This window comes from Schistosoma haematobium, chromosome 1, assembly GCF_000699445.3.
Source record: "Schistosoma haematobium chromosome 1, whole genome shotgun sequence".
In the NCBI taxonomy this organism is placed as follows: domain Eukaryota; kingdom Metazoa; phylum Platyhelminthes; class Trematoda; order Strigeidida; family Schistosomatidae; genus Schistosoma; species Schistosoma haematobium.
The window spans coordinates 56035874-56149248 of record NC_067196.1 but is presented as its reverse complement, the minus strand read 5'-3'; the positions used below and the strand labels follow the sequence as shown (position 1 = coordinate 56149248).

The window sequence follows — 113375 nt, the reverse complement described above, 5'->3', positions numbered from 1 at the left end:
CTCTTTTTACAGACATGAAACTTTTATTGATAACATCATTGTAGGCGGAGATCTAAAGCAACTGGACTTGGCATCTTCACTGAATGATTCTAACAGTCATATAAATTCTCTATTTGCAACTTCGAGTAATTCACTTCATATTCAAAAGTGACTGTATTTGTCCAGTGGTGCTTTTTACGATTTTATTTTGGACACGGGCAGTATCATGTCCATCATTTTTGTTGCAAAACTAAAGTCATTAGATTGTAGTGACTCACGTTTATCATGAGAACACGACTGGTTTAATAAAAACAATTATTATTATAACCAACTGTACCAGTGTTTGCTTTAATATGCTTTTGTTTAACTGTGCTAATTATAGCCATTTTGTGCTTCCATTACCTTCCATCATTGTTCCGCTGTTTTTGGTACTGTTCGTACGTACTCCTGTCTTCTGCTTCCACTTGTACCATTCCTTGGCACGATCTCGGTATTCGTTCAATACCACGAGATCGCCAACGAAATAAATCTGGTTACGTTCAACCTCCGCCTTCTGATCTATTTGGCACGTGTTTCTTGGTAGCGGTGTTCATAGTTAACCTCAACTCGACACCACGCTACAATTGGTGATCCCAAAGTTTGGAACACGCCTCAACCTCGGGTTAAATCTTCCAAAGAAGCCAATTCGGTGAGTCTATTATTTATCTATCCACGTCTGTCGTATATTTTCATATTAATTTTTAATATATAATATACACGGCATGACGGATAGCGACAAGAATACTATTAATGTTATAGACTCAGACGTACAGGCCATTCACTTTCGACCTGTATCATTCGTCCCCCACGACCCAGAGGTCTGGTTTGCTGCACTAGAGTCTCAGTTCGAGACTCATCGCATCACGAGCCAAAGGCAAAGATACGCCTACGCTCTCGAATCATTACCCGGGGACCATTTAGTAGCTGTTCGTGAGGTTGTCCTCAATTCTAACGTGCCTAATGTTTATGACCGCCTCAAAGAGGCAATTCTCCGACATTTCCTCCCATCGAGGGAGGAACGATTGAGGACATTGTTAGCACGTCACCCCCTGGGTGATGCTAAACCAAGCCATCACCTCACGCGCCTGCAATCTCTTGCAGGACCAACAGCATCTGACTCGGAGATAGTTAAGGAATTATGGCTCGAGTCACTACCAGCCCATATCCAACCTACTGTGACGGCACTGCTCGAGGACTCACCGCTTAACCAGGTAGCTTTCATAGCAGACAAAATTTTGGCGAGGACTAGTAATAGAGACACCTATGTAGTTGCTTCGACGGCACGTCCTAAAGTAGATATGGACGCCGGTCATTCCACAGCTCATGGTGACAGGGCCGGGTGTATTCACACAGGTCTTAGTTTTCGAGACCGTTGTAAGGTACCCCAACCCTACGTCCCTCGAGCTCGCTCAAGTTCTCGCAAACCCGTCACCACTCGCTTAAAAAGGGCATCTTCCAAGCCACGCCGAAAGGCGGCTACGGAAGCGAGTGACAGTTGGTGCTGGTTCCATAGGTCCTTCTTGTCTGGCGCCCGCCGTTGTCGAGCACCATGCTCATACAAGGCGGGAAACGCCAGCGCCGGCGAGTAAAAGCGGCCGTACTCGCCGGCCCTTCTCCCCAGGTTGGTCGCCTATTCTATGTGCACGATTATCGCACAAACGCTAGGTTCCTAGTAGACACTGGGGCCCAAGTTTCTGTCGTACCACGAGGTAGCAGCAAGTCACAAGCCACAGTGCTTCGACTACGCGCTGCGAATGGCTCAGTCATTCCTACCTACGGTACACGGCAACTCGCGGTCAACTTGGGCAACCGACGACGGTATCTGTGGACGTTCATCATTGCTGATGTTCCCACAGCCATACTAGGTATCGATTTTCTACAGCACTATGAATTGCTTGTCGATTCACGTAGGCTGCAGCTAATCGATACTTCGTCGAACAGCAAATTCATGGGCTGTAAAGCCCACATGAACGCGTACCGAATCCTCGGCACTTTTTACTCGCGTGACGATAAATTCCACGCTTTATTCGAGAGATTCCCCGTACTCACTAAACCACTCGAGGAGCTTCCATCGGTGACTAATCGTGTGGTACACCACATAGTCACCCGCGGACCGCCAGTCACGGCACGACCTCGCCGACTGGCACCGGACAAATTAGCTTTTGCTAAGCGTGAGTTTGACAATTTACTAGCTACTGGTATTATTCGTCCTTCTCACAGTCCATGGGCCTCTCCTCTTCACATGGTGCGCAAAAAAGATGGGGTTAGTTGGAGACCATGCGGCAACTACCGAGCTCTAAACGTAGTTACGCGCTTTGATAGCTACCCCATCCCCCACATACACGACATCACGGCGTCGCTCAAGGGCACGACTATCTTTTCTAAGATCGATCTGGTACGGGCATATCATCAGATCCCCGTCACTCTTGAAGATATCGAAAAAACTGCTATCACGACTCCTTTCGGTTTGTTTGAGTTCCTACGAATGCCATTTGGGTTACGGAATGCTGCTCAAACTTTTCAAAGGTTTATCGATAGCATTGTACGAGACCTCGATTTTGTTCACGTCTATATTGATGACCTGCTAATCGCATCACCAAACGTAGATGAACAGTATCAACATCTTACGCTATTATTCCAACGCCTTTCGGATAATGGAATAGTAGTTAACCCAGACAAATGCGAGTTAGGTAAACGAGAAATAATATTTCTGGGCCATGTTATCAAGCAAGAGGGTATTCTACCTTGTGAGGACAAAGTGCAAGCAATAAAGGAGTACAACGTGCCGTCCTCACTCAAGGAACTGAAGGCTTTTCTCGGTTTGGTTAACTTCTGCCGTCGTTTCATCCCACACGCGGCAGAACGGTTACGACCACTAACCGACTTACTACGCGGCAACCCACGCAGATTAGAAATGAACGATTCTGCACGTACTGCATTCTCTGAAATCAAAACGGCTCTTGCGCAAGCCACTCTTCTCGCCCATCCCGATCCATCAGCCACGCTTAGTATAGCGGTTGATGCATCCGATGTTGCTATAGGAGCAGTCATGCAACAAAACATCTCCGGTAGTTGGCAACCTCTCGAGTTTTTCTCACGACGCCTTACTACCACGGAGACGAGATATAGAGCTTTTGGTCGCGAGCTGCTAGCAGCCTACTGCGCCATCAAACATTTTCGGCGCGCAGTAGAAGGACGTCGATTCATCTTATTCACCGACCATAAGCCCTTAACGCATGCTTTGCATACCAAGTCTGACCGCTACTCACCACGAGAGTGCAGACATTTGGACTGTATCTCCTAGTTCACGACAGACCTTCGTCACATCCAAGGCAAGTCGAACTGTGTTGCCGATGCTCTATCACGAATCCAAATGAATGCAGTTACCCTGCCGGTGCTCGATCTTCCTGCTATGGCCGCTGCCCAAGCAAACGATCCCAGCTGTACAAAAGCACCACACTCTACGTCCCTTCAGCATCAGGAAGTACCTCTAGCCACGACTTCTGGCACCATTCTGTGATACTTCTACCGGTCTTCCTCGACCCATCGTACCCTCTGCTTATCGCCGTCTCGTATTCGATGCCCTGCATGGATTATCTCACCCAGGTATCGCAGCTACATTACGTCTCATCGCTGCACGATATGTCTGGCCGTCCATGAATAAAGATGTTCGTATGTGGGCTAAGCAATGCTTACAATGTCAACGATCAAAAGTGCACAGGCACGTAGCCGCCCCCCTCGGCAAATTCGCTACGCCTGATGCTCGTTTCTATCACGTTCACTTAGACATTGTAGGACCACTGCCACCATCGCACGGGTATGATCACATACTCACGTGCATCGACCGCTTCACCAGATGGCCCGAAGCTATACCCATCACGTCTATCACGGCGGAGACAGTTGCTCACCGCTTCGTAGAACGATGGATAGCTCTATACGGTTGTCCCTCGACTGTCACGACTGACCGAGGACAACAATTTGAGTCCTCACTATTCTCCTCACTTACTCGGCTGCTTGGTACGGAACGCATACGCACTACCGCCTACCATCCAGCTTCAAACGGTTTAGTGGAAAGGTTTCACCGTCAACTTAAAAGTGCTCTTCGAGCGCACGAAAACGACGACTGGTACGAAACCTTACCGCTCGTTCTTTTAGGTATCAGAACGAGTTTAAAGGCAGATATCCAATGTTCCGCCGCTGAACTTGTATACGGCACGACATTGCGTCTGCCCGGGGAATTCTTCACACCACGGAGCAGACATGATTTCGCTAAATCAGACTACGTCCAACGACTGTCTGCATTTATGCGAACGCTGTCTCCGGTGTCAACTCGAATACAACATCGACAGGTCGCTCTCTCTCGAGAGTTATCTACCTGTTCACATGTTTTTGTACGAGTAGATTCGGTACGCAAACCTTGGCAACAACCTTACGAAGGCCCTTTTCACGTGATCGCTCGTCACGAAAAGACCTTCAAGGTTGATCGATATGGACGCGTCGAGATCGTCAGCGTTGATCGTCTCAAACCAGCACACGTCGATGACAGTGCCCTATCTGATAACCTGAGATTCAATGCTAGACCTAGCAAACCTACTAGCGGGATCCTCAAACCATCTTCAGGTCCCACGCTAGATACTTCTGAGACCTCATTCTCGCGTCCCGGTCAACAGCACGCGTCATCTGCACCGTCTACGGACGAGACGAGTCTCACGTCCAGATCAGCAGACCACGCCGCCCTTGACCTCGGATGAGATTGCAGGCTCACGAGATATGAACGACACTGCCGTCTCACGTTCCGGTCGCCGAGTACGGTTGCCCGTACGCTTCCGCGACTAGCCGCACAGTTAACAACCGATACGGTGTAGGACTATTCCTATGCTACATGCATGCTACACTCTTCTTTTTTTGAGTTTCTTTTTGTTTCCTGAGCCCACGCCTTCGACCATCTCCGTTTGGTTCCGTCGACTTCAGTCAACTTTGGCGAAAGCTGGATTGGCCACCCACGCTCTTGTCAACGTACTCAGTCGATATATTAGTTTCGAATGCTTGGCATACGCTTGGTCTCGAACTTGGTCGTTACGGTCGCTTCTGGTCTTTTGGCTCAACGTGGTTTCGTCCTACGTCTGCAGCGTTTTTGGTCCGCTTTCCCTACGAACGCAATCTTCAGATTCTGGATACAAACCATTCTGGTGTAGCATGCCAACTCAAGCAATAAATACAACACATCGCTCCTGGTACTGTTCTCCGAAAACGACCTTCGTTGGCAACTCGACGATCAACGATCGCTTTCCTGTTCGCCAATTTCTCCGTCCTACAATCGCTCGTCAGCCGATCAGTCCCACGATTCAAACCGCTATTTATCGAAAGTGTAAACCCTTTCTAGCGGGGGGCTCCTGTAGTGACTCACGTTTATCATGAGAACACCACTGGTTTAATAAAAACAATTATTATTATAACCAACTGTACCAGTGTTTGCTTTAATGTGCTTTTGTTTAACTGTGCTAATTATAGCCATTTTGTGCTTCCATTACCTTCCATCATTGTTCCGCTGTTTTTGGTACTGTTCGTACGTACTCCTGTCTTCTGCTTCCACTTGTACCATTCCTTGGCACGATCTCGGTATTCGTTCAATACCACGAGATCGCCAACGAAATAAATCTGGTTACGTTCAACCTCCGCCTTCTGATCTATTTGGCACGTGTTTCTTGGTAGCGGTGTTCATAGTTAACCTCAACTCGACACCACGCTACAAGATCCCCATGTAATACTTAAGCCTACTGAAATTCCTATTTCGAGTACTACAGTTCACAGAATTTCCTTTCTTGGGTTTTGGAATTTTCTGATTGAAGACGACAAACATTCACACCTAAGCTACCAGTTCCTTGTCACTGGTTGTGCTCATCTGGTTCGTACTGACTCAAATTGCTTTTTTTTTCAGGAATACTTATTTAGCACATTAATTCCAATATTTCTCATTATCATAGTTTCAACCGTAGAGTTCAGACTATTGGGTGGTATTCTGGAGTTTATATATACTACTAAACTGGTAGGCTTATTATAGTGTGGTTGACTGACCATTTCATGACTTACCAGAACATTTGATCTTATGTACATGTTACGTGACTTTCCGAGTTGATTTGGCCTACTTTGATAATCGGGGTATACAGTTTTACACTAATTTTCTAGCAGAGATGAAAGATATTCTCAGAGATACCAGTCTTAGATGATCGAGTTACAGCTTAGTAAACTTTTGTCGGCCTTTACTGACCCTTTCAAATTTCATCCACTGTGCGGCATTCAAAGATAGAACTTCATATATCACATATTATGATCAATGTAGCACGTAGGTAAAGCTTAGTGTTGTTTCTTGGATTTTACAGTCTTATTCTGTAGTAATGAAATAGTACTACGTCAGTCCGGTGATTTTCATCCTCCTCTATTTTTACTTTGTTTCCCAGCACAAAAAGTACAAAAGTATTACAAATTAAATTAAAGGATTGGCTACACATAAACGAAATACGTTGATAGATAGATTCACTCAATGAAAACGTGAAATGTACGATCTTTCAAATCCTAACGTTGACGTAATGATACAGCCAATTAGCAAACAGTGATTTATCGACCGGTCTAATGACACATAAAACCCGTACGAGCAGTCTAGAGTCTTTATTGGTCCTGCTTCCTGCCTAGCGTTGCCTGTTAATTTCAGAACACCAATCTCAGCCTCTGCAACATGAATCATGTATTTCAAACATACTGGGTATATTTACATGCCAAACAGACCACATCACTCGATAAAATAGAAAATAACATTTTTACAAGATCTAGTCAAAGGTGGCTGTGAATGTGGAAGACTGTAATTAATAGACTGAGCGTAACTCAAGAACGGTAAATCGTATAATAATAGTCTATGGTCCAAAATAAAGCTTTTAATAAGAGGAACATGAATATGTATAGTTTAGCTAATTAATAATTATGCAATAAAAATATATGTATCGTATACGTCCAAAAATAGTTCTCAACAGTTATGATGCATATTCCTATCAGGATGTAACCTTTTATAACAGTATATAAAAATAGGAGAACATCATGGTCACAACTGGATTTATTGTACGTAGACCAGCTGCGATATTGTATGCAGGACAAATCAACTGGTGCAACCATTACAAATTAGTTCATTATCGTGCTACAAGTCATCTACAAACTTTTATGATACAACATTACACTTAGGGACCGAAAAGATGTTTTGTCAGAAAGATAAGCATTTGGAACAAAAAGAATAATAGAACTGTATCTCAGAAAAGTGGTAACTAATGCATAGCATCAGTCACTTTTTTGATGTGGATTAAAAACTCCTTTTTAGTGCTGAAGTAAATCAATGATTCGACTAGTTTTGGTGAATCGACTAGTTTAGGTGAATCGACATCTCGTGCATTATAGTGACTTTAATGTAGGGCAAGCATTCAAAATATTGTTGTGGAATCAAAGAGCATTAAATTAGAAATTTGTTTCTCTAGTACTACCCTATACGGCGTTATTGTATGCAATGTCTTTCCAAGGAAAAGCGCTTCATACAATGTGCGACCTTGGGACCACTCGGCATATGTAGGTTCTACCTCATGCTTACTTTTCATCCAAGTATGTTAGTACGAGGTTTAACTGTTGTTAGCACTCCGAAAACTGCATCGAAAAGTAATGATTGTCTAATGGGATTTATTTCGATGATTGGATAAATATTATTGAATTCATCGTTGAGACTATAATTTGAACCATTTTGGACGAGGCAACTAGATATAAGATAACAGGAATACTTTGGATTTTAATGGCTTAACTTAAAAGCCATCCTATGAAATACTAGTTGCTAACTAACTGCCGTAAGGGTAGCCTGTGTCACTGCAAGGTAACTCGTACTCGTACTTGAGATCTCAGCCTTTTCCAATAATAGTTCCTCATCTTCACATGCTGCGCAGAGCTACTTCCAAAATGTCAGTAGGAAAATTTTAGAATAATGAAGAAATTCGAAAGCCGCCTAACCCACTTGCTGAAATGAAACAATAGAGTAGTAATTCTGTTAGGGAAAGCTCACGCTAGCTTTTCTTTGTTGATAAATGTAAATTTCTTTCCTGTAACGATGGCTGAGAATAACGTTCTCTCTGACGTATGTTTTTGCACGACATACCGTTTTCTGCTTGGCTGTTACCAATTCTAGTTTAAGGTTATTCTGTTCTCACGTCGTGTCTTGTTGCTCTACACAGTTTCAACTTAGGAACACTGAAACAGCTAGCTTTTTCTTCACTTCTGTCCTATTCCTGAATTTCTTTGCATTAGGCATAAGTGTTTCGTATCAGTACTCGTACTATCGAGTTGGCATTAGTTCCTATTCGTATTAGGAAACGTTCTGTCATTCGTTATTAGTAAATTACTGTAAACCCAAACAAAGCAAATCCTAGATACGACAGTAGATATACCTCGCTTTTGCTTGAGGTTCAGTACGTTAGTAAACTTCTCAACTATAAACCTCACCAAGTGTCAAAGTACATTCATGTCTAACAGGTCAGTCTCTCTGGTATCAAGAAATGCACTGACTATTGGCTCTGTTTAAGTATTTGATGTGGGACGACGACTTGATCATTCAAAAACCACCGTATTATTATCTACTAGACACACAGTGTTGTGAGTCTTTGGAACTATTGGATTAGTAACTCACAAAACTTATTTTTCTCGTAGATATAAAACGTAACTTGTCTGCGCTAATGCTTAACGTAGCCGTAGAGCTAATGTAGTCGATCGTATTAAACACTGGTTACGTTGATCACAAAATCTCATTGACTAATATAGTTGAAACAGCTAGTCAGTCGCAACGTAGAACCTGCTACGTATGTGCATCGTCTCAAGTTGTTATATCCCTTTTGCACATAGCGATAGGATTGTCAGGTCAAATCTCAGACTAGAAAGCTATTAGCAATATCAATGGTAATAGAAAAAATTAGTCATCGAGGATATGATTCAATAAACCATAAATTAGTAAAGTAAAAAATATTACGAGGAATTCAGTAGCTTAGAATTTAGGGGAAGACAAAGAGTAAATCTATCTGCACTATTGTGAACTATTTTGAAACAAATCTCTAACCACTGGTTACGATAGTTGAAATATGTATTACGCATACCTAGCTGTCGCTTACTGTAAAGTTCAGTGGTGTGTGGTGTAGTAGGTAGGTTGATAATACTCTGGGAGCTACAAAAGTAAGACATCAGTTCACGAAATCATTCATTTTGATAGTTGTGTACTTCATAACCTACAATTAAAGATCGTATTCACTTTTCATCATCTAAATTCTAGATTTTATATCATCCCACACTTCTCATTCATTGATCTCATTTATTCTTCCTGAATCATACTTTTTTGTTTTCCTACCTCATTTCATGCTATCAACTCTTCACTTCCCATCTTAATTTCATCTCTCAATATGCTGATACGAGGTGTAGCAACTTAGACTTTCACACCAAGCCCGTGGACTGTGTGTAATAATCCTGGGGATGCTAAGTCCCTAAATACTACACTCAGAAAGCGATATGTTCTAGAATTCACAAGGTGATTTGGATTTCAGTTTCGTTGTATCGATTTATTCACCACCAATTTATTATATGTTCAAGCGATGATTTTTCGTTCTGATAAATTTTGTAATTGATAACCATTAAATAATCAACGTATGATTAGATTAACCTGAATGTTAGTTCTTCTGGGGTCTTCACCGAAATTCCCACTATTTCGTTGAAGCGTCGTGTGTTAGTTGTCCGGTCCGTCGATTTTACATAGATTAGTTCCGTTTAAGACGAATCTCAATTGTTTGTTCAGAAATGCTAAACCCCATCTCAATTTACAACGGATATAAATAATGTGTAATGGTTGGCTTAATCATTATAGATACAGTTGGTTTTCTGAATAAGCCTCATAAGACAAAATACACGGATACCCAAATCGATGTAAGTGACCGAGGTGCATTCATTTTCTATTTTGTTTTCACTCATGAATATCCAACGTTTTTTTTTTAAAAAAGTTTTCTCTTCGTTGCTGTTTCTAACATGTTCCCATGCTTTTACTGTCAATATCTTCGTGAACGTTATGCGGTCACTCAAACCGCAACACTAACACCCTCATTCTGAGCCACAAACATTCTCCATCATCTCAGTTTGAAATATCTTTCTTCTGTTCCGCTCTAAACTTTGAATCCACTCATCTGTATATTTTTTAATCTGTTTTCAGTAGTAGGTTCTTAATAAGACAGTCTCCTTGAAAGTACTCATATAAAGTTTGTCAGATTTGTATGTCATGTCATCATGCATCGAAATGGGAATGAATTGCTTATAAACTTCAAGTTATTACTAATTGGAGATAGTGGAGTTGGGAAATCAAGGTTAGTACCAATATCATACGACTTTTTCGATTTTTATAGCTTGTTAATGCGTTATACTAATGATTGTTTTGAAAGTCAGCTATCTGCAACTATCGGTAAGTTTATGTAAAAGTAATTTGTATGTATTTATCATTTTAGGCGTTGATTTCAAAGTCAAACTTGTTACGGTCCCTGATGGAACAAAGATTAAGCTCTCTATATGGGTGAGTGATCTGACTTTCCTATCCCAGACTTTTACTTATATAAAGACTCGTAATCAATTTTAAACCTGTGTTAACAAGTGAACTTTTTTCACATAACCGCATACTCTCCAAATCGTCAGTCACCTTTGTATGAAGCAAATCCTGTATCTGTGAACTAGTGACTCTTCATCAAGCATCAATGAATTCATGGCTCACATGCCCTGGTACGGCCGAAAGTGGGGAGAGTCCGCTCTCCCTCTCGAAATACTCTCACACGGCCACGCGTATACAGCCTCTGCTAGGGAAGTCCTACTCATTGCCTTCTCGTGGCGGTTTTGTTTGCGAAAATGAGAGGACGAAAAGCGAATGTTCGGCGCGTTAACCGGATCCCAAACCAATGGTGCACATGGGCTCTAGTACCCTGAGGGAACAAATGGCGTATGAATCAATCGTTGGTCACTGGCTACCATGGGACTGCATTTCCTTACGATGCTCCACTGCCTTGTGGGTTAGACCTTAGGTCAAAGGCTCGGGGTGTGGCCCCCTAAGATAACCACCTGCTTTGGTCTGGGCACCCGGGCAGTATCACCGCCCACACGCAAATGATGAACTCTCTATATCTATGGAAACTACTTTTCTCGCTTCGATAAACAATCAAATGGTTCAAATTATCATTACTATTATTGTCATTATTATCACTATTATTATTATTACTATTATTATTATTATTATTATTATTATTATTATTATTATTTACCACATTATTCACCCTCTTTTATACTTATACAGTGGCTCGTCTTTGGTGGAAATTCGAATGTATCTAGACGTTCTCGAGTCACTGTCCAGTTGAAAGTTGTATGTTACCACTGAATATGAGTACTGAAGCAGTTTTTCTGAAACCACGTGCACCATTCAAACTGGCTGCCTTCAACGTTCGCACACTTATGCAGGTTGGACAACAGATAGGGCTGGCTATGTCTTTGGAAAGTCTTAATATCGATGTCTGCTGTCTATCCGAGACCCGTATTCAAGACTCTAGTGAAGTACTACAAATTTGCTCTCCATCTGTCGCTTCGAAAAGCTTGTTTTACGTACGCTTATCCGGGGACCCTGTGGCATCTTCGTCTGGTCTTGCTGGCGTTGGTGTCGCACTAAGCGCTAGAGCTGAGGCAGCACTAGTCGATTGGATCCCTATTAACAGTCGGTTATGTGCTGTTAGATTAGAAAGTTCCATCAAAGTGAGAAGAAATCGGCGTGGGAAACGATGTCTTCTCGTCATCTCCGCCTATGCCCCGACAGATTGCAGCCCGGATGCAATCAAGGATGAGTTTTACCACCAGTTATCAGTTCTTCTCCAGAAAGTGCGTTCGACAGATATTGTAGTACTAGCCGGAGAATTGAATGCTCAGGTCGGGCGTCTAGGCACAGAAGAGAATCGTTTGGGTGGCCGATGGGAACTTGTTGGTCGCAGAACAGATAACGGGGACCGTCTACTGCAACTGTGCACGGACTACAACCTGTTTCTGGCTAGCACTAACTTCCGGCACAGTCATCGTCGATGTGCCACCTGGCGTCCTCCCTCTGCATCTCAAGCCTGGACTCAGATTGATCATATCGCGATCAGCTACCGCTGGCGTGGTTGTGTACAAGACTGCCGCTCCTTTTGGAGTACCTATCTGGACTCGGACCATGCTTTGGTCTGCGCCAATCTTACCTTACTTTTCAGTGGCCAACGAAGTGACCGCCACCAACGGATTGATGTTAGCAAGCTGGTTGCAACTTCTGTTGCAAGTAAGTATTGAACCGAGCTGGTTTCTAGGCTAGCTACCATTGGCTGCAATTACGTGGCGCTATGAAAATGGCGGGTACAGTCAGTTGTGGGTTCGCGAAACGTCCCGCTTATAAGCACTGGGTTTTTTCAGGCTCCTTACAACTCATTGAAGCTCGTCGGTCTACTCCGGGTGACCGTGAGTTTGACCATAAACGAAGGATGTTACGTAATGAAATTGGGCAAAGCTTGTGTAAGGACCGAGAAGCCTGGTGGTCGGAGCGTGCTAATGAGTTGGAAGCAGCAGCTGCATCTGGTAATTACCGGAAGCTCTTCCAACTCATCCGAGCCACTGGCAGCAAGAAGTTTGGTGTGAGCGAAACAATCTGCGAGGATGATGGGATGCCAATCACTAACATCCATCGACGTCTTGGACGATGGGCAGAATTCTTCGAAGGGCAGTTCAACTGGCCTGCTGCTCCGGCAACATCGACCGAACTGTCCTGCCCTCCATGGCCGGTGACGACTGATCCACCAAATGAGGCGGAAGTCCGCAAGGAACTCCAACTCTTGAAGCGATACAAATCACCTTGTCCAGACGACTTACCTCCGGCTCTTCTTGAAGATGGTGGTGACTTTCTGACTAAGGAACTGATGACGTTGTTTACAAAGGTTTGGGAACTAGAGAGTGTACCAACGTCATGGAATGAGTCGATAGTTGTCCCTATCTTTAAAAAGGGTTCACGTCGTTCCTGTAACAACTATTGGGGGATGAGTCTACTTCCGACTGCGTCCAAGCTATTGGCTTCCGTCATACTTCGTAGGTTGTTCAAAACTCGAGAAACTTTCTACTCAAGAGGAGCAGGCTGGTTTTTGTTCTGGTCGAGGATGTATTGATCATAGCTTCAGCCTCCACCAAATACTAGAACACCGTCATATTTATCAAAGGCCAACAATCGTAGTATTTCTTGACATCAGGGCTGCCTTCGATTCGTTGGATAGGACTGTTCTCTGGGATTGTCTATTGAGGAAGGGTGTGCCTGAGAAGTTTATTAGCATCCTAAAAGCCCTATATACAAACACCTCAGGCAGAATGAGGGCATACAACCACCTCTTTCCATTGTTCCATTCGAGCAGCGAGGTTAGACAGGATTGTCCAATCTCACCATTCCTCTTCAACTTTGCCATCGATGATATTCTGGAGACAGCCTTGATGGATGTAAGTAATGGCGGTGTGGATCTGTTGCCTGGAGAAAGACTTCTCGACCTTGAGTATGCGGATGATATTGTCTTACTATACGATAATGACCAAGCCATGCAATCCGCACTTAACCAGTTGGCAATCAATGTCCGTAGGTACGGTATGTACTCTGCACCTTCGAAGTGCAAAGTACTTGTACAAGACTGGCAGGATTCTAATCCTGTACTCACCCTGGATGGTGAGCAGATAGAAGTAGTCGAGAAGTTCGTGTATCTGGGTAGCTGCATAAATACTGGTGGGAGTGTGAGTGATGAGATCAATGCACGTATAGTGAAAACCAGAGCGGCTTATGCCAATCTGGGCCATCTTTGGCGCCTTCGTGATGTCAGTCTGGCTGTAAAAGGTCGGTTCTACAACGCGTCGGTGAGAGCAGTTTTGCTCTATGCTTGTGAAACCTGGCCTCTCCGAGTTGGGGATGTTGGACGACTCTCTGTTTGATCATCGTTGTCTCCTAAGGATTGCTGACATCCAGTGGCAACACCATGTTAGTAATGCAGAGGTTCGGCATCGTGTGTTCGGGTGCAGAGATGATAATCCAATTGGTGTCACCTTCTTGAAACGCCAACTTCGGTGGCTTGGACATGTTCTACGAATGTCGTCCCAGAGAATTCCACGTCGTGCATTATTTGTTGACTCTGAGACTGGTTGGATAAAGCGGAGAGGTGGTCAGTGTATGATATGGTGTCAGATATGGCTCAGAATAGAAGCCAGTGGCAATCCTGCTGTAACCTTCTCTTACTTTCTTCATAAAAAGTGGTTGTATCTTCCTTAACTGAAAGATTTCTTCTGGTTGTACCTTTCGGTCTCCCCCATTATTAATATTATTACATTACCTTACACTAATCCGGTCGTTATTTTTCTTTTACGCTCCTCACCTTCGTTTTTCTCTCTTCTCATTCCAATTGTTTTGTGTGGCGCATATATATTTGGTGCCCTCTTGTACCAATATTTATGTGTTCCAATAAATAAATAAATTTCAATGGTTAAGATCATGAGTCAGTTGAAGCTAGACCACCATGGAAAACCTGGAAGCACTGGACGGCCGTCTCGTCCTATTGTGGAACTCTTCAGCAGTGCGCATCCACGACCTCGCCCCTCTGCGAGATTAGGACCCAGAACCTACTGGTTACGCGCGAGCGCTTAACAACTGAGCCGGCATCCAACGGTGTTAATGTCTAACTTCAACTAAATAAATAAATAAATAAACTTGGGCTAAAGTATATCTATCCCCAGCTCTATTTCGATTTTGACTGACTGAATAGATGTAATATTTAATGTTAATTACAACGAGAATAAACTAGAATATCTGTCTAAATGTTAAAGTTTCATTTCATGTTCCAAACAATCACATTCAACTTGAAACAACTATGTTACGTACAAATCATGAAAATAAACAAATAGATATAATTCCTGAATATTTACTATTTATGGAGTAGTTATGAATAATTGACTATCAAATGTCCCATAATAAACGAATGTCAGCGGCCCTTTCTTTCTTAAGACTGTTAAAATACTTAAAAGATGTTATATATGAAACTTCACTTAATCATCTACAATTAGTTGTTCATATCCTTGCTAAGTATAATCTTTTTAAGGAAAAAAGAAACAACAATAACTTTAGACCTAAATATGAAACAGAAATCGTGAACAATTTTTTATCTAAGTAATTGATATACATAAATATTGATGGGATGTTTAGTAAACTCAATAGTTTAATTTCATGATATATAACTTTAGCAAGTTAAATAATGAGATCACCCGAACAGTTGTAACACATTTATGTTGATTGATGCGATAAAAAACATTCATAATCACTGGATAGAATGATTTAGTAATGAACATATGAGACACTGTTAGCTAACTTATTTTAAAAAAAATTAGATGTACACTTAATTCAACCATGGTTTTCTTTGCAAATAGTTTAAAAAATAGTGTAAATAAAATAGTGTAAAAATATACAACGGGTAGGAGAAATGTATATTTATTGAGAGAAGTTACAAAGTATTTACAAACTATATATACATAGCCTTCAATCGTCCATTAGCATCTTACTGTGTGTTCTGCTATCTGAACTGTCTTCTCGTGTTGTCCCCATGTGTTATGTCAACGCCGTGCTTTCGATGCACTGGTACTCTTCATTCTGTCTGACAGTTGTTGCAACTTCGACTCCGCGTTCCGCTACACTCTACTTACAAACAATCTTATGAGTAGCGTCCGCTACAATAGCATGGTTGAATAGAGTTCATTACTGAAACGCATAAACATTAAATATGTGGTTTATGGTTGACATACTGAACATTGATCCAGAAAGTCATGGGTTTAAAGCTTAGGAAACCTACAGAGGTTAAGATAGCACTCATATAATAAACGTAGCTCATAGCGAATATACCAACAACATACTTTTAACGGAAAAATCCACTAGAAATGTATATATTTCATTCATGTTATGGGTTAGAAAGTGAAGTGCTGAGTAGCTACTTTGAAATCGTTGCCACGTTTTTTCAGTCAACTTTTAATCCTGCAGCTTTTCTAATCTTAGAAACTGGTAGATTAAAAAGATGACTTCATGGTTCATATCTATAGGAATCGCTCAAAATGTTAAGTGGGGTTTTCCGACTAACAGCATTTCTGTAGTAACCACTCAGTTGAAAAAATTGTGTCAGATACCCCAGTTGGGTTAAAATCTCTGCACAAGACAACAAGATCCACTGTGATTCCTATCATGCGTTTTAAGCAGAATAGAGTAATTTTCAGTTTAATCCTAATTAGAGTCAGGATATCAGTCCTTATCGATCCCTATCAGTCTCAATAATCTACTTGGCCAGTGTTGTAGTCAGATTTGTTAAGACCCTATTAATATTACTCTGAATTACTAAATTATTTAAATACTATAATTTATGATACCCTTGTTTTTCGACAGTTGCATGTATGGGGAAGTCAGAAAAGCCTCAGTTCAAAGAGATTGTTATGTCCGAACGAAGAATAAGTGAAAGATAACTTCTACGAGTTATTTAAGTTACTGTATATACAATATTCCATTTATCATAAGCTTTTATTTGACCTATTGGCTACCGTTATACGACTTACGATTCTTTACTTATTCCCAATTTATCAGCTACAGTATCTCATACAGCCACTTTTGGCTTGATATTGTTTCATTATTATTTTGCATTTTACAGTGTGATTCGGTCTGGTCTGTTTGTATATAAACTACTTATGTTTGAAATATACGATTCATACAGTGGAAGATGAGATTGTGTTCTGGACTGAACTGTCTGGGCTAGGTGAGAAGTTACTATACAGAGCAATAATAATGACTCAGTTGACTGCTGCTGATCGTGCTGGGTAACGAATCACCGGTTTGACATAAACATATCATATAAATCGGTGTTTTGATTGGCGGTTTCATCACGTTATGTTAAACGGCTTATAGGACGTAACAGAGATAATAAATATACTGAATCATCATTATGAATAATTTATTGTGATTATTTTATTTATTTATTTCAACACATAGATAATGGTACAAAGAGGCACCAAATACATATGCGCCACACAAATCTCATTCGATATGTGTGAGGGCTGTGATACTGCCCGGATGCCCCATTACATCTGAGTAAAACTGTAACCCTAGTCCTTGCATTCGCATTTAGTTCGTTCAATTGATTAACGTCGCTTTTGAATGTCTTTTCGTTTCATTGCTATTGAAGCTTCTGTGCAAGATTGCTACTTCTCAATTACCTTTCTGAAGGTATGACTAGAATCCTTGGTTTTGTCTTCAAATCCAAGAATGCCTTTTGTAGTAAAACATTAACATCTGTCAACTTTTTTATTCAATTGTTAGTCATACTCATCAAATCTAACTGTATTGTTTCTTTCTATGTTTGTAGACAAATGTATGAAATATATGTTTGCCAGTTATTAAGAATTGGTTATTTGTACATTGGTTACGTGACATACTTTCTGTTGTCTTATCGTGTACCAAGGAATTTCTGTACTGTCAATACATAATTATATAGAAGACATTTCTCTGTTGATTTTGAGGTTTTGACTTGGTTTATCCTTAACAAGGGTGTTCAACTGAAGGCCTATTATGGGCTGATTAAGTACTAACATACGATCTGAATGTATAGACATTTTGGTTTTTTCTTTTTTAATAGCAAGGCTGGCTAATTAGTTCCGATTGTTTGTATATAAGTAAACATTGAATTACGCCGTTACTGCATGAATTTTTTCCGACACGATAGATTGCATTTAAGATGTAATGATTTGTTTTTACAGTATCTTTTTCAAAATTTTGTAGGATACTGCTGGTCAGGAGCGGTTTCGTACTTTGACACCCAACGTGTATCGTGGTTCACACGCTGCTGTTTTTGGTGAGTTGTGTTTTAAAAACTTGTTACGGATTATATTATGTGGTTTCACGGGTATTTATTAACTTTGATACTCATAAATGAACATCTTTTGAATCGAGCTTGACGTAGAAAAGCCAATACAAGTAAAATTATCATTTTTTTCTTATAACAAAGCTAAAATATCATCCGAACAGGCTACTTCTCATACACTTGTAAAACATATATTTCGAATATATGGCCTATAATTTCCAGGTAATTGAATATGGGATCATCTTGCTCAATCTAAAAACCCATTATGTTGCTAAATATATGTCGATACATAAAATTCAATCACAAGCGTCTCATTGACTGAAGATATGTGTCAAGAAGAGTAAAAGTTAACCAGATTTCTACTCCTGAACCACTTTATTCTAACTGTAGATCACTAATAGACAAAATGAACTTTATTTTCTATTAAGCGTAAATATGTGTCGTAATTGTGGCGCAGTCTCAGTTCAAGAATCTTGATTAAATGACTTCCATGACGATAGTTTGATGTCACTACATAATTTCGGGGTTCATCATCAAGATTGTTCAATCAACGAGAAAAAGTGAGGTGCTGGTGTAAATGTTTTGTTATTGTAGACTGGTGTTAATCTAACTATGCACATTTTAAGTTTCCCAACAATTTTATAGACCGTTAGCATTTCTAGATGATAATTCTGCATTTGTTTCTGTTTCATGACCAGTATTATTGGGCAAGTTTATTGGCGTTAATTCTGAGAGCTGGATAACTAACTGGGCTTGTTCTTATTTCTTTGAAACAACAGTATACTGTGTATAAAAGAAAGCTTTTCACATATTTGTAAATCAAAGTTGGTTTACCACAAGCTTTTGTCTCCCCTTCCCTTTTATTTTTCTTACATCTGCCGTCCACATAAAGCACCTTTTTATGATATGGAGGATGATATCTCGACTATTGAAGTTGTGCATTGTAGGTCTAGAGATGGTTGCAAAGAACACCATAGTTGAATTAAGTGTACATCTAATTTTTTTTAAAATAAGTTAGCTAACAGTGTCTCATATGTTCATTACTAAATCATTCTATCCAGTGATTATGAATGTTTTTTATCGCATCAATCAACATAAATGTGTTACAACTGTTCGGGTGATCTCATTATTTAACTTGCTAAAGTTATATATCATGAAATTAAACTATTGAGTTTACTAAACATCCCATCAATATTTATGTATATCAATTACTTAGATAAAAAATTGTTCACGATTTCTGTTTCATATTTAGGTCTAAAGTTATTGTTGTTTCTTTTTTTCCTTAAAAAAGATTATACTTAGCAAGGATATGAACAACTAATTGTAGATGATTAAGTGAAGTTTCATATATAACATCTTTTAAGTATTTTAACAGTCTTAAGAAAGAAAGGGCCGCTGACATTCGTTTATTATGGGACATTTGATAGTCAATTATTCATAACTACTCCATAAATAGTAAATATTCAGGAATTATATCTATTTGTTTATTTTCATGATTTGTACGTAACATAGTTGTTTCAAGTTGAATGTGATTGTTTGGAACATGAAATGAAACTTTAACATTTAGACAGATATTCTAGTTTATTCTCGTTGTAATTAACATTAAATATTACATCTATTCAGTCAGTCAAAATCGAAATAGAGCTGGGGATAGATATACTTTAGCCCAAGTTTATTTATTTATTTATTTAGTTGAAGTTAGACATTAACACCGTTGGATGCCGGCTCAGTTGTTAAGCGCTCGCGCGCGTAACCAGTAGGTTCTGGGTCCTAATCTCGCAGAGGGGCGAGGTCGTGGATGCGCACTGCTGAAGAGTTCCACAATAGGACGAGACGGCCGTCCAGTGCTTCCAGGTTTTCCATGGTGGTCTAGCTTCAACTGACTCATGATCTTAACCATTGAAATTTATTTATTTATTGGAACACATAAATATTGGTACAAGAGGGCACCAAATATATATGCGCCACACAAAACAATTGGAATGAGAAGAGAGAAAAACGAAGGTGAGGAGCGTAAAAGAAAAATAACGACCGGATTAGTGTAAGGTAATGTAATAATATTAATAATGGGGAGACCGAAAGGTACAACCAGAAGAAATCTTTCAGTTAAGGAAGATACAACCACTTTTTATGAAGAAAGTAAGAGAAGGTTACAGCAGGATTGCCACTGGCTTCTATTCTGAGCCATATCTGACACCATATCATACACTGACCACCTCTCCGCTTTATCCAACCAGTCTCAGAGTCAACAAATAATGCACGACGTGGAATTCTCTGGGACGACATTCGTAGAACATGTCCAAGCCACCGAAGTTGGCGTTTCAAGAAGGTGACACCAATTGGATTATCATCTCTGCACCCGAACACACGATGCCGAACCTCTGCATTACTAACATGGTGTTGCCACTGGATGTCAGCAATCCTTAGGAGACAACGATGATCAAACAGAGAGTCGTCCAACATCCCCAACTCGGAGAGGCCAGGTTTCACAAGCATAGAGCAAAACTGCTCTCACCGACGCGTTGTAGAACCGACCTTTTACAGCCAGACTGACATCACGAAGGCGCCAAAGATGGCCCAGATTGGCATAAGCCGCTCTGGTTTTCACTATACGTGCATTGATCTCATCACTCACACTCCCACCAGTATTTATGCAGCTACCCAGATACACGAACTTCTCGACTACTTCTATCTGCTCACCATCCAGGGTGAGTACAGGATTAGAATCCTGCCAGTCTTGTACAAGTACTTTGCACTTCGAAGGTGCAGAGTACATACCGTACCTACGGACATTGATTGCCAACTGGTTAAGTGCGGATTGCATGGCTTGGTCATTATCGTATAGTAAGACAATATCATCCGCATACTCAAGGTCGAGAAGTCTTTCTCCAGGCAACAGATCCACACCGCCATTACTTACATCCATCAAGGCTGTTTCCAGAATATCATCGATGGCAAAGTTGAAGAGGAATGGTGAGATTGGACAATCCTGTCTAACCTCGCTGCTCGAATGGAACAATGGAAAGAGGTGGTTGTATGCCCTCATTCTGCCTGAGGTGTTTGTATATAGGGCTTTTAGGATGCTAATAAACTTCTCAGGCACACCCTTCCTCAATAGACAATCCCAGAGAACAGTCCTATCCAACGAATCGAAGGCAGCCCTGATGTCAAGAAACACTACGATTGTTGGCCTTTGATAAATATGACGGTGTTCTAGTATTTGGCGGAGGCTGAAGCTATGATCAATACATCCTCGACCAGAACAAAAACCAGCCTGCTCCTCTTGAGTAGAAAGTTTCTCGAGTTTTGAACAACCTACGAAGTATGACGGAAGCCAATAGCTTGGACGCAGTCGGAAGTAGACTCATCCCCCGATAGTTGTTACAGGAACGACGTGAACCCTTTTAAAGATAGGGACAACTATCGACTCATTCCATGACGTTGGTACACTCTCTAGTTCCCAAACCTTTGTAAACAACGTCATCAGTTCCTTAGTCAGAAAGTCACCACCATCTTCAAGAAGAGCCGGAGGTAAGTCGTCTGGACAAGGTGATTTGTATCGCTTCAAGAGTTGGAGTTCCTTGCGGACTTCCGCCTCATTTGGTGGATCAGTCGTCACCGGCCATGGAGGGCAGGACAGTTCGGTCGATGTTGCCGGAGCAGCAGGCCAGTTGAACTGCCCTTCGAAGAATTCTGCCCATCGTCCAAGACGTCGATGGATGTTAGTGATTGGCATCCCATCATCCTCGCAGATTGTTTCGCTCACACCAGACTTCTTGCTGCCAGTGGCTCGGATGAGTTGGAAGAGCTTCCGGTAATTACCAGATGCAGCTGCTGCTTCCAACTCATTAGCACGCTCCGACCACCAGGCTTCTCGGTCCTTACACAAGCTTTGCCCAATTTCATTACGTAACATCCTTCGTTTATGGTCAAACTCACGGTCACCCGGAGTAGACCGACGGGCTTCAATGAGTTGTAAGGATCATCTGACATCAGGAGGACGAATTTTATTGAAGCAGATGAAATGCTTAGGAGTTGAGTTCATGTACCGATGCTATATCTTGTTTTGGCTGCCCCTCATTTTATTTCAAATTACTTCTTCGCCAGCCGACATTAAACAAACTTAATATATCCCAGGCACCTCAGGTGATGAAGTTTCACAGTATTGTCAACAGATTTTTTTATCTTGGGCATTTTAGGCCAAACCACAACAGTGCTCACGACATCTATGCAGTGTTCCACAGACACAGTCAGGATCTTTTAACCTCCAAAAATGATGGCTTGTTGTTCGACTTCATTTCCATTGTGAATTTTATGTCCTTGAAAATGTTGATCAGACTGTAGGTGTTTTCCAGCCCGTCTTCAGTGATGAAAAATCTGTCATCCACATAACGAATCCACATTTTTGACTTGGTCACTGGTGTAATCGAGGCTTCCTGTCTCTGCATCACTTCTTCTGCATTAAGTCCTGATATTCGAGATCCCACTGGTGTTCCTTTCGTTTGTTCGTAGGTTTTTTTGTTGAATTAAAACTACGTCGTTAACGGTAAATCAATGAGTTCTAGTAGACCTTGACTTTGAAACTTCGTGTGCTTTGGGAGATTTGTGTCGTTGGTGAGAAACAGGGATAGTTTCCTTTACTAAGCTTGGTTCTATTGAAGTGAATGAAACTTACATTGAAGGATATCATCAGTTCATCGTTGTTGATTTGAATCTGCTTAAGCTTTCTTAAGAATTGTATTGGATATTTGGAATAATGAAACGAATCCTTTAAATGTTTCAATATTATTGAAATTTCGATAAATTGTATATTAAGGTTCCGGGGAGTGATCAGATTTGACGTAGTGGGATGTTTGGTTTGTGTAGTTTCGGCCTATTGTAGAATCACCAAAGTGTAAACTTACAGCTTACACATGTTTTCTACCTCGACAGACATTGATTAATGTAAAGTGGATCGCTGCGTATTGATTAAGTTGTTTTTATATATTTAAGCCTGTTACGCCTCTCGAAGTATAGGCTGCCGACCAGTGGTCTCCAAGAAACTCTATCCGGGAATATTCTTTCCAGTCTTGATTTCTGACTTCAGTTACCGAGATTATGTGTTCTTTGGTCTGCATTTTTTCCCTTTTGCCCCTAGCTTGGGCTTATCTTGTGAGATACAGTCTAATGGTTTTCACAAAGTGTGTCCTATCCACCTCCAGCGTCTTTTCCTGATTTCCTCCACCTCTGGTTGCTGACTTATTCTCTTTCAGAGTAGATTATTGCTGATGGTCTCTAGTCAATACATTTGGGGTCACTTGCATAGACAGCTCTCTATGAATACTTGTACTTTTTGGTGATTTTGGTAGCAACTCTCCAGGTTTTAGCTCCGTACAATAGCACTGTCTTACAGTCAGTGTTGGAAATTGTGACTTTGGTTTTGTCTGACAGTTGTTGTGAGTTACGGAAATTCTCTGATTGTAGGGATGTTGCCCTTCATTCTCTAACTCGTTCCTTGATATATGCGTCAGATCCTCCTTGATTGTTATTGGTAGTGCCTAAATGTGTAAAGTTTTCCATCTCTTCAAGAACGTCACGACCAAGTGTGGTTTTGTTGGGTCTCTGTGTGCTGTATTTTAGGATCTTGGTTTATCCATTTCGGAATTTGGCGCTTCACTGGTTTTCTTCGTCTGCATTTGTTTCTGTGCGTGGAATAGAAAGGTTAAGCCACCTAGAAATCCAAATAACGCGGCTGTCTATAATATTCACTGTATCATGTGTTTTTCCCAAGCTGTGGACCCACTTAGTAACTAAAGGAAAAAAATCTGAAGTAATCAGTCTTCACTTGGAATACATTTGTGAGCTGTCCGCCATTAGTGACTTTATAATTCAGTCCGTCGTAGGAGTTTTGTATGGTGGTGGCTATCTTTCCACGCGCTCCATGTTGTTAAAATAGGTTTCATTAGGTTCTCCTGTCCACACTATTAAATGCTTTCTCATAGTCACACGATTTCGTCGGGAAAATTGCAACCGACCTCAGTTCTACTGTGAGTAGGCGTACATAGATAGATGAAAATGTCTGTTCATAGATGTAACTTTTTACAGTTACTGAGGTAAGCTGCATATAAATTCACTTATACTTTACTCATCTTTGGATCAAATAGTATAAACATGTATATATTTTTCTATCTCCATTTCCATTTCCCTGTTATGATTTTTGTTTAACATACCATACCTTCTATTCAGTGTTTGATGTGTCGAATCGTGAGAGCTTTGATCATCTGAACAGTTGGATGGAAGAGTTAAAAACTTATTCAGACAATCCAAACATGATTAAACTTCTTGTTGGAAATAAAATTGATAATGTAAGTTTTTATAAAATAATCAAATATCTACAAACATGTACTTTTAATTAGACAGTTTTTATCATTATTTAACATTTTCTAGTTGTCCATTAGTAACCTAGTAAACTAAAGTATTAAGCTTGATAATAATATATATTGTTAAATTATACAGTTAATAAAAGGAAAAAGTGAGAAAGAATATTCTACTTTCCTACTGGCTTTAATTTTAGATAATTAAAATTCCAATAGTTGAGATTATGAGTCAATTGAAGCTAGACCACCATGGAAAACCTGGAAGCACTAGACGGTCGTTTCGTCCTATTGTGGGACTCTTCGGCAGTGCGCATCCACGACCCCACCTATCCGCCGACTACGTCGACACATAGTAATGGCTGGTGTAGAAGTATGTTGGAGGTAAGCTATGAGCGGCCAAACCAACACATGGCATATGTCCGTGAAAATACAGAGTATTGGACTGAGCCATTTAGGTAAATGCGGACTACCTGGTTGTGGTCCGCATGATTATTGTAACCAGTGGTTATGACTTTGGTTGACATCAATTCACTTTTTGTATTCCCTTGTATTCTAAGTTCCCTACAAATTTTATTCATTTCATTAATTTATGTTTTGTCTCATCGCATCTTGGATGCCTGGTCTTTCCTATTATCATTACTACCTGTATTACTGTGGGATTTGCCGTTGTGTTTATGGGTTGTAGAAACATGAACCGATGTACGCTTGTCAGGTTTCACATCACGTATAATTGACTGGCCGATACTTAAAACACTTATTGCCTAGGTATTGTATGAATTGTGATTTTACGGTTCCATCATGTTACATCTGGCATATCTACAATTATTGATATGACCGCTGCTCTTGTGCTACTATAAAGTAATCCCGGGGCGTTTAAATAAAATATTGTTTTATGTAGAATTATAAGTTTTAACACCACTTATATATCTCAGTTGTAAACACTAGAATGCTAGATTCCTTTGTCCAGCTAACTTTGGATATCGAAGCGCTAGTTTTCAATCCCGACTTCTAGCCACATTTCATTGATATCACTTGACTTTTCGCCTTAATTTCTCCGAACCTCCTGAATACAACTATTTTCATGATTATGGAATGCTTCAGTATTAAAGAGTTATCATTGGTATTATTTTTGTTTTTACTCTAGATTTCCCGAGAGATTTCTCGTGAAGAGGGTCTTCGTTTTGCCCGTTTATACAGTATGCCGTACGCTGAAACAAGTGCGAAAACCAGTGAAGGTGTTAATCAGCTATTTTCTGATGTTGTTACTAGAATTTATAATCATTCTGAATTGTGGAATCAAGGAAAAAAGCGTGCAATTAATAATTCTTCAAGTCGTGCTCACTTAACTGAACTTGAAGATAAACAGACCCGTAGTGGCTGTTGTTCATAATATTCGTAGATGCTTTGGTATACATTCCTTACAATTTGCGAATTCATGACTTCACTTCATTATTGAAATCTCTTATTTTATCCAACTAAATACTATGTATGGTATACTATAACGGTTTACTGTTATTTTTTAATGTTTTCTGATAACAGTTTATTACAGACTCTTTCTTTAAGTTTATAGTGTCATTCAGTGTAAGGCTGTGATGTTATTTGTTAGCCAAAATTTTATGATGCTTTCATAGTTTTGCGCTGCTTTCCTTCATCTATTTTGACTAGATAAATATCTAAAAAATAGGTTGTTTTATGTCCTTTTTTCGTTGGCTGTTTCATTGTTTCTTTTTCAAAAAAAAGATCAAAACAACTGAGACTATTTTCTTTATCCATTTAGACAGTTAGTTATTTTCTTTTCAAGATTTTTCTTGTTTATTTTATTGTACCTTTAAAAAATTTCAATATTTCCGTAACTTGCTTTGAAATTGATCACACTGTTTTATAGAATTTTTTCGTCAAAGCTAGTATTATTTCAGGTGATTTTCATATGGTTAATACTAAATCAAAAGCGGATTCGAACAATCCCACTGTTTAGTATATTCATTATTATGGAGTCAGTATTGATAAATCCGAAACCATTTGAAGTTCTTACATAACGACTATACCTAACTGTAGTTTATGGAAATAAAACTGTCAAAGATTGTGCTAGTAAAAGAACTTGATTTTTGGAAAGGCTAAATCAGTAGTAATCCCCTTTGGCTACTTGTCCAATACTCTGACAGTTGTAGCTGGGACTGCTCAACATGATTCATGTAGATCATTAATCTTTGTTTCCTGGTGTTAGGCCAATGTGAAATACGGATTTGCATTATATGAAACTCGTTAGGGATTAAAGAGAAAAATCATTTGACGTATATGCATGGTTGTTCCCAGAAATCTAATTTTCTTGCTGTGAATCATTGTAGTGATACTTTTTAAGTTTAGTATAGACCCTAATGTGTATAAACGTTTTAGAACCAGTAAGGATGCCTCGAACAGTCGTCTGTGAATGAAATTAAATTCCGTACTTTTCTTAACATCTGGAGTTCAATGTGTACTATTTGTATTTCCTGGTAATACGAGTACTTTTGGGGTTGGATAATTCACATTTCAAAGATGTTCATTTATCATTGTAACGTTCACGAAACTCTAGATACCATGATTTGATTATCGGCCCTGCGATTCAGGAGCCCTTCGAAAGAGTTTTAGGATTCTTTGATTATTAATCAAGCAGTGAACCATACTCTCTATACGTAAATATTTTCCTTAGATATTACAACGAAAATAATTCTCGGTGATTATATGGGGAAAACTGAAATTTTGTATAAATGTAAAATTATGTTAATAACAATTCTTGTTTTTTTTGCCCTAGTTGTGCAAATAAGAATGTTTAGAATTGACTTATTCTCTTTTTCTTATAAAAAATTAAGCATCGCTCGCTAGTCTTATTTTCGAATGTCGCAATACGATTTTACCAAACTGACCTGCTGGATATCATATGTTTTCACCCCTTAATAATGATGTTTTAGAAATAACTTGGGTTAAGAGAAGTTATTGTTGGAGAGGTTCGACAGAAGACAACCATTCTTTTTGGAGCAAATAGACTCCAACTGTCCTGTAGCGAGAACATTAGTTTTATTGGACGCGGAGAAGTCTCAACAAATTGACTCTTTGGGATTCAGCTCGAAGATGTAAAGTTAATGAATGTATTTAAGAAAGAATTAGGTAGAGAACTATTGGAAAACAGTTCATCTCAAAGAAGATTTGTGTGATATCAAAACGCCTGGAAATACAACAGAGGTGTTCGTTAAGTACCTAAAAAATACTGTTAAGAAATATCGGGGGAACTCCCACTGAAATGATAGCTGCCCGGAAGCTCAACACATGCTCAGAGGTCGAGGTATGGTAAAGTTAACTTAAGCAGAATGAAAAAATTCACAGGATGATTGTGACCATTATTGGGCGAGGAAATCTTAGGAGGAAGAAAGAGCAACTGAGATATCTAACCAGACAAGTGTTTGGAATGATCAAATATCACCTTTTAGCGAACTTATCCTTGTAAAAGATAAGGGTAGTGGGAGTTTGAAAATTAGACCTAATCTTGTCTGACTGGGCTCGACTGCTGACCGTCCCAATATGTAAGAAACGACAAAAATTCTCTTATGATAACCACTGAAGTATTGCTCTTGCTAGTATAATATTTAAAATGCTTCAGTAATCCGAAGTTGTCCATAGGTTTTATGACAGAAACCAATGCTTTATTCTGATCGGTTTTCTCATTCGAGAGCGATATTCAACTCCGTCGGCTTAGAGGTTTAGTGACAGTTTTTGTCACTGGAGGAGGGACTAGAAAAGTATCCAGACCTGAAAGCTCCTCAATAAGAACTTCGCTGTCGAGTTAGAACTTACAGAGAACTGTAATCGAAAACACTGAATTGCATTCGTCAGCGTTGCCTAATTTCTTCGCCCCTATTTAGCTCCATTGTCATTCTTTTTGAGATGCTCATCATCCAGCTTATCAGGGATTGATTTCCTACCTGAAAACCTTCGTCTTCTCATCGTATCGTCGAGATATTACATTAAAGTATGCAGATGACAGAGTTCTATTTAGTGAAGACGCTGACAAAATGCAGGGTGTTCTGATTTCTTTGAACAACAATACGAACATATTCGGGGTGCGTATCTTTGTTCTTAAATGTATAATGTTGCTTGAGGACTGCTCTGCATAACAACTAAACTAATTATAGGGAGTGAATTAGTTGAGTGTACCGACCACTTCAATTATCTTAGTTTTAATAAACCTGCTGAGTTGGTGGCTGACGAAATCTAGGCACGGTGCTAGGAGACTCGATTAGCTTTCGCCAGCCTACGTTATTTGTGGTGCACGTGGAATGTATGTCTGTCAATGATGTGACGAGCACACTGTGCATTAGTTCATTCTATCTATCTTTTTCTATGGACATGATAATTGGCTAATGAAGGTAAAAGACGTCAATAGTCTCCAAATAAGTATATGATTATATGTATTTCCGAAGCATTGTTCATGTATAGTAATATAACCAAGTGAACAGTTACGAGGATAGACATAGGATACTTGATAAAAATACGCGAATCCATTGATCAATTACGAACCTTTATTGAATGAGGTGGTTAGAAAATATGTTATAAGTCCCTAAGAACCTCCTACTTCGACCCGTAATGCTGATTGGGATTAGCATAGATAAGAAGGAAGCTAAGAGTGTTCAAACCAAATTAAATAGTCTATTTCGTTGGACTGTGGTCGTGTGGCACGGCAGAATTTTTGTATCTGGCTGCACAGACTGATATAAACATAACAAGTGTGTAAATATCGTGCTGTATGCATGATTAGATGGCCTTGAATTCGGGCCTGTACGGTGTTATGAAAGTCAGTTGTCGCGGACCCTAAAGTAGGGTTCAAGCAACCCTTCACTCTCTGATTTTCAATCGTCTCACAGATAACGTCATTTTGCAACAAAAATAATCTTTAAATTGTTCCGTTCTCAGTAAATAATATATGGGTCTATTATACAAGTTGCAACCTCTCACAATATTCTCACTGTGTGCTAAAAATTAGCGAAAAACACTACTCTAATTCTCTTTCAACTAATATTATTAAAAATCTGAAAAATAATCACGGTAGGATGCAAATGATCAATGTATGAAAATTAGCATTTTAAGAAAGCATGACAGGAATTCAAGTTCAATCTAAGCATACACACAAAGTACTGAAAAGTGAAAATGTTACATAATAAACTATTTTTTTTAACAGTTTGTTATGATGAGTTCACCTGTAGACAGTCTTTTACACTTAATGTCATATTTTACATAAACACTTAACATAAACAAAATGTTTGTCATAGCAAAAAATTAGAATTATAAACATAATCAAATAAAGTAGGATGATAATGATGGTGATGTAAAACGATTTTTAAAAAATTTAAGTTACAGTATCATAACAACACAAAATCCGGAATTAAAGATTCATGAATTAATTATACTTTCTTTTATCGTACAATAACTATATACAATGATTTCATTTTAAAGCAATACATAATCAGCATTACTATGTCGTTGTTGTTCACCTGAAGTTAATGGGTTTTTTGCAGTTACAATAATTGAAGAGGTTTTATGTTTAGGCTTTTGAGATGATAATGATAATCCATATGTTTGTAGATCATTAAACACTTTCTTTTTTATTGTATTGTATCCTAGTTGTCAATGTTGTATTGTTTTGTGAAAAGAAGAATAAGTATCAGTGATTAGCTTGCATTTATAGTGCGATTAGTTAAACATAATTAATATCTCATCCATGTCAGCAGACAACAATTCTTGCAGATATTCAAAAACCCTTCTATTCCTTTATAGGTATACCTTGTTAAACATCGGGGAATCTCTGTAAATTATTGATCCCAGGTAGTGACTTTCCATTTTAATTAGTGTTTTGGCTAATTAAATATTTTTGCTTTGACCAAATTATTTGAATAGTACAGGCTACTAAGCTAACGTGATTAAGGAAGAAGTCTACGGAGATTGTCTAACTTGAAGTTAGTTTATCTGACAAAATAACACCTATTGTTAGGAGTTGTAAAGACTGTTGAACTTTATTGAAATCATGAACAGATTCAAGTTAGACCACCATTGGAAACATGGAATTATTTGATGAACGTCTCGTCATACTATGGGACTCTTCATCAGGGAGAATTCACAAGCCCACAGGATTTCAATGGTGGTCGAACTTAGGTGGGTTCACGATTTCAATAGAATCGATATGTATTAAAAAACCATAGGGCATTGTAAAGTTATTCCTCCTGAGAAGTTCGGAATCACCATTAAACACCTATTTATTGTTATGCGGATTTCCCTTATTCTCCTCTAATGTTAGTCTGTAATGCTATTGAATATACAGCTTTAACTCATATGAAGCAAGTGAATAAATTTTTATATTTGAGTGCAGTAATACGACATATTAGAATTGGAAAATAAAGTATTCTTATCAAAGAATAACACAAATAATTAGTCCAAGAAAATTATAAGTAATTTACCGGACTCGAACTTTAACTAAATCATCGAAGTTTTCTCATTTAGGCTAATCATCCAAACACCACTGTCGCTATCTCGTAAAAATAAAGTCAGTTTATAACTGTGATCAGTCTGTTGCAAGAACTTGTGATATACATATGATACAGATCCTTCATGTAATGCCTTATTACAAAATGAACATCAGCTCAGCCCAAAATTGATAAGATTGGAAATATTTAAACTTAATATAGTTAATAAAGGGATCTTCTACAGACTTTAATGTGAAACATCATTAATACTAAATTTCTCTAAGGTAACTTTTTCTATCACAATATACACCATTTCAAGAAATAATATATAATAAGGAGCACTAAACATTTATTTCATTCTATATTTAGGAAGAAGTTTTCAATATTATACTTCTATAGGAAGTCTGATCCAAAATGTTCAGACCTATAGTCCTTGACATTGTCAGAAGTCATTATAGTTCACTTTCGTGGAATTCCAGTCTAGGGAAAAACAGTTGTCTAGTGTCACCTGGTTTTCTGTAGGTAATATGTATTCATAGAAGATATTTCCACATCTAACAGGATTTACAAGGATCTATTCCCAATTTTTTAAAGCTGTTTGATTAGTATGAAGACTACTATGAACTGATCTAAGAAATGTTTAATTTTCAATATGTGTCATTTAGTTTCGTACCTTACCGTAGTCACTCATTTTTATCGGCAGTCATCCGATAACCAACCATATGTCTGAAATTAAACAATCGATTAAAATAGTCTTAACAAATTATACAGTATGATTAATCAATCTAATCTCAACTATCATTCTTAGACTTAAATTAACTGATACATTTTGATATAAATATACTGCTACTTGTCATCTGACAATTGCAAATTTTTGATTTTATTTAACTTATGAAAATCAGTACCTAATTAGAGGCTTACAAAATCAACATTGAGTCATAATTTTAATAATGTTAACTAGCAGTCCCCATATCTATCTATTTAAATTAATGAATTGTTATTCAAACCTGTCATTACAACAAATGATTCACTATATCCAAGTATTCTTTTAATAAATCGATAAAGTGAGAATTAAAAAAAATAGGTGAAACCTTCAGATTATATCTACTTGATACTACTTATCTTTTTGATTAACTGATTGCTTAATTGTGTTAATAGTGCAATACATTTTAATTTCAACTTAAAAAATATATGTTGAACATAAAATGTACCTATTTATCTTTGTGAAAGGACTATAACGTAGAGCGATGTTAAAATACAGAAAAATACGAGAGGAGACATACTCAGTAAAACTTTTGTAACTCATTCACTGTTTTTTCTGATTGCTATTAATACCATCTATATTGTTTATTAAATAGAGTTACGTGAATGTTTTTTATTATCATGATAAAGATAGTATTAATTTATCAATCTTTTGTGGAACATAAACTTGGAATCTTGAAGGGAAACAGAAAAGAGGAAGGCCAAAAAACACATTACGTTGGGAAATAGAAGCAGATATGAAAAGGATGAATGACAACTGGAAAGATCTGGAAAGGATTGCCCAGGATAGGGTTGGATGGCGAGTGCTGGTGGGCGGCCTATGCTCCTCTACGAGGAGTAACAGGCGTAAGTAAGTAAGTAGTGAAACATAAACAATATTTGAAAAAGAATGAATAAATAAATATAGTACAAATCTATCCTGATTGAAAATAATCTCTAAAAATGAATATTTATTATAATAGAGAAAATTGTAATGACTGTAATGCATTGTAATAGACAAGTATTAGATAACAAGATAAATATATGTTTAATCTATATTATCCATACTCACAATACTTAACTGATATGAGAATTAAAGATGAAAAGTTGGGATTGCATGCAGTTTAACATTGCTTTTGTTATATAACAATGAATAAATTTATCATTTTCATTAGTTCATTCTCTTCAGTAACTTATAATAATATTCACGATGTAAATAGAAAGGATGTTTTTATAAAAAAAATCATTAAGACCACATTCTTGAGTTAAACAACTTACTTTCTCATAGATAAAATGAAAATTTTATCGTATATGAAATAAATAGCTGGAAAAATGATGACTTAATACTAACGTACAAACCCGTTCACTTCTAAAACGAACATACAGAATGTGTCTTACTGTTATGTCAATATCTCAAATAGTATTTAGTTTGTATTTTTAATTTTATGGGTGAAAAGATTCATACTATGAACTAACAGAACAAGTAACTTTGGTTATTTTTGTTATTTCAAATAACTGCGTGTAAAATCAATACAAATAGGTGAGTGATGAAGAAAATCAGCAATGTGTCATAAAGCCCTGACTGATTATTATTTCATATTTCCATATAGTCATTATCATAATATATCCGACACCCAAAGCTTATACTTTTTACTGCTACTGCACTAGACGGCTGTTTCATCCCGGTATGAGGTCTCTCAGTGATGCGGTCCATGACTTTATTAGAGATCGCACACAAGACCTTGAAGCCTCATGGTGACCTATTAACCTTCAGACCACTGATATGGCATGTGATGGTATTGCGTGATCATTTTCCATTACCTTCGGTGGATAGATGCCTCATAACTGACATGGTCAAACTTGAATAATGCTTCTCCTCAAAATCAAAATTACGTTAATCACCACTAAAGTTACAGTCATTAATAACAAGGTGTCCGGTCAATGATTTTATTTGTATAGAATTGAATAGTTCCAGTAGTCTTACCTTTTGTTAATCAGTATTGACTGACCAATCGATAATTCAATGGACTTTAATCGACACACTCAGAAACTTCAACATGAGAAGCATTCACAATTCATTTCACAACTAAAACATTAATAAAAAGTCTATCAACTATGCCAAAATGTATTGACATCTTAGTTTTACCTTCCACCAGTGTCTATTTTTAAAGTGACTCAAACTAAAGTAAAAACATATTTTCAGTGTTTCTAGATAACCAGTAGTTTTCTAGTTCCTGCTACATCATCTAACGAACACTAGCTTCAAAATAAACAATTTTTACAAACCCTCTAATAAATTAAAAAGATTATTAATTTGGATATAGAATTGTAGAGCCTGAAGATAATTTAATGAAAAGAATGTTCTTCGTTCATAAATCTGTGTTTAGTAAAAAATTATGGACAAAAGCAAAATAAAATAGCATGTTGATTGAAGCAGTATTGAATTCAAATAAAGTGAATCAAAACCTACCTTCATTCTCATTTTGAATCTGTACACCATTTAATTTTGGATTATTATTTTTATCCCAATGATTAGTTAGAATAAAATTATCTGTTCGTCTGAAAGGTGTAACATCTTCTCGATCACTTTCAGATGAACTTGACTGAGATTGATCTGTTAAACAATGAAGAACAATTATTCGATAATAATAAAATCAAACTATCTATTCTGAATTAAAGGTCAATTTTCAGATTGCAGTTAAGATATTCATTCTTCTGATGCTCTGGGTAAAAACAATAACTGTGTCACATTTATATTTTATAAAAATGACATATGATTATATAAGCATTAAACATGCAGTAATTGGTATAAATATCATTTCGGTAACATGTACTTTAGCTATGAGACACGTTTTCTGTTTGAGAATTAATGACACAAACGGAATGTTAAATGAGAACTGAGTAGTGCATGATTTGAATCTAGCAACGCATTTGTTTTATCAGCTTCCTGTGGTGAAACAGTTTTGAAATATACAACTACACATTAAGACTTAAGAAGAATGCTCAATACTCTTTTGTACAGCTGAATAATACAAACTTGTCATTCTATTCATGTTAGCCTAAAGAAATCGTCAATCGATTTTTCCATCTTAATCTTTCACCTTGATTTGATTCAGTAATTTAGATTACAGACCTATTAAAAGGGTTATTGTTAGTGAAAATGATTACTTCACATAAAGATTGATTAAAGAAACAATTAAGTGATTGAAAAAATTCTTTTACCACAGAATTTAACTGAAATAAATAAACAAAGTGTCTTTCTTTAATTTCAACTTCACTTAAACATGTTACGATTTTAAGATCAACTAGAATTCTTTTTACGAAGAAGCATATAACATTATAGAAAAGATAAATTGACGACCGATTCATCTTTCCTTACAAAAGATAACTTTACTTTATAATACAGGATTATTTCGATTTTAATTTAACGCCTACATATGGTTGATAAAAAGACAATACTATAAAAGCATTGGGAAAAATATTTGCTTGTCGTTCTTGAGAATATTTTAACTAACAACAGTGAATCTGTCTATTCAGCATCCTTTCTTACAGTAAATCAACCTGTAGGCATAAAACTGATGCTTAACGTCGAAAATTCCGCCATTCTTCAATGTTGATCTGTCTAAAGATATTACCAATCAATTCAAAAGTTCATTTTTTTTGGGGTATTCTATGTTTCTTATCAAACAACTGATATATACCAGGTGATTAACAATTAGACAATAATCAGTATAGAGTTGTGGAGGTTGTTGAGCTTTTGATTAAGATACTGAATCGATCAATATTAGACCACTAATGAAAACCCAGAAGCACTGAACAGCCGTTTCGTCCTAGTATGGGACTCAGCAGCGCACATCCACGATCTCGCACGCCAATGCTTAACCTCTAGACCACTGGGCTGGCATCCAACGGTGTTAATGTCTAACTTTAACCAATCCATGATATTGCGCGACCGCCGAGGAGTCCTACCCTATAACGAAACGGCAGTCCAGTGCTTCCAGATTTTCAATGGTGGTCTAACATTGATCCATTCATTATTTCAATCGGAACTAAACAATCGTATAATTTTCTTTTTTTATTAAAATAACACATAGAAAAATGTTTAACATGAAATTCGTGCACAGATACTGAATAGACGCAAGGACATTACTCACTGAAATCGTTGTTGTTTGTATTTTTTACAATATTTTTCGAATTATCGGTTTGTGATTGAGAGTTTGAGTGTGAATGATGGTTTTTGTATGGCTGTTTAAGTGTAAAAGCATTTGAGTTCCTAGGAGAGAAATGAGAACAAGAGATAATAAGTAAACACGCTGAATTATTGTGACCATTATTCAAAGATACTATCATGTTTTGACCATTGTAGCAAAACCATAGCCTGTAAATTACATATCGATTACTAAGAGAGTAAAGTAGGAAAAAGTATTTTGCGCATATTTTACAAATGTACTTCATTTATGTGATGCTGATACTTCGTAATTACTTACTCCTGTTACCCCTAGTGTACTATAGGCTACCAACCAAGAAGAATTCCATGGAAGGCAAATATGAGTCTAAATTAGGTACTGTCTTTGGTAGAAATAAGTCTAAGAATTATAAATTTTATCGAATTTACAAAAGAAGGAGGAAAATAAGTAATTTTGAGTTTAATAATGACAACTAACTTCATAAGTCACCACTAAACAATCAGAAAAAAAAGCAAACTGGATTTTCATACTTAACTCTGTTTACCTTACCAACTGGATGGATGATAGATTTTTACAATTCGAGACATTATATATCTGATAAAAGTTTGATATCTATTTAAATAGCTTTAGAATAAGTGTATACAACTAAAATCATATTAAATTTTTATATTTAGCTACAATTTATTGATGTTTTGAGAGAAACTAAGGAGTTCTCACCGGTTTTAGCATTGATTTATTTAAGTTGATTTAAACTAAAGAAAAAAAATTAACAAATCAAGTTGATTTTAACCTCAGTTAATAAAATTAATCGATTATGTACGTGTAAGACATACCATAAAGAGAAAATTATTTTAGAATATAAGATTTCCCCTGTTACGTTTAAGAAGTCACTGTTATAATTTCTCATTTGTGCCAAAAATTATATCTGGTCAACCGGTGATAACACATAGATTATTTCATCGCAAAGCCATGAAACAATTCAGTTCACCAAGATGGAGAACGGTATGATATGTTAATGTATCCTAAGATGACCTGATTCCAACTGATTAAGATTTGCTAATAACATACATTTATGTAATCATCACACTTCATTTACAGTTTCTTTCTATGATACATAAACTGAAAGTATAATAATAATAATAATAATAATAATAATAATAATAATAATAATAATAATAATAATATTCTAAAACAATGAATAAATGGGTCGTTTTCCATAGTCAGTAGAAATCTTGTGTAAAATTAATACGTGGAACAACTAACGTTTCTGAATTTATTACTCTGTATTCTCTTAATCAAAGTGACAGACACATATGAATACAATGGTAACATGATCTCAATGTATGAAGTTATTTTATAGTTAGTTATAATTTTAACTCCATAGATAAATAATCGCTATGTGTGATTTTAGAAATTGTAATTGCCTTATATGTATTGTGTTTTTAAAACTTATAATTGGTAATTATTAAAAAAACGTAAATGTGATTCATTTTTTTTAAATTAAAGAATTCACATACCAAATTTCTTGATCAACAAAATCAGGATTAACATTGTGATTAGTGACATTTCCTGTAGATGATTTAATCCAGAAGAAAAAATCCAATCGCATTCAGTAAAAATAGCATAGTTGAAGTTAAAAACAAACAAATAGACAAAATAATGTATTAGTTAAATCATTGGACGAAATAGGAAGTAAATAGATTCCTATTCTATTTATAAGAGTAAGAAGAAAATTGGTTACAATATGAAAAATGAAAATCAGAGCAGTCAATAATTTTTAACTACTTGCTTAGATTAAAATAGAAGGGAATAAACAAAAACTGCCATAACAATCAAACAAGGAAGTGAATCGACTATAATCTTGAAAAAACTGTAACTAGAGCAAAATGTCATTCGAACAATTGTAAATTATGTTAAAGAAATCATAAAACAAGTATAATTACTTTGGAAGAATGTGAAATACATGATCCCATTCCTCGTTAATGGAAATTTACTTACTTACGTCTGTTACCACTCGTGAAGGAGCATAGGCCGCTCAACAGCATTTTCCATACAAATATGTCCCGGGTAATCATTACCAGTTATTTCCGGTGGTTATTCATCTTCTCGATGTCCACATCCAATTCTCGACGTACTGTATTCTTTTGTCTTCCCCTTTTCCGTTTCCCTTCAGAATTCCAAGTTAAGGCTTGCATCGTGACGCAGTTTCATGATTCTCGCAATGTATGTCTTATCCACTTCTAACGTTTTTTCCTAATTTCCTCTTCAGACAAAGCTGGTTTGTTCTCTCCCACAGTAGGTTCTTGCTGATGGTATCCAGCCAACTGACATTCAGTACCTTGTGTACACGATTGTTTATAAATACTCCTACTGTGGTGTGTGCTACTTATATTGATATAAATATTGTATGTCGCGAGTTAAAACGTAATATCTGGCAGCAGAAGATGAGAGGAAGATCAAGAAAAGAAGAGCGAGAACACAATGTAATTTGTTAGAAAACGCATGAGCAATGGAATGGGAGACAATGGATTGATATTTGCAACAGAAACAGTCCAGTTTGATATGATGCATTAATGTTTTGCAAATTGACGATGTACTATATGGTATTCAGGTTTTATTGAGATAGTCTGTAATTTTCGTGCTAAATACATTCGATTGTCCCCACCCGTATTCTTGTTCACTACACGACCTTCTTAGTGGTGGTCGTGGTAGTTCTCCAAGTTTCAGACCCATACTGTAGAACTGTCTTGATGTTCGTAATGAAGATTCTGACTTTGTTGTGGGTTGGCAGTTGTTTTCAGTTCCATATGTTCATCAACTGTAGTAATGCTGTCTTTGCTTTGCCAATACTTGCCTCCACATCTGCACTATATTCTCCTTGTTCATCAATGATGCTGACCAGGTACGCAAACGTTTCCACATCTTCCAGAGTTTCTCCATTAACTGTGATTGGTCTGGTTGGTGTTCTCTGTGTTGTATTTGAGGATGTTTCTTTTTCCCTTGTGTATGTTGGGACCCACTAACTCAAAGTTTGCTGTTACACTGTTTGTCTTGACCTGCATTTGTTGGTGTGTGAGTGTGTGTGAGAGAGATAGAAGAGCCAGGTCATCTGCAAAGTTCTAATCATTTAGCTGCATTTAAACTGTCCATTGTATTCCATGTTTCCGCTCAGACGTGGAGGTCTTCATGATCTAGTCAACGACCAGAAGGAAGAGAAAGAGTGCAAGTAGTCAGCCTTGTCTGACATCAATTTTTATTTAAAATGGGTATGTTAGCTGTCCTGCATGCACAACTTTGCACTCAAGTCCGTAGTATGAATTTCGGATGATGCTGATGATCTACTCAGGTACGCCATAGTGTCGAAGATGTTTCCATAATGTTCTCCTATGCACACTGTCAAACAGTTTTTCACAATGAACAGTGAATAAAGTTTAATTATAAATACATCAGTTGTAAACAATTACACTTTGGCACACCGTACTACAAAAATGGATGCTTTTATCATCACAGATCAAATGACTAAATAACATGTTGTAAATTGTAGATAAATCAATAGATGTGGAGTTCCATAGTCAGATTAAAAATTAAAATAATTCTGTCACTCTAAAGTACATTTTTTATGAACACCCAGATGAAAGATAAAACATAAATTATACCTCATCATAAATAAAATACTTTCGAAATATATTTAAGGACTCCAGAACAGAAAACCTAAAAAAGATTGATTTATTTGCTGCGTAACAATATTAATATATGTTTATGTCTTCTGGTTGATTGGAGGTACGCTTATCAATAAAAATAACATTCACCAGAACAAAATTTATTTGAGATAGCTAAAATTGATCAGATAGTAGCCTTAGATCTACAATTCAATCTAGCTGTTACTCATAAATAAAGTTTATCTCTAATGCATAGAAGGTAGCTGCTTGTATACAGATTTGAATCACTTTATATTTTGTGGAATATTTAAACTCACATAAATATAATGTTTGCTGGGGTGTTGTGATAAAAGATAATGTATTTGAAGCTTATTACCTAGGTTGAAATACATATAAACATAATACAGAGGATGTTAAACTATCCAAGGAACTGGTCACTGATTACCTTGTTATTTTTATTTCTGAAATTTATATTTGTTTTTCGCCCCAAAACATCCTATGAGAGCTATCTTTTCGTTTCACGACATTTAAAGACACTATTTTGTTTATTAATCCGTGACTTTCAGTATAATTGAATTCTCCTGTTTTCAGGGCCACTATATTTGTATTTATATACTTATTACTCACCCAAATTATATTTTTTCAGTCTCTCCTAATAAATCCTTCTTGTAAGATATGAACTTTTGGAGTAGCCTGAGCTGCAAGAAAAGAGGGAGTAGTAGTATCCAGTTATCAAGGCGAAATTAAGATTTATTCCAATTAATTCAAGATTCAGCATCTAATCACATCTAAATTAGTCAGATAATGATAAATTGTATTGATATTCATTTTTAGTGCACGAATATGATGGTGCCAATGGTATATTGAGCATAACAAGTAACTTGTTAAATAACATTCATTTACCACAGAAACTATATTCAAACAACAATCTATTTTCTTAATAGATGTAGATTACATTTACTACAATTGAGCGATTATATGTTTAACAGTTTACAATAAAAATTAAGGCTAGATAATTTCATTACTTACCAAATTCATTGCGTGACACTCTAACTTTTAAAGCAGCCATTTCAAAGCATGCTGGAATGGCTCGATTATCAGGTTCAACGAATTTTGATTGACGTGAAATATTACCGGAATTTCGTTGTGCTTCTCGCTGATTCATTGATTCTTCATGACTTTTATTTGTTTGTATTTTTGAATCTGGATCAATGTTGTCATGGTCTGAATCTATAGATAATAGATTTTTAAAAGGGAATATAAGTAAACATTTTAAAAAAACGATGTTTGCGAAGATTGAAATTCGCAAAACAGATAGCGAAATTTGTTACTTTCAAAAGTTATACATAATAAAGTCGATCTTATTTCAGCATGATATAAACGAGTTATTTTTTGACTGAATAATCAAGTCATCTATTATTTCATCTCCCGAGCACTGTTTAATAAAGACTGAAGGTCGATTCAAGGTGGCTACCATTATTAATGTTTTACAGCACTTCCATTTCCTTTTTTGATTTAATTGCTTGTGTCAAGCGTAGTATATTCTGTGGATCAAACATGTTGATGCTCAGAAAACTACCATTTCATAATTTATTTCTCGGCGTTAGCTTAGTTCATTCGTCACCTTTTAAAATAAATCTTGCAAATAGCACTTTACTGAAACATATAGAATTGGTATGAGCTATGTAACCAATGGTTAGCTTGGAGTGTGTGCTACTTATAATAACATAAGTAGTATATGATGTTAGTCGTGAACAGATGGTCTGGAAGCAGAGAGACAAGAGGATCGAACAGTAAAGAATGGAAACAGGATGCAATGTGTATGAAAATGCAAGAACAATGACGTCTGAGTCATTTTGAGACAACCGATAGACATTTTGCAAATTAAGCCTTTACTTTATGATTGTTAGATTTTATTAACAAGTCCTGTAATTTTGTGTTAAATATATTCAATTGTCCCCACCATGGTTCTTTTCACTACAAGCTTACTCATTAATACCAAAAACAGGGAAAATATATATTAATGCCTTGATTTAACATTTGAAGTACCAATAATAAGCCAAAAATCAAAGAAACATTAGTAAATTTCTATAATATGTAACTAACTGGTCAATTTAACTAGTACATAACTATTATAAAACCTTTGAATGAGAAATTCACCCATAAACTATAATAGTGAATAAAATTTAGTACACACTTGTAGTGAACAAAGACGCTACACCACACACTAACTTTGAAATGAATATTGACGAACAATATATATATATATATATATATATATATAAAGGTTGATGGACTTATGAATTATATTTCCTAAAGAAGTATAGAGAATAAAGAGATCAACTTTTGGATAATTACTTACTATTACAACCTAATAAAAATTACAACGTATAGTTATATTAAGAATTCTCTTCTAAAAAAACAATTTAATATTATTGCCAGTTTCTTCAAACATTGATTCTGTGATGAATTTATTGTTTAATAAGATGTTACATCGAATGTTTTAATTTTCGAGTATATTTATTACTTACTCTTTACTCAATGCTCAATTTATTTGAAACTATCAAGTACAACCTTAAGATTGACAACTATATTATTTATATTACCATTATTAGTATAAATATTTTTTATTAAAAGTTAATATTTTTGATCGGTTAAAAAATAGTAGTATCAAATTTCGAAATCAGCTGAAGCGATTTTGAATGACATAGTGGTTGCACATAGTTATGTTATTTTATCAAGGAATAATGATTGACTCGACAGATTCATTGTTGTCAGTATGAATGTTGCTCAACTAAACAGTTGTATAGATCAGTAAACTTGAGTTCTTTACAGCCAATTGTTTTTGGTGATTGCAAAAGTTATAGGACTTAAACAATAATAGCTTGTCAAAAAGTCCACTAAATCAGTAGAAGTCCCATCATTCACTGAAATTATTAGTCAAAAATAAAGTTAATTTTCGATTATATTAAAGTTTCAACAGCCGACCCTCAGTTAAATGTCTAATTATTAAAATAAATTTGAACTAATGAAAATTTTTAACATGATACTAGGCTTTTACAATTTATAAAAAATAGTAGATCTATGTGCTATGTCAATTCTAACAAAGTGGTAGGAAAATTAACATCAAACTTGTAGTTACTTAAAGAATCCTTTTCTTATACACCTCAGTGATGCTTCATGATGCACACTGCTTGTCCTTGATATAGCAAAAACACCAAATTCCTGTATAAATTTAAAAGCTGGAATGTTTCATTACACTAGTTTAAGCCATGAACCATAAAATGTGTACATATGCAAACTTCCTAAGTTTAAGGTTTATTAAACGATCAACTGTTCCTTTATTCCAGATTCCATTCAGTGAATAGGACTTGATCATAAAATAATTTGGTATACTATTGTTCGTCGTACAGTAAGGACAGCGAAACAGTAATGGCTGAAGTATATGATCTAGCTTTAATTAACTGATAATAAGAAGAGTTTAATCGTGAAATAAAAGCGAACAATGTTTTTTCATTAATGAAGTTTTATTACTCATTAGTAGCGTAAATGTAAACACAATAGTCTTCAAATCGATGTATGTTGACCGTTACGTGTATTCTATCCAAAAATTTGTTCATTTAGCGTGAAAAGAAAATGCTGCATATTAAAACTTTTAATATGAGATATCATCCAGTTTCCTTTTCTTTTCAACCTAATCTCTTACCTAAGACATACATATGTATTAACTTTCTTATTTCATCGATAGTTACAATGAGAAACTGCACTATATAAAATATTTTCAAGTATTTAAAAAAGAAAACCTTAAAAATCACTTAAATGAATTTTCATTTCGATTTATTACAAAATAAAACATAAATTTTTTAACAGAATGAAATTCAATTGATAAATTTCTGATAATAACTGCAGTTTTTCAGTTGAAAAAATGTTGTGATTATTATTAACTTGGAATCAAACGGTTGAATGTTTGTCTAACTTTCATACTATAATTTCTTGTTCTAACTAGTAATGAATATACACTCTTGGTATTTATTTTAGCCCTGTCGGAATGACAGTTTGGTTTAGTAACTAAAAAAGGTATATATATTTGAATTTCTAGTAAATACATAACAAAATGTAAATATGTCAAGTCAATTTATTGAATATTCATAACATCAATGAGATGGTACAATTTATTTTGTAAAGTATATTTTTCAGTTTATACAATTAGTAAAGAAAACGTAATAAAATACTAGTGACATAACATAAATAACACAAGCAAATTATATTTGATAAGTAGTCATAGCATAATGTAAAAAATCATTTTCAGAAATAATATCAAAGTAAATAAAGAAATGAAAGTTAATTACCCATAATTAATTTTTCTTCAAATGCTCCAGGTAGTTGAAAAGTAACAGCTCTAGATTTAGTTGGTTTGAGAACCTCATTGAAAAATTTGGAACTTGAACCATCTTCCATAAAATTTCGTTTATCATGATTAATAATACTATTATGATTGTTTAAAAGAAGTTCACAACTTTCGGGATAATATTTTTTACTTTTTTGTTGAAGACAAAAAGAATCAGGATCTTGTTTCGTATTATTGTTTGAGCTAAGAAGACAAGATTTTTGCTTGTTAGTTTCGTTAGTAACAAATGTTGTGCGTACCATATCAGACAGACTTGGATGAGATAATGACCGGGTTAATTCTGACGCACAAACAATAACTTTATCTCCAGTAGAACAAGCAGCAATAGATTGAATAGATCTAGGTGAACTTGATTCAGATAAAGTAGGTGAAGCTGCTGATGAAGAAGTCATTGGTGAGAAAATAGTTTTTAAACATTCATTTTCTTGACTAAGATCATCATCTTCAAGTTCATCTAGAGATTTTCGAGGTGCACAGATAAGTCCCAAAGCAAATACTAATATTAAAGGGATTAATCCTAATGCTGATAAAAACAAAATTTGAGAAAATTACTTACAAAATTATAAGTAGATTATTGTCTGGTTTAATAAGATAAATTGTTAATGATTGAAAATTATTTAGAAAAAAATAAAATATTATGATGAAATTGTCATCATTACTAAACTATGTATATTCATTTCAACATATTGTCTTTTTTCCAGATGTTTCACCGTATAAAGATGAAATAAAACTACTGATTGAAATTTATGCAAGAAATGCTAATTTATTTTCTGATATACCATTTCATGATATATATACATAAATTACCATGATAGAATAAGTTAATACATAAGAAAGTAAATCAGTCTATAATCAACATAATCAGCATATATTTTCCTTATTCATCATCATGATGAATATTCAAGCCTTTAACAACAAAACTATTATTAACTTCCCTGATAAAAAGATAATGTTTTTTATGCCTTTGTTCGATCTACCTCACTATTATCATGTTTAATAGAATCTTATTATCACTATTATTGTAATTATTAGCATCCTGAAAAATAAGTATATATATGTATGAGATTGTACAGCTTTGAAAATGAATTCGCGGAAAAGAGATCCCTTCGCTGAATCAATTTTTCTTATTTTATGTCTCAGTGGGTATATTCCGTTTACTTTTTACTGGCCATCAAACTTTATTTTAAATTTATTTAAATATTACAAAATCATTATCCGTCTCAACATGTTTCTAAGTGTAAACATTTTGGAACAATCCAAGACAGTAAAAATGATGAGGAGTACACAAATTTATTTATTTCTAATTACAGGGAAAAACAGATAGTTTTAACTAAGAAAAAAGCTAGTTGGAAAATATAATAAACCAGAGCAAACAACCAAGAACGAAGAGGGCAAACCAATCACTGAAAGTTGCCAATAGTGGAACAGAGGGGTACAGCACCTATAAATATCTGCATTAATGCTCCCCGTTCTCTAAAGATTCAGGAGGAAGGACAAGTACCGAGAAATTGGAAAGAAGGACACTTCATCAAGTTACAAAAGTAAAGAGATCTCAGCAAGTAATAAATCTACAGATGCATCAGACTACTGTCAATATAATAAAAAGTTTTCAACGGTATTCTTGGGTTGAAATAAAAGTTCAGTATACTCTCAACTTCGACATCAACAAACCGGCTTTGGTAATGATAGATTATGTACCGAAAAAATGCCACACTACAGATCCTTGTTGAACAGTCAATCGAAGAGAACTCATCACCGTATATCAGGTACCTTGAATATAAGAAAGCATTTGAAAGAGCGTTTAGGATATGGTGACCTTATGGTTCATTCCTTGACAATATACAGTACTTGGAAAGATAGCCACCAACATACGAAACTCCTACGACGGACTGAATTAAAAAGTCGCTAATGGAGGACAGCTAACATACCCATTTTAAATAAAGATCGATGTCAGACAAGGCTGACTACTTGCACTCTTTCTCTTCCTTCTGGTCGTTGACTAGATCATGAAGACCTCCACGTCTGAGCGGAAACATGGAATACAATGGACAGTTTAAATGCAGCTAAATGATTAGAACTTTGCAGATGACCTGGCTCTTCTATCTCTCTCACACACACTCACACACCAACAAATGCAGGTCAAGACAAACAGTGTAACAGCAAACTTTGAGTTAGTGGGTCCCAACATACACAAGGGAAAAAGAAACATCCTCAAATACAACACAGAGAACACCAACCAGACCAATCACAGTTAATGGAGAAACTCTGGAAGATGTGGAAACGTTTGCGTACCTGGTCAGCATCATTGATGAACAAGGAGAATATAGTGCAGATGTGGAGGCAAGTATTGGCAAAGCAAAGACAGCATTACTACAGTTGATGAACATATGGAACTGAAAACAACTGCCAACCCACAACAAAGTCAGAATCTTCATTACGAACATCAAGACAGTTCTACAGTATGGGTCTGAAACTTGGAGAACTACCACAACCACCATTAAGAAGGTAGGAGTATTTCTAAACAATTTTGTACACAAGGTACTGAATGTCGGTTGGCTGGATACCATCAGCAAGAACCTACTGTGGGAGAGAACAAACCAGCTTCGTCCGTAAAGCAAATCAAGAAAAATACACTGAAGGTCAATGGTACAGACATAGTGAAAATCATCGAACTTCATCACTAATCCAGCCCCGATTCGGAATTCTGAAAGGAAAAGGAAAAGAGGAACACGCAACAACATGTTGCACCAGGAACTGGAAACAGATAGGTGAAGAATTATTAGAAACTGGCAACAACTGGATAGAAGTGACTAGGACAGAGTAGGTTGAATAATCCTGGTCGGCAGCCTGTGCTCCACGAGGAGTAACAACCCTAGGTATGTGAAGAAATTCTTAAAATAATCTTTGTCAAAATGGAAAGAAATTAGAATCAACATCATTTTAAATTCCATGGTTTTACTTTTGATTCCCCATCATTGCATTTATTATTAAATATAGTATTAAATGGATCGATTAGCACGGAATAACATTAGGTACATTTGTTCAAAATTTTTCATCTTTCCAGATATTCTGGTCATCTGTATTTTTAAACTAAATACTGAGATGAACTGGTAAGCTAATCATATCACAAATTTAATTTGAAATGAATTGGACTATCCAACTGTTATTTTTGACTGGAATTTAATCAATCTTGGTTGGCATTTGCGCAATCTGTGATGATTGCCTCAATATAGCCATTATGACACAAGTTGTTATAAAATAGAAGAAATGTGGTTAGCAGTGGATTCCAGGACGCCCGTCTTATCTCGCTTGGGACTTATCAGCTGGATGTCCCTACATCTCAGACAAAATGAAAATAGGATGAAACACATATCCTCTATTCTACTGTTAGTTACATCCCATCTATTCTAAAAATATTACAAACTGCTTTGTGAAATATATGCATCGTCGCAACTAGTAATATTAGGAAAAAAGAGAATTGAATTGTGTACTACAGATAATATTATTTTGCGTATAACGGTGTGCCCTTTCATGTTTATGGGGATGTAAAAGATAATTAGGTGGTGTTCACTTTCACTAGATTTTGGTACATTGCATTTCATGAATTTCCTTTATTTTAAAAAAATACAGTGGACCACACAAAAAAGAACTCAGTCTATACAATATATTAGTGAAACACAATAGTTTTAGTAATGAATAGAAATCATCGACAGAGAAAGTGTAAAACAGGTTAATTTCACTATTTTCTTGAGATTGCTAACAAATAAATATTTCAATAGTTGAAATTATGAGTCGATTGAAGCTAGACAATCTTGAAAAACCTGAAAGCACTGGACGGCCGTTTCGTCCTAGTATGGGGTTCCTCAGCAGTGGAGTTCAACCAGGTCTGTTGTGAGATATCAACTCACTGAAGACAATGGTGTACGGTGGCGCAACTTCGTGGATTGGTTGAAGTTAGACATTAACACCGTTGGGTGCCGGCCGGCTCAGTGGTCTAATGGTTAAGCGCTCGGTCGCGAGACTGATAGGCCCTGGGTTCGAACCTCGCAGGGAGCGGGATCGTGGATGCGCACTGCTGAGGAGTCCCATACTAGGACAAAACGGCCGTCCAGTGCTTCCAGGTTTTCCATGGCGGTCTGGCTTCCATTGACTCATGATTCCAACTATCGAAATTTCTAAAGAAAATTTGCACAAAACCTTTTCTAAAAATAAATATTTTCTTATTTCTATAGTAATAGAAATACTTCATAATTGAATAATAAAAGAAGAAACAAACAATAATAATGAAGAATTTTGGTATAGGTCTACGAGAAAAGGTCAAATGAATAGATGAAGGTTAATGTTATGCTGTTGTATTATGATAAAACTCAATATATTATATTTATATTATAAAAAAATAAAGCATTAAAAAGAGGAAACAATAGTATTTCCTTTGCATTGATTTTAGCATAAATTAAATGAAGAGAAATAAACGGACGTATATAAATGCCTTTAATAAAAAAAGTAACACTGCAAGCATCTTATTTATCTTAGAAATATAAGAAAATTCAATAAAGTTACTAATTCACTGTTGTATGAGGCCAAATAGATGGATTCGAATAGAATCTTCTTAAATACAGGAGACAAAATTTTAATTAAGTTTAAGTGAAGATAGTTTAGAAGTCTTCAATATTTTTAGGAATTAGTTCAGAATAAAGAAAAAGTTTGAATTTATTATTTACAAAGTAGGTTGATCTAAAGATAAATTTTAAGAAAAACTAACAAATTAGTGTAATAGTTAATAGCTGTTGGTTTCAATATAGAACTATTTATTTGTTTTTACCTAATAAGATAAAGTTGAGTGTCATGACTAGTATGATAATATATAACCACCCAAACGGTATCCAATTGTTACAGTTTCGATAGATGCAAAATACAAAATTAACATCAAAGTTCTTTTTCAGTGAAGTCAGACTCAGTTGGAAAAAAAACGACATGAATGTGATAGATCATCTTCGTTGGTATATTGGAGCACTGTCTTTTAGTAAAACTTCATAAAACAAATACATTTTAAGCTTTTCCTCTCTACAATAGTCGAAAGATAATTAATTTTTGCCCTAACGTTATTACTTATTATTTGTCCCAACAGTTATTTGTATATCAACAGTTTTCTGATTTAAAACTAAATAACTACAGGTTGTCTTATATTTATAGACTGTGAAGTGAGTATATTAACTATGCTTAAAAACAATAAAGTATATCACCAAGAATATTGTTAAAATCTGAAAGAATCGCATATTTCTGTTATAATAAAAACATCATCATATCACCAAATTTGTTTTTTCAAGCAACCTCATCTTACTCTTCAGAAAATCATTTGTTTAGATTTAGTTAAAAATGGTCATTATGATATATAATTTATTGAAATTTCAAAAATATCTCTTTGTTAACCTTCTAGGTAAAAATAAGAAAATTGCAGAGAAATGAACGTATTTTTCAAAAACTGTTACTTTAAAAAAGTCGTATAGACTATTAATATCAAACTAGTAAGTGAAGTAAAACAAATGATAATTAAATCCCTGTTAGTTTTCTTATTTTCTATTTCTCGTTATGGTTATGTTTAAGTGTTTTGTTTCTCTAATTTTCATCATTTTACTTTCATTATTATAAGTTATGTTCTTTAAAGGGTTGTTCATTTACAACAATATGCTCAGAATAAATCCTATTTATTATACACATTTGTTAATGGTCTTAACTTATTGTGTTCTACTTTTTTATTTAAATTTTATTGATTTTACACTTGTGAAAATGTTTCTCCTTTAATTACTTTTCATAATCCGCATGATTTTATTTATAGTTTCTTATATTAATCCCTCTAATGCCTTTGATTATTGTCACAAGAAAAATATTTTGCCTTACTCTCTTCACCCTGTTTTTTTGTTATTTGTACACAGCATATAACAGTTACATGACCTTTTATTATTATTTATATTATATAACCTACTATAGAAATCTTTACACTGCATCGTCATATGTAATCATTTGTCCATATTTCTTTATTGAATTCATCCTTAAAATGATAGATATTCGGCTGTACAGCTTGATCATGAATTAGTTGGAAAAAGATCGCTTCTCTGAATTTCGGTTTTTAATATTTAAAAGAAGAATTATAGATCGATAGGTTATTTTATAATAAGATTTTCGTATATTGTTCAATTGCCATTTTAAGTATTTAACAGATAATTTCTTCATTGTTATAACTTGTGGCCCTGTGATCCTATTATTATATAACGTGATGATACAGCCAATTAGAGAACAGTGATTATCGACCGGACCAATAACGTTTAAAACCCGTACGAGCAGTCTAGAGTCTTTATTGGTCCTGCTTCCTGCCTAGCGCTGCCTGTTAAGTCCAGAACACCAATCTCAGCCTCTGCGATATGAATAATTTATTTCAAACATACTGAGTATATTTACATACCAAACATACCACATCACTCAATAAAGTAGAAAATAACATTTTTACAAGATCTAGCCAAAGGTGGCTGTGAATGTGGAAGACTGTAATTAATAGACTGAGCGTAATCACAATTGATTGATCACTGGGTGGTGATCAATCTCATGCTTGTCTAGTCCCTATTAGTGCAGATCGAATGCTATCGATCATGTTGCAATGTGGCCACCAGTCTAGGTGACTCGACACTGCGGGCACTATGTATTGAGATTAGATGGTGGTTGGAGGTAGTCAACAGGAAACCCTGGACCCGGGTTTCGTGCTACTTGGCACTCGTCAGCAAGGTGTACCTGTAATCTTGAGGGAACTGGTGCTCCCTGGCGGATTCGATCTCGTGTCACCCAGCTTCACAGTCAGAGACGTTACCACTGAGCTATCCGAGCACCATCTAATCTCAATACATAGTGCCCGCAGTGTCGAGTCACCTAGACTGGTGGCCACATTGCAACATGATCGATAGCATTCGATCTGCACTAATAGGGACTAGACAAGCATGAGATTGATCACCACCCAGTGATCAATCAATTGTGATTACATCTCAGTCCTACAGGAGGTTAGTCACGGCTCGGATAGCTCAGTGGTAACGTCTCTGACTGTGAAGCTGGGTGACACGAGATCGAACCCGCCAGGGAGCACCAGTTCCCTCAAGATTACAGGTACACCTTGCTGACGAGTGCCAAGTAGCACGAAACCCGGGTCCAGGGTTTCCTGTTGACTACCTCCAACCACCATCTAATCTCAGACTGAGCGTAACTCAAGAACGGTAAATCGTATAATAATAGTCTATGGTCCAAAATAAAGCTTCTAATAAGAGGAACATGAATATGCATAGTTTGGTTACATAACGATTATATAATAAAAATATATGTATCGTATCGGTCCAGAAATAGTTCTCAAGAGTTACTATTCATAATTCTCGTCGGATATAACAATCATACAACCTTGTTTCAGTGATTAGAATTCAACTATTACATTTGTCATCTAAGGTACTAATAGGGTTCACTTTAAGTGTAACTGTGGCTCATCTCGAATTCTTACGTATATCTTAATAATGAATACTCGTAAATATGAAATCAAGATCTGGGAATTTGTATGATGACTACTAAGAAGCACTTTACATGAATCTAATTATATTCCCATCTTGTTTTTACTTAATAACCAAACTATATCCTTAAAGTTAGATTATCGTTAAAGATGTTTGTTTTTGTTAAATATAATTACCTATTTGTTTTAAGGACACTCAAAGAAGGGTAAATGTTGAAATTTCATTCCGCTTTTTTAAAACTACATTATAGTATTCTCATTATCAAAAACATTTACTTACCCGTCCACGGTAAGTATACTGACCAACTGTTCAAAGGACGTCTCGGTTGAACTGAAAAATAAACAAATAAATTCTATTATAAATAGAATTTTAAAAAATTGAAATTAATTTGCGCAAATATTAAACATACGGAACAATTTAGGCAACATGATCAGTTACTTCTATTAACACGTTCCAATAGGTATTAGAATGCGATAGTAATAAGGTAAACTGATATTTTTGGTTTGTTTAATTTTATGAACCATGATTTATTCAAAGTTTTGATACTAGGATATTTTCAAAGTTTTGAATAAAGTGAAAAGAACATGATTTGAACAATCACATGATTCATTATATTTTGAGGCTTCACACTAGCCCCCAACGGTCTAAAGTTATGATTAGTTATACTGTTATGTATAAATTTTAAAGTACCCTATCAATGTAGATAAGCTTGAAATAATTTCACAGCTTGTTATAAATACAAAAAGGCTTGGTTTAGTAATAAGAATATCTCAAATTATGGTCGATAGATGTTTTTTCATATATCAATTTATAATCTTTGCACTAAAACATTTGAATGGTTATGTATTAGAGAACAGAAACATGTGATTGACAGTCAAGAGGATTTATGCAAAATTTCATGTAGGTTTGATGATAGTTTTTCACAATGGAATATGATGAAAAACTCTTTGTCGGTACTAAAGATAATAGTTATTATAACAAAAAGTACTATTTATTTTATGTTAAGAAGCTTATCTCCTACATTTCATAACTTAGAAGTCAAAAACTGTTCTAAGATTATCGTTTAGATTATTTAGAATAGATGAATTGTGGCTAGCAACAGTGTTCAGGATCCGCGTTTCCTTCAATTTGGTGCATGTTAGTTGAATTTTTACATGTTTTTCAGTGTTGATGTTCAGCCTGGCACTTGATTGGATTATTTTGATGCTTGGACAGCGGATATCATGAGTGGTTGGTTTTTAGTATTTATTTAAAGTATACAGGTTATAATGAATGCAGTAGGTAATCTTCAATTTCCCAAAGGATCCTACTAAAAGAAGTATCCCTCAAAGTTAATACTTCATGGGGAGTTAAAATTATTTAATTATGTATCATTCTAAAAATATTATCTTACCTACTTCTGAGTCACTTTTATTGCATATCAAATAATTTATAGCGTGTTAAAGGTCACACAGTCAAACGCATTCTTCTACAGTTTAACACTTGGTCAAAAATAAAACATGAGTGGTTACCTGGACTCTATTTCGATATACATGTGGATAATTATAATCACGCATCAAAAAATGTTTTTTACTCAGTTATTAAAATTAAAAACAAATCCACTTTAAATCTATATAGAAATTATATATTTATAATTTATATACAAGTAAACCTTGAACATTGTATAAAAAAAAGAAAAACCTCTGGGATTTATTTCTCTATAATAACAACTGCTATCTGATTGTTTATACAAATTTTTAAGTTGTATAGCATATTATTCACTTTTTATTTTTTATTATCATATCATAATGAATTAGTAGTCCCTGTAATCTTTAGTTACATACTTGATTTATTTTTACATCGAATGTTTAAAATTTCAGTGTTATTGTATGATTGTCTATAGTCTTTTTTATCTCAGTGTTTACACTATATTCTGAATAGCATTCCATTTATAGAGACAACTCATTATTATTTCGTTGTTAATTTTCTTTACATTTTCATTTGTGCTTAAATAATCGTTCGTTGCGCAGTAATTAGTAAACTATTTAATCACTATACTCATTATTATGATTAAAAGATAAAGTCAAACAATAACCATTATTACGAGTAGTTTCTTTATTGAATAGCCTTTCGTTACAAATCGATGCTAATATTTCCAGTATATTTCTGACAAAAATTATGTTGTATTGAATTTGGCTTAAACCTTATCATTTTTTAGAATCAATCTTTAACAGAAATTATGAAAAAGGTTGTTTCAGTCAGAATACAGAATCGTTTCACATGCTGACCGATATATATATATATATATATAACTGCTCACGTTTATTGTTAAAAAAACATTTTATTTGTTTTCCACGATAAATATGACGCGTCAAACTTCTTTACCAATCATTCCATATACAATTTGAATTTAGGAACCCTATATAACTATTCATTCATCGGTACTTGAGTTTTTTATGAAGATAGAATGACTGACATGAGACGCGATTTCAGTAAGCATAAACATTAGCAAGTACCATGTACACCGAATCACAATAAATTTAATAGGAATTAGACAACAGTTCCTTAAAGAAAGGAAATTACATCATCCATGCACGCTATATTAATTGAGGTTTCATAATAAACAGATTTACAGTAATATGTATTAAAATGACTGTTTAAACTGGTTTACGTATTGTCTAATATATTTAACCAAATTAAAACTTAGAAAACATTTATTTGGCAGTAAAAACCTAATTGTTTCTAATTTCAATAACCGTTCAATAGAAAAAGTAATATTGAATAAAGCCATTAATAATAATAATAAAAATAATTGTTCTCCAGTTTACATTAATATACTAATATAAAAAAGAAATTTTCGTAAATTACAGAGACAAGAACGTACCATATGTATAATTACGAACAGGTGGACAACCAATTTCATCAGTTCCCCCATCAAAGCAATCATCTGCTTGATCACAGCGCATTTGACCGTAAACACAAACAGCAGTTTGATTTCCACACCAAAATCCAGAGCCTACTTCACATCGACGCATTTCTAAGAATATAATATTACGGAAGCGGGAAGTTAATTGTTCGGAAAAAAAACAAAACAAAGAATTTATTTTAATTACATCGCTTTTTTCTTGCACATGTGTGAGCAACGCTAATCAACTAGGTCCAAAAAATCAAAGCTAATTTTTGAACAACATGGAAGGAAGGAAATGATACTTTTCAGTTTTCTCTCGTAATTATCAAAAGCTTATTATTTAATTCAGTTAGTAGTTAACTATAATAAACGATGGTCAGTTAATTTAGAATTGAAATTGTTTCCTTGCAGAAACGAAGGACATTTTTCACGTTTTCTATGCATTTAGAAAATTAGAAGTCTGTCAGTTGGCAATTAAAACCACAAGGGATTTGAATAAGATGTGAAAATAAAACTTGATATGTGCATCATGAGTCATATCAGTACGCTCTAATAGTGTATCATGAGTACAGGAAGGCAAAAGACAAAGGAATTTGGTTTGCTGTGCTCGGGAGAAAGCCTGCCTTCCTAAGACTTAGCTTCAAGGGTGATGAAGTACCTGGAAAAATGAAATTCAGATTAGAAGCCATAATAAAAAGAACTTATCCAGCTACCTAGCTGATCCCCTGCATCAAATGAATTGCTCATTAAGACAGTCAGGTGCGGACAAACTTCCACCTTATGTTACCTCCAATCGTATCTACCATTTACTTGTACGTGCCAAAGCACGTACATCGGAAAAAGAGGAAGAAGGGTTGGTGTCCGAGTCACCGAGCACATTCCATAATAGCTTAGACTGAGAAGATAATATGTCTTCAGCAGTGCGATCACTCGCCATCTGCTTGATGGTCATGGTGTTGATGTTCCAAAGTAGTTGAAGACAATTAATAGACAATGAACATCGAATTTACCACAGTTTACCGAAGCGATTATCATCGAAAGACTTAAATCAAATTAATATATCCAGAAAGATACAGTTATCAACATTGTCATGCCGTAGTGAACTCATTTGCAAATGTTTGTTACGCAATTCCTCTTTTCATGACATTAATGATTAATTCTCGCTCTTTATCTGGTTTGTACTTAGTTTTGTTTTGAGAGTTACATTAATAAATTATTTCTGAATAATTGTGTTTCCATGTTCTTAGTTGTTTATTCTATGATCCTCTTATCTTTAACCCATAAATACTAACATTAATTAACGTATGAAAACTTCTTATCGTTCTTTCGTACTTGTTGCTCTTTTCATTAGACTTCATTGATGAGAATACTATCGATGTTATGATATAATGTATACTGACTTTTAAAGATTAATACTATTACGTTTAGGTTGTAAGCAGATGATGGGAAACCGCGAAATATAGTGAATTCATAATATTCTGCTACATTAACTATTCTTCCTTTAATCAAATTGATAAATGGAAAAAATCGTATGAAACTTTTAAATTACGATTAATGCTCAAACAACGGCAAACAGTTTTCATCTTCATCCCAAGCTACAAATCATCATTACCACAATATTAGTACATATCATTTCATGACATAAAACGTTATGAAATATCAATTGTTGCTACTTAAAAAAGCACTTTCCAAAGCGTTAAATATAGCAGTACGTATACTGAACAAGTGTAGAAAAGAAAAGCATGTTTCAAAAAAACATTTCATAAGACTCAAACAATGCAGCTAAATTTCGGCCAAGATTTAGTGTTTAGTAATTCTAATTTAACTTGATAGTAATTAATGCAGTCCTGTAATCAGTTAAATATATTTATGAAGTGCAACTTATATGAGTAATATTTTTTCAGAATTTAAATGTAGTTGTCATGATTTTACGCAGTTGCAAATAGTAGGAAAGATACTGCGGATTCATATTTCATGCTTGTTGGCACTCGTCATCAAGACACCTAGAATCTTGAGGGAACCGATGCTCCTTGCGGGATTTGAACCTAAATCACACAGATTCACAGTTCGAGACGTTACCAATGAACGATTCAGATTGCAAATGGTCTCCTTTAGGACTAATGTATTAAGAGTGATATATCACTGTATAGTGTCGATTCTCTCAAAATTGCATGTACGCCGTTCTGATGAGTTTTAATTAGCAGGAAACATAGGGCTAAGTTTTCCTGTCAACCACTTCACATCACCAGGTATCAAAACATAATGCGCGCGACGCCAATCTTACTCATTTGAATTTGACCAGTACCAAGAACTAAACAAACATAACATTGGTTACTACTCAGTTAATAATTAATGTATATAGTCGACATGTATAAGTGAAATTCTCAGTAATTTGCAACGAAATCAGAAAATTAGAGAAGACAATAAGAAACTTGCTTCTTTGTCTATTTTTGGAAAATCCTGAGATCTGACTACGACAGTGGACAAATAAAAACGAGGATTTTATAATACATTTGTTTCGAAATCAGCAAGCCAATTCATTTCATAAATTTTTCTTTTCTCCTACGTTTATACAGAGAACTTTGAAGAATGCTTGATTCGGAAGTTTATATGTTTAGAACGTTAAATGTCTAAGACATTCATGTATTCATAAGTAATATGATTGTAGTTCTTTAAAAGTGTAAGTTGACAGGGCCACTAAATAATCATTTCAAAAATATGCTTCGTACAAGAATGAATTTGATGCTTTGGAATTTTTCACATCAATTAACAGACAGTTGAGAAAAGCAAAAACTTTCTGTCCAGTCTACAAACCTTAAATTTCAAAGTATCAATAACAATCTATTTTTTCATAAATACTAATCCCGAATCATTAGAAATTTAGATATTTTACTATTTCACAAAATTTATTTTGCTGATAAGTTTAGCTTCCTTCCGCCATCATTCAAAAATTACCACACTTATTCAGTCTAGCTAATTTGATAAATACTGTTATATTTCTTCAGAAGCATCAGGAGGGTACTGGAAGTATGAGTTCAGTTATTTTACAACGAAGCCACAAAAGAACACTTAGCTTCAACAGTTGTTTCCTGCAAGTAAATGTTCCTTGACACCACGTTCTATAAAAATACCAAGTTAACGTGTTAGGGTAGCAATATAAATAAGAAGGCAAAGACTTGAAGCTTTCTACTGTGAAATAATATGATTAAATTAAAGTACTGCGCCTAACAAAAACCGCCAAAGTATACAGTTTTTTATTCTATGATTTCAATCTTTAGTTACATTATGAAACATTTTTGATTTGTGCTTCTGAATCAATTCGTTATTATTAAGACCGGTTCGGAATTATGTTTAAGTAAATGGGAATGTATAATGACACTATAAAAACATTCTCATCAAGATAATCATCAGACAGTTCTGACCTTGGTCTCTCTCTTTTTTACAACGGTCATATTATTGACGGTTTAGATAGACTGAAATAAGTTTCATAAACATCTATACCACCACCTCTTGTCTATCTACCAGTGGGTTTTTACATGAATGACATCGTCATCACAAAAATTCAAGAAAATAAGTCAGGAGTAAAGGTAATAACCACCATTAGAAGTCCCATACAGATTAGATTTATTACTTACTATCAGTAAGACTGAAAGTTCCTTCGAATCGCATATATGCTGACATTTGAACATCTAGTTTAGATTTTACATCCTCAATTGAACCGGACTCTGTATGCCAAACCAATGACACAATACGATGCTTTGAATCGATGATTTGCGGAAATGTAAATGTACAGGTTAAATTTAACTCCTTTAATAAAACAATGGTTGAAAAAAAAAGAATGTGTCCAGTTCATCAAGTCATTTGAAACTAAAGGTTTAATTTATGTAAGTGAATAAGTGCATAAAACAGTCCGTAAAACTAGTTAAAAAGAAAGAAAAGAACCACTTTAAATCTACTGATAATTAGTCAGTGTTTAATACTTTTGGGACGTCCGCGCATACCAAATTAAAATTGATCACTTTAACAAATTCGGTTATCTTGGAAAGATTATTAAGAACCTGCTACTTACTTTGTCCAACCTCAATCAAACCTACCAGTTAAATGTGAAAACTTCCTTAATGACTATGATCATAATTAACTGTTTCTAGGTTTTTCGTGACTAATTTTATATTTTTATTGCCCACTGTCAATGGATTTGAATTAGAGTTGGATTGTTTTTCGCGTGATCAGAAAAAATATTAGATATCCACATTTTAGTTATAAATCTTCATTTGACCTAAATACTAAGACTATATAAATTCTATAAGTTACTGAAAACTACCTAATCCAAAATCTTAAAAGCCTTTGCGATTGAAACCATTTCAACAGCAACGATGGTGGCTGGTAGTGGAATCCAGGACGTGCATTTCGTTCTATTTGGGACTCGTCAGCTGGGCGTCCCTGCGTCCCAGGGTTACTTTTCACTCCAGGACTTGAACTCAGTATTATCCTCTTTAAAGGCTATCGCGTTATCCACTTAGCTACTGAATCCAGACGGCTAATAGCTTTTGGCCTATTGAACACATGGTTTCCACTGCTAGCCACCATCATTGCTGCTTATAATGCTAGACTTATGACTATAACGAGGCAATTGGTACAGGATGCACACATGCCAATAAGAGACTGATCAATTGAAGGATTCAAACAACACTATGATTAAAATGTTAACTTTTAAAACAAACATCTGCCTGAATTACAAATGTTTTCCGTCAATTTGTTAGTCATAATATCTTTCGATTCCACTACAAACAGGTTTGTGGAATTATTTTATTATCCTTGTCGATTATCTCTGTTCAAAAGGTCAGTAAATTACAGTTTTATATTTTTGTGAGTACAAAATAAAAAACTAGTAATCCAGTGTGTTAAAAATACTATAAAAAGGCACATTTTTAATAGTTCACTGAATATTATATACTTATTTCCGTTTGGTCACTCATTATACTTTGATACAACAAAATGGAAAATCCAAAACGTAAATGTCAGGAAGTAATGAAATTGGAACAAATATTTCAACAGACATACGCTATTTATAGTAGGGACAAAAATCATTTTCTTCTTAAGAATTGAAATGTTGAACGTAATTGAATCACTAATTCGTTTGAAAAATGATGAAAACCTTACAAAATGCTAAGATTTATAGAAATTAATTTGTGAGAAAAGTGTAAATTTCTTTAAAATTTACTGTATTTCGTCTAGTAATAATCATAAAAGTGAGTAATCCTATAACTCATTACTTTTCACCGTTTATTTACTAAGTATAGATATTCATATATTCCGGAGATTTGTTTCTAATGATCATATCATTGATAATAAGTCCATGATATATAGCACTCGATAAGTTGTACACGGTTAGTTGACTGTAGTCAAAGAAAAAACATGATACCTTGTCAAATGAAGTACAATGTTTTTATGAAGACGAAAGTGGATAGAGATGAAATACTTTGGTTGGGTAGATGGAAACCTTGTATTAACAGCAGAATCCATACTTTAGTACAAGAAAAGTAAGCTAATGATTTAACATTTACTTTCAGTTAGTTTGGATTATCGGAAATAGTGAAGTTTAAACCAGGCACTGGATATCTACTGAAACAGTAATTTTGCATAACTCTTTATACCTAAATATAAATACTTATCCCTGTTAGTCAGTTATCCATTTAAAACAATCTAAAACATGAAACTGTACTAGGCCATCGAATCACATTTTCGCAGCAAGATAAACTTAAAAAGATCGACATTAAACCGCTTCAGAAATTTTGTCGACTACTCAATGAAAATAAAGTTAAACTTAAAAATAATACATAAGCATTTTATAAAACGATCATCAAACAAACATTCAACAAAACATCCACTGAACAAATGTAAGTGGAAGTTCTTAATAGAAACAGAATCAAAGGCGTTCGTTGCTGGAAGCAAAATAAAACCAGTATTAAATAATTATTTTCATAAGTCTAAATAATTCATGAAAAGAATGCTTCGAAAATTGTCACTTGAATGAATATTTAGTTAATTACAGCCGAATAAAAGCGTCCATAGAAAACGACCAAGGAGTATATTTTAGAAATTACTGTTACTAAATATCACTAGTAATTTATATTATAGTTATTTTTCTGTACATTTCAGGGTACACTGCAGTAAATTATAAAGAAATTTACCCACAATAATGATTGTATGGAGATTTAAAAATGTACCGAGCATTTCCACTTAACATTGTTTTGTTTAGTTCGACAAAACTCTCTATAGATTGAATGTTCTTCGTTAAGTCTGAAACAATTTTCCCGTCTGTTTGCTGAATACAATCCACAAATTAGGCTCCATTTTTGTCAATACGACTTGAATTGCTTTTTAATCGATTTGTCTCCATTGGACAGCATTGCCGGATTTCATCAAGTTATCAATGGACATTTCATAAATGAAGATTTATAAATTTTAGTGTCGAATGTTTCTTCTGCGTTTTATTCTTTATGGTATATTAAAAATGATACTAGGTTAAAAATATCCGGTTGTATAGATTATACCCGCATTCAACCAGTCATACCTTTTAAAGGTTGTTCATATACTGATCGTTTAAAGCTTATCCATTATTATCAGCTTCACTCTCACCTGTTATTTCATGTTTAAGCTTAGATATATAAAACGATTCATTATATGTCGTTGGAAGTTTCCTAATTGATGGTTAAAATAACAAACTCACTGTGGTCTATTATAAAACATTTCTTACTGTTATCAAGCCATGTCACACTCACCCTGGTATTTATTATCAAAGTGCAAACTATTGGACGTTTTATTCTCCGGTTATAGTTCATTATAACACAGAACTGGCCTAAGACATCAGCAGTAAAACTTTATTCTGAGTAAAAAGCAAATTAGTATAGAGTTTTGTAGTTATAACTAACTCGTATTTCATTTTGATACACAAACATCTAGTATGGTTGTATTATATAGATGACGGTTTGCTCAATACTCTACACTACTTTCTTTAAACGTTTATTTGAAATTTAAATTGTTGAAATATAATTTCACCATTGACTTAATCCTTGTCGTTTCAGACAGTATTAAGATCACGGCAGCCGTAAAGCGAATTTTGTATGTATACCTAGTGAAGACAAAACTATTTCATTTAGATGAAATACTTTTAAGTTTTAAATTTTAAGTGCAGTAATAGAATTTGACTAGTATTCAGCAAGTCGATAGACAAGTGTTTTATCTCTGTAGATTTCCGTTTGACTAACTTTAAAATATGGTTTAAAAATGTTTTGTAAACTCAATTGCTGTCATTTACATACATTTGCACCTTAAGGTTCGATGTTAAGTTGGATTAATAAGATCCAGAAAAGTGTACTTTTTAATCTTCTAATAATTATTTCATCCAACGACGGAAGAAATCAGAATGGCCATCAGACAAATCAAGAGCGGGAAAGCAGCAGGACCCGACAATGTGCCAGCTGAAGTACTGAAGCTAGACATCGAAGTAACTACAAACATGCTTCACCTTCTATTCAAAAAGATTTGGGAGGAGGAACAAGTGTCGATGGACTGGAAAGAATGACACCTCATCAAGATTCTAAAGAAAGGAGACCTGAGCAAATATGAAAACTACAGAGGAATCACACTACTGTCAATACCAGGGAAAGTCCTTAACAGAGTGTTGCTGAACCGGATGAAAGACGCAGTAGACTTTCAACTCCGAGATCAACAAGCTGGATTCCGTAAGGATCGGTCGTGCACAGACCAAATTGCAACACTACGGATCATCGTCGAACAATCAGTTGAGTGGATCTCGTCACTGTACATCAACTTCATCGATTATGAAAAGGCATTTGACAGTGTAGACAGGAGGACGTTATGGAAACTTCTTCGATACTATGGAGTTCCTGAGAAGATTGTCAATATTATCCGGAACTCATATGATGGACCACAGTGCAAGGTCGTGCATGGAGGACAGCTGACAGATGCATTCGAAGTAAGGACCGGAGTCAGACAAGACTGTCTACTCTCTCCCTTCCTTTTTCTTTTGATGGTCGACTGGATTATAAAGACCGCGATATCTGAGGGAAAACACGAAATACAATGGACAGCTCAGAATCAATTAGACGATTTGGACTTCACAGATGACCTAGCCCTCCTATCGCATACACACGAACAAATGCAGATAAAGACAGCCAGTGTAGCAGCAGTCTCTGCATCAGTAGGCCTCAACATACCCAAGGGGAAAACCGAGGTCCTCAAATTCGAAACGGAGAACAGCAATCCAATCACACTTGATGGCGAAACTCTGGAAGATGTAGAATCCTTCACACACCTGGCAAGCATCGTCGATGAACAAGGAGGTTCAGATGCAGACGTAAAGGCGAGGATTGGCAAAGTAAGGGCCACATTCCTACAATTGAAGAACATATGGAACTCAAAACAACTTTCAACCAATATCAAAGTGAGGATCTTCAATACCAACGTCAAAGCAATTCTACTGTACGGAGCTGAAACTTGGAGAACTACAACAACCACTATCAAGAAGGTACAAGTATTTACAAATGGTTGTCCACGCAAGATACTCAACATCCATTGGGCAGATACCATCAGCAACAACCTTTTGTGGGAGAGAACAAACCAGCTTCCAGCTGAAGAAATTAGGAAAAGACGATGGAAATGGATAGGACATACATTACGCAAATCATCAAACTGCATCACGAGGCAAGCCCTGGCTTGGAATCCTGAAGGGAAGCGGAAAAGAGGAAGTCCAAAGAACATATTGCGTCGGGAAATAAAAGCAGATCTGGAAAGGATGAATAACAACTGGAAGGAGCTGGAAAGGATTGCCCAGGACAGGGTTGGATGGCGAATGCTGGTGAGTGGCCTATGCTCCTTCACGAGGAGTAACAGGCGTAAGTAAGTAAGTAATTAAGTTCATTATTTCATACCTGTCGGTTTGTGATAATTCGAATTTTTAAATCAGATAGGAACGATATTTATGGCTGAATAATATGGGTTCATTTATTTTGAGGACTATTTTTAACTCCTTACGACTTATTGACAATATTAATAATTCATTGATAATATTAATAATTCATTGATAATGGTTTATATACTTTCTATTGTATCAATAAAGATTACTGAAAGCCTAAGGAATATTGACAAACTCTTGAAAATTTTCTAACGATCGGATGTTTATATGTTGAGTAATGTAAAGAATCTGGAGAAAAAAAGATTTAAAACACGCAAAGACAAGTTTCTAAAAAATGAGATAGACTGTAATCATGGTATATTAACATTCTGAAAATTAAATTATATAAAAGAGGTAGAAATTATAAATATCATTGATAAAGCACAAGTACTTATGAGCTAATATAAGTTATGTGTATACATTGTTCACCAAAGATATAGGAAACAAAGTCGAATATATGTTGAATATATAATATACCAGGTGAATTCCATACAATTTTCCACAACCAGCAGACAACCAAACGCACAAATAAAGCTTGGTCTGTGATCAATGTTAACGGAAGGTTTTTATCACATACGACCCAAGTCTGTGGACAAAAGTACTTTTCACAATTCACAACTCTTAATAAATTAATAAAAGTTGATCGATAACGTCTAGAAGTTATAACTGCACCCTAAATTCTGACATTTCGTCTAAATCTTTTTCAAATATACGGATGTCTAATTCTGAGTAAACCTGGATAGTCATAAAACTAGAATGAAAGGTTAAAAAACGTGGACTAGTTTCTCAAGAAAAACCCATTACCCTAAAGATGGAAATCCTTTCTTAAAACAGTATATTATTCATTTTATTTGATCAATACCACATATCACTATTAGATGAATTTAAAGCGTACTCAGTCAATTGCATTCAGACCCAAAAACATGCTACAAGAAGAAATATAGGGAAAAATTCCATTCAAATACTTACATATGGAAGTAAAGTAGGTTGAGTGATTTCTTCGGGTATAAACCCAATAGTCAAAAAATCATTGCAAGAGGTAAAATTAATAGAAACCCGTAGTCTGTGGAACCAGTATGATGTATGTCCTTCAGGATAAGAATAATGTAGAAGTCTTCCATTTGGATACACTTTTATCTAGTTTTGTAAGTGAAAAATAAATTGCAAATTAAACATAAAGGTAGCAAGCACAATCTACATTATGAACAAAATGTGGTAGATAAAACATCCACAAATAGGATCTTAATGTTACTTGTATATGTAAGAAAAATGGTTTCTGACAAGCAATCATTACACCTTGACTACTAAATTTTCAAGGGTAAAAAACGAGGTCAAACCAAAAACTCTACCAAACCAACCTCAGCAAACCTAAGAACATAGATTTTTTAGTATGGTTCAATAGGGTAAGTTGTATCCAGTGTTGAAATAACCAAAACTTAGAAGGAAAAATTCGAGGTGATCATTCGTCTTGAGAGAGCTATCAAAGTATATCTAGCAAAGAGTGACTGAGATAGTAACAGTATTAGCAGTAAACATCAAATATATGATCCAAGAATATATCTAAAGAAGATTAAAATGAGGAGAACCAAAATAGCTAACAACGTATCATCAATAACTGCAAAGAACATTAACATAAAAGACAAACTTTGAAAATAAGGAGTAAAATAGTGAGATACAAAAGCCGTAATGAATTTGAGATTTAGGATTTGAAGGAAGTATAACGAATTCTACTGTTTTACTAATACTCAAATTTGGACCTTGGGATATCAGGCCTTTAAACACTAGATGCGGTCATTATGCTGATCCCAGGTACATGTTTACAATTGAGAACAGCTTTCAGGCCAACAGTTGATAACTGCAGTGGCTGATGAGATGTCCTACTTTGTCCAGCCTAGGACTTCTTACAACATGATTTCCGGTTAATCACCACTGCAAATATTGGAAGATTGTAGCTGAAAGTATATTTTGAATAGTTAAACAAATACTAGCCCTGAATTAAAATTATTTGGCCGCTTTCACTGTTATAAAAGCCCTATAAAATTTTATAAAATCCTGAGAAGTCTGAAATACCTTGAAGAGGGGTGCCATTCCCATTTATACAAAGAGTATAAGAATATATTGTTAAACCTCTCCATCAATTGGCATGGATAGTGCATGTTTATCCATTTTAAAAGCAAAATTTTACTACTATCTTCATCTGCTCAACTATTCAATCAGCTTATAAGCTGATTAATGAAAATATACTAATGGTCTCAATAGTGGGTTGCTCCTGTACATACAGAGAGAATTATTGTGTGAACAAGAAGCTCCTTTGATTCCATCTGTTTAAGGTGCTTAAATTCTCTAAATTTTCTAATTTAGTAATACATTAACTCAGTATATACTTAATTTAACACTAGTTCGAATAGTCCAATAATATATATAATTAAAACCGCCAGTCTAAAAAAATGAGTGTTGATATTGGGCGATTTTACATCTCACCCAATTCTTTACTGTTAGAAAGTTAATTGAAAAATATATAGTAGAGCTAAATAATAAAGTTATGCTCACCAACCTTACAAGCATATAACAGATTGTTCCATGACGAATTATATAATCCGGTGACAAAACTCATCTGCCTAGAAAGCGAAAATCTTCTAAAGCCAGAGTGACTCCGACAGTAATCTGAATTGTCTGGCAATATTACATCTACAGTACCGTTTAAGTTAGTGAATGTACATACATTCCTCGTAGCTTCCGAATACCACAGAGTAAACCTGTAGACTTGTTAAAGCCAGTGGCAATAAACGCATGTCAGAAATCTCATGAAGGCAGACGATAACATAAAATGAACCTGTGTTTTCATGAGGCTTGAAATACCGCTGAAAGTAAATGTATGAACTTTATATGTGTTTGACCCGAAAAACAAACCCCAGACTATATCATTTCTTCAGTCCGTAACATGTAATTTACATAACTTTACGTCGGAAAACTTTTATCTTTCATGTAATTCGCTATTCACGGTATCGACAGAACGTTCATTTCAAACCATAATCAACAGTAACCAAGGAGGATGAACTGGCTCATGGTCACCTGATCACCACGATAGGAATAACCAAGTTAGGTACCAACCTCCAGTTGTGACAAGGATGTGGTCTGGGTAGATAATTCATTCCTGTCCAGTTTGGATAAATTTGACTATCCACATAATTGATTTACAAGCCTTTAATAACTTTTAGTTCTATCCATCCGACACTCTCACCGTAATTTAGGCAAGTACCAGTACCGTTTGTTCATTCGCCTTAGGTTAGATTATAGGTGAAACAAGTTTTGTATTTAATCGACGAAACGTAATCGTATTTAACGCATTCGAAAAGATACAGGCGGAAATTACGGAAACGTGGCTCTAAATAAGATGAAGTGTTATGCATCTTTAGTTATCATGAACTGAAACGCTGGCCTGAGCCAGAATACATGGTTACGTTATAAATTTGGAGCTGAAATGGAGAGAAACGCTTTTTTCTTGAGTCCTGGAAATGTTTGATCCTACAGGCACACATCTTTCTATGTGATGACTTCAATGCTATATAATGGAATGCCATTTTCCTTGCTAAACTGAGTTTCAAAGATCAGATAAATAATCTGTTGACTGCGTCCGTGGGCGAATATTTTCTGACATGTAAATGTCAAGCAAATGTAAATTTAATGATGGATTATAGTAGATCGTTTTCGAACACTGAGGAAGTTTTGTCTGAGGAATAACTGCTTGTCAATATTTCTTGAGCACAAAACTCTGTGTTATTAATTGATGAGGTTCGACTAAACTACGTGATGCGACATTTCCAAAGTGAGCCAAACACATGAAGAAGGCTTCGAAAATACACGAGAGAGCTGTATGCTGTCAGAACACCAATAGACAGAGTATTTGGATGTTCAAGGCACAAACTCAACACAACGTCACTTGTTGCGATAATACCTACCCAAACAGCGAAAAGTCTTACCGATAACATTCATGCCAAAAGCCTAATTTGCCGATCAAGTATAGTTTTCACTTTTTTTTCGCTGATGATTTAGCAATTAAAGAGGTAGTGGAACCATAGGTAGAAGTGGCTATGAATTTATTTTCTTATATTTCCAAGATAACTGATAGGACTCAATCGATTAACTGTAAAAATTCAAGATATATTTGGTTAGCTTATTCACAGTGAAACAACGAACTTGAATTTAGTCTAACGAAACTAATTAAGCAAAGTCAAAGTTCATTCAAGTGTGTCTTCTCAGAGTCAGTAATAATATTTTTGGAATTCTGTAATCCATCATCATTCGTTAATAAAACTACATCAGTGTTTAAGATCAAGTTAATTTCATCATCTTTTGAGGTGAAATTAAAATTATCCCGCAAATGTATTAATACTACATCCAAATCAGACTACTTGTTATTGTAAGCACAACTTGGACGTTCAACGGTTGATGACAAACTATCCAGGAGATTTAAATAATCTAATCTACGGAGTTTACACTTTTGTTGGTCAGCCATCTTTTTTATTTACCTCAGTAATAATAATAATTTATTCACAAATAACAGTTTGTTACATGAGGCATGCCAGTTTACAGGCAAGATCAAATTGATACAAATGATACAATATCCACTGTAGTAAATTACACAGCTGGGTTGATAATTTATAAGATATGAATGTAGATGGTTTTAATCAGTATCACAATTGGCGCGCTTCACGAATGTTGCGTTGCGAATGTGCAACTGATGGTCAAGGATAGGTCCATTGAAGGTGGGAGCTTCTAAAAGTCACAACCTTATGTCCCTTTGGAATGTCTAAGGCTTTGAGGATGGTGCAGGATAAAATCTTTCGTTCCATATCACAAGGGGGCTGAAAGAGGGAGCAAGTAAAAGAAAACACGAGGGGCAGAGTAGCCAATATTCATGAAGGAATGCTTAAGGTATGATTACTCATTCTAATTTTCTTTTATTAAGGTATTTGTTAAGAAAGAGCATTTAATAGGTTAAAGAAAATAAGTGTTAACAAGGTGTGAGTGGACATACAACTGACAAATGGAGGCAATTCGGAAAGGAGCTGAGAGTATGGGATTATGTGTGGTTATAAAGTAAAATATGGTGCTAGAAACACTAATGTGATATACAATTGGCTATCTTTTTTATCGAAGCAATTGGAGCCCTTTTCATTTTTTTGTATTATTACTTTTTTCAAGTATCATAGGGTCTTGAGTAGGCTTCGTATATTAGCGAATTGTCTAGTTTGCTTGTAATAGGATTACTGGGTAGGAAGTGAAACCAATTCAACGTTCGTAACACGGTTTGAAGAGGTATTTTGCGTGATAAATCAGCTTCAATACCATAAGTTCGTGACATCCCACTAAACCATAAGGAGCCGTAATTAAACAAAATGTTCTGCCCTACAGACATGGGTGGATTGAATTTATCTCCCCACCATCATGTTTGCTGGTCAGTAACGCCACCCTCCCTCCTTTTGTGATGTTAGGCTCTCTTACGTTTATGGTAAGTATGAATACTGCTTTAATCAAAGCCCATAGTTGGAATACACTGTCTCTACTAGGTCCATGTTACAAGCAAATCAGATAGTTGGAAAGTCTTTTTTGGGTTAGATGTCCATATAGTATATCACACTGCTATGAAAATAACTAATGGTTTAAAGAAGTAAGGACTAATAGCAAATCAAAAGATATGAGAGGGTATAAAACTGTAGAAAGAAAAGGAAAAGATTTCAGGGTAAGACAAATAAAACATTGAGAAACTCACAAGACTTTGTGGCCAAATTTTGAGCTTTGTATGATCGGCCTTAGTAGATCAGCATCCATAAGATTGAGCTATCTGTCTAATTTAACCTGTAGAGATTTGGGAACTGAAAGCTAGGGTTAGGAACATAAGGTTATGATCAATAAACAATGAATAATAGGAAAGGATAAGCCATATATTCTGTGGTTTGGTTATATTCGTATTAGTAACAGTCGAACTTGTTATAATCTTGTTCTTTCTAGATACTGGGCGGTCCGTAATAAAGTGCCTCATTGGTGGGCGGGAGTTCAAGGAAATGTTGAAGCTCTTTGGAGTCTAGAAATAGGGTTATTAGCTTTTTGAATCTGGTAAACGTATCACAGTTGCGGATAGGCATTGGCAGCCTGTTCCACAATAAGCTATACCGTACTGTAAAAAAACTTACAACGCATTTGTTTTTGGTGTTTTACGGTAAGTAGTGTATATGCGTTGTTTCTAAGTCTATAGGCTGGGTCGTGGGTGATAGTCGGGCAGGAGGTTAGAAAGGAGAGCCCATATATCGCGTTGTAGAGAAATATTAAATTGTTTTTTAGCCTACGGTGCCATAAAGGTTCTAAAGATAGATGCTTACATCTGTCTGTGTAATCGAGATTCGAGTTACATCCTAGTAGTTGACGTGTGAAACGTCTTTAAACATCTTCCACTCTTATCTTGTCTGCGATATTCATATTAGAGAAGACAAAAGAGCAGTATTCAAGGGAGGGTCGTACACATATTTTGTAGAGAGTAAGTTTACCCTCTGTTGTGAAAAAGTTTTTCATTATAAAACCAATTAGCCGTCTAGATTTAGAAATAATAGAGGAGGCATGTTCTTCAAAGTTCAGGCTTCCTGTGTAATTAATTCCTAAATCGTGTACTGATTCGAGTGTTTGGACTCTACATTCATTTAAGTGAAGTCGCGGTTTATAGGGATGCTTTCCAAAGTGCATGATCCCGCACTTGTTGAGGTTAAATGGTAATTGCCATTTTTCACTCCATATAGTTAAGTTATTGAGGTCCTTTTGGATCTGGGATATACTTTCGCTTAGTGTCTCAGGTTTATAGCTGTATACTATTTTGAGATCATCAGCATATGGTTGTTTATTCCGGAGGACTTTTGTGTGGGACCTTATCAAAGGCTTTCTTAAAGTCTAGGAATAGGACTGATACAAGGAGTCCGCTGTCTCGTTTCAGAGTTATATCATTCAGGTAGTCTACTAGGCATGTATCGCATGATCTGGACCTAAGAAATCCATGCTGGGAGGTCGAGATGAGATTATTAGTTAGTAGACGTTGGACTACAGCCGCCTTAACTACTTTTTCCATCACTCTGGATACCACTGAAGTTATGTTTATAGGCCGGTAATTTTCAACGTTTGCTTCAGGTCCTGTTTTAATTTTGGGAATGATATGTGTAGTTTTCCAGGCAGTAGGGTAACACGCTGAAGAGAGTGATATCGCGAATAGTTTGAGAAGCAAAACACACATATCATCACCTCCACGTTTTAGCATGCAAGATGGAATACCATCTGGTCCATCAGTGTAGGAGTGTTTCAATGTACTGATTGCTTTGGAGATATTTTGTACACTGAATTCTACATTAGTAATTTCACAGGGAGTTACTGGGATTGGTTCTGAATCATTAAATGGTTTTTCGTTAGTTAGTGAGAAACAAAAATGTTCACTAAATAATTCCGTGATAAGTTTGGGATCTTCGTATACTTGTTTGCCTTTAATGAATATACTCCCTCTCGATTTTGAGCGTTTAAGTTTATTTTGGAGTAGTATGGTGAGTGCAGAGGAGTTATTATTAAGTTCGACTGCACGTTTTTCCTGTGCTACTGCTTTTTGTTTAGTTATTGCCTCTGTTCGGACAAGTATTTCTGTCATCGTTACTAAAGAGGAAAAGTCATTTAAGTTGTGGAATCGAGTACAATGTCTTTGAAGACGTCTTCTTGCACTGACCGGTATATAGAGATCTTTGGAGAACGTAGGTTTACAGTATTCTAAAGGTGCGATGTTGTTGATGATACTTTTGATGTTGTGATAAAATATATTGGTTAATGTGTCGGTATTGTTTGAGGTAAAGAAAGTTCTCCAATCAGTGCTTCTTAGGTAATTGTGGAAGTTATTCCAATCAACCTTGCGATAGTTTCTACGAAGTGTTACGGTTTTACTTCTATCGGTTGTGGTTTTTACATTAAGGCTGCATATGACAATGTTATGATCACTACCTGGGAACTTTTTTCCAATATACAAAGTATTGGGGATGAGGCCACTGGTAAAGACTAAGTCTAAGATGTTTTGGTGTCTGGTAGGGCTATCGACATACTGAGTCCATTGTCCAAGCTCTAGACATTCAATAAATGATTCATAACGTCTCGGCGCTTTGACTGGCAGCCAAAAAATTTCGGGCATATTGAAGTCACCACAAATGAGCTTGCCTGTGAATGAGAGGGATGATGCTAGTGTGAATACCTCCGATAATACTGCTATTTCATCTATTGATGCGTTAGGTTGACGATAAACACGGCCGAGCAGTAAGGTAACGGAATTCGACGGCTTTAATACAATCCACACCGAATCCTTCAGTTTGTTTAGTTCAGGCATATCACATAGTAGTGAGTTTAGGCTAGAGTGAGCGTAAATAAGGCATCCTCCGCCTCGTCCATTCAATCTGTCGCTTCTATATAGAAAATAGTTATCAAGAGATATGCTTTGGTCGGAAATATTACTGTTAGTCCATGCTTCAGATATCATAATAAGTGATGGTTGATATATGGATACAAACAGGGCTAAATCCGTCTTTTTGTTGCAGATCGATCGAGCGTTGATAAGACATATATTAAGCAAGTGGCCTACTAAGTTAAAATGGGTGAGGGTATCTCGGATAAAATCGTCATAACCCTCGCAGGTGTGAGATGAGTTTGATGTGTGGGATTGGATGTTCTTCATTAGCTCGGTATTTTGATAGCTAGACTTAGTGGGAGATGTATCAAATGAGCTAGTGAAGTTGATTGGGGAGTATACCACAATTAGATATCGTGTCGACCCCGTACCCCAAAATCCGGAGCACGGTTTATGGTCATCGCTCTGGCATAACACCAGACCTAATGGGCCTAGCCGAACACATGGTCCAGTCCAGACACCAAAAGGAATACGTAAGCTTGCCCAGCCACGTGTCGGATACAGAATGTACCGTTGCAAATTCGGACGGGATTCAAACTTAGAGGCGTTCAGTCTTAATCCCTCAGATGGTAGCTTCGCACCATTGGCCTTTCGACCAGGCACATATACCAATTATCTGAACCTACGGTTCCTCTCGTACTAAACAGGATTACCATAGCAACGGCCAGATTGTACTTCACTGATGTACTCATTAGTAGGGTAAAATTAACCTGTCTCACGACGGTCTAAACCCAGCTCACGTTCCCTATTAGTGGGTGAACAATCCAACGCTTGGTGAATTCTGCTTCACAATGATAGGAAGAGCCGACATCGAAGGATCAAAAAGCGACGTCGCTATGAACGCTTGGCCGCCACAAGCCAGTTATCCCTGTGGTGCCCCTTCCAGCCAAACTAGTTGGTGAAGCCTAGTAGGCCCTTCTGGAGAAGAGGCTACATCGAAGCACGGCACAACTACCGGGGCGCAATAGCTGTTTTTGCATTATTTTTTGTCTTTGGTTTTACTTCCTGTCCGGTGATTGCTGACCACCTATGTACTACATAGCAGTGATTTATTATACCTTTTTAGTTGGTAAAGTTTTGTTGCAGCCTGGGTATGTGCATTTATTTTGTTCGTTTTTGGAGTTTATTTTATTAACTTTAGTTTTGGGTTCAGCTTTAGTTAGATTATATTGTGGGTGGCATGACTGCATGTGTCTATTTAACCAACCCAACGTCTTATACGTTTTATTACAGTCAGTTAAGGGACAGCTATATTGGGACTCACTATTAGTTTTATTTTGGTGATCATTTCTAATGTGTTTGTTCATTTCTTTAATTGTAGCAAACTTTCTGTTACAGTTTGCATTTTGGCATACATGGTTCAGCTGACGTTTCCCTATTATTTTTGGAAAGTGCTCTTGATATGCGTTTATTTTAACCTTGTTGGGTTGGTTTATCCAGTTATTAGGAAGGCGCTCACCCATTTTTTAATGTCTTGAAATAGTTGTCTTAGCCAGTTTTTAGTATGGGCCTTCCTATTGTTGCACTGATTTTCAAAGTTACTATATAAAGACCTCACCATTAGGTTATTTGGTCTTTTATGCGCTACATACCACAAGTTTAGTCTGTTTTGCATGATTTTACTGGCTAAGTTTGGTAAGTTTAAGTTGCTCAACAGTATATTGTTTTCTATCATTTATATTTAGAATTATCCGTCTTACTGTATTTAGCACCGCTTCTAGTCTAGACCAATCTTGCTTTCTTAGTACTATTGATTCTAGACCATATGTGAGAATGGGGATTATTGAGGAATTCACCATCTTGGCTTTGGTATCAAGGTTGAGTTCTTTAGATTTAAGTATTGGTTTAATTTTAATTATTGCATTTTTGCTTTTTCTATATTATAGGTGATAGCACTATCCGGAGTACCTTTGTTATTTATGGTAGATCCAAGATAGTGGAAGGATTCTACTTCTTCGGTATCCTTGTTGTTTATTTTGACATTTGATGTGATAGCTTTTTTATTTATTATCATATATTTAGTCTTGGGGATTGATATCTCCATACCAATATTGGTTAAGTATTGTTGTAGGTGGTTTAAGGCTTTGGTAGCCTCCTCCGTTGTGTTAGTGATTAAACATAAATCGTCTGCATATTCTAAATGTTTAATTGTCCAAATCTTGTTATATTGGTCTTTAAGAGTCACTCCTTTTAGGGTTTTGTCTATCGTTTGTTCTAATATTTTTGAAAGACTAAGTTAAAGATAGCCGGACCTTCTTAACTACCCTGTCTCACTCCCCTTTTCATTGTGAAGTTTAGTTCTGAATTTTTAGATAACCCTTGGGGTCATCTAATAGTTTGGTTAAACAGGAGTTTATATTTTTTGAGGGGCATAGTTTATTTAGAGTATTTAGGATTATTTGTTTGGGTATCGTATCAAACGCTTTAGTTAAGTCCACAAAGGTGAGGACTATAGTACTATTTGTATCTATAGAGGATTGAATTATATGTCTTAAGGTCGTTATTGCTTGGACTGTGGACAGATTTTTTCTAAAACCAAATTGGGTTATTGGGAGATATTTATCTGTTAGTTGGACAAGTCTATTGCAGATTATGCCTGCAAATAGCTTTCCTATCGTATCTAGTAAGAAGATACTTCTATAGTTGTTCGGATCAGATCTTAAACCTTTATTTTTATATATACTTATTACATTTGCATCTATCCAGTGGTCTGGCATAGTGTATGGATTTTTCCATATCTGATTCATGATTTTCAGTAGTATGTTATTTAGTTTATCACCACCTTGCTTTATCATTTCGCTAGTTATTCCATTACTGCCAGGCGTAGTTTGATTTTTCATTTTTTTTAAACTTTGATTTATTTCATTTATAGTAAGTTCAGAGTCGTTGGTGGTTTTTACCGGCAATTGGATATTATCTTGGTTTAGTTTAGCATTGAATAGGTTTTGGTAGTGATATTGAAGATCACTATCTTTAATTTGATGAGCTCTTTTAGCTTTGTATGAGTGGTTTCGTATAGTAGCTAGTATATCATCTACCATTTTGTATGCTAAGTGCAGGTCATGCTTTTTAAAGTATGTGTTCATCTCATTCATTTTATCTTTGATATACTGGTCTTTAGCTAGTTTAATCTTATTATTCACTATTTTACTAGCTTGCATATAAATGCTTTTATTAGCAGCTGTAGGGTTATTTAGCCACTTTAGTCTTAATTGTCTTCTATGTTTAATTTCGTCTTTTAATAGATTGCTTATGTTATATTGCCATCTCTTGGTGGCCGACTTATATGGGATAGCAGCTTTGTTAGCTGCTTGAGTTATGGCTCTTTCTACTTGGTTTAGTTGGCATTTATTTTGGAGTAAGGTATTTAGTATCTTTGGGTAGTCTGGAGTCAAGGCGTGAATCGCCTTACTCTGTTTTCTTTTGGGATTACTTTTATCATTAGAAGTCTTATTATTATTTAGATACTTTAGTTTCAGTATGGTTGTGATCATATAATGATCTGTGTTTGCTTCCATAGAACGGCTTTTATGAATATCACAGACCAATAGTTTTGAATTATTTTCTGTTATCACTAGATCTATGACATGTCCCATTTGGGTCTTCGGATGTACCCAGGTATGAGTCCTGTGTTCTGGTTTAGTGATGAACGAGTTCATAACTCGCAGGTTTAAAGTTTTACATAAGTTTATTAGTTTCATGCCATTTTCTGATGTTTCAGTTTCAAGTTTAATAGCTTTCCCTATAATGTTAGGGTAGTAAGTATGAAGGTCCTGGCTTAGCCTGCAATTATAGTCTCCCAGGGTGAGTATAGGAAGTTTATTTAGTTTAAGCTTTTTAATTGTGTCTTTTAGCTTAAGATAGAATTTTTCTTTACTAACTTCATCATTAGAAGACTCGGTTGGGGCGTAGCAACCGATAAGGTTAATAGTCTGCTTGGTAGCTTTACTGTGTATTTTAATGGTAGCTATTCTGCCATCTACCTCTTCAAAATCGGTGGCAGTTATCATAGATTGGTCATTTACCAGAAAACCAACACCAGTATTTCGGTAGTCATTAATGTCTGGGTTAGAGTTATAAAAGCTTAAGCCGTTGTTATCCATATCAATAATTTTAGAGGTCATTCTAGTTTTCGTGATCACTGCTATGTGGTACTTGCGTTCAGCTATTTGCTCTGCTATCTCTTGGAGTTTGCTCTCTTGTGAACAACCCCGGACATTCCATAAACCAATTTTAAGTTTTTGGCAATTTTGGGCATTTTTTTGTCTTTTTTTATTCCAGGTATAATTGTGCAATGATTCTTTGTAGCTTTCGTAATCAGGGGTGGGTGTAGGTAGAGAGGGTGATTAACCCGAACTCCACCACCCGGGTTACCGCTCACGTTAGTTCATGGAATCAGTTCCATGATCCAGGAGGTGCGACGAGGACGTACACATACTTTAAAAAGCATGACCTGCACTTAGCATACAAAATGGTAGATGATATACTAGCTACTATACGAAACCACTCATACAAAGCTAAAAGAGCTCATCAAATTAAAGATAGTGATCTTCAATATCACTACCAAAACCTATTCAATGCTAAACTAAACCAAGATAATATCCAATTGCCGGTAAAAACCACCAACGACTCTGAACTTACTATAAATGAAATAAATCAAAGTTTAAAAAAAATGAAAAATCAAACTACGCCTGGCAGTAATGGAATAACTAGCGAAATGATAAAGCAAGGTGGTGATAAACTAAATAACATACTACTGAAAATCATGAATCAGATATGGAAAAATCCATACACTATGCCAGACCACTGGATAGATGCAAATGTAATAAGTATATATAAAAATAAAGGTTTAAGATCTGATCCGAACAACTATAGAAGTATCTTCTTACTAGATACGATAGGAAAGCTATTTGCAGGCATAATCTGCAATAGACTTGTCCAACTAACAGATAAATATCTCCCAATAACCCAATTTGGTTTTAGAAAAAATCTGTCCACAGTCCAAGCAATAACGACCTTAAGACATATAATTCAATCCTCTATAGATACAAATAGTACTATAGTCCTCACCTTTGTGGACTTAACTAAAGCGTTTGATACGATACCCAAACAAATAATCCTAAATACTCTAAATAAACTATGCCCCTCAAAAATATAAACTCCTGTTTAACCAAACTATTAGATGACCCCAAGGGTTATCTAAAAATTCAGAACTAAACTTCACAATGAAAAGGGGAGTGAGACAGGGTAGTTAAGAAGGTCCGGCTATCTTTAACTTAGTCTTTCAAAAATATTAGAACAAACGATAGACAAAACCCTAAAAGGAGTGACTCTTAAAGACCAATATAACAAGATTTGGACAATTAAACATTTAGAATATGCAGACGATTTATGTTTAATCACTAACACAACGGAGGAGGCTACCAAAGCCTTAAACCACCTACAACAATACTTAACCAATATTGGTATGGAGATATCAATCCCCAAGACTAAATATATGATAATAAATAAAAAAGCTATCACATCAAATGTCAAAATAAACAACAAGGATACCGAAGAAGTAGAATCCTTCCACTATCTTGGATCTACCATAAATAACAAAGGTACTCCGGATAGTGCTATCACCTATAATATAGAAAAAGCAAAAAATGCAATAATTAAAATTAAACCAATACTTAAATCTAAAGAACTCAACCTTGATACCAAAGCCAAGATGGTGAATTCCTCAATAATCCCCATTCTCACATATGGTCTAGAATCAATAGTACTAAGAAAGCAAGATTGGTCTAGACTAGAAGCGGTGCTAAATACAGTAAGACGGATAATTCTAAATATAAATGATAGAAAACAATATACTGTTGAGCAACTTAAACTTACCAAACTTAGCCAGTAAAATCATGCAAAACAGACTAAACTTGTGGTATGTAGCGCATAAAAGACCAAATAACCTAATGGTGAGGTCTTTATATAGTAACTTTGAAAATCAGTGCAACAATAGGAAGGCCCATACTAAAAACTGGCTAAGACAACTATTTCAAGACATTAAAAAAATGGGTGAGCGCCTTCCTAATAACTGGATAAACCAACCCAACAAGGTTAAAATAAACGCATATCAAGAGCACTTTCCAAAAATAATAGGGAAACGTCAGCTGAACCATGTATGCCAAAATGCAAACTGTAACAGAAAGTTTGCTACAATTAAAGAAATGAACAAACACATTAGAAATGATCACCAAAATAAAACTAATAGTGAGTCCCAATATAGCTGTCCCTTAACTGACTGTAATAAAACGTATAAGACGTTGGGTTGGTTAAATAGACACATGCAGTCATGCCACCCACAATATAATCTAACTAAAGCTGAACCCAAAACTAAAGTTAATAAAATAAACTCCAAAAACGAACAAAATAAATGCACATACCCAGGCTGCAACAAAACTTTACCAACTAAAAAGGTATAATAAATCACTGCTATGTAGTACATAGGTGGTCAGCAATCACCGGACAGGAAGTAAAACCAAAGACAAAAAATAATGCAAAAACAGCTATTGCGCCCCGGTAGTTGTGCCGTGCTTCGATGTAGCCTCTTCTCCAGAAGGGCCTACTAGGCTTCACCAACTAGTTTGGCTGGAAGGGGCACCACAGGGATAACTGGCTTGTGGCGGCCAAGCGTTCATAGCGACGTCGCTTTTTGATCCTTCGATGTCGGCTCTTCCTATCATTGTGAAGCAGAATTCACCAAGCGTTGGATTGTTCACCCACTAATAGGGAACGTGAGCTGGGTTTAGACCGTCGTGAGACAGGTTAATTTTACCCTACTAATGAGTACATCAGTGAAGTACAATCTGGCCGTTGCTATGGTAATCCTGTTTAGTACGAGAGGAACCGTAGGTTCAGATAATTGGTATATGTGCCTGGTCGAAAGGCCAATGGTGCGAAGCTACCATCTGAGGGATTAAGACTGAACGCCTCTAAGTTTGAATCCCGTCCGAATTTGCAACGGTACATTCTGTATCCGACACGTGGCTGGGCAAGCTTACGTATTCCTTTTGGTGTCTGGACTGGACCATGTGTTCGGCTAGGCCCATTAGGTCTGGTGTTATGCCAGAGCGATGACCATAAACCGTGCTCCGGATTTTGGGGTACGGGGTCGACACGATATCTAATTGTGGTATACTCCCAATCAACTTCACTAGCTCATTTGATACATCTCCCACTAAGTCTAGCTATCAAAATACCGAGCTAATGAAGAACATCCAATCCCACACATCAAACTCATCTCACACCCGCGAGGGTTACGACGATTTTATCCGAGATACCCTCACCCATTTTAACTTAGTAGGCCACTTGCTTAATATATGTCTTATCAACGCTCGATCGATCTGCAACAAAAAGACGGATTTAGCCCTGTTTGTATCCATATATCAACCATCACTTATTATGATATCTGAAGCATGGACTAACAGTAATATTTCCGACCAAAGCATATCTCTTGATAACTATTTTCTATATAGAAGCGACAGATTGAATGGACGAGGCGGAGGATGCCTTATTTACGCTCACTCTAGCCTAAACTCACTACTATGTGATATGCCTGAACTAAACAAACTGAAGGATTCGGTGTGGATTGTATTAAAGCCGTCGAATTCCGTTACCTTACTGCTCGGCCGTGTTTATCGTCAACCTAACGCATCAATAGATGAAATAGCAGTATTATCGGAGGTATTCACACTAGCATCATCCCTCTCATTCACAGGCAAGCTCATTTGTGGTGACTTCAATATGCCCGAAATTTTTTGGCTGCCAGTCAAAGCGCCGAGACGTTATGAATCATTTATTGAATGTCTAGAGCTTGGACAATGGACTCAGTATGTCGATAGCCCTACCAGACACCAAAACATCTTAGACTTAGTCTTTACCAGTGGCCTCATCCCCAATACTTTGTATATTGGAAAAAGTTCCCAGGTAGTGATCATAACATTGTCATATGCAGCCTTAATGTAAAAACCACAACCGATAGAAGTAAAACCGTAACACTTCGTAGAAACTATCGCAAGGTTGATTGGAATAACTTCCACAATTACCTAAGAAGCACTGATTGGAGAACTTTCTTTACCTCAAACAATACCGACACATTAACCAATATATTTTATCACAACATCAAAAGTATCATCAACAACATCGCACCTTTAGAATACTGTAAACCTACGTTCTCCAAAGATCTCTATATACCGGTCAGTGCAAGAAGACGTCTTCAAAGACATTGTACTCGATTCCACAACTTAAATGACTTTTCCTCTTTAGTAACGATGACAGAAATACTTGTCCGAACAGAGGCAATAACTAAACAAAAAGCAGTAGCACAGGAAAAACGTGCAGTCGAACTTAATAATAACTCCTCTGCACTCACCATACTACTCCAAAATAAACTTAAACGCTCAAAATCGAGAGGGAGTATATTCATTAAAGGCAAACAAGTATACGAAGATCCCAAACTTATCACGGAATTATTTAGTGAACATTTTTGTTTCTCACTAACTAACGAAAAACCATTTAATGATTCAGAACCAATCCCAGTAACTCCCTGTGAAATTACTAATGTAGAATTCAGTGTACAAAATATCTCCAAGGCAATCAGTACATTGAAACACTCCTACACTGATGGACCAGATGGTATTCCATCTAGCATGCTAAAACGTGGAGGTGATGATATGTGTGTTTTGCTTCTCAAACTATTTGCGATATCACTCTCTTCAGCGTGTTACCCTACTGCCTGGAAAACTACACATATCATTCCCAAAATTAAAACAGGACCTGAAGCAAACGTTGAAAATTACCGGCCTATAAACATAACTTCAGTGGTATCCAGAGTGATGGAAAAAGTAGTTAAGGCGGCTGTAGTCCAACGTCTACTAACTAATAATCTCATCTCGACCTCCCAGCATGGATTTCTTAGGTCCAGATCATGCGATACATGCCTAGTAGACTACCTGAATGATATAACTCTGAAACGAGACAGCGGACTCCTTGTATCAGTCCTATTCTTAGGCTTTAAGAAAGCCTTTGATAAGGTCCCACACAAAAGTCCTCCGGAATAAACAACCATATGCTGATGATCTCAAAATAGTATACAGCTATAAACCTGAGACACTAAGCGAAAGTATATCCCAGATCCAAAAGGACCTCAATAACTTAACTATATGGAGTGAAAAATGGCAATTACCATTTAACCTCAACAAGTGCGGGATCATGCACTTTGGAAAGCATCCCTATAAACCGCGACTTCACTTAAATGAATGTAGAGTCCAAACACTCGAATCAGTACACGATTTAGGAATTAATTACACAGGAAGCCTGAACTTTGAAGAACATGCCTCCTCTATTATTTCTAAATCTAGACGGCTAATTGGTTTTATAATGAAAAACTTTTTCACAACAGAGGGTAAACTTACTCTCTACAAAATATGTGTACGACCCTCCCTTGAATACTGCTCTTTTGTCTTCTCTAATATGAATATCACAGACAAGATAAGAGTAGATGTTCAAAGACGTTTCACACGTCAACTACTAGGATGTAACTCGAGTCTCGATTACACAGACAGATGTAAGCATCTATCTTTAGAACCTTTATGGCACCGTAGGCTAAAAACAATTTAATATTTCTCTACAACGCGATATATGGGCTCTCCTTTCTAACCTCCTGCCCGACTATCACCCACGACCCAGCCTATAGACTTAGAAACAACGCATATACACTACTTACCGTAAAACACCAAAAACAAATGCGTTGTAAGTTTTTTTACAGTACGGTATAGCTTATTGTGGAACAGGCTGCCAATGCCTATCCGCAACTGTGATACGTTTACCAGATTCAAAAAGCTAATAACCCTATTTCTAGACTCCAAAGAGCTTCAACATTTCCTTGAACTCCCGCCCACCAATGAGGCACTTTATTACGGACCGCCCAGTATCTAGAAAGAACAAGATTATAACAAGTTCGACTGTTACTAATATGAATATAACCAAACCACAGAATATATGGCTTATCCTTTCCTATTATTCATTGTTTATTGATCATAACCTTATGTTCCTAACCCTAGCTTTCAGTTCCCAAATCTCTACAGGTTAAATTAGACAGATAGCTCAATCTTATGGATGCTGATCTACTAAGGCCGATCATACAAAGCTCAAAATTTGGCCACAAAGTCTTGTGAGTTTCTCAATGTTTTATTTGTCTTACCCTGAAATCTTTTCCTTTTCTTTCTACAGTTTTATACCCTCTCATATCTTTTGATTTGCTATTAGTCCTTACTTCTTTAAACCATTAGTTATTTTCATAGCAGTGTGATATACTATATGGACATCTAACCCAAAAAAGACTTTCCAACTATCTGATTTGCTTGTAACATGGACCTAGTAGAGACAGTGTATTCCAACTATGGGCTTTGATTAAAGCAGTATTCATACTTACCATAAACGTAAGAGAGCCTAACATCACAAAAGGAGGGAGGGTGGCGTTACTGACCAGCAAACATGATGGTGGGGAGATAAATTCAATCCACCCATGTCTGTAGGGCAGAACATTTTGTTTAATTACGGCTCCTTATGGTTTAGTGGGATGTCACGAACTTATGGTATTGAAGCTGATTTATCACGCAAAATACCTCTTCAAACCGTGTTACGAACGTTGAATTGGTTTCACTTCCTACCCAGTAATCCTATTACAAGCAAACTAGACAATTCGCTAATATACGAAGCCTACTCAAGACCCTATGATACTTGAAAAAAAGTAATAATACAAAAAAATGAAAAGGGCTCCAATTGCTTCGATAAAAAAGATAGCCAATTGTATATCACATTAGTGTTTCTAGCACCATATTTTACTTTATAACCACACATAATCCCATACTCTCAGCTCCTTTCCGAATTGCCTCCATTTGTCAGTTGTATGTCCACTCACACCTTGTTAACACTTATTTTCTTTAACCTATTAAATGCTCTTTCTTAACAAATACCTTAATAAAAGAAAATTAGAATGAGTAATCATACCTTAAGCATTCCTTCATGAATATTGGCTACTCTGCCCCTCGTGTTTTCTTTTACTTGCTCCCTCTTTCAGCCCCCTTGTGATATGGAACGAAAGATTTTATCCTGCACCATCCTCAAAGCCTTAGACATTCCAAAGGGACATAAGGTTGTGACTTTTAGAAGCTCCCACCTTCAATGGACCTATCCTTGACCATCAGTTGCACATTTGCAACGCACCTTTCGTGAAGCGCGCTGTGATACTGATTATTCTTCAGTAATAAGGATAGTAGGTTGATGAACCTGTGTTAATCCTGACACATTGCTTTCCAGTGAAGGTCCAGCTTTTCCTTGAATGTATTCACTGATGGGGCTGATACCACTTGTTCGGGTAAGGCGTTCCAATGATTGACTACTCGATGAGAAAAACGGGATCCCACTTTAAGTTTATTAGATCGTGGTTTATGAACCTTCTTGCTATGACCTCGGAGATTATTAGTGCTGGAGGGAGCAAAAAGATAAGACATATTAACACCCAAAACATAATTAAAGATACGAAATGCCAGTATAAGGTCACCTCGTGTCCTACGATACGACAAGGGGAAAAGATTTAGGCGTTTTAAGCGCTCATCGTAAGGGAGTCTAGAAAGACCCTTCACTAATTTCGTTCCCACACGCTGGACACGCTCAAGGGAGTTAGTATCCTTTACTAGACACGGGCTAGCTGCTTGGATACAGTGCTCTAAATGTGGTCTAACATATATGGGATATAAAATTCGAAACGTTTCCTCGTCAAAAGATTTGAACGCTCGGCGAAGTGACCATAACGCACGAAAACCTTTGACAGCGGCTGCTTTGCAATGCGCAGTTGTTTTTAAGTCGACTTAATATTACTCCTAAGTCCTTATGCTCTTGAACGCATGGAAGAGGTTTACCCTCAATAGTGTAACGGTAACTGTTACCGTGACCGACGTGCATTAGTACACTCTTCCTAGCATTGATTTCTAAGCCCCACTCTCGGGCCCATCTAACTAAATCGTCTAAGCCAGCTTAAAGATCCACATGATCAGCCGCACTTTTTATTGTTCTCCAGATTTTTACATCATCTGCAAACAGTAATGTCGACGACCTAAGTAACAGTGGTAACTCATTAACGTAGAGAAGGAAGAGCAGAGGGCCTAAGATGGTGCCTTGGGGTACACCACTTTTGACCGGCTTCCAATCGGATAGCGTTCCATTGACCCTAACTCTCTGTCTGCGGTCACATAAGAAATTTCCTATCCACTCATGTACAGTGCCTATTATTCCGAAGCTCGTGAGCTTCTGCATAAGACCTAAGTGTGAAACCTTGTCAAATGCTTTGCTGAAATCTATGAATATCACATCGACAGACAGGCCTTTATCTAAGGCTGCTGTCCAATCCTCTCTCGCAATAAGTAGGTTAGTCAAACATGAACGCTTGTTACGAAATCCATGTTGCTCAGGAGCTAACAGATTGTATGAATCTATGTGGCCTAGCAACCTAACCCGAAATATCTTTTCGAGCAACTTAACGACAATGCTAGTTAGACTGACAGGCCGGTAGTTAGATACGATCTGCCTCTGACCATCCTTGAATATAGGACTGACTATAGCGTCTTTCCAATCTGTAGGGAGTTGAGAGAGTGAAAGGTACATGTTGAAGAGTGTCGCGAGCGGTTTCGAAACAATGTTCGCAAGTGATGACAGCAGCTGTGGATGTAACCCGTCAGGGCCCGGTATCTTACAAGGTTTGAGGTTAGTTATCAACGGAAGGACAGCTTCCCCATTCACCTTTACAGATTCAATGGTTGGTATCTCGGTGTGAGTGGGACAAGTATTTGTTACAATAAACGTAGAAAAGACTTCGCTAAAATAATCTGAAAAAGTCTCAGCTTTTGCTCGATCTGATTCAGCTAGTAATTCTGAATTTTCGTGTAACAGCAACGGGGAAATACCATCACTACGTTTCATTTGCCGTTTAACATACGAAAACAATCGTTTCGGACAAGTACGGCTATCATATACTAACTGTCGTTCGTAAGTGGTACGGGAATTCGCTATGGTTTTCTTACAGATATTACGGTATTTTTGATACTCACGCTTAAATGGTGCATGACCTTTCAACAAGAATAAGTCCCAGAAATGTTTCCTACGCTTTAACAGCTTCCGGGTTTCCTTATTAATCCATGGAGGGCAATTTGATAGCTTACGTGCTGACCATGGGATAAACGGCGACGTTACGGACTCGAATGTAGCCTTAAACTTATTCCATTCAACTTCGATCAATCCATCCGCGTCGACCGACCAATCGGTCGAGATAGCACGGTTTCTGATTTCCGGAATATTAGCTCGCCAGATATTGGGACGGGGTGGAGCAGATACGAATTGTATACCATGCGTCCTAAACTTAAAGTGAATTACAACGTGATCACTGTTCACTAGTGGAGGAAGGTGCTGGATATCAAAGACATCCTCAGAGTGGTGGGTGAGGGCGAGGTCCAGCAGTGACGGAACATGTTGCAAATCAATATGTGTCGGTTTTGTGATACATTGTACAAGTGCACACTGAATAACGGTAGATAAAAGGTCGCTATCGAAACCACTACCTGGAGCTGTAAGCTCTATCCAGTTGATATGCAGTGCGTCGAAGTCCCCAATGATGAGACAACATTCTGCCATACTCCAAGAACAGATGTGTCTTAGGATAAAGTCGTCAGCCAGACAAGACGGACTACGGTATATTCCCCCTATAGTCACTAACCCATTTCTAGATTTAATCTTACAACATGCAACCTCATATGTGCCACTGATATGAGCCTCCAATATGGTTGATTGTATACGAAAGTGATCCCTAACGTAAAATATTATACCTCCCCCCTTGCGACTTGAAACTCTATCATTTCTGATACAGATATAACCAGCAATGAAAGGAGAACAGTCTATATCAACGGTGAACCAAGTTTCTGTAACAACGGTTATATCGGGACATAATTCTTGCACCGTCAGACTTAGCTCGGACGTTTTATTTCTAAGACTACGAGCGTTCGTGTAGCACACAGTTAAGGTGTTTTGGAAATCAATCGTTCTACCCATACAGGCCTCGGAAGCATTGGCTTCCGAAACCTGACTACCCGAAAACCCTTAATGGTAAGGTTATTTTCGCCATTTAATTTGCGAGTCCTCAACTCCGTAAGAGCATTCTTCCACTTGATTCGATCCTCAAGCGACCAATCTGGTCGAACACGGATATATGAGGCACGAGAGTTTAGTGCGCTTTTCAATAATATGTCTCTTTCTTCGAAATTACCGAGAACCAGATTCAGGATCCTTCTTGGTTGGGTCTCGCCTCCAACCCATTTATCAAGTCGTATTAATTTTCTAATATGTACCCCTGAAACCTTGTAGAACTATAGTCTACTATGATATTAGTACTGCTCTAATAATAGACCTAATCCTAAATTTGTAGATTTGTCATGATATAACTGCCTAATCTATAAGATCTTACGTGCAAGTCACACCATCGACTACACCAACTCACTGTATCGTATCAATTACCAATACATGATGTAGAACAAGGTTAGGCTAGAGAAAGAACAATATATTTAATATGAATAGAAGATATAAGGTAACATTCAGCAGAGACCACGCCTGCACGGCCGAGCCATGCCACTCGATCAACTCCAGTCCATTCAATTCATTCTTCGCGCCTTCTCCATCGTTAGGTATTTATCCGCGTTAAATATTGAATATCTATTTCCTGAGTAGTCTCGTGTTCAGCTTTGTGGATTGTGCGGTTATTGTTCAATGCCACTACACTACTCTCCCACCAGAATCAACGTGATGTTGGTTCGATACCGAATTGGATGGGATCGTCGTGCGCCGAAGGTTACCAAGACTAGGAAGAATCCTTCGGGTAATGATAAGCTGAAAGATAAATCAAAAAGAAGGCGGCAGCATCTGGTCGGGAAATACATGTAATAATTTTAAAATATCTGCCTTCATGCTTAAAACGCTTGAAATGAAAATTTGGGTGAAGATTATTTGAGCTATAAAAAGTGGGGTTACAATAATAATAATAATAATAAAACGATGCGTGTTAATAGCTGTTGGTTAATAACTTAACGTATAGGTAGTAAGTATTTTGTGTTTAGAAATATTAAAGTAATGAATATTGTAGAAATGTTAATATTGGTATTAGTTTTGGTTTAAATTATGAAATCAAATAACGATTATGCCGGTAAGTTGTCCATATGAGTTGAATTCCAATTGCATCTGTATTAGTAGGCTAACTGAAAGAACAAAAGTATACCGTGGAGAAGAATTCCAACTAGTGTTCCAGTTAGTTTGATACGGTTTATTTAGTTACGGGGAGATTTTCTCAACCTCATTTTTACTTGACCGTGATAGAATTTAGTAATACTACTAATACACATGAATGGTTATCAAAACAATATTTAAATACGTGAGTGATGATTATATGAATTTTGGACAGATAGCTAGAAACAAATCATTAAACATGAGTGTATTCGTAAGAGACATGCTCTAGACTCAATGTTCTGAGTTGCCATAGACTATTTATACATATTTATACCTGACCGCTGACGATGCATACAAGTTAGTTGCAAGTATGCAGTTTATCATAAGGCGGAATACGATTCAATTGAGATATAGTGATTATAAGTTACTGAAATCAGTTAAGTCTATATACTACATTACTAGGTGATATGCTGCAAGATGTATTCAGCTAAATAAGTTTTTACAAGATAATTAACAGTAAGTGACGCTCATGTGATTACCAGGGAGGAAACAAGTTGTAGCCAAGGGAGTACACTCCGAACTCATGTCTATGATAATGGCTTGAACCTTAGTCAGTGTTGGGGTAAATTCGACATTGATGTTTTCAGTTTGCAGGAGATTTGCTCGACTGCTTATACTGATTATTTGCATGCATGATTGTGTCGCTAAACCTCCAATTAGACTGACAAGGTATTGAGATATTTGCTGAATAAGCAACCGATAGAGAAACATACTGTAATCATCTGTAGTGAATGAAGATAAAAGAAAAATAACACTAGTGATAATTATAAGTCGATTTGATGACCGGTTATGTTAATAGCTTCATTAATATTATCAATCATATTACGTGATTGTCAAGTCATGACAATGCTTTATGACGATATCCTGAAACTATTATGTTTAACTAGTTATAGTGTTGATTGAGGATTAGCCAGTGGAAAAAAGATATTTTTGCTTTAGGTAATTCAAAATTATCAGAAATTTGTAGTGTTACAGAATCCGAGACGCCTAATTATATTATAATTTTCAATTCAGAAATACTCGTCTAGTGTTAATTCTAGTAGGCTACGGAGTTTTGATTTTAAACGTTTATTTAGCCAACAGCTACCTGAGGATTTAGTTATTTTACTAGTGCAGTTGATAGTACCTAAATTTTTAATCTTATTATCTAAACTATGTCCGCATTTTAGGCTGCTAATGTGATAAACCAATCCATAAACCCAAATACGATTAGCAACAACGACTATGATGGGTTTATTGATAAATGTTAAAGGCGATCCAAATGATTTCTAAATTTAGAAGACATGGAGATATAGTGTGACGTATGTACGGGCCAGGTTAACAAGCAGGTTGTTGACGTATATGACGATTTAAAAATAATGAACATGACCAGAAAATAATTTTAAAGTTTAGACTGCTTGTGAAACTTCAGGCAGGAATATGATGCGTTATAAACATTCCATAAGGAGTTACTGCATTTAGCCTAGGGACACTTACAAATATATAGCAAGAGGAACCGGAAAACATATACATGTTAAGTAAAAAATCATTAAGTAAAATAGTTGAACTCGCCTGGGTTATTTTTGAAAATTGGATTATTCAGTGGACGACATATATAACGCCATTCGTGAGGAGTAGTAATGATCCAAAAGTATCCAGAATAAAACATGCAGTATGGCAATTAATTCCAGGGTGCTTGATGCTGTTAAGGTTTTTGCCACACGCTCGGATCAGAACAATCGAAAGAATCCAGATAACTGTGTGGTTGTCATTGAACGAACCATCTAAAAATGACCGTATGATTGCAGAAAACTTATAGCTGAAACTCACCGTATGTTTTTGGAGTAGTCATCCTCGTTGTTTGGCAATGGAACTCGAGAATATGAAATTAGGCAGGCAGTGGTCGGAAGAAAAGATATTACAGGATAGTGCATCGTTTAAAACAGGATGAGGTATTAAGCGAAGGAACACTGAGAATTAGATCCAGATAACTATTTAGTCCTTGATCGCATTGTTAGTCAATGTATATTTACGCTATTTACAGGTCATATTTGCTAGAGCTTGATGTTTAAACAAGACTATGTCGCTGAAGCATGTAAATGCTATTAAAGCTTGTTAACAAACCATCAAAGCTAATTAGTTAATATAGACGACCACTTTTTATTATCGATTGAGCTAGTGTGTCATGAGGACTAACCAATATAACATTACGATAATGCATGTGAGCATTAATCAGAAGACTATTAGAATGCGGGGTAACATAAATATAAAACCGATCGAGAAAGTTGAAGTGGAAATAAGAATTAATAATAATAGGTTGCGTTTCTTTAGTTGGGCTCACCAATGTAGAACTATAGTCTACTATGATATTAGTACTGCTCTAATAATAGACCTAATCCTAAATTTGTAGATTTGTCATGATATAACTGCCTAATCTATAAGATCTTACGTGCAAGTCACACCATCGACTACACCAACTCACTGTATCGTATCAATTACCAATACATGATGTAGAACAAGGTTAGGCTAGAGAAAGAACAATATATTTAATATGAATAGAAGATATAAGGTAACATTCAGCAGAGACCACGCCTGCACGGCCGAGCCATGCCACTCGATCAACTCCAGTCCATTCAATTCATTCTTCGCGCCTTCTCCATCGTTAGGTATTTATCCGCGTTAAATATTGAATATCTATTTCCTGAGTAGTCTCGTGTTCAGCTTTGTGGATTGTGCGGTTATTGTTCAATGCCACTACACTACTCTCCCACCAGAATCAACGTGATGTTGGTTCGATACCGAATTGGATGGGATCGTCGTGCGCCGAAGGTTACCAAGACTAGGAAGAATCCTTCGGGTAATGATAAGCTGAAAGATAAATCAAAAAGAAGGCGGCAGCATCTGGTCGGGAAATACATGTAATAATTTTAAAATATCTGCCTTCATGCTTAAAACGCTTGAAATGAAAATTTGGGTGAAGATTATTTGAGCTATAAAAAGTGGGGTTACAATAATAATAATAATAATAAAACGATGCGTGTTAATAGCTGTTGGTTAATAACTTAACGTATAGGTAGTAAGTATTTTGTGTTTAGAAATATTAAAGTAATGAATATTGTAGAAATGTTAATATTGGTATTAGTTTTGGTTTAAATTATGAAATCAAATAACGATTATGCCGGTAAGTTGTCCATATGAGTTGAATTCCAATTGCATCTGTATTAGTAGGCTAACTGAAAGAACAAAAGTATACCGTGGAGAAGAATTCCAACTAGTGTTCCAGTTAGTTTGATACGGTTTATTTAGTTACGGGGAGATTTTCTCAACCTCATTTTTACTTGACCGTGATAGAATTTAGTAATACTACTAATACACATGAATGGTTATCAAAACAATATTTAAATACGTGAGTGATGATTATATGAATTTTGGACAGATAGCTAGAAACAAATCATTAAACATGAGTGTATTCGTAAGAGACATGCTCTAGACTCAATGTTCTGAGTTGCCATAGACTATTTATACATATTTATACCTGACCGCTGACGATGCATACAAGTTAGTTGCAAGTATGCAGTTTATCATAAGGCGGAATACGATTCAATTGAGATATAGTGATTATAAGTTACTGAAATCAGTTAAGTCTATATACTACATTACTAGGTGATATGCTGCAAGATGTATTCAGCTAAATAAGTTTTTACAAGATAATTAACAGTAAGTGACGCTCATGTGATTACCAGGGAGGAAACAAGTTGTAGCCAAGGGAGTACACTCCGAACTCATGTCTATGATAATGGCTTGAACCTTAGTCAGTGTTGGGGTAAATTCGACATTGATGTTTTCAGTTTGCAGGAGATTTGCTCGACTGCTTATACTGATTATTTGCATGCATGATTGTGTCGCTAAACCTCCAATTAGACTGACAAGGTTATGAGGTATTTGCTGAATAAGCAACCGATAGAGAAACATACTGTAATCATCTGTAGTGAATGAAGATAAAAGAAAAATAACACTAGTGATAATTATAAGTCGATTTGATGACCGGTTATGTTAATAGCTTCATTAATATTATCAATCATATTACGTGATTGTCAAGTCATGGCAATGCTTTATGACGATATCCTGAAACTATTATGTTTAACTAGTTATAGTGTTGATTGAGGATTAGCCAGTGGAAAAAAAGATATTTTTGCTTTAGGTAATTCAAAATTATCAGAAATTTGTAGTGTTACAGAATCCGAGACGCCTAATTATATTATAATTTTCAATTCAGAAATACTCGTCTAGTGTTAATTCTAGTAGGCTACGGAGTTTTGATTTTAAACGTTTATTTAGCCAACAGCTACCTGAGGATTTAGTTATTTTACTAGTGCAGTTGATAGTACCTAAATTTTTAATCTTATTATCTAAACTATGTCCGCATTTTAGGCTGCTAATGTGATAAACCAATCCATAAACCCAAATACGATTAGCAACAACGACTATGATGGGTTTATTGATAAATGTTAAAGGCGATCCAAATGATTTCTAAATTTAGAAGACATGGAGATATAGTGTGACGTATGTACGGGCCAGGTTAACAAGCAGGTTGTTGACGTATATGACGATTTAAAAATAATGAACATGACCAGAAAATAATTTTAAAGTTTAGACTGCTTGTGAAACTTCAGGCAGGAATATGATGCGTTATAAACATTCCATAAGGAGTTACTGCATTTAGCCTAGGGACACTTACAAATATATAGCAAGAGGAACCGGAAAACATATACATGTTAAGTAAAAAATCATTAAGTAAAATAGTTGAACTCGCCTGGGTTATTTTTGAAAATTGGATTATTCAGTGGACGACATATATAACGCCATTCGTGAGGAGTAGTAATGATCCAAAAGTATCCAGAATAAAACATGCAGTATGGCAATTAATTCCAGGGTGCTTGATGCTGTTAAGGTTTTTGCCACACGCTCGGATCAGAACAATCGAAAGAATCCAGATAACTGTGTGGTTGTCATTGAACGAACCATCTAAAAATGACCGTATGATTGCAGAAAACTTATAGCTGAAACTCACCGTATGTTTTTGGAGTAGTCATCCTCGTTGTTTGGCAATGGAACTCGAGAATATGAAATTAGGCAGGCAGTGGTCGGAAGAAAAGATATTACAGGATAGTGCATCGTTTAAAACAGGATGAGGTATTAAGCGAAGGAACACTGAGAATTAGATCCAGATAACTATTTAGTCCTTGATCGCATTGTTAGTCAATGTATATTTACGCTATTTACAGGTCATATTTGCTAGAGCTTGATGTTTAAACAAGACTATGTCGCTGAAGCATGTAAATGCTATTAAAGCTTGTTAACAAACCATCAAAGCTAATTAGTTAATATAGACGACCACTTTTTATTATCGATTGAGCTAGTGTGTCATGAGGACTAACCAATATAACATTACGATAATGCATGTGAGCATTAATCAGAAGACTATTAGAATGCGGGGTAACATAAATATAAAACCGATCGAGAAAGTTGAAGTGGAAATAAGAATTAATAATAATAGGTTGCGTTTCTTTAGTTGGGCTCACCAATGTAGAACTATAGTCTACTATGATATTAGTACTGCTCTAATAATAGACCTAATCCTAAATTTGTAGATTTGTCATGATATAACTGCCTAATCTATAAGATCTTACGTGCAAGTCACACCATCGACTACACCAACTCACTGTATCGTATCAATTACCAATACATGATGTAGAACAAGGTTAGGCTAGAGAAAGAACAATATATTTAATATGAATAGAAGATATAAGGTAACATTCAGCAGAGACCACGCCTGCACGGCCGAGCCATGCCACTCGATCAACTCCAGTCCATTCAATTCATTCTTCGCGCCTTCTCCATCGTTAGGTATTTATCCGCGTTAAATATTGAATTTCTATTTCCTGAGTAGTCTCGTGTTCAGCTTTGTGGATTGTGCGGTTATTGTTCAATGCCACTACACTACTCTCCCACCAGAATCAACGTGATGTTGGTTCGATACCGAATTGGATGGGATCGTCGTGCGCCGAAGGTTACCAAGACTAGGAAGAATCCTTCGGGTAATGATAAGCTGAAAGATAAATCAAAAAGAAGGCGGCAGCATCTGGTCGGGAAATACATGTAATAATTTTAAAATATCTGCCTTCATGCTTAAAACGCTTGAAATGAAAATTTGGGTGAAGATTATTTGAGCTATAAAAAGTGGGGTTACAATAATAATAATAATAATAAAACGATGCGTGTTAATAGCTGTTGGTTAATAACTTAACGTATAGGTAGTAAGTATTTTGTGTTTAGAAATATTAAAGTAATGAATATTGTAGAAATGTTAATATTGGTATTAGTTTTGGTTTAAATTATGAAATCAAATAACGATTATGCCGGTAAGTTGTCCATATGAGTTGAATTCCAATTGCATCTGTATTAGTAGGCTAACTGAAAGAACAAAAGTATACCGTGGAGAAGAATTCCAACTAGTGTTCCAGTTAGTTTGATACGGTTTATTTAGTTACGGGGAGATTTTCTCAACCTCATTTTTACTTGACCGTGATAGAATTTAGTAATACTACTAATACACATGAATGGTTATCAAAACAATATTTAAATACGTGAGTGATGATTATATGAATTTTGGACAGATAGCTAGAAACAAATCATTAAACATGAGTGTATTCGTAAGAGACATGCTCTAGACTCAATGTTCTGAGTTGCCATAGACTATTTATACATATTTATACCTGACCGCTGACGATGCATACAAGTTAGTTGCAAGTATGCAGTTTATCATAAGGCGGAATACGATTCAATTGAGATATAGTGATTATAAGTTACTGAAATCAGTTAAGTCTATATACTACATTACTAGGTGATATGCTGCAAGATGTATTCAGCTAAATAAGTTTTTACAAGATAATTAACAGTAAGTGACGCTCATGTGATTACCAGGGAGGAAACAAGTTGTAGCCAAGGGAGTACACTCCGAACTCATGTCTATGATAATGGCTTGAACCTTAGTCAGTGTTGGGGTAAATTCGACATTGATGTTTTCAGTTTGCAGGAGATTTGCTCGACTGCTTATACTGATTATTTGCATGCATGATTGTGTCGCTAAACCTCCAATTAGACTGACAAGGTTTTGAGATATTTGCTGAATAAGCAACCGATAGAGAAACATACTGTAATCATCTGTAGTGAATGAAGATAAAAGAAAAATAACACTAGTGATAATTATAAGTCGATTTGATGACCGGTTATGTTAATAGCTTCATTAATATTATCAATCATATTACGTGATTGTCAAGTCATGACAATGCTTTATGACGATATCCTGAAACTATTATGTTTAACTAGTTATAGTGTTGATTGAGGATTAGCCAGTGGAAAAAAGATATTTTTGCTTTAGGTAATTCAAAATTATCAGAAATTTGTAGTGTTACAGAATCCGAGACGCCTAATTATATTATAATTTTCAATTCAGAAATACTCGTCTAGTGTTAATTCTAGTAGGCTACGGAGTTTTGATTTTAAACGTTTATTTAGCCAACAGCTACCTGAGGATTTAGTTATTTTACTAGTGCAGTTGATAGTACCTAAATTTTTAATCTTATTATCTAAACTATGTCCGCATTTTAGGCTGCTAATGTGATAAACCAATCCATAAACCCAAATACGATTAGCAACAACGACTATGATGGGTTTATTGATAAATGTTAAAGGCGATCCAAATGATTTCTAAATTTAGAAGACATGGAGATATAGTGTGACGTATGTACGGGCCAGGTTAACAAGCAGGTTGTTGACGTATATGACGATTTAAAAATAATGAACATGACCAGAAAATAATTTTAAAGTTTAGACTGCTTGTGAAACTTCAGGCAGGAATATGATGCGTTATAAACATTCCATAAGGAGTTACTGCATTTAGCCTAGGGACACTTACAAATATATAGCAAGAGGAACCGGAAAACATATACATGTTAAGTAAAAAAATCATTAAGTAAAATAGTTGAACTCGCCTGGGTTATTTTTGAAAATTGGATTATTCAGTGGACGACATATATAACGCCATTCGTGAGGAGTAGTAATGATCCAAAAGTATCCAGAATAAAACATGCAGTATGGCAATTAATTCCAGGGTGCTTGATGCTGTTAAGGTTTTTGCCACACGCTCGGATCAGAACAATCGAAAGAATCCAGATAACTGTGTGGTTGTCATTGAACGAACCATCTAAAAATGACCGTATGATTGCAGAAAACTTATAGCTGAAACTCACCGTATGTTTTTGGAGTAGTCATCCTCGTTGTTTGGCAATGGAACTCGAGAATATGAAATTAGGCAGGCAGTGGTCGGAAGAAAAGATATTACAGGATAGTGCATCGTTTAAAACAGGATGAGGTATTAAGCGAAGGAACACTGAGAATTAGATCCAGATAACTATTTAGTCCTTGATCGCATTGTTAGTCAATGTATATTTACGCTATTTACAGGTCATATTTGCTAGAGCTTGATGTTTAAACAAGACTATGTCGCTGAAGCATGTAAATGCTATTAAAGCTTGTTAACAAACCATCAAAGCTAATTAGTTAATATAGACGACCACTTTTATTATCGATTGAGCTAGTGTGTCATGAGGACTAACCAATATAACATTACGATAATGCATGTGAGCATTAATCAGAAGACTATTAGAATGCGGGGTAACATAAATATAAAACCGATCGAGAAAGTTGAAGTGGAAATAAGAATTAATAATAATAGGTTGCGTTTCTTTAGTTGGGCTCACCAATGTAGAACTATAGTCTACTATGATATTAGTACTGCTCTAATAATAGACCTAATCCTAAATTTGTAGATTTGTCATGATATAACTGCCTAATCTATAAGATCTTACGTGCAAGTCACACCATCGACTACACCAACTCACTGTATCGTATCAATTACCAATACATGATGTAGAACAAGGTTAGGCTAGAGAAAGAACAATATATTTAATATGAATAGAAGATATAAGGTAACATTCAGCAGAGACCACGCCTGCACGGCCGAGCCATGCCACTCGATCAACTCCAGTCCATTCAATTCATTCTTCGCGCCTTCTCCATCGTTAGGTATTTATCCGCGTTAAATATTGAATATCTATTTCCTGAGTAGTCTCGTGTTCAGCTTTGTGGATTGTGCGGTTATTGTTCAATGCCACTACACTACTCTCCCACCAGAATCAACGTGATGTTGGTTCGATACCGAATTGGATGGGATCGTCGTGCGCCGAAGGTTACCAAGACTAGGAAGAATCCTTCGGGTAATGATAAGCTGAAAGATAAATCAAAAAGAAGGCGGCAGCATCTGGTCGGGAAATACATGTAATAATTTTAAAATATCTGCCTTCATGCTTAAAACGCTTGAAATGAAAATTTGGGTGAAGATTATTTGAGCTATAAAAAGTGGGGTTACAATAATAATAATAATAATAAAACGATGCGTGTTAATAGCTGTTGGTTAATAACTTAACGTATAGGTAGTAAGTATTTTGTGTTTAGAAATATTAAAGTAATGAATATTGTAGAAATGTTAATATTGGTATTAGTTTTGGTTTAAATTATGAAATCAAATAACGATTATGCCGGTAAGTTGTACATATGAGTTGAATTCCAATTGCATCTGTATTAGTAGGCTAACTGAAAGAACAAAAGTATACCGTGGAGAAGAATTCCAACTAGTGTTCCAGTTAGTTTGATACGGTTTATTTAGTTACGGGAGATTTTCTCAACCTCATTTTTACTTGACCGTGATAGAATTTAGTAATACTACTAATACACATGAATGGTTATCAAAACAATATTTAAATACGTGAGTGATGATTATATGAATTTTGGACAGATAGCTAGAAACAAATCATTAAACATGAGTGTATTCGTAAGAGACATGCTCTAGACTCAATGTTCTGAGTTGCCATAGACTATTTATACATATTTATACCTGACCGCTGACGATGCATACAAGTTAGTTGCAAGTATGCAGTTTATCATAAGGCGGAATACGATTCAATTGAGATATAGTGATTATAAGTTACTGAAATCAGTTAAGTCTATATACTACATTACTAGGTGATATGCTGCAAGATGTATTCAGCTAAATAAGTTTTTACAAGATAATTAACAGTAAGTGACGCTCATGTGATTACCAGGGAGGAAACAAGTTGTAGCCAAGGGGAGTACACTCCGAACTCATGTCTATGATAATGGCTTGAACCTTAGTCAGTGTTGGGGTAAATTCGACATTGATGTTTTCAGTTTGCAGGAGATTTGCTCGACTGCTTATACTGATTATTTGCATGCATGATTGTGTCGCTAAACCTCCAATTAGACTGACAAGGTTTTGAGGTATTTGCTGAATAAGCAACCGATAGAGAAACATACTGTAATCATCTGTAGTGAATGAAGATAAAAGAAAAATAACACTAGTGATAATTATAAGTCGATTTGATGACCGGTTATGTTAATAGCTTCATTAATATTATCAATCATATTACGTGATTGTCAAGTCATGACAATGCTTTATGACGATATCCTGAAACTATTATGTTTAACTAGTTATAGTGTTGATTGAGGATTAGCCAGTGGAAAAAAGATATTTTTGCTTTAGGTAATTCAAAATTATCAGAAATTTGTAGTGTTACAGAATCCGAGACGCCTAATTATATTATAATTTTCAATTCAGAAATACTCGTCTAGTGTTAATTCTAGTAGGCTACGGAGTTTTGATTTTAAACGTTTATTTAGCCAACAGCTACCTGAGGATTTAGTTATTTTACTAGTGCAGTTGATAGTACCTAAATTTTTAATCTTATTATCTAAACTATGTCCGCATTTTAGGCTGCTAATGTGATAAACCAATCCATAAACCCAAATACGATTAGCAACAACGACTATGATGGGTTTATTGATAAATGTTAAAGGCGATCCAAATGATTTCTAAATTTAGAAGACATGGAGATATAGTGTGACGTATGTACGGGCCAGGTTAACAAGCAGGTTGTTGACGTATATGACGATTTAAAAATAATGAACATGACCAGAAAATAATTTTAAAGTTTAGACTGCTTGTGAAACTTCAGGCAGGAATATGATGCGTTATAAACATTCCATAAGGAGTTACTGCATTTAGCCTAGGGACACTTACAAATATATAGCAAGAGGAACCGGAAAACATATACATGTTAAGTAAAAAAATCATTAAGTAAAATAGTTGAACTCGCCTGGGTTATTTTTGAAAATTGGATTATTCAGTGGACGACATATATAACGCCATTCGTGAGGAGTAGTAATGATCCAAAAGTATCCAGAATAAAACATGCAGTATGGCAATTAATTCCAGGGTGCTTGATGCTGTTAAGGTTTTTGCCACACGCTCGGATCAGAACAATCGAAAGAATCCAGATAACTGTGTGGTTGTCATTGAACGAACCATCTAAAAATGACCGTATGATTGCAGAAAACTTATAGCTGAAACTCACCGTATGTTTTTGGAGTAGTCATCCTCGTTGTTTGGCAATGGAACTCGAGAATATGAAATTAGGCAGGCAGTGGTCGGAAGAAAAGATATTACAGGATAGTGCATCGTTTAAAACAGGATGAGGTATTAAGCGAAGGAACACTGAGAATTAGATCCAGATAACTATTTAGTCCTTGATCGCATTGTTAGTCAATGTATATTTACGCTATTTACAGGTCATATTTGCTAGAGCTTGATGTTTAAACAAGACTATGTCGCTGAAGCATGTAAATGCTATTAAAGCTTGTTAACAAACCATCAAAGCTAATTAGTTAATATAGACGACCACTTTTATTATCGATTGAGCTAGTGTGTCATGAGGACTAACCAATATAACATTACGATAATGCATGTGAGCATTAATCAGAAGACTATTAGAATGCGGGGTAACATAAATATAAAACCGATCGAGAAAGTTGAAGTGGAAATAAGAATTAATAATAATAGGTTGCGTTTCTTTAGTTGGGCTCACCAATGTAGAACTATAGTCTACTATGATATTAGTACTGCTCTAATAATAGACCTAATCCTAAATTTGTAGATTTGTCATGATATAACTGCCTAATCTATAAGATCTTACGTGCAAGTCACACCATCGACTACACCAACTCACTGTATCGTATCAATTACCAATACATGATGTAGAACAAGGTTAGGCTAGAGAAAGAACAATATATTTAATATGAATAGAAGATATAAGGTAACATTCAGCAGAGACCACGCCTGCACGGCCGAGCCATGCCACTCGATCAACTCCAGTCCATTCAATTCATTCTTCGCGCCTTCTCCATCGTTAGGTATTTATCCGCGTTAAATATTGAATATCTATTTCCTGAGTAGTCTCGTGTTCAGCTTTGTGGATTGTGCGGTTATTGTTCAATGCCACTACACTACTCTCCCACCAGAATCAACGTGATGTTGGTTCGATACCGAATTGGATGGGATCGTCGTGCGCCGAAGGTTACCAAGACTAGGAAGAATCCTTCGGGTAATGATAAGCTGAAAGATAAATCAAAAAGAAGGCGGCAGCATCTGGTCGGGAAATACATGTAATAATTTTAAAATATCTGCCTTCATGCTTAAAACGCTTGAAATGAAAATTTGGGTGAAGATTATTTGAGCTATAAAAAGTGGGGTTACAATAATAATAATAATAATAAAACGATGCGTGTTAATAGCTGTTGGTTAATAACTTAACGTATAGGTAGTAAGTATTTTGTGTTTAGAAATATTAAAGTAATGAATATTGTAGAAATGTTAATATTGGTATTAGTTTTGGTTTAAATTATGAAATCAAATAACGATTATGCCGGTAAGTTGTCCATATGAGTTGAATTCCAATTGCATCTGTATTAGTAGGCTAACTGAAAGAACAAAAGTATACCGTGGAGAAGAATTCCAACTAGTGTTCCAGTTAGTTTGATACGGTTTATTTAGTTACGGGGAGATTTTCTCAACCTCATTTTTACTTGACCGTGATAGAATTTAGTAATACTACTAATACACATGAATGGTTATCAAAACAATATTTAAATACGTGAGTGATGATTATATGAATTTTGGACAGATAGCTAGAAACAAATCATTAAACATGAGTGTATTCGTAAGAGACATGCTCTAGACTCAATGTTCTGAGTTGCCATAGACTATTTATACATATTTATACCTGACCGCTGACGATGCATACAAGTTAGTTGCAAGTATGCAGTTTATCATAAGGCGGAATACGATTCAATTGAGATATAGTGATTATAAGTTACTGAAATCAGTTAAGTCTATATACTACATTACTAGGTGATATGCTGCAAGATGTATTCAGCTAAATAAGTTTTTACAAGATAATTAACAGTAAGTGACGCTCATGTGATTGCCAGGGAGGAAACAAGTTGTAGCCAAGGGGAGTACACTCCGAACTCATGTCTATGATAATGGCTTGAACCTTAGTCAGTGTTGGGGTAAATTCGACATTGATGTTTTCAGTTTGCAGGAGATTTGCTCGACTGCTTATACTGATTATTTGCATGCATGATTGTGTCGCTAAACCTCCAATTAGACTGACAAGGTTTTGAGGTATTTGCTGAATAAGCAACCGATAGAGAAACATACTGTAATCATCTGTAGTGAATGAAGATAAAAGAAAAATAACACTAGTGATAATTATAAGTCGATTTGATGACCGGTTATGTTAATAGCTTCATTAATATTATCAATCATATTACGTGATTGTCAAGTCATGACAATGCTTTATGACGATATCCTGAAACTATTATGTTTAACTAGTTATAGTGTTGATTGAGGATTAGCCAGTGGAAAAAAGATATTTTTGCTTTAGGTAATTCAAAATTATCAGAAATTTGTAGTGTTACAGAATCCGAGACGCCTAATTATATTATAATTTTCAATTCAGAAATACTCGTCTAGTGTTAATTCTAGTAGGCTACGGAGTTTTGATTTTAAACGTTTATTTAGCCAACAGCTACCTGAGGATTTAGTTATTTTACTAGTGCAGTTGATAGTACCTAAATTTTTAATCTTATTATCTAAACTATGTCCGCATTTTAGGCTGCTAATGTGATAAACCAATCCATAAACCCAAATACGATTAGCAACAACGACTATGATGGGTTTATTGATAAATGTTAAAGGCGATCCAAATGATTTCTAAATTTAGAAGACATGGAGATATAGTGTGACGTATGTACGGGCCAGGTTAACAAGCAGGTTGTTGACGTATATGACGATTTAAAAATAATGAACATGACCAGAAAATAATTTTAAAGTTTAGACTGCTTGTGAAACTTCAGGCAGGAATATGATGCGTTATAAACATTCCATAAGGAGTTACTGCATTTAGCCTAGGGACACTTACAAATATATAGCAAGAGGAACCGGAAAACATATACATGTTAAGTAAAAAAATCATTAAGTAAAATAGTTGAACTCGCCTGGGTTATTTTTGAAAATTGGATTATTCAGTGGACGACATATATAACGCCATTCGTGAGGAGTAGTAATGATCCAAAAGTATCCAGAATAAAACATGCAGTATGGCAATTAATTCCAGGGTGCTTGATGCTGTTAAGGTTTTTGCCACACGCTCGGATCAGAACAATCGAAAGAATCCAGATAACTGTGTGGTTGTCATTGAACGAACCATCTAAAAATGACCGTATGATTGCAGAAAACTTATAGCTGAAACTCACCGTATGTTTTTGGAGTAGTCATCCTCGTTGTTTGGCAATGGAACTCGAGAATATGAAATTAGGCAGGCAGTGGTCGGAAGAAAAGATATTACAGGATAGTGCATCGTTTAAAACAGGATGAGGTATTAAGCGAAGGAACACTGAGAATTAGATCCAGATAACTATTTAGTCCTTGATCGCATTGTTAGTCAATGTATATTTACGCTATTTACAGGTCATATTTGCTAGAGCTTGATGTTTAAACAAGACTATGTCGCTGAAGCATGTAAATGCTATTAAAGCTTGTTAACAAACCATCAAAGCTAATTAGTTAATATAGACGACCACTTTTATTATCGATTGAGCTAGTGTGTCATGAGGACTAACCAATATAACATTACGATAATGCATGTGAGCATTAATCAGAAGACTATTAGAATGCGGGGTAACATAAATATAAAACCGATCGAGAAAGTTGAAGTGGAAATAAGAATTAATAATAATAGGTTGCGTTTCTTTAGTTGGGCTCACCAATGTAGAACTATAGTCTACTATGATATTAGTACTGCTCTAATAATAGACCTAATCCTAAATTTGTAGATTTGTCATGATATAACTGCCTAATCTATAAGATCTTACGTGCAAGTCACACCATCGACTACACCAACTCACTGTATCGTATCAATTACCAATACATGATGTAGAACAAGGTTAGGCTAGAGAAAGAACAATATATTTAATATGAATAGAAGATATAAGGTAACATTCAGCAGAGACCACGCCTGCACGGCCGAGCCATGCCACTCGATCAACTCCAGTCCATTCAATTCATTCTTCGCGCCTTCTCCATCGTTAGGTATTTATCCGCGTTAAATATTGAATATCTATTTCCTGAGTAGTCTCGTGTTCAGCTTTGTGGATTGTGCGGTTATTGTTCAATGCCACTACACTACTCTCCCACCAGAATCAACGTGATGTTGGTTCGATACCGAATTGGATGGGATCGTCGTGCGCCGAAGGTTACCAAGACTAGGAAGAATCCTTCGGGTAATGATAAGCTGAAAGATAAATCAAAAGAAGGCGGCAGCATCTGGTCGGGAAATACATGTAATAATTTTAAAATATCTGCCTTCATGCTTAAAACGCTTGAAATGAAAATTTGGGTGAAGATTATTTGAGCTATAAAAAGTGGGGTTACAATAATAATAATAATAATAAAACGATGCGTGTTAATAGCTGTTGGTTAATAACTTAACGTATAGGTAGTAAGTATTTTGTGTTTAGAAATATTAAAGTAATGAATATTGTAGAAATGTTAATATTGGTATTAGTTTTGGTTTAAATTATGAAATCAAATAACGATTATGCCGGTAAGTTGTCCATATGAGTTGAATTCCAATTGCATCTGTATTAGTAGGCTAACTGAAAGAACAAAAGTATACCGTGGAGAAGAATTCCAACTAGTGTTCCAGTTAGTTTGATACGGTTTATTTAGTTACGGGGAGATTTTCTCAACCTCATTTTTACTTGACCGTGATAGAATTTAGTAATACTACTAATACACATGAATGGTTATCAAAACAATATTTAAATACGTGAGTGATGATTATATGAATTTTGGACAGATAGCTAGAAACAAATCATTAAACATGAGTGTATTCGTAAGAGACATGCTCTAGACTCAATGTTCTGAGTTGCCATAGACTATTTATACATATTTATACCTGACCGCTGACGATGCATACAAGTTAGTTGCAAGTATGCAGTTTATCATAAGGCGGAATACGATTCAATTGAGATATAGTGATTATAAGTTACTGAAATCAGTTAAGTCTATATACTACATTACTAGGTGATATGCTGCAAGATGTATTCAGCTAAATAAGTTTTTACAAGATAATTAACAGTAAGTGACGCTCATGTGATTACCAGGGAGGAAACAAGTTGTAGCCAAGGGGAGTACACTCCGAACTCATGTCTATGATAATGGCTTGAACCTTAGTCAGTGTTGGGGTAAATTCGACATTGATGTTTTCAGTTTGCAGGAGATTTGCTCGACTGCTTATACTGATTATTTGCATGCATGATTGTGTCGCTAAACCTCCAATTAGACTGACAAGGTTTTGAGATATTTGCTGAATAAGCAACCGATAGAGAAACATACTGTAATCATCTGTAGTGAATGAAGATAAAAGAAAAATAACACTAGTGATAATTATAAGTCGATTTGATGACCGGTTATGTTAATAGCTTCATTAATATTATCAATCATATTACGTGATTGTCAAGTCATGACAATGCTTTATGACGATATCCTGAAACTATTATGTTTAACTAGTTATAGTGTTGATTGAGGATTAGCCAGTGGAAAAAAGATATTTTTGCTTTAGGTAATTCAAAATTATCAGAAATTTGTAGTGTTACAGAATCCGAGACGCCTAATTATATTATAATTTTCAATTCAGAAATACTCGTCTAGTGTTAATTCTAGTAGGCTACGGAGTTTTGATTTTAAACGTTTATTTAGCCAACAGCTACCTGAGGATTTAGTTATTTTACTAGTGCAGTTGATAGTACCTAAATTTTTAATCTTATTATCTAAACTATGTCCGCATTTTAGGCTGCTAATGTGATAAACCAATCCATAAACCCAAATACGATTAGCAACAACGACTATGATGGGTTTATTGATAAATGTTAAAGGCGATCCAAATGATTTCTAAATTTAGAAGACATGGAGATATAGTGTGACGTATGTACGGGCCAGGTTAACAAGCAGGTTGTTGACGTATATGACGATTTAAAAATAATGAACATGACCAGAAAATAATTTTAAAGTTTAGACTGCTTGTGAAACTTCAGGCAGGAATATGATGCGTTATAAACATTCCATAAGGAGTTACTGCATTTAGCCTAGGGACACTTACAAATATATAGCAAGAGGAACCGGAAAACATATACATGTTAAGTAAAAAAATCATTAAGTAAAATAGTTGAACTCGCCTGGGTTATTTTTGAAAATTGGATTATTCAGTGGACGACATATATAACGCCATTCGTGAGGAGTAGTAATGATCCAAAAGTATCCAGAATAAAACATGCAGTATGGCAATTAATTCCAGGGTGCTTGATGCTGTTAAGGTTTTTGCCACACGCTCGGATCAGAACAATCGAAAGAATCCAGATAACTGTGTGGTTGTCATTGAACGAACCATCTAAAAATGACCGTATGATTGCAGAAAACTTATAGCTGAAACTCACCGTATGTTTTTGGAGTAGTCATCCTCGTTGTTTGGCAATGGAACTCGAGAATATGAAATTAGGCAGGCAGTGGTCGGAAGAAAAGATATTACAGGATAGTGCATCGTTTAAAACAGGATGAGGTATTAAGCGAAGGAATACTGAGAATTAGATCCAGATAACTATTTAGTCCTTGATCGCATTGTTAGTCAATGTATATTTACGCTATTTACAGGTCATATTTGCTAGAGCTTGATGTTTAAACAAGACTATGTCGCTGAAGCATGTAAATGCTATTAAAGCTTGTTAACAAACCATCAAAGCTAATTAGTTAATATAGACGACCACTTTTTATTATCGATTGAGCTAGTGTGTCATGAGGACTAACCAATATAACATTACGATAATGCATGTGAGCATTAATCAGAAGACTATTAGAATGCGGGGTAACATAAATATAAAACCGATCGAGAAAGTTGAAGTGGAAATAAGAATTAATAATAATAGGTTGCGTTTCTTTAGTTGGGCTCACCAATGTAGAACTATAGTCTACTATGATATTAGTACTGCTCTAATAATAGACCTAATCCTAAATTTGTAGATTTGTCATGATATAACTGCCTAATCTATAAGATCTTACGTGCAAGTCACACCATCGACTACACCAACTCACTGTATCGTATCAATTACCAATACATGATGTAGAACAAGGTTAGGCTAGAGAAAGAACAATATATTTAATATGAATAGAAGATATAAGGTAACATTCAGCAGAGACCACGCCTGCATGGCCGAGCCATGCCACTCGATCAACTCCAGTCCATTCAATTCATTCTTCGCGCCTTCTCCATCGTTAGGTATTTATCCGCGTTAAATATTGAATATCTATTTCCTGAGTAGTCTCGTGTTCAGCTTTGTGGATTGTGCGGTTATTGTTCAATGCCACTACACTACTCTCCCACCAGAATCAACGTGATGTTGGTTCGATACCGAATTGGATGGGATCGTCGTGCGCCGAAGGTTACCAAGACTAGGAAGAATCCTTCGGGTAATGATAAGCTGAAAGATAAATCAAAAGAAGGCGGCAGCATCTGGTCGGGAAATACATGTAATAATTTTAAAATATCTGCCTTCATGCTTAAAACGCTTGAAATGAAAATTTGGGTGAAGATTATTTGAGCTATAAAAAGTGGGGTTACAATAATAATAATAATAATAAAACGATGCGTGTTAATAGCTGTTGGTTAATAACTTAACGTATAGGTAGTAAGTATTTTGTGTTTAGAAATATTAAAGTAATGAATATTGTAGAAATGTTAATATTGGTATTAGTTTTGGTTTAAATTATGAAATCAAATAACGATTATGCCGGTAAGTTGTCCATATGAGTTGAATTCCAATTGCATCTGTATTAGTAGGCTAACTGAAAGAACAAAAGTATACCGTGGAGAAGAATTCCAACTAGTGTTCCAGTTAGTTTGATACGGTTTATTTAGTTACGGGGAGATTTTCTCAACCTCATTTTTACTTGACCGTGATAGAATTTAGTAATACTACTAATACACATGAATGGTTATCAAAACAATATTTAAATACGTGAGTGATGATTATATGAATTTTGGACAGATAGCTAGAAACAAATCATTAAACATGAGTGTATTCGTAAGAGACATGCTCTAGACTCAATGTTCTGAGTTGCCATAGACTATTTATACATATTTATACCTGACCGCTGACGATGCATACAAGTTAGTTGCAAGTATGCAGTTTATCATAAGGCGGAATACGATTCAATTGAGATATAGTGATTATAAGTTACTGAAATCAGTTAAGTCTATATACTACATTACTAGGTGATATGCTGCAAGATGTATTCAGCTAAATAAGTTTTTACAAGATAATTAACAGTAAGTGACGCTCATGTGATTACCAGGGAGGAAACAAGTTGTAGCCAAGGGGAGTACACTCCGAACTCATGTCTATGATAATGGCTTGAACCTTAGTCAGTGTTGGGGTAAATTCGACATTGATGTTTTCAGTTTGCAGGAGATTTGCTCGACTGCTTATACTGATTATTTGCATGCATGATTGTGTCGCTAAACCTCCAATTAGACTGACAAGGTTTTGAGATATTTGCTGAATAAGCAACCGATAGAGAAACATACTGTAATCATCTGTAGTGAATGAAGATAAAAGAAAAATAACACTAGTGATAATTATAAGTCGATTTGATGACCGGTTATGTTAATAGCTTCATTAATATTATCAATCATATTACGTGATTGTCAAGTCATGACAATGCTTTATGACGATATCCTGAAACTATTATGTTTAACTAGTTATAGTGTTGATTGAGGATTAGCCAGTGGAAAAAAGATATTTTTGCTTTAGGTAATTCAAAATTATCAGAAATTTGTAGTGTTACAGAATCCGAGACGCCTAATTATATTATAATTTTCAATTCAGAAATACTCGTCTAGTGTTAATTCTAGTAGGCTACGGAGTTTTGATTTTAAACGTTTATTTAGCCAACAGCTACCTGAGGATTTAGTTATTTTACTAGTGCAGTTGATAGTACCTAAATTTTTAATCTTATTATCTAAACTATGTCCGCATTTTAGGCTGCTAATGTGATAAACCAATCCATAAACCCAAATACGATTAGCAACAACGACTATGATGGGTTTATTGATAAATGTTAAAGGCGATCCAAATGATTTCTAAATTTAGAAGACATGGAGATATAGTGTGACGTATGTACGGGCCAGGTTAACAAGCAGGTTGTTGACGTATATGACGATTTAAAAATAATGAACATGACCAGAAAATAATTTTAAAGTTTAGACTGCTTGTGAAACTTCAGGCAGGAATATGATGCGTTATAAACATTCCATAAGGAGTTACTGCATTTAGCCTAGGGACACTTACAAATATATAGCAAGAGGAACCGGAAAACATATACATGTTAAGTAAAAAAATCATTAAGTAAAATAGTTGAACTCGCCTGGGTTATTTTTGAAAATTGGATTATTCAGTGGACGACATATATAACGCCATTCGTGAGGAGTAGTAATGATCCAAAAGTATCCAGAATAAAACATGCAGTATGGCAATTAATTCCAGGGTGCTTGATGCTGTTAAGGTTTTTGCCACACGCTCGGATCAGAACAATCGAAAGAATCCAGATAACTGTGTGGTTGTCATTGAACGAACCATCTAAAAATGACCGTATGATTGCAGAAAACTTATAGCTGAAACTCACCGTATGTTTTTGGAGTAGTCATCCTCGTTGTTTGGCAATGGAACTCGAGAATATGAAATTAGGCAGGCAGTGGTCGGAAGAAAAGATATTACAGGATAGTGCATCGTTTAAAACAGGATGAGGTATTAAGCGAAGGAACACTGAGAATTAGATCCAGATAACTATTTAGTCCTTGATCGCATTGTTAGTCAATGTATATTTACGCTATTTACAGGTCATATTTGCTAGAGCTTGATGTTTAAACAAGACTATGTCGCTGAAGCATGTAAATGCTATTAAAGCTTGTTAACAAACCATCAAAGCTAATTAGTTAATATAGACGACCACTTTTTATTATCGATTGAGCTAGTGTGTCATGAGGACTAACCAATATAACATTACGATAATGCATGTGAGCATTAATCAGAAGACTATTAGAATGCGGGGTAACATAAATATAAAACCGATCGAGAAAGTTGAAGTGGAAATAAGAATTAATAATAATAGGTTGCGTTTCTTTAGTTGGGCTCACCAATGTAGAACTATAGTCTACTATGATATTAGTACTGCTCTAATAATAGACCTAATCCTAAATTTGTAGATTTGTCATGATATAACTGCCTAATCTATAAGATCTTACGTGCAAGTCACACCATCGACTACACCAACTCACTGTATCGTATCAATTACCAATACATGATGTAGAACAAGGTTAGGCTAGAGAAAGAACAATATATTTAATATGAATAGAAGATATAAGGTAACATTCAGCAGAGACCACGCCTGCACGGCCGAGCCATGCCACTCGATCAACTCCAGTCCATTCAATTCATTCTTCGCGCCTTCTCCATCGTTAGGTATTTATCCGCGTTAAATATTGAATATCTATTTCCTGAGTAGTCTCGTGTTCAGCTTTGTGGATTGTGCGGTTATTGTTCAATGCCACTACAACCTCTTCATTTAGTACATTCCTTACCACAGACTCCACTAACTGCAGGTCATGTGCGTGTCTTTTATCATGGTCGTTGTCTTTCGACTCCTCTAGATTCCAATTAATTAAACTAGGGATGGGTTTATCTTCTTTTTAAACTGTGTTCCCAGCTTTCGACCGTGAAGTTAGATCCTGTATTTTAACTACTAGTAGCTTACGATTAGTTTTTATCTTAACAGAGTCCTGGGAGTCAAGCGAATGACTCACAACAATGTCAGACGAAGCTTTACTATGAGACTTTGGCGGATTGGTCTGAGAGTCCACCAAGGACTTACCAAGTATACAGTCATTAGTTTTAACTATCTTTCCTACTCTTCTGCGTTTTCGCGTAATCCATTTTCCATCAGTCGAAACGTCTACATTAGAACAACTCGGGACAGTAATTGTTTTATCTGGGTCACCGGTTGCTGCTGTAGCAATATGGCCACCAACGTCTAATGACGTGTCACTCACTGATCGTTTCGGGGGAGAACGTTTAACTGCGGGTTGCACAGGTAGATGTCTGGCTTGCGCCGTGATAGAACTTATGACACTAACGCATTCTTCGCCATCCGTACCAATGTTATCAGTACAGCCCTCATCAACCTTCTTATTAGCCAACACCAGGAGACTAATTGCTTCCTGGATAAGCAATGTTTTGCTCGAGCAACAAAAACTACAAAGCCAATGAGAGTTGGGCTTTGAACACCTTTTATATGCAGTGGGGCTTAATCGGGTGCACATCTTATGGAACCACTTATTACACTCATCACATTGCATCCCTTCATCCACGGAAAATAAGCAGTATGGTTGTCCACATTTATGAGTAGACCTAGCCATCTTGAAAATCAACTAGAACGGTGACGAAAACAGGATATGTAAAAGGATTTTCAAACCTTAACTAAATAAACCAAGTAAAAGTCGACCAAGTATGCTTCGATGCAATAAATACACAGAAGCAAAATCGAAAAACTCAATAAAATATCACTTTAACTGGGGTAGATGCAGTTAAAGTGTAAATAGTAGTTTTGATGCGTAATTTACGATCAAAACAGTTAATTAACTCAACGAGAAAGAATACCACTGTCCTTTTAAATAGAGCGCGCAGCATCAAAACCATCTACATTCATATCTTATAAATTATCAACCCAGCTGTGTAATTTACTACAGTGGATATTGTATCATTTGTATCAATTTGATCTTGCCTGTAAACTGGCATGCCTCATGTAACAAACTGTTATTTGAGAATAAATTACTATTATTATTATCGTAAGTTCAATGTTATGATTAATTAACAGTTTCCTTATAAGTTGCGCTTCTTACTAGGTATGTAGAATCAATGTAGATAATATAGTAACCTTACATGTAACGTACTGTACTATATCCTCACGGTTATTGATTCGGAAATGTCAGAAATAAAAAAAATGAATGGTGCCAATAAAACTGAGTTATACGATTTCATCAAAAAGCATACTGCAGGAAAAGTGGTTAACTTGTAGTGGCATTGGACAATAGCCACACAATCCACAAAGCTGTGAACACGAGACTACTCAGAAAATAGATATTCAATATTTAACGCGGATAAATACCTAACGATGGAGAAGGCGCGAAGAATGAATTGAATGGACTGGAGTTGATCGAGTGGCATGGCTCGGCCGTGCAGGCGTGGTCTCTGCTGAATGTTACCTTATATCTTCTATTCATATTAAATATATTGTTCTTTCTCTAGCCTAACCTTGTTCTACATCATGTATTGGTAATTGATACGATACAGTGAGTTGGTGTAGTCGATGGTGTGACTTGCACGTAAGATCTTATAGATTAGGCAGTTATATCATGACAAATCTACAAATTTAGGATTAGGTCTATTATTAGAGCAGCACCAATATCATAGTAGACCATAACTCTACAAACTTATTGCATAATTTTTCTAAACATGGAAACCGTAATAAGTACTTGACCATGGTATGATCCAAAATATTTTGCCCAAAACCATTTATTAATTGATCGTATCAAGCTACTAAACATATCTTCAACCAAAAACGTTCATATAGTATATACACAACCAGTCCAAGTGAAAAAAATATATTTATAAGAAGTACTACAAACGTAGTAAATTAACCAGGAAAATTAATAAAACTCGTCGTTATTGAGAGTGTTAGTTGTGTGGAGTCATATTATATGCTCATAGAGGATTTGTTCGATGTTTCGTTCCAAATTTTTTAAATTGTCGACCATCAGTGGTAAAATCTAAGTTGTTTAATTCAACAGGCGAAGCTTGTTCACATCACTCACATTAGCTGATGATTCTTCGTCCTCTGATGTGACTTAACCTTTTTTACGTTTTCGAATAATATCACTCAGCAACTGTTTAGGAATATTTTGTGGATTATCCGGTGTATCTGAAGAAACGAACTGATATTCACTTTTATAAACTATATTTATTCAACATGCATACTATGAAACAATAAACGTTGTAATTTATAGATCATTCCTGTAAAAATAGTGTGTACCTGCCATTGCAGAAGTATATTATTATTACCATTATTTTACTAGTAATCTAGACTCCTAATTTCTACTGTGTTCAGACGGATTTATAAGCTTGGGAGGCATGCTTTTATCGGCGAACATATTATCACTTTGAAAGAACTTTGATAAAGCTTACGACTAAATCAATAAGAATATCATAGCTCTTACTACTAACAAACGCAGAATACTAATGGTGAACAGAAGTGATTTTATTTCCAACCCAACATTCTGAGTGATTTCAGTACCACACCTTTTGCCATTGAAAGGGGACATGGCATCATCCTCTGTGATGCTTCAGCTTTTTCTTCCTGTTAGCGTTGTATGTGCAACAAAGTTCATCTTGTAGGGCCAGCGAAATGTCACTAAGCCCTAGCCAAATCATCCGGCAGTCGGGTCATTGAATATCGGGCAAATCATTGATCCTCGTCAAGGTCAGGGACAACCAACCCGCATCAGTTAATGATATGCCATGGACTGGCGCATGCGGCAGTGGTCTTACTTTCGTTTGTATCTACTTTAATTAATATATTTCTGTAATAACGTTCTCCGTGTTGTACAGTCTTCAAAGCATCTATAGTACCTTGATACGTCAATGGGGTAATCCACGTTATGTGCCGACCACGAGGTGTGACTTCAACGTTAGCTGGTTCGTCACACCATTCCCGTCTAATTCGAGTAGGTCTCCAATCATTTTCAACATAGATCACCTAAGTTGGTGATCTGCAATCCACTCGCAGAGATTTCTTTCCAGAATGGGAGATAGCTATTTAAAATAGTTTTTAGTGTTTATTTTAGAACTGAACTGAAAAATATTTTGGGTCATATCGCCTTATCTTAAAAAGGATATAGTTCTCTGGGAACACATTTAGGTATGGGAAACTGGAAAGATGCATGGACTACGAATCGAATCCAATCCATAGAGTCTAGATTATCAACATGTACAATGCAGAGGATGATAGAGATATTATCTTGATATATAATATCAATAATAGTCCTCCACACTGCAACAGATAACTAATAAGTTTTAATATCGAATATGTAATTAGTATAGGACGCGAACTTCTTCGTGGTTAGAACCACTAACTTGTGGAGCTCCTTACTATAAAAAGCACCTTCTCGAAAGTCCTGCAAAAAACGGGTTCAACGTTGATAGTGGGGACGAATACTCTAAACGCAGTATTTTTGCTTGTGTCTAAATATCTTAAGCATACCTTACATCTATATTTCATGTTTAAGTGTCGACATTTCAGTGACCTTGTCTCTAGTTGGTGTCAAGGAAAGTGATGAAATATAGACTGGCAAATAACCTTGTGCACATTCGTCGACTTCACCACGTTAGTGAGTGGCGAAATAAACTAAGCCAAATATGGCCATGCTTTGGAAATCTATGCTTACGCCTCGGTTAAAACAGACGAGTAACAAGAGACGAAAATTGTAGGAAGCAAACGTGCCTACAAGTAAGACTACTCGATGGAAGCGTTAATATAATCCGGCATACAAAAAAAGACATGAATTCGACAAAATAGTAGGTGTAA

General features: G+C 35.8%; 2 protein-coding genes across 2 annotated transcripts; one reads left to right on the top strand and one right to left on the bottom strand.

Moving 5' to 3' along the window:
* The first annotated feature begins 7386 nt into the window (after positions 1-7386).
* On the top strand, positions 7387-27936 carry RAB18_1 (Ras- protein Rab-18). The gene is made up of 7 exons (XM_035733944.2): positions 7387-7656; positions 10283-10433; positions 10473-10528; positions 10572-10636; positions 17948-18020; positions 24255-24373; positions 25530-27936. The coding sequence occupies exons 2-7, from the start codon at positions 10357-10359 to the stop codon at positions 25773-25775; spliced, it is 636 nt and encodes a 211-aa protein (XP_035590152.1). The 5' UTR covers positions 7387-7656; positions 10283-10356; the 3' UTR covers positions 25776-27936.
* A 566-nt stretch (positions 27937-28502) lies between these two features.
* Positions 28503-66482, bottom strand: MS3_00001663 (uncharacterized protein). The gene is made up of 13 exons (XM_012945741.3): positions 66181-66482; positions 65993-66131; positions 65825-65958; positions 64240-64407; positions 57929-58100; positions 54270-54422; positions 51686-51736; positions 43810-44391; positions 40490-40690; positions 37319-37370; positions 35769-35887; positions 34085-34228; positions 28503-30033 (listed from the first exon to the last, which is right to left on the bottom strand). The coding sequence occupies exons 2-13, from the start codon at positions 66060-66062 to the stop codon at positions 29864-29866; spliced, it is 2016 nt and encodes a 671-aa protein (XP_012801195.2). The 5' UTR covers positions 66063-66131; positions 66181-66482; the 3' UTR covers positions 28503-29863.
* Between the last annotated feature and the right edge of the window lie 46893 nt (positions 66483-113375).

Coding starts and splice junctions, on each gene's coding strand:
- RAB18_1 (XM_035733944.2), top strand. CDS start 10,357: ATGCATCGAAATGGGAATGAATTGCTTATAAACTTCAAGTTATTACTA. Junction 10,434..10,472: donor AGTGGAGTTGGGAAATCAAG/GTTAGTACCAAT, acceptor CGATTTTTATAG/CTTGTTAATGCGTTATACTA. Junction 24,374..25,529: donor TTGGAAATAAAATTGATAAT/GTAAGTTTTTAT, acceptor TTTTTACTCTAG/ATTTCCCGAGAGATTTCTCG.
- MS3_00001663 (XM_012945741.3), bottom strand. CDS start 66,062: ATGCGTTTATTGCCACTGGCTTTAACAAGTCTACAGGTTTACTCTGTG. Junction 35,888..37,318: donor TTTGTTGATCAAGAAATTTG/GTATGTGAATTC, acceptor TTTCTCTCCTAG/GAACTCAAATGCTTTTACAC. Junction 30,034..34,084: donor GATTCAAAATGAGAATGAAG/GTAGGTTTTGAT, acceptor ATTGACAACTAG/GATACAATACAATAAAAAAG.